This window comes from Cyanistes caeruleus, chromosome 4 (genome assembly GCF_971803275.1).
Source record: "Cyanistes caeruleus chromosome 4, bCyaCae1.hap1.1, whole genome shotgun sequence".
NCBI lineage: Eukaryota > Metazoa > Chordata > Aves > Passeriformes > Paridae > Cyanistes > Cyanistes caeruleus.
Window position 1 is genome coordinate 74,974,541 of NC_141704.1, and position 143,777 is coordinate 75,118,317.

Here is a 143,777-nt window from a genome sequence, read left to right on the forward strand (position 1 = left end):
GGCAAACTATTTTACCATTGTTCTTGTCAACATAGCAAGCCTCTCATTCTATTTTCAGGAGAGACTTCAGCACCAAAGAGACTCATTACCTCTACTGCTAGGAAGGCTTAGTCTCTTCAATGCTTAGTTCATTTTTTGGCTCACAGGGAAAAATTTTATGTAAAAGTCTTAACCGGGTGAAACAGGCTGAGGACTAAGGGCTCCTGTCTGACAGGATGTGGCAGGATGCCTTTATGGCTGCAGCAGGTCTGTGTGGTGCAAGGAACAGCTTTGGGGTAAGATTATGTTTAAATACCTGTCCTTTTGAGGCTTTTGCACACGGCACTGAGCTAGGCTGACCCCTGAGCTGCTGTGCCAAGCTGGAGCACACACTCAGCACCTGACATGACTTTAACCCAACCAAGGGCATGGGACACAGCAGCTAAAAACTAACTCCTCTCACCCTCAACACCTCTGGGAAACCAGATCTGCTGTTGGGAACTGTATTATCTTTTATGGTGCGGATGTAGAGCCAGTTCCCATCTCTGTAGCCCCTCAGGTGAGGCTGCTATAAAGTGTCGGCACTGTGGGGAAATAATCCTGCTTATTGATAAACATGTTAAACTTCTAGTGAGGATAGCTCTTCCAAGGAGAGCCAGGAAAGCCTGCAGGAATCCAGGCTTCTTCTCTGAAGGTAGGCAGATGAGAGCAACTCATAAATTTGGGGTTCAGTGGGGGTTGTTTTGCTTTGGTTTAAGGCAAGCTCACATCCCCAGTTCTGTTCGATACAAGGCCCCCAAACTACACTGACCACATCTGAGCTGTTCTGGATTCTCTGGCCCTATCAGGAAAGTAAAAGAGATTTTGTTCTGCTGAGCAGGAGGTAGCCACCCCAACAATCAAATCAGTCATGTTCAGTGACAAGAGTGCGTACAGACTGAATAAGTTGTGACTCTGTTTTCCTTAGCACTGGATTATCCATGTTTCCTGTGCTTGCCATAGCTCCTTCTGATGCCATATCTCCCTCCCTGTTTAGTATTCCCTGACCAGCATTGCCAGCAATCCTTTCTGTCCTCAGCCTCTTGACCTGACTTTGATATCACCACATGATTGGAAACTCTCTCTGAGTAAGAGGCAAGGGATCAATGTTTCCAGGGAATGAGTTTCTCTTTAAAGCTGTTACAGATCTTTCTGTGGCTTCTCTTGACATCAGTTCTGCTCTCTTTCAAACATATGCATTAATTCAAGAAAGCAGAGGCTGTGGCAGCCTCAGCTACAGAGATCTGACTCATCCCAGCTGCTATCTGTGCATGTAGGTCACGTGGAATGACATCCATTAGGATGCACAGTACAGTATATTCACTCCAAGGACCAGTGACTCCTGCTTTGCATGCAGTGCTTGGGGAGGAAGCAAAGTAAGAGTTCATAACAAGCTTTAAATGAACAGAAACCTAGACATCCCCCTACTTTCCCAAACACCAAGGAGTGTGAGTCATATTTCATTCTGGCAAGTTACTACTTTCCACACCAAGCTCATACAAGGTGTTCCCAGAGCTTGTTATCTCAGAATTTCACTTTATTTTCATGTGTCTGTGCTGAGACCCCAGAGGGACAAGGTTAGACCTTAGAGGGGTCTGAGCACAGCTAAGAAAAGATATGGTATGCCCTCAGCTGTAGGACATTTCTCACTACTCTCTGAACCACTGTTGGGATTTAAACAGATGAAAACAACAAACAGAACAAAACAAAGAGCGCTGCTCTTGGTGGGCTACTCTTCAGTGGCACAATTCACACTGAGGGATCATTGTCCGTGTCTGAGACAAAACCAGGCTGAAATGCAGCATTCTTAGAGAACCTGGAATCATTCATGCACTGGTCCAAGTTCTCAAGGCCCTGAGACAAATTCAGCCCCAGGACTACCAGTGGAGATGGTTTAACCAGTAACAGGCTGGGATTTGTCATGGGGCTTCAGTGGACAGCAGCTTCACTTCAACCCAGTGCAAATTCTCCTGTTCAGACTTTGGCCCAGAGACATTAAACAGTGGGTCCAGAACCACAACTCTGAGGCACCAACAGAGGCAGGAATTTAAGATAGACTTTTCTTGGTGCAACCCCAGAGCTACCTCCAGCCCCCCAGGCTGGTGACCTTTGTGTACTGAGCCGAGAGCCTGATCCCCCTGGCAAAATGGAAAACTCAGGATGACAGGATATCCTGAATTGGAAGGGAACCATTAGGAATATCAAGGCCAGATCAGAGTCTATCCCCATGCAAAAATGATCATGATTTCCCTTTGCATGCCCCTGCAAGCACAGACTCCATGCGGAGTTGCACCCCAAGGAGTAACTCAGCCATAATGACCCCAACACAGGGAAGGCACAACACTCCATACATTTCAATTTGCACCTATTATCTCTCATCCCTTCATAGGATCTATTTCTCTGCTCCCCCTCCCCACAGCAAACTTTCTGGTGGTGAACCCTTTTGTCACTTGTCAAGTGTCAAAGTGTCAGTTGGGGTACTTGCCATCTCTGTCTGGGTTTGTCTCTGGATTCACTGGCAGAAATAAAAGCTTCCTTAGTACCAGGAATGTAACAGGTTAAAAAAAAAAAATTTTTAAAAGTCAGAGATTTATTCCAGGTTTGGCCAAAAAACCCCCACACAATAAAATCAGATTGATGCTGAATGAAAATAACTTTGCTCTGCAAAAGCAATTCCAAAATAATCAACAGCAACTGTGGCTCTGGCAACAACTGACATCAGATTTGGAATAACAGGGGTAGTTCGGGAAAAACTTGAGAAAGTTGCTTAGGTCTTGTCAGAGAAACAAGTCTCCAAGTATTAATGACTGATATCTCAGGCTCTCTGGATGTACTGAAGGAGGTGTACATCTTCACCGTCTTCCACTTTATCAATACCAAAATTATGTGTTTGGATTTTATAAAGGCTTGACCAATCCAGCAGCCACTGGAGAAGATAATGTAAGCAAATCTCATTAAAAACTAACATACCTAAATACATCAAGGTGTCATCTTCTGTCTATGGAGCGAGAAGGGGAAAGTGAATCCCAAAACAACTATCAGGGTTTTATGCTTTCTTTCAAAATGTGGTGCACTTACAACTGCCAAAGGTTCCACCCCTGAACTAGAGGAACTGAGGTGTGAGTCAGCTAAGCAGTTTCCATCACCCTGGGTAACACTTCCTCAACACAGATGTCAGGCAACTTTCCTTCACCCTCCTGCACTGTCAGGAAAACAAAGCTGGAAAGCAAAAATATAGATTATCTTCCTCTAACACTGACAAGCACAGGGAGGAAAACAGTTTAAAAAAAAAACAAAAACCAACCAGCTTGCTGGGAAAAAACACAGCAAACTTTGAAAAACAAAACACTGTGTGAAATATACAAAACACTGTGTGAAATATCTGGCAATGAAGCTAGTGTACAGCCAAGCTGCCATCACTATTGCAATTCTTTAACAGGGCAAAGGCCTATTGTAGGTGTATTTAGAAAGTCACACTCCCAGCCCAAACTTCATAAAGTTATTGGTTTGTTTTTAAAAATACCTTTCACTCAACCTCAGTACAATCCTTCCTCCAGTTTTCCCAACCTCCAATACACTGATCTCAGATGATTTTCTGAAAGCAACATGTTTTATTAATTTAGAGATTAGAGTTCTATTTAAGATTTTCCTAACTTTTGTTCAATCTCTCCTCAATTTCATGAGAAATTCTGCATCGACACCATCCTTTGGCAAGTAACCCCAGGAGACTGCACCCACAATTTGAGGAACTCCCTGCTACACCCCTTCTTCATGTTCTGAATCAGGTTCCTTCATCTGATGCTCCCCTCCAAGTTCTTCCACTAGAAGATGAACAGACAATTCCTGTTGACACTCTCTATTGTCATTCAGTCAAAGAAGACCTGCCCACACCTTACCTATTTCTAGCCTAGTCTAGACATATTCTATGTTTCTGACCTGATTTCCAGGATGCCCACTCCACTGTTAGTAATGTAACTTAGTAGTGTAAAATATAGGAAACTGAACAATACCACGGGAATTAGTGGGGGAAAAAACACATTGATTAGTTCTTCCTTGACATATTTTTTCAATAAAAACTGTACTTTTTCTCCACTAAAGACATCTAGTAAAAAAAATTAAATATAAAAACATACTTGGAATTCTCCAATGAAAAATGAGGGAAAACAGGAAAATATCCAGCCTTTGTTGGTTCAGTTTACTAATGCATTTCAAGTCAGAAATCCCAAAACAATAGAAATCCATACTCCAAACAAATATTTTCCTTAGTTCACAGGCAGAAAGTTTGTCAGGACTGAAATGATCTCTTCTTTCCTTAAACTTGCAGTGTAATACAATTTATAGAGCTGTTGTAATTCTGCAGGAAAAATGTTTGTGAGAGACGATTGATGGGTTGTTATTATTCCAACTTGCTTAATAAAGTGTATGTGACATAGCACATTAGGTAATTGTGTTGGTGCCATTTCACATAAAATAAAAAAGGTTTTTCCCTCGAATTTTGAACTGGGGGCTAAGCAGGGAAACGGACCAGGCTGTCTGAGTTTCAGTATCCACATGGGAATTAAAAAAAAAAAAAAAAAAGAAAAAGAAAAGCACAAATTCCCGGAGGAAACTAGTTAAATATTCTCTCCACCTCCCTCCTCTTATTCATTCGCTCCTTTCAATCGGCGGGGTCCCATGGCGACCATCGTGGGAGAAAAGCATCCTCTCCAGCCGCCGCGCTCGCCATGGCAACCGGCACGTCAGCGCCGGCAGCCGGGCCCTGCCGCGGGCCGGGGGCGGCCCCGCCTCGGGGGCCTCCCGGTGTTCCCCCGGTGTTCCCCCGGTGTCCCCCGGCGTCCCTCGGTGTCCGTTCGGTGTCCCCCGGTGCCGCCGCCCCGCCGCGCCCGGCGCTGTCCGTGGTGCTGATGGCCCCGACGGAGCGGGAGGAGCCCCGGGACCTGCCGGGGGGCGGCCGCAGCATCCGCATCCCACATGACACAGAAAGGAGTTGGGCAGCGGCCACCCCTGCGAAACGTCATTTTTTCCTCCGCTGAAGAAGGATGGAATACCCCGTCCCTCCCCTCAGGAGGCTTTGCAAACAGGCAGGCAGAGGCAGCTGCAGAGCTGGCGGTACGCTGTGGTTCCCAGTATGACCGGGATCTTCCCAGACGTGGCTTCACTTGGGATAAGCAGCAGAGCAAGGAGGGGACCAGCGCCTTTGGGATTTTGCTTTGGAGCAGGTACGTGGGTGCATATGGGCTATGCTGAGCACTGCTGTAGCTAAAGGTGTAATTCTCACTGCAGAGACAAATTACATGATCTTGTCCGGTCATTTATCTTAAGTGTATTTATTTATGTGCATTTAAATCACTTGGGGATTAGCCAGGAGGACTCATTCATCAGGAACAAATGTTCTGTGGGGCTTGAATTTTAAGCTTATTCTGCTAAAAGCAGGGGGGTGTGTAGAATTACTGCAGAATAACTCCCTATATTTTCTGGACAAATCGACATGCTCTCTATTCATTATCTTTCAATTATGTTACTTATTTGTTTGAAACAATCTCCTGACATCATCAGTTCAGTGAAAACAGAAAATTACTTTACAGCAATGGAGCAGACTGCTCTGCTCATCCATTTTTTTCTGTCTCTAAATACATTCAAACAGCTTCTTCCTTCCTCATGTTATTGCTATAGAACAGCTGCTTTTGTATTTTTCAGTCATTAATTTGAAATCATCCTTTCTGAAAGTGCTGTCTCTCCTTTTCTGTGTGGGTGCCTTGGTGCAGCTACTCAGGGAAACCCCACAGACAGAGTAATCTTTGCTTATCCATAGCCAGCACAGGCAAGAGGGCTGCTCTGGTTTAGCTAATTCAGGCACAGACTCTCTAAGAATGCATAGCAATATTTCTCATTTATCCAGCTGGCTTCCAGCATGTCAAACAGTATGTTGGCTTCACAGAGTAATGGGGAAGTAAAGCTGCCTTCTGCTTTCAAAAGGCCATTTGTGTGTATGAGGCAGGATTCATAGCCAATTCTTTCTGGCAAAGGTTCTCAGATGTGGTTCTTGAAGGTTTGTTGTTAAAGTCACTCTAACCACTTAAACAAGTGGCTTGGTTTGCAGAAAAATTGGTTGCCAACCCAGAGGCATCCTTAAAAGCTTATTTGGGTGTCTAAATATGGATTTTTTAAAAACTTGATTTATGAGTAAGCTTGATTTCTGATTTATTTGAAGCATTCTCAGATGAGTCAGTAAGGGGAGGAATCTCTACACCTTAGACACATTCGGGAAACTGTGCTCCTTGTCTCAAAGTAAGAGCTTGCAGACTCTCACTCCCCGGCAGCTCTCCTGTGAGGCATCTGTTTGCGGAGCTGTGCAGTGCAATTCCCACACCTGGGTCACACCATATGACCCCCATCTGCATTTTCCTTTGCAGTCCCACCAGGAACCCTCTCTCAGGTGTTTAACAGATAGCAATTCCAGTCAGATAATGCAGAACAAACCCCTAACATCCTCAGGTGGACTAAGCTCACCCTCCCCACCAGCTCTCCCAGCACCAAAACATGGCGCAGCCCTTGTGTGTTTGGTGTTTCTGCATTCCAGCAGCTTTCATCTTTCCCTAAATTTTCCCTCTGGCACGCAGCAAACACAGGTCTTGCAACTGGCACCCTGTCCACAAAGACATCTCCAGATCAGGGGCTATCAGCAGGCTAATACCTTCCCTCAGGTATTCAGCCTAGGCTTCTCCTAGGCTGCTTTTATTACCCTCCAAGCCTCGCCCAGCAGAGAGACTGCCTTCCCACAATCTTCTCTATATCAGGCATTTCCAACCCAATTTGGGTTGTGCATGGCCTTCATCCCTTCCAGCTTCTCCAGCCAAGTATAGGTATAGGAAGACTGAAATGCTCTCACTAATGGCCATATCCTATGTCAGAGTGTGAATGTCGTTCTACTGCCCGTGCCGGTCTGCTCCTCTTATTCCTACCAGATGAGTCCTCCTGGAAGCATCTCAGGCATCTCTGGTTGTAAGCCATCACTGCTGTCATTGTGTCTGGCACAGGGACCTGTGCCCTGTGAGCACCAGTTCCATGTTGCCAAGAAGGGTCAAGAACCACATGACAGGAACTCACATCCCAGCACAAGCGTTTGCACCAGTACAAGAATCCTGTTGCCACATTATTATCTTGTGTGACAAGAAAGCAGTTTTTACAGGATTTCCTGTCAAGAATTCCTTTCTACATAGCCTTTTCACACAAAACCAACAGTAAAAAAAAAAAATTCCTCAGGTTCTCTGAGGGGGAGAACTTGTGCTCCCTGCTGGTGAGAGGGTGAGCTAAGCTGCCAAAGTCCTTGCTGTAGCTGCTGGTGCATTTTCCCTGTCAGGGAAAGGGTGAGAATTTCCAAGAGATGGGCAGACAAACTAGCCAGGCGTCAGATTCACCACCACTTATCTGTCAACACCCACCATGGCAAAGCAGCCCTGGTAAGCACCATGTTCCTCACAAAAATGTGCCATGCTGTGCTGTGCTGTGCTGTGCTGTGCTGTGGGCAGGGCCTGGTGTTGCCAAAAATTAATGCAAGCCCGTGGGAGAGAGCATCTATATTTTTACCTCGGAATCAGGAAAGTGTACAGCCTAGCCATGCCCAACGACAGAATCAATCCCCTTTAGGTAGGACAAAAAGCCTCCAAAGCTGTATTTCAAGCATCTCTACACTCTTCTTGGGCAATTCCAGTAGGTGGAAGCTATTTTGACAGCAGAGTTGGAATTTAGGTCAGCCCTTCTGCTTGCTCCCACTTTTTCATGCTCCCACAGTCACACTGAGAGCAGATCTGGGTTCTGCCACCATTCTTAGATAATAATTTTTAGATATTTAGGGCTAATCTGGAGTTTTGCATACTAATCCCAGCAGCAGGAGGATAAAATAAAGCCCCGAAACACTTAAACCTGTCCTTTGGGCTGTCCTTTGAGGGTAAGAGTTACACCTCTAAAAAGAGATTTGCAGCCAATGTGTACCTGTTGGTAAACAGTGAGGTTCCCTCTGAGGACATGAGGGTGTCTATCTGGGTACCACTGAGCACAAATCTAGTTCATATTTTACCACTGCCTGTACCTGGACCAGAGCTGATGTTGGGTGTAAGTGGAATCTGCAGTTACAGTAAGGGCTCCTTCTCAGAGCCAAGAGAATATAAACATCTCAAGGTTTAGGTGCATGAATAATTACTGGGTTTTAGCAACTTACCCCAGGTTAATAGACCTATGGTGTCTACCTCTAGGTCAGTCTTAACCCCCAGTAAATATATGAGAAAAATTCATTGCCTCAAGATGCAGGGAAAAGCCATTGCTACCAGAACATTTAAAACCACAATGAGCTTCAGGAGATGGCAACATCTATTGAGGACACTCAGTCAAAATGCAGTGACTTGTGACTTGTGTACGAGTTTGAATCCTGCTTGATTAAAATCATACCTTGTGGAATTGCCCTTAACCCAGTGCTCCAGGTCCCAATAGTTACTTCAAGTGTGAGCTGACAGACCCAGAAGGAATAGATGGACCCTGTTCTTGTTCCAGTTAGCTACTGCATGTCTCACTCCTTACTAAACTCAGAAGGATGAAGCTGAAAAAGGATTCTTCCCCAAGCCAGTACAAGAATAAAAATTTATTCCAATCCCAGCAGCTGTTGCAGTATTATATCCTTGTCCTCAGTTTCAACCTTGTTTAAAAAGTCAGCAAAGAACTTGAAGAGTCAAAGAAGCCAAATGGCTAAGAGTCTGCCTGGGTGCCCTGAATTTCCTCCAGCATACAGAAGATATTATTTAGATGTGCTGAAAATCAGAACATTTCCTCCTCTTATTTAGTTCCATCCATATTTTCTGCTCCCATGATCTCACCCCTCAGTACAGGCTAGGCCCTCAGATCCTGATGTAACATGCAAAAATACAGATCAGCTCAGCTCAATCAGTTCAGCTCAGAACATCAGCTGAGCCGTTTCCACAGCAGCACTGAGAGCTCCATCCATAAGCCAATCTATGTTTACAGCTATGTCATCCTTGGTTCTCTGTGCTGCAGGACAGGGATCTCCACCAGCTGGGTGAAGTTAGAGAGCAGGTAGCAGCATGTGAGATGGGGGCACAGATTTCAAAGGCTTCACTGCACCCAAAACATGTTATTCTCATGATAAAATAGGGGCAAATGTTTCCTATCCCCACACACTGTAATGCAGAGAGTGAGGAGGAGCACACTTCACCTCAAGAGATTTTCAGGCTTTGCTCAGAAGAGCTGCCCAGAGAATAAAAATGCCTTTGTAAGAGGAGCAAGGCAAGGAGCTGAGCATTTTTATGAGCACCAGAGCAGAGAAAAGGACTGGCAGGGAAACTTTTTGCTTACAGAAGCATGTGAATCCACATTCCTCCACTGGAAGCAGGAGGATTAAATGGCCTCAATATGCACAACAGTCATCTCTGCACAGCAAGGGACAGAGAGAGGCTAAAACACTGTGCTCTGCTACAAAGGGATTTCTACATTAACACAATGCACATGCAGGGCAGTTCATTTTAATTTAGGCAGGGTGATGTCACCTTCTAGCATCTCACAGCCAGATGAAAGCTCCCCCACCCTGTCCCCCACTCTGATTTAATTTACTCACACTCCTAACGTTGATTACACTCAGTTAGATGAAGCGTTTCTCTTCCAGTCTGACAGCTTTTCCAGAGATACTCTCCAGAGGGGGAATTTTGAAATAATTTGCTGGGCCAGTGCTCACCTAGTGTTTTGCAGCTATGATGCAGAGAGGTAAAATATGTTGAATAATAAAGCCTCTGCTAGTGCTTAGGTCAAGTAATGTACAATGATCTGCTTATTTAGCTGCATTTCTAATCTTGAAAAACACTAGTTGGGAAACAAAATGCTTTTTCTTTTGATAAAACATTTAGAACATCCTATTTACTGCATTCTTTTGTGAATCTTATTAGGCATTGCTCTTCCAAATTGCAACGAGTGCTGGATTTTTAGACAGGACAGTGAACAGTGACTATGCCATATGGATTTTGTGCAACAGCCAAGTATATGTGACAGTGATTTCATGCAGTTCTTGTCACTCAAATAATTAATCTCTAAGTAACAGATCTGTTTTGGAGAGCTATCAGCTCAAAATGGAGCTCTTTGGTTTCCAAACTGCAAATTAAGGTCAGTAAAATTGATCTGTGGCACCAGGAAATCCCTTTTCAATGATTATGAGTCATCTCACATGCTCTTTCTTTTGCAAAGCTAATGCACAAAAAAGTAAGTTTTTAAACAGAAATATAGAAAGGCCTCATACCAGTTTTAAAAGGATTCCCACTCTAAAATGCTTGACAGACAAAGTGAGATTTTTGGCACTGCTGAATCCATGCAGACTCGTAATTACTGGAAAGCAGCCATTCAGGTCAGTATTATATTGGTTTAAAGGGAGAATTAATACAAGCATTTTTATTAAGTAAAAATGTAATTAGGCTTCACCTACTTCCTATATGTAGGTTTTACTTGTTGTGCTTATACACTTTTGCTTATGGACCTTCAGAGCAGAGGGAGTTGACAGAACTCATCACTGGTTTTTATGGATCTGATATTTGCAAGTTGAATGGTTCACTAACACCTAAATCATACTGCAGCAAACAATGCAGCAAGCATAGACATGGGAATTGGGGATAAATAATGTTGCAATTCACAGTATCTCCAGTTATTTCCATCTCAGACCCATAAGGAGTTGTGCCTATGCTGAGCTTTTTATGGTCATGTTTCCTTTTGGAGCATTACTCATAATGCAGAAGTTCAAGTCTCCACTATAAAAAACAGATTTCATAAAACCAGAATTTCTCATTGAAGAAAAACATATGCTGGACCACAGACACTCAGGTTCTCAGTACTAATTCAGGGCATGATCCTGATCTCAGTGCTGCATAAGGAAAATAGGCTTGAATAGGGATAATTTTTGAAAAAAAATAAATTAGTTTCTGGTCCATTTGAAGAAAAAATTATCTATAACTAGTAATGTAGGAATCTCAGAGTACAGTGGTTAATCAGATGGCATTTTACTTTTTTGAAAAATGAAGCAAGTAATTGCTGCACAACCAGTTAAATCCTGGGCTCAAGTTAGTTAAACTCCTCATAATTGCACCTATATTTTCACCTCTGCCTTGTAAGCAGTGTGCTAAATGACCTCATTTTGGAGTTTTCCAAAGAAGAATCAAAAAATTCAGCACTAGTTGTCCCTCTGTTCGGTGCCTCTCCTGTGCCACTGACAGCAAGGAAACCAGCACTGCATGAGAACCATCTGTGCTGAACATGGGTGGCTCTTCCCACCCTCCTGTTTCTTCCTCTGTCAACAAAGCTCCAACACAAGGCAGCTGGATTCATCTCCTGGAATTCTCCTTCCTTTGGACACCCTCTGATTGCTCTCCATTGCGATCACACGCTGTTCTCTGCCCAGGGTTGCTCCATTCCTGTCTTCACCAAGGCAGGTTTGCAGGTAACCCTAGCTCTCGTGAACAGCGGTTGGGCTCACTCTTAGGCAAGATGCATCAGTAAAAAAGCCAAAAAGTACTATCTGGGCACTACAACCCTGTAACTATTTTGGGGTTTACCCACCTGCAAAACTATATGTGTCAGGTCTGAGCAGACAGAGGCAGCAGATTTGGTTCACAAGTAAAAATAGAATGAGAACAGTGTTAGCAAGTCTGCCTGCCCTAACAGCTTAGAAAGGCCATTTCATTTTTGTACCAGATTTCCACTGCTCTGCAATACTGGTCAAGACATTTTATCTGATTATTCTTCTATAAAGCTTAATTTGTACAGCTGGCTATTTTTAAATGGCACATACTTCTGCATGGGAAGAAGGGAAATTAAGGAAGAAAATTATCCCATAATGTTCCTTTCTATTTAGTTAATAGGCTCCACGTGTATTATTTTATTACAGCTACTTCTAACAGGTAATTTAGCAGGTTGCACTGACAATGCATCCTGCTACTCTGCCAAACACAGCAGCGCAAATGCCCTGCCAACAGCTGGTGACAGTAGAATTTCTTCCTTCATCCAGAGGAGGGTGGGAAAAGACAAACAGGAGCCCTCTGAGAAATCAGGAATCATCTGCCAGGCAAAGCCACTAAGAAAACAATGAGGGAGAAGGCAACCAAGGATGAGGGGGAAGGCAAAGCCAGGCTGGGCAGTACCCACAGCCCTCCCGCAGAGGAGGGGACAAGAGGCAATGTACAACATGCTGACAGCTCCCCTTCACATCACACAAACGGTGTCACACCGAGTACAGGCTCTAAAAACCTAGAGGAAAAAATCTTCTATAATCCCAACATGCAATTAACATCTTTTCTTCTTCCACCTCTGACAATTTTTTGCACTGCATTATTGAAGGGGACATAGGAAACAGCACAAGGGGTGAGACCCCAAATTCATCCAGTGGCTCTATGCTTTCAGGCTTTGTTCTGAGTAGGCAGACAAGGAGAAGCAAATAGGTGGTAGATGCAGAGCCAGACTACAAGATGCAAAAACATTGAAAAAAGCCCATCTGGAAGCAAACCTGGGAATTTGGATCACTTACTTGGAAAGCTGAGGAGGATGGTGGTGGCTTTTTGAGCTTGTTTATTTGGCTTCTAGGATAAACTTTTTGATCTTCTGCTTGTGACTGAATCCTGATTTATCTTGCACATTATCAAGCCCTGGAGTTCAGCATTCTCACAGCAGACCAATAGAAAAGACTTTGTCTTTTGACAAAGTAAAAGTCTAGTGAGTCTAGTGAGTAAAAGGCTTTGCATGTCATGATGCACACGTATAGCCACTAAAATCAGCTAATTTTCCATTTTATCCCTGCGACAGGTTAAGTCCAACCCAACCATCTGGCTAAACTCAACACTGGGAACTATCTAGCAATACAGGCATAGAACACGAGGCCACACCCATCACACTCTGTGGTGTGTCTGCAAGGAGGGTGCAAGAGAACAATTTCACAGGTAACTCCCTCAGACAAACTGTAATTTACAGGCAGTGACATTTGACAGGTGATAGGTTTGGTGTAACCAGTTGGGGACAATGTTATTCCACAGACAAGAACAATGGCCCAAAGTGCTCACGCTGAAGGCCTCTCACTGAAGGGCTCCCAGAAATTCAGCTCACTTCATCCACAAGGGTGTAAGGATCACTCAAGATCAAAACAGTCATTATTCCAGAGGTATGGGGCTGGTGGTGAGAGTGCTCAATCCAAGGAAGTCTCCTTGGGCAGCACTCCAGTCGCAAGGGAAGGGCTTCCCACCACAGACATCCTGCTCCTAGGAAAACCATAGGGGCTATATCCTGGTCTGGTCAGGGCTTGTGGACATACATAGTAATAGTCCAGAAATTTCTCAGGACTGAGGCCTCTTATTACCTGGGGACCCTCTGTGTTGACCAAGGGGTCCTGCCCTTCTTGTTCCCCCCACAAAGGCAGGGTTGGGGTCATGGTGCACATGGCGCAGATGTGGAGTGGGGATGTGAGGAACAAAAGTGAAAAGGGCATAAAAGGTCATGAAAGGCTGGCAGCCACCTCAAACCAGCCAGGGAATGGGGTGGGATCCCCCTGACACAGCCTGTCATACCACCAGCTACAGTGGAACACAGAAGCTGTATTTCAGTGTTACTCATGAAATACAGAAGTCACAGTATATATTTCTACTACAAGAATATTCTTTTGTGGGTTAAGATGGATTTTTCATACACAGGTGTTCAAAAGAACCTTTTCTCCCTTCTCTGTCTTCAGCCTGAGCAAAAGACGTGGCTGAGTTTGCTCACAGCATGGATAACAGCAGTGGTCCTGTTTTTCTCCTTACCTTGCTCCTGCTGCAGAACACGAGCAGCCCCAAAGCCTCCACCCCTCCTGCTGGCTACGAGATGGCAGAACCTCCACCACCAGGAGCCAGCTCCAGCATGAACCACTCTCTGGTAGAATATGGGCTGAGGCCAGGGGAAATCGCAGCTGCCACTGTGGTTTGGGGAGCTCTGTGGCTGATCTCTGTCATGGGAAACTTCCTCGTCTGCTTAGTGATCCACAGGAGCAGGAGGACACAGTCCACCACCAACTACTTTGTGGTGTCCATGGCCTGTGCAGACCTCGTGAGCAGCGTGGGGAGCGCGCCCTTCTTGCTGCTGCAGCTGAGCTCTGGGCAGTGGATGCTGGGCAGCAGGGTGTGCCAGCTGGTCAGATACATCCAGTACCTCACACCTGGAGTCCAGATCTATGTGCTCCTCGCCATCAGCGTGGATCGATTCTACACCATTGTTTACCCCCTGAGCTTCAAAGTGTCCAGGGGGAAAGCCAAAAAAATGATTTTGACCTCTTGGCTCTGTGGTACTGTGTTTGCATCACCAGCCTGTTTTCTCTATGGCTCCAACAGTGACCACCACTGCAACTTTTTTCTTCCCAGTTCTTGGCAAGGATCTGCCTACAGTATCATCCACCTCCTCTTGGTGTTTTTGATCCCGTCCCTCCTCATTAGCCTTTTTTACCAGAAAGTCATTAAGTACATTTGGAGAATAGGCACGGATGGAATGACTGTCAGGAGAACAACAAATATTGTTCCAAGAACAAAAGTAAAAACCATCAAGATGTTCTTAATGTTAAACTCAATGTTTCTGCTGTCTTGGCTGCCTTTCTTCACAGTACAGTTGTGGCACCCGCAGGAAACAGACTACAGAAAGAGCTCCTTGCTTTTCCTGACCATCACCTGGATCTCCTTCAGTTCCTCAGCCTCTAAACCAACCCTCTACTCAATCTATAATGCAAACTTCAGAAGAGGGATGAAAGAAACTTTTTGCATGTCTGCCATGAAATGCTACAGAAGCAATGCATACACCATCACCACCAGTTCCAGGATAGCAAAAAAAAATCATGTTGGTATTGCAGATATTCCAGCTACAGCCAAAAGTGTCACCAAAGACTCCACCTATGATGCTTTTAACAGAGAAGCCAAGGAAAGAAAGCTTGCCTGGCCTATTCCATCCAATCCCCCAAATACATTTGTCTAGTGGGCTTTGTTGTTTTGAAAAGTTACTCGATACCCCCAGAAGAAGGAATTTTCTCTCCTTTTGAACAAATGTATAGCTACATATTTTTAACCCAGCTTTTGGGGGGGGGGGGGGGGGGGGGGGGAAGAGATGTTTTATTTTATTAAATGCCTTGGGTTTGATGTATTTGTTCAATTTCATTTTGGTTACTACACCCTGCTTTAAGAAACTCTTCTCCCAGAATCTCAAGCAATGTTTATCTGCAAAACAAGAATCCTTATGCTCTCTCTCTGTAGGGAAAATGGAAAGAAAGAAAAGCTGCTTTTTTTAATCCCTTTACAGGATGGGGGGGTAAATGCCTAAATCCACTCAAAGTCATCTAGGCTTCCTTCCATTATGTCCCCGCAAATACAGTTGCACTGGGGTTGAGACCCCCCATCCTGTTGAGATCCTACAGATATGATGTCCATATGAGGGCCCTTTTGGCTTCAGCCTGAGCCCACTGGCCTCATCATTGACAAAATCCCTACTGGCCCAGCAGGGTCAGCATTGGACCAGTGCTGGATGCTTCCGCACCTTTGTCCTTGCGCCTCTCCAGAGGTTTAAGGGTCTAAACTGCCCAGGAAAGGTCCCCTCTTTGGTCTCACCTTCCCCAGCCCCTGAAGCTCCTTCTACTCCTAGGCTGGTGCATCCACCCTGAGGTGGGCACAGCCAGGAAGAAGAGCTGCTGAGCAAAAGGGTCATGCCTGTGCCGGGCACCCAAGGCCTCCTCATGTTTGAAATTGGCCATGTCTCCTGGTCTGAGCCCCTTCTGCTGAGTCACTGCTGTGACACCAGCTCCAAACAGGAGCAGGAGTGTCAGCTGTAGTCCCATGCTGGCCTGGCATCATTTTCCACCGTTTGGGCATGTCTGAAGAGGTCCCAACCTAGCAGGTGTCCCAGAGGACACAACCTGAAGGGGCCCTGCGGCTGCAGGTGAAGCCGACTCCAGCTGCTCTTTCTCTGCCAGCACAGTGAGAAAGCAACCCAACGGGTCTTCAGTCCTGCTGGGATGGGGAATGACAGTGGAGACCAGGGGGAGAGGCAGGAGCTTCTTTGCAGGCCCCTGTCGCCCTCAGCATTAATGAGCTAACGGGAAATAGGCGCTGTGCATGTGGGACATGGGTGAGTGTGTACACCTTGGGTCCTGCCTCTTGAAGGACGTGCTCTGGACACAAACTGGGCTTCCTCCCTAGGGGACATAGGTCCACATGTATCACTTGGAGGTAACAATATGGTTAGGTCCCAGAAGCTCTATTTTAGTGCTTGGAAATACAGAGGTGCCTTGAGCATCCAGGCAGGGAAAACAGCATCTAAGAAGCAGATGGATTACTGTGTTATAGTTCAGGGGGTAGTGTAGTCAGGAATGAGAGAACATGTGCTGGACTCTCACCATGTGTAATGACCACTTTGTGCTGCTTGGAAAACCTGAGGTTTCCCAAGCTCAGCTATGAGCCATCTGACAGGGAGCTGGTTGGCAGCTCACAGACCCATCCTGTCCTTTCAACCCCACTCCAACCCCTTTTCTTGTCTCATGCTCACCAATGCACTGATGTTCTCCACCCATGAAGGCTGTGTGTGGTCAGTGCTCAGGCAGGGCAATATCTGTAGAGGAGATGGAAAGCAGGAGAAAGGACTGCAAGGGTCTGGCAGGTAAAGAAGAGGACCTAATGAAAGGAAGAGGAGGAAGAAGGGACTGTAAGCCGAGCGATCCTCATTTAAAATGGACTATCTGAATGAAAATTTATTCAACCAAAATCATCTGTACTTCCTGAAACAGAGAGAATTTTGTTTTCCTTTTTTCTTTCCCCCAGTTATCAATCTCATTAATAAGAATTGGATTGAGTCTATGTGTGGAATATTGATGTATTTTCTCAACTCCCATAGCATTGCCCAAAAGTACAGTAGCACACCCTCAGAAAACAGAGGTAACGATTTATCCTCTAAATAAGGGCAGCACTAGCATCCTGTTGGTGAATTCCCCTCACTCTGCTGGATAAATATGGCCTATGGAAGGTCCAACCTGGGCTGCCACACCCTCGTTTGCAAAAATTTCCTTTTTTTAATTCTTACAAAAAATTCTTTCTTTTAATTCTTACAAAATTGACAGGAGAGTTCTGTAGGGCTCAGAGTGGAGGTCTGTCCCTCCCAGTACCCCATTGTTTACTGGAGCCTTGGTTACTTGACGACAGAGCAGAGAAAGCAGAGAAGAATAAGAACTCCTGACACATCCTCTCAGCCTCCAGCTGTCACTGGCAGGAACGAACACCCTTCACAGGATAGCTGCCAAACACTGGTGCCGTTCGGTAAATCCAGAGCAGGTCCAGAATGACCTAGTCACAAAGTCCGATGAACAGGACAAACAGCCCCATTCTCCTTGCTCAAAGCCCATCTGAGCAGGTTTCAGGATCTTTATGCCTGAGAACCAATGATTTGACCTCTTTTTATTTGAGGATCTCAAGTACATGCTTCCTATTCTTTATCTTCTCAGCTAGCTCTGACAAAAGTCAGTACATGGTGAATAGTCAGTCCTCATCCACTCTCTCTAGGCCAATCTTGGGCTTGTAAACCTCTGTCACAAATTCTCAGTTATTTCTTTACCCAACTTTTTCATTTATTGCACAGAACTGGCTCCAGACCAGCCCCTCCTCAGAGCATGGCCAAGCATCCTTGAATCCAGGCTATCAGAAACACTTCACACTCAAGGCATCCTAAAAGCGTTGGGGGCACTTTGATCCCAGGTGTTAAAGCAGGCAATGGAAGACAGTGTGCAGGTGTCAGCTATCCCTCCTCATACTTCTGTTTCAAAATCTCCAGCTCCCTTCTGTCTGCTGGCAAGAGATATCATCCCTAGTCACAACTCCCTCAGAGGATTATTTTTTTTACTCTGCTTTCAGAGCAAATGTGGCACACTTAGGTTCCTGTCCATGCCTGGAGCCTGAAAGTGCTGCAGCAGTGAAAATTAATAGAACAAGAGCAGCAGGTACTACAGGGTGTAATAAATGGGGCAGAGTGTCTTCCTCTGCCATCAGCAGGGAGCGGGAGCACACATGTGCTGGAGCCCCAAGCTGACATCCTCTGCGGAGAATCTCTGCTGGCAATGTCAGAGTGGGAAATCCCTTTTGCTGAGAAATAATCCTACATGTCTGGTAAAAAACTTCCTTCCTCTTCCTCCTCTATGACACAAAATAGGGTTGGAAGAACCCTCACTGACCACAGAAGTATTTCCAGTATGTATTTCACAAATTCAGAAATCCCCATTAAATAAGGATCTGATATTTCTCGTTGTCCTTCTTTAGGGCAACTTTGGGAGAAAACCTCCAAATAGGGACCCTCCAGAAAACAAATTCAAGTGGTCCCTCCCTCACCTGGTTCAGGAAAAAATATTTCCTTGGAGAAAAGTGGAAAAGAACCTGTTTATTTAACAGACATTGAATAACATTAAACAATAAAACCTCTGCTGTTTGAAGAGATGGCAAATCCAGAAAAGTCCTTTCCATGGGTGTAGCTCAGCTCACTCAGTCTCTTATCAGTCCCTCTGGTGCTGGAAAGTGCCGAGGCCCAGGCCCTGGTGGGCCACAGGCGTGAGCTCCCAGGGTTTGGCTGGGTTTTCAGTCCAGAGCAGGTTTGAACAGATCCAAGAAAAAGGGAAAAAAAACCAGTCTGGGGAACTTTTCTGCCTCAGTGAGCTAAAAACTAACTAAAAGCAAAGGAGAGCTCTGTCCCTCTGTCTGTCCATGCTGCAGACAGCACAGTCCAGGAGCAGGATGGGGGACAGTGAGGGCTCTTTCTGAACACAAACTGTGCGCTGCTGCTTCTTCCCCCCTTCACTCACAGAACCAGTTTTAAGACTGGTGCAGAACTTAATATGTAACATAGCAAAGTGATTGGGGACACAAACATCATAAAGTCACCCCAGGACACTCATCAAAGCCACTAGCAAAAAACTTCCATGAATCAGGTGAGAGGACACTGAAAGTGAGACAAAACCAGGATTTTTTTGTCTGATTCATATTCTGACCTGGTTGTTTCTTGATGAAACACCACCATATGCTTTAGTTTTTCTATGCCTCTGACACAGTAAAATCAGAGCTATGCTAAGCAGGCCAGGTCAATTTTGCAACATTATTTTTAACTTTGGATTTGGGATTGAAACACAACAGATGTTCTTTTGGTTAGTAGTTTTATTAAAGAGAAGGAACTGAATAGAATGTGCCCAGAAGTCACAGAGGGTCATAGTTACCCATCTCCTGGTAGTTCAGAGTCCAGAGGCCCACAGGACACCTGTTTCTTCAAGCCTACCATATTTCCTCACCTTTCAAAAGGTTTTTCACTACAGCAGGTGGCCAGAACAAGTCCAGGATTGCATAACATCTAGGGACACAATATCCCCAGGTTGAAAGAGCTGGTTGTTCTGCACTGACATGGGCTCTAACCAGCCCTGCAACCATGAGTGAAGTCTGGAGGCTGAATCTCTTAAACCACCTTTCCACGTCAGTAAAATCCCAAGCACACTTGTATAAGAGTGAGCATGGCTCTACTTGCCTTCTTTTAACCCAGAATACACTGTAAAAATACAAGAGCAAGGAGAAAGCTTTCTCACTCCTTCCATCATTTTAGGACAGATGATGGACACATGGACAGACATGTTTAGGACAGATGGGTTTGGTAGCTCCAATGCCAGGTACCTCCTGGTTTGCCAAGGTCCAAGAGGTACCAGAGACAGGAGGCAGATCATGGATTATCTAAGCAAGAAATGGAAAATTCTGTAGGATTTGCCTGATCAATATAGACACAAAACAAACAGAATAAACTCCCAGTTCACAAACACATCTCAACCCCATCTGCAAAGCAGAAATTCTGGGAGAAAGCACTCCTGGGTCTCTTGCCCATCCATCACTAAGTTTTAAATTTTTCCTGTGTGATACATGATACAGTACCAACCATTAGACTTTTTTTTCCATTAAGCAGACACACGCTAAGTAGAAATTCCATCACTGCCGTTTATACTTGGTATTAAGTGGTTGCCCTTGGGTATTCCTATTACAAATTGTCTAATGATGTCCCTTCCTTTTTATTTCAGCAGAAAGTTGGATTTTCAGTTAAGTACATTTTAAAAATTTCCAGTTGAGGGGTTTGGGCTAGTGAGAAGCAGAGACTCATATCACTTGTACCTATTTTTCCAACAGCCTCACAGAGGTGACACCAAAGTGGCTATCACCAATAATTGGACATAAGGGTTTCCATACGCCCACTTAAGAATCCCCAGATTTTTTTCAGTCTCCTCAACTCAACCCATTTAAATTCAGATTTAACTGACATTGATTTAGGAGTTGGTTTTCCAGGGTTCTGAACACATACCATCAGTTGCAGCTGAAATTCTGAGTTAGCAGCCCTTCTCAATATCAGATCTTTCCTGTTTAAAAGAACAAAAAGCAGATTTGAAGTTTATTAAAGCCAGACCCATATGCTCAAAGAAAGCATTATTAACTCCCTAAGTGATTCTGTAAGTTAATATGTCTTTATTAGTTGGCTCTTTTCAACTTAGCAAGTGTTGTGGAATAGGCCACTATAAATTACAGAAGCTTTATTTGAACTGGCTTCTAGTAAAACATAACACACCTACTGGAAGATTGTTGTATAAATGTCACCTCCTGATGAGCAGTCTGGACCAAACCAGACTTTTTTCTACACTACTGCTAACATACACAAAGTCTTCAATTTGTTTCATGAAACTGGTCCCTGGATAATATTCAGAAGTGACAAAGATGGCAGTAATTCCTTTGTGTGCAGCATCTCAGCCATTTTACACTAGCCCTTAATTTGGTTCTACATTTGCAGGGGGATAGAAAAAAATATTGCATCACTAAATAATTAAATTTATACTTGTCTCATGCTTGGGCAGACACTAAGTTTTTCTTTGCATGCACCAGGAAAAGGAAGAGATGCTTCTGGGGAAGAGGGACTGATCAAGGACTTTAATTTTTTTGAGGCCATGTAGAATTAGGCAGCAGAGGCCATGGATGGATGGATGGATGGATGGATGGATGGATGGATGGATGGATGGATGGATGGATGGATGGATGGATGGAATTACCCACCTTATTTCCAAAGGTACTACAGCTCTTCAGCCCTGGAGATTTACAATCTCCACTTCTACACATACTCTACAGAGTCCCTCCCAATATTGATCCAAATACAGGAAGGAAAATGATTAAGAAATATCCAGCATTAGCAAGATTTTAGATTAGTCACCAGCTAGCTGTAAATGCAGCAGGAGTAGCCCTGATTGCATTAACTCATTTCTGGGAGCTCATCTGCCCTCTGGCTTTTTGCAGACTCTGAAACAGCTCTTGCCACATTACTGACTTGGTCTTTCACACTCATTCAGGGCATCTTTGTCAGAAACTACATTATTGGGCTTGTATGGGGGTTTTTTCTGTAAGAAAAGGAGTTGTGCTGAGGAGGTGGGCCTCAGCGCAACTGCATCTTCTGCACACTGATTATGTTAACTGTCAGAAGAAATTCCTAATCAGGTAACAAATCATTGGAGACTGATCTTTAAGGGAAATATTTAATGAAAAACAACTCAAGTTCCATTTTTTCTTTAAAGGGTGGGAGTTTGCTGCCAGGGGGCCAGGCTTCTAAATATCACCTTATCCAGGAGAAACAATTGCTGCCAAGCACTGGCCCCCACACTTGGCTCTTTCTTGTAGCCTGATCACTGCAGGAGAAACATTAATAGCTAAGCTTTCCCTGTTCCTGGCTACGTTAAAACTGCGTCCCCAAAGGCTTTCAGTGCTCCTTGGAATACTCTTGACATCAGAAACAAAACCCAAGTGCACCAATGTTTATCCTCCACCCTTAGCACCTCAATGCAGATCTTCCAATCAAGCATGGCAGAAAAATGGCACACACGGAAGAAATTAGCACTTAGAAGCATCCTTGTCAATCCCTGCACTTTTCTCCACCCCTTATAATTAACTTGAAATTGCTACTTGATACAATTCTCACCGATATCCAAAAACAGTTATACGCTAATAAAAGACAGGGGAAAAGAAATTTTAGAGTAATCAAGAAAATACTTTTAATCCATGCTAGCAGGTGATATTTAAAGTTACAGCTGGTGGTAGTATTTATTTCTCACAGACCAATGCTAAGCTGTATTAGTAATAGGCACATTTGGTTTTTTTCAATGGCCTATTTTGTGCAAAGGAGATGACTGAGCAAAAAAACGCAAGGTGAATGCAAGCAATCACAAGAGGCCATTCACAATTCTGCTTATATTTTTTTATGAATACATTCACAGAACTGCAACTGTGCTCATTCCACAAGTAGCTCAGGGAAGAGGGATTAAATCAGACAACCTTTATAACCGTTCCTCAGCTGTCAGTTAGCTTTTTTATCTGCCAGCATGTGTAGACAATATTATTCCATTAACAATGCCACTCATTTAGTGGCATTGGACTGAAATGACGACATTAAGTGGATACTGCAAAAATAGGGGGAAAAAAAATAGGAGTAACAAAGATTATGTAAATCCAAGAAGCTGAAAAAGTTAATTGGCTGTTTCTCAAACACTCACAGCAAGTAACATTGACTTCACTGGTGTACCAGTAACTAAAAAGCTACTTACTATTTTAATTCAGAAAGTGAGGAACCCTAAGAATAAAGTAATGAAAAATGCAGCTTTCAGAAGTGAGAATAGTAACACTGTTCTCATCAAAAGATCCCTGCAGCACCATCACCTTGGGAAGGTTTGCACAAAAACTTGTCACAAGAGTAATTAGCTAATTAGAAAGCTAGAAAATACGTCCTTCCCCTTTCACTATCTGAGATCCCAGATATGATTCCAGATGTAAATGGAAAACTAACACTATTACTGCACTTACTTTGATTAAACCTTTTCTGGGCTATGTTCAGAGATAAATGGCTTTGGGCCAATTTTTTTAAAATAAATCCCTCCCATAACTCCACAGATTGTTTCAGATATGTCAATCTAAACTGAACTTGCCCTTTCATTTGAAACCACTGCTGAAAATGCTAGGCAACCTAGAATTGTACAGAAATACAAGTAATAGAATCATCTAAATCCCAATGTTTTAAGTGAAAGAAGAATTACACTTTGCAGAACTGTTTCAATACATGCCCAGCATCTACTGAACAACATCACTGCTGTCTGCTAATGTTGTCACCTTCCTCCTCACCATACAGCTCATCAGAATGCTTGAGCAAGCAAAACCCCTCTGGGGTAAGCTAGTACCAGCCACTGCTTGTGCTAGGCTGAAAAACAATACAGTCCTGAGCTACAAAGGGTGATGTTTTTATTAAGAACAGTGCTGAAGGGGTATTTACACTGATGTCACAGAGTGTGAAATACAGAAGGGGCAAGTTGGTGGGTGTGGTACATGTGCAGAGGCACAAACAGCAGAGTAATTCATGGTTACTCACTCATACACAGTCCTCTGGAAAAGGAACCTTTGACAGCTTTTGAAAATAGCCGACAGGCCACTTGGGAAAGAAAGAAGATTCACAGAAAAGTCTTTTTCTGTACCAAAGAACAAATGCATTCCAAAAAGGAAATTTCAAAGGTTAGAGGAAAGAAAAAGCCCAGAAATGCAAACCAGAAAACACTAACCTAGCAACATGGCCAGCTCTGTGTTTGATAGGGACAGGAAAGGACTGTTCTTACATTAGCAGACACTCGGAACATGCCATGTAAGGATGGTAAAGTTGGAGGACACTGCTGGAAGGCACTGCCACAGAAACACCCAGCTTTGCTGTTGGCAGCACTGTTAAACTTGATGAAAAGATGTTCTGAAAGTTGTCATGAGAAAGAAGGTATGGGAATAAGTCACCTTTCATGGGCTATTTCTAGTCACGCTGAACAGCCTGTCTCATGAAAACACACTTTATAATCCACTTGTAGTCTTTTATTCACACATTTACTTAATCAGGTGCAGCACAGTTAGGAATGTCACCAATACCCACCCAAACATATAGAGATCATACACAATAATTGCTTGAGGCAGCAGTTAGTGCTAGTAGTGTTGATTAAGCCAGTTGTGAGATACAGGCTGACACATAAAAAAGCAGTTAATCTTGTATTAGTTATGGAAGCAAAACTCCTGCCTCCCAAGTGCTCTTTATGGAGGGAAAAAAACCAAAAGCCAACAAACTGAAAAGCAGTTTAGGTTTTTTAGTTTATTATTTTTTTCATGAAGTGCTGCTGAAAATCATTAGCTGACCAATGACAGCATTTTCTGTTGCAATTTAAAGCTTGTTCAGAGGTCAATCTGATCTTGAATACCTTCAGGGGTATCCACAGCTTCTCTGGGAAATCTGTTATAGGCATCACAGTAAAGAATTTCTTCTTAATATCTAATCTAAACCTTCTCTGTCAGTTTGAAACCATTCTCCCTTGACCTGCCACAGGTCCTTGTCAATAGTCCCTCCCCATCCTTCTTGCAGGTTCCCCTCAGGCACTGGAAGGCCATGATAGCTCTACATGCAACAACCTCTACATTCCATAAATACAGCATCAGTTGAATTTTAGTCCACTGATGTGCTATTCAGTGTGGGACACCTCAGGTTTTACTGTGGATTAAAAGCTTACGTTTTCTTACACAAATTCACAATGGAGTAATGTAAGAAATTAATTTATTGATATAACTTTTGGAGAAATTAATACTCAGTGACACAGAGTAGGAACTCACAAACTGGTATTTTTCCCTGTTTACCTCCAACAGGGATTTCTACATCAGCACATCCTCTGTCACCCATGCTGTAACTCTTGAGCACAATGAGGAGGGCTATGGTTCTTGTTTCAGCTCAAACATTTACTTCTTATATTAACAGTAATTTTATAGGTACCTATAGAGAGTACAATTTCTGGGAAAGTAGCAAATGGAGCTATGATCCCAAACCTCCAGCTCCTCAAGAAAAAGACAGATTCATTATTAATGTAGGTTAATCTTCACCCTAAAATGTAAAAGGGAAAGAAAAGGAAAAACAACCTGTCACAGGCACTCTCAAAGTTGGCCAGATTTCAGCTGTCAAGAAAGAGAAAATCTTTTTGAAATTTGTCTAATGCATTAAAATAAACCCCTGATATAAGTTAAGATAGTATTTGAAAAGCACTTAACAGGATACTAATTCTTTGACAAACACTTATTATTTATGATATGAAAGCAGACTGTGATTATTTTTTCTTTTTTTTTTACACATAATTACAAAATGTTCTCAGTTAAATGATGAGTTAATTAAAGGTATCCCCTCCACTGCAGGATTCTGTGCATGCAGCACATATACAGCATACAAAAATACAAGACCTAACACATGTTTTTCTTATGAAGCTGCCACTATCTGGCCCATCCTTGTGTTACACTCCCCAAAAGGATTGGTCCAACTGTACAGTGCTTAGTCCATCATCATCCACTGAGTTCAGTCTTACTACACTTAACCCTAACAGGAGTTCTGGTGTTGGTGTAAACACCAAGTAGTACATACAGCATTTTTTTATGACTGTGGACAGTTTCCAAGAGATACCCACCTTTACCTCAGCAAATGGGTCTGGCTGAAAATTAGACTTCCATGGCAAGTGAGAAAAGGAGGCATTTCCAGGCTCATTTCCTTTTTTCTGTACTTGTGAGAGAGAACCATCTGTGCTCACTCACTGGAGGAGAAACATGTGCAAGGCTGTACCCAGCCTATACAAAGAGAGGGTAAGATTACACCACCCTACATTATTTAGGGAACTAGACGAGACTCCTGATCAGAGGACTTGGCCGTATCACTCCTAGGAACCATCCCAACAAGGATGAAGAGTATAACATTAGAGCAGCAAACCAGCACGAACCACAAACGCTTGTTTTCAAGGGGAACTGTTAAATTTCAAGTTTCAAAATAAAGGACTCTCAGAAATCCAGCTATGGCCAAAAAATGTATAACACAGCACAACCTGCTATGTGATGTACGCCGTGGAACTTTAATGAATGAGTGATGCTAGGAAACCTACATTTCGTAATGGACTACAGCATCTAGAGCAGATGGAAAAGTTGCTGTTAGAGCTGTAACTGTGTGTCATAGATTTTTGCTTGCAGGACAACCCAGGTTGATGGAGGCAGTAACAGGCCTCCTGTCCATCTGCACAAAGCACAAGAAACCTGTCAGAACATAGATACCACAATTTGTGCCACAGAGCTGGGCACAGGCTTGCCAAACACAGCCTTGTAAAGTCAAGTGCTGACTAAGCCAAGAAACAGGAGCCACCATGACAAGGAACAGAAGAAACTGCAGCTCACCACAATGAGAAATTCCAACTCTCCATTTCCTCCAGGAAAGAAACCTTTCTGCTGAGAGGCTTCTTGTTCGGTATCACAGCATATGAAACAGAGAAAGAGCGAAGAAAACAAGCAGGGTATTTCTGGCGAGATCAGAGCTGCATTTGTCATGTTACTGAGTGCTGGGCAGAGCTGTTATGGTCACACACCATAACTCCTCTGCATGTTTTCTACATCCCTGATTCTGAAAGCCACTTAAGCATCTGCATAACATTTGATATATGTGTCTAATCACAATACATTGTTTACATCTGAAAGTGGACTGTGTAAAACTAACTATAACCCAAAATAATCCATTACACTTTCTGGTACGGTCATGTTAACAAGTCCAACTACAAGGTTGGCTGAGTATAGTTCTGAACGTTTGGCCTACAGTTTTTCTTCCTCCAGAAAATCCAGGAAAAGGAACAGGTAAGGATTCAACAGCAACAAAAATCCCCAAACTTATGGGTTGGCTTTATTGCTATCTCTCAGGACAAACCATAGTGCTGACCTTCAGATACAGAGGGTGCATGATGGGGATGGGGGCGGGCAGGATAGGACACAGACAACACAACATGAACTCTCGTATCCTCCCCATGACTTAACCACTCTTAACAGTCTTCTGTGTCTATGGAACGTTTTTAGCAATTGCTAACTAAGAACCTGGTTGCAGGGTCTAAAGAATCAACCTAAAACTATGTGTTAAGGCTCAATACACAGGTGCTTAGAATGAAATTCTGAAAACAATTGTGCTGTACACTGAAATATGGTACTTGATTATTTTCAGTGCTTTCACCCCATCCTGAATCGAGACAGTGCTAAACAGACTCAATTAGTTCAATATAAAAAGGCAACACTCCATTTAGCAAAGTAGTTAATTATAATATTTATTCTATGAAACAATGTTGAAAATATAAGATTAAAAAATGTTCCATGCATTTCATAAAATACAGAGAAAGGCATTGTCATAATCAAAGCAGAATAAGCAAGCCAAACCTCATCTGAAAATCCTGAGAGCTCCACTCTCCACATTGCATCATACGAATATAAAAAGCATATCCAGGAAAAAGAGCAGTCTGCAGAAAGTGGCAGGTTATCTGTCAATAACTGGGATGAGTACATTCTCCGACGAGTTTTGCCATCACCTTTCTTACTACAAAACCAAACTGATGCAACTTGCTTTCCTTGCTATCAGTTCTTGGCATTGTCTCTGGCTAGGAAACCAGGATAGCACGGCAGAATTCACATTTAGTTGCTGTCCAGAGAGGTACCAGGACCCAAAACATAGGTAGCTATGGAAAGGTATCAGGATCCAGTGGGTGAGAGGGAATGGCTACTGTTCCCCTTCTGAAAGAAAGCAGGCTACAGGGACATGTCTTGACTGTCTTCCCAGGAGCACAGTGGGTAGAAAATGCACCCAGTGGAAGAAGTATGGGCAGAAGAGGGAGATGTATCTAGTACCTCTTTAAGAATCCCAGTCACACAAAAGACATGCTGTATTACAGATGGATGCTGAGAGCAACATCTACATTTAGGTTACAAATGACACTGCTATAAATCTTCCTACTGAAAGCTTTTGATCCAGCTCCCTCTCCTCAACCTACAGTACTAGGTTTGGCTTTAGCAAAGCTGTTACAAGATCCTTCTCTAGCTTTTCTTTTACAGAATCTCACAGACTTCCACAACAGTTAACAAACGCATATCCACCAAACACAAAGCCAGCTTAATTCTGGGCTGATATAAAAGCAGCTCCACTTTTGTGCTGGGAACACCCCAGTCCTGCCACAGCTGTATTTGGGGAGGGCAGTGTAGCAAAAGGAAGATATATACATATACTCCACATACACCAACACTGCTGCCCCAAAAGCCCCACCCCATGAAGACTTAGGAACACCATAATGAAAGAATTTCATGTGGGGAGGAGCAAAGGGAAGAGAACAGACTGGGATCCTTTGCCCTGCACCTGAGGATGCATCCACTCTTCAGAACAGCATTCTTCCTCCTGCCACCTCTCAAGCCACCTCTGCTGCAGCGTGGAAGGTTCTGCATCGGCCTCCTGAGAATGATGCACCAAGTGGGGAAGATAGTTATGGTTGAAAAAGTGGTTTTCATGTTGATTCTTAAAAACATAAAGCTAGAAACTCCTATTTTTAAAATTTTTTCAGTGAAGTGTAAGTATGTAATACTGCACAAAGTATTACAAAATTAGAAGTAAGATATAGAATTGCCCATGGTACACCTTAACTCTCTCCCTTTGCATATACATATCAGGAATATGACTTTATATCATATGGTCTTTTCAATTTCCAATTCCCAGAAGAAACCTATTTCCCTGCACAGGCACAAAGGAGTCAGAACAAAGACTACATAGGAAATCCCATGTCCAGCATTTCTTTCTCGGAGTGCTTGCAGCTAGAATAATGTTTTTTCTGGTAAAGATTTTAAAGTTCAATTATGTTTTATATGCTACATTTAGCTTGCATTAAAAAACAGAAAATGCTGTAAGAAATTAAGAAATTCACAGGTCTCCACAGGCTTTGGTGAAACACAGAGTCTTCTTTAAAAATAACTGTCCAGCTTCCTCTATAGTGGAAGTTCTGTGTTGTCCATGTAAACATTACACAGAGTCTTTGTACCACCCACTAAGTTCTTTGCTTCAATCAACTATTTGTGCCCAAAAGCACATCCTATGTTTCTTCCTACACCACAAAAGATGTAACAAAACAGGAGTTAATCACAGGCTGGATACGTACAGGGATTGCTGCTGTTTGCTTCTGTCTTCACAGCCTTGGCAAGTTTGGTTGAGTTCTGCTGCGCTTTGCCTTGCTCCTCTCCAGTTAGCAGGGCTTTTATTTCCGAGGGGATTTTCCCTTGGTCCATGGCCATGCACCACTGCTTGTACTGAAATATGCAAACACATTAGGCCTTAGCAAACTGCCAGGATCACATTAGCAGACAAAACGGGGCTGTAATCTTTACCTTCCGGTATATTCATTTAAGGTCTGAATGTACTGAGCTGAAGCCTCTTACAAAACTGCAGAGCCCTAATGAGCTGAGCACGTGGCCATGGCCACATACCTGGCCTCAGCAGAGCCTCTTTCAGTCAATAAACTGCTACTCAGAGGCAGCACTAGACAGAATACTGTAATTATTAAACAACATGGAACACTCTGTGCAATTTCTCACTGCTGGCATGAGAGAATACCGTTCCAGTTCATGGCCTATTAAAAACAAATATTTCACATGACTCTGGGACTGATAGACTATTAAGAGGTCCTTTCCCATTGCGCAAGGCACCATGGAAGCACATGTGCCTTATTCCTACTTCCCTCATCTTAAATCCTTCATTGCCAAATCCTGAAGCACATCAAAAACTTGTGGATAGTTGGCTGGCTTTTCACCTGATCCTAAACCTGCTGACTTGTAGTGATTAGCCCTGCCCATTCAAACAAACCTAAAGCCAGGTCAAGGCAGTGTCCTCAGCACTGGTGACATTTCAATGACACCGCCATGTCTGTGTTTCCTGATGAAAAATTCTCTTTGGTTAATGTTGTTTATTTGGCCAAGACCCCCATCTTACACATCCTAAAACCACCTACACAGAGAGCATGCTGCAAGAAACCACCTCCCCAACAGGGAAGCAATGACACCCTGTGGATATATGTTTGCCCTTTGGTACTTCAATACCTCCTCCCACAATCTACCTCAGCCAAAGGTTTTTCAAAACCAAATATTTCAAAGACAACAGACTCAAATGTAGTGTCACTTTCTTCACTTGCTTCCAGTCCAGAACCAGCAGATAACTTGTGACATGAATTCGTATTCTATACAACAAAGCAAGCAAACAGCTGGATGCATCTGATGTTTTGATACCTCCTGGCTAGCCAAATGCCACTGTCAGTCACTGTGGTCCTGAGAACAAGTGTTCATGAGGACAGGGCCCAGATAATACTGAGGGTTAGGTTAAATGATAGTTCCTTACCATTTCAAGCTCTTCTCTGAGAGCACAGATGGCTCGCTCTCTGCTTGAAACCAGTTCTTCCAAGTACTGGTACCTCAGCTTCTTCCTGGCTCTGCACTCTCTTGCACTCTGACGACTTCTTTCAAGTTTTGCCTTCAAGTCTATCTTGGCTGGTTTACGACCTCGTTTGCCTGGTTTCTTTACCTTGCCTCCAACCACCTGGAAAGGAAGGGCACAAAAAAGATCCTGCTCTGCAAAGGAACCATGTGACTGTAACTACTAGGAGTCTCAAGTATAAAATCTTGCATATACATTCTGAAGCAACAGAGGAAATAAGAACACTGAGCTGTGAAGTTTTCAGGACTTTCTCCAGCAGCTCTATTTTTCTCTCCTACTGGGGAGCCCAGAACTGAACACACTACTTCAGGTATCTACAAGGGTATTTGGGTATTGAGGAAGCATAATCAGCTTTTAGTGAAATTGCTTTCATATCACCAACAGCCCCTGCTATAGCAGGTCTGGAAATATTATATTATAGAGATTAATACTTCAGTTTAGAAAAAAATATATTTGTTTCTCTCAATATAATGCGAAACTTAGTTTTGCTGCAGCCAACAGTTTCAGCCTACTCTAAATTCAGAATTATTCACTACACACCTGAGCCTCCTTGGGCTAGATTTCTTTCACAGTAACCTTGAAGAGTTTTACTAAACAGGGAACTCAGTCACACTGAGTCCTATCGCTGTTGCTTCTGGTCCAGTAGTACATCACCACTCTGGCCATGTTCACCTTCAAAACATTACTCCACAGCCTGATGAGTCACCTCACACAACCTGTCAGTGCCAAACTATCCCTGTTCCTAATGCAGATCCCCTTGCAGAAATGTAACTACCTAGTTTCTTGCCCTGTGGAATGCAGGTTTTGCGGTCACTTTCCCCTCTTCTTTGTGGCTCCTTTTTTACAGGTCTGAGAGCTTCTCCTGCTACAAATAAAAATAAAAATATAAAAAAAAAAATAAAAAAACAGAAAAAAAATACCCTCAAACCTGCTTCCTCTGTGTTTCCCCAGTCAAATATTAGTCAAATATTTTACTCTAAACATGGAGGCATGGCACAAGAAAGTCTTAAATATGGTCTGAAGCTCAGTTAACTGGTCATTGAGCAGTATCATCTGGTAAGCATTACATCAGCCACACATCCCAGCTCCCCTCTGAAGTGAGGATTTCTCTTTATTTGCATTCTGACCACACTATTTGACTGGAGGGAGTGTGGAGCAATACACCTAACACACACACCTGCATACAATAATTTCACTGCTGCCTTAGCATTTCACCATCCCGGATACAGACAGACTTTTTCTAATAGGCAGTGTTCAAAATATCATAGTTCATCATTTAAAAAAAGGCACTTTTACTGTGAAAAGCTACAAAATTAGTAATTTTTAACATTCAGAGAAGTCACTTGTTCTGCAAACTTAACAAGCTGCAATAAAAACAATAACATAGTGAATTGATGTGCCAGAATGAAGAGGGGGGAAAAAAAAGGATTATACAATTGAGCCTATTCTTTCTTTGGAAAGTGAGTCAAGAATCACATGCCTACATAATCCTACCCTCTCTGTATTTGTCCCTCCTGATTTACTCAGAAGTAGCTGCCTACCATAAGCAAATGAAAGAACAGAAAGTACTTAATGGACATCTATGATAATGAAAGAAACACAATACATTCAGAAGAGCAAAGGAAAACAAATTAAGCTCTTTCCCACTTGAATTGCTGAATACAGTTTAAATAATTCTTAATTTCACCAAGGTGCTCCCTTTAAGATTTTCTAGTTCAGAATCTAATGGAGTTCAAAGATAAAACTAACCAGATGTGGCCAGATGGGGCAGGAGCTCAAAAGAAGGGAAAGTGACCGTTCTCTTGCAGGCATGATGAGGTCTGTCCTCTCATGGAAACACATTCCTGGCTATGGACGGTGTGATCCATATTCCCAGCTCAGCAGAAGGTAAAACTACGCAGAATCTTCCCAGGTGGAGCTGTAGGTACTCACAATTTGCTATCTATTATTACTTGCACTTGAAAGATTGATGAATATTACATTATACACACTACAGCCAAAGTACTTCAGTTCTCAAAGACATTTAGCACCTAAAGCTTTTCTGTGCTAATGCAAGGTAGTTCAAAGCAAATGTTTGAATTCAAGAGCCAGATAAGGTCTTGTAGAGACATACACTGCAGCTCTCTTAAAAAACCTTGGCCACGCTGGGTTCTGACCGTCTAGAACTAGAGTGAGCTTGCACTCAAGGCTGGGGCCCCAGCACACCTGCAGTGTGAACTTGCTACACTCGTTCTCTTTTCTGTGAGCAAAAAGGTACCCTTAAGTCCTAATCCTGAACAGGAGCATTGACAGCCATGTCCTCTCCCCAAAGCCTCAGGTGGGTGAATGGTTCCCACCACACCATTTCTCACAATCAGCAAGTTAAAGACTGCTTAGCACATGGCAAATGCATCCTGGATCCACCATTATTGCTTTCTCTTTGTTCACTCCAGAGAACTTTCTACAGACAGGTGTGCCAACTGCTCTCCCTCCAAGATCTTTTACCACTGCAGCAGCCCTGCAGACAAGCTCCCTTAGGGCAGGAAAAAGGCTTGTACCTTTTCAACCATTCAAGCATGGTTACTTGCCAATGCTCTAACCACCAAGACTACACATAGAATGAAAAGCTTCCTTCCCTTTTGACTCTAAGCACTAACACCCTAATAATATGCCTTCACACCGCCCCCAAAGACTCATACTGTTTTCATGGCTCCTGGAGTTCACCACACAATTACACATCACCCTGCAAAGGCAGCAACAGTAAACAATTTAATCAAATCCTGCATCCTCATCAGTTTTTTCCTCACCAAAATTTAGAAGTACCTGCTGTAACCTTAAGCAACCCAGCTGGGGAAAAGAAGACCAGAGAAATCCTTTGCCCCAATCCAGCATTTCAGTATCTCCCTGGTTTGCAGTCCTGTTTGCCTGCTCAGTTGCCATGCTGATGTGACAGAAAGAAGACAAAGCAGAAATGATAGCTGATGTTGAACATGGCAACAGACCAAGCCAACATGTTTTGTCGCTTTGTATTCCTCTGGAGTTTATAAAGGGATGTGATCTATTTGCATTCAGCAGTGGAGATTTGGGCTTTTTTCAGGGAGTCATACGCAGTCAAGACTCAGAACAACATGAGTCATATATCTTTTCACAGAAACATTAATAAAGGCATGTATTAGTTTGAGATGTGACCAAGTTTCCATTTCAGTTCTCTCAGACTTCAGAAAATAAAAGAACTCTTTTCTCAAGCACATGGTGTGACTCTTGAGCTGTCCTACACAGGGCCAGAATTGGACTCAATGATCCCGATGGCTCCCTTCCAACTCAGCCTATTCTGTGATTCCACAATTTCCTTTTAATACTCTACTTAGATCATAACCTCATTCTTGCTTCCCATCAGTGTTCAGCCACAAAGTTATTTGACCTGAAATTGGAAATAGCTGCAATTACTTGACCTGATGTAGAAAATTCCTCAGACTTCTGGATTTTTTTAATAGAAGCATGCAGCAGCTCTCTCCAAAATCCTTGCCAGAATGCACAGCAGAGAGGCCCTCCTCAGGAAGGAGATGCACACATATAGCTACTAGACCTCACAGCCCTGAGGAGCTGAGCCCCTCAGATAGAAGACTTGTATAAAGTTGGCCTCATGACATCTGCAAGTTTGAATCAATTTAGCAGATTAAAGCAACACTATCTCAGACACTGGTCAGCACCACTGACCAGCAATGCTGATCACATGGACCAAGTCAGCATCTCCCAAAAGCTCCGAGTTCATTTACCAATAAACAAGCAGCTCCATCAACCAGTACTTGAAATCCATTTTAAGCTGACTCTTCATTCCACTGGCAGCTGAATGTATAGGCATGAAGAACTTAATGGAACATGGAACTAGTGATCACCTACAGAATTTATACAGAACTATAAAAATGATTAGTAAGAAATAAAACCTAAGTGCTGTGTTACAGTAGAAAGGGGAATAATCAATTCCCACTTGCAAATATTTTTACAAAATCAAAAAGCAAATGAAGCCAGTCACAAGTCTCCTAATAAAGATGAAGTTTTCTGATCTTTTAATTCAAAGCATACTACTCACAGTAGCAGTACAAAACCCAGCTAGAGAGCATGCTTGTTATTCCTCCATTTCATGACATATATATGCCAAACACAATTATTTTACTTTCACTGGCAGACAAAATGCATCCGATAATGATCCAAAAATGTAAGATACCATTTAGTGAGCAAACATGATCTAAGTCTTAAGCAGATGTATCAACAGAAATTAATCCTAAAACTCTTACCGTACAAAGTGCTTCATGTCCTAAGAATGTCATATTCAGTACAGATGCAAAAAGAATACTGTCTTTGCTGCAACATCTGTTTTAAAAAAGCATGAGCTAGGACTAAATATCAAGTTTTCATAAAGTGTTATGCAGGCACCCAGATGGGTAAGTGCTAAAGTTCAGAGCATCAGTCATGCACATACCACCTTGCCACTCCGCAGGTGACAACCCTGCTCTTCCCCAAGGAAGGACTTGCAGCCTCACACAAGAATTATGCCCACCACTGTGCCCTACACATTCTCTCAGTTCACACTAACGCTTTTCTAAACCTGTCTCTGTTAGAACTTGGGCTTAGGGATGGTTATTCTCCCAGCCCACTGTAACAATGAAATAAAACTTTTCTAGCTGGTTTAGAGGCTTTAATCTCCTCTTCACTCTCTCCTTGCAAATATGAGCAGATGCACCATCTGAGCAATGCTGAGCAGGAGCTTCTTAAAACATTTAATGATTTTAAATTGCTCATATCAAATTAGAACCAAACCTATTAAGGTTTTATATTTCCAAGCAAGCAGTAATGAAAATGCTTTATGTTTGGACATGATCCTGGGTGGAAGACTTTTTCAGCACATTGAAAATCTTCATACTCTGAAAAAGCCCTGAAGGATGAAAACATAAGTGATAGATTGACATTTAAGAAACAATGAGAAACACCTAAGGAAGTTCAGGCTGCTGGAGGCTGATGGGAGTTTTTCTTCTGGCCAATAATTGGCCATTTCTGAGAACTGACAGTAGTTTTGACCATTGAAAAGTGAGATCAACCTGTGAACACCACCTTAAGACCTAAGCCCGGGAATTTCTGTCTCTTTGTTTGCTGGCAGTGAAAGATAACAGAGTTCTAGCTGGCTCCCATCCCCTCCCCGGGCCATGCGGCCTGGGCGGGGGCTAGGCGGGGGCTAGGCTGGGCCTGCCCTGGCTCCCGGGCAGGAGATGGAGCCTGCGGGATTTCTCCCGGGCCCAGGCCAGGGCTGGGCTCTGCTACAGCTTCCCTGGAAGCTTCCGGAGTGGCTGAAGTTCTTCGCAGGGGGGTCCCCGGCTCTGAGCACAGCTGAGCTGAAACCTGGCACTGTGAACACCTGCGGCTTGAGCAAGATTTTAACCCTTTTACTACCCAAATGAGACTTGCAGATTTAATCTTTTTTCCAGGAAGAAGGCAAGAGTGATCCACAGGTAAAGAGACAACATAAACTATCAAAGACAATGCAGAATGGAATTAAGCTTAAGACAGGGAGAGAAATAAGGAAATGCTTTAACAAGCTGAAATATTCTTTTGTTAAAGCTATGGAGATGGACAATAATGTTCTGAAAAAACTCCTTTAATTCATGATAGAGTATTTTTGGAGGAATGGAGTATTTCAAAGTGTGGATTTAAGCAAATGGTGAAGTAGTTGTGATCTTATGAGATGCTGGAACAGAAAAAAGAGAAGTGATAGTTGTTGAAAATTTGTGGCCCTTAAGAAGCAAAAAGAAAACTTCTGTTTCCAGAGAGGCTCATAGATGAAGAGAGCTTTTGCCTTGGAATAACTCATCCTTAAAATGACACCCCATCTTGACTCATGACCCAGGAACACAGCTCAGAGTGATGTGAAATGGGAAGAAAGGACTGATGACAGAGTTTTCCAGGCAGCTGGCATCAGAAAAATAGAAAACCACGAGAAAATGGTTTTGTTGTGAAAAACTCCATAAATTGACAAAAGAAGACTTCTTTTTCTCTACAAAGACTGATGAAAAGACTATAGCAAAGTTGAGACTGTTTTAACCTGTAGGGAATATTTTATATATTAGTAAAGGCCTGTCTGCACAAACCAGCCTTTGGAATAAGTTGTAATATTAAAGGCTAAAGTCCTTGAAACTTTCTTGCAGAAGAGAGAGTAAAGCAAAACAATATCCTTCTGTACAGGAGAAAAAATGTAAACCTGTGTGTATTAGCCAATAGTAACTTGCTTAGCCCATGGACCCTGTAGAACTCTATAAAAGGTGTGCTAAAGATAGAAATAAACGGCGTTCACTTTTACTTCTGTGAAGGGTCGTAAATAGCTGGCGGTCTCTCAGTATTAACAACCATTTTTTTTTGTCTCTGTGTTGTCATGTGAACAAGGAGAATGGCTGGGTAGTGGAGAAAAGAGTTTCTGGAAGTTTTATTCTGGTTTCTTACTATTGTAGTTTTGTTAATAAATTTTCTTTATTACTTTTAAGTTTTATTCTGTCTTGTTCTTCTTCTAATCCATATCTCACAGGAAGAAATTAGTAAGTTTTTCTAGTGATTTTTTAGTAAATGCTTTAAAACCATGACAACATAGCAGCCCATCTCCTTAATAACTGAGGTAATCTCCACAGTAGCTCTGTCCCTGCTGTAGCATTCTGGGCATTACCCAGAGCTGACTCCAAGACTGCCTGGGAGATCTCTCTCTCCCTGACCCCAGTCAGCCCCACCAGCGAGGGTCACAGGCTACAAGACAGCTCATGGCCAAAGACCCCTCAAGCTCTATATTTGAAACACAAGTGTTCACACCTGGCTTGCTCCCACACTCCCTCCAAGGGACACCTGCATCCCCACAATTATGACTCAGGACCATACAAGACTAAATATTTGATGTCTTACAGACAAGGTGTGTGGAAAGTAGCCCAGCTCCTTGAGTGTAGCCCTCTGCTGAGAACCCTTTGCTCAGCCCTACTCTAAGTAGTTGCCTTGAAAAGGAAAGCTGTGTGAACACTAGAGCAAGACATCAACAGTTGTGGTGTCCCCTATAAAAACCTCTGTAATTAATACAAAAGATTGCAGTTAGCTGTATAAAACTGTATTTTGATGTTTACTAACGAGAGTTATCAGCTTCTTACCCTAGCCCCTATTCTCTGCTTCCCAATGCATATAACAAATATATAATATGTAGTCTTGTAAACTAACCAAGAAATTTCACCTATAAAGGCTGAAACCGCTGTAACAGACCTTCTCCTTTTTCCTCTCTCCAGATACTTCAGAGATGCACAAGTGTTGTTTTAATAGGAATTAATTGCAAATGAACAGCTAAATCACTGAACTCTTTCCCTGCCACACCCAATAGCTCAAACCACAGCAAGAAGTGAGTCCAGTACTTGAACAACCCCTAGATTAAAGGCAGTTCTATAAAAGAAAAGGTCATGTTTTGGTTTGGGGGGTTTTTTGTTTGTTTTTTGGTGTTTTTGTTTGTTTGTTTGGGTTTTTTGTGGGTTTTTGTTTTGGTTTATTTTTGTGTGTCTTGATGCGGTCAGACAGGGAATGCTGATCGGAAGATCTCGCGTTGTACGGGAAGATAGGGCCCCTCTTTCTCCAAAGTTCCATAGCCCATCATGTCACAGTGATTACGTCATCATATCTCGGTCATATAAATCCCTGCACACCGGAAATAAACGCTCTTCACCGTCCACCACATTGGTGTTCGCGTGTGATTAGCCCAACAGGCCTGTAAGTTTAGCCGTCATGTCGCCCACGAACCGGGTCGCTACGCCTCATTCTGAGGCAACAGTGTCTGTGTGTGAATTTAAGAACACCCTTCTGAAATGAAATGTGAATTTTTTCTGTATCTGATGTTAAGATATTCTGCCTCTCCCTTTATTTCTTGTTATTTCCTTCCAATTTTGAGGAATGTGTTAACAAGAACCATTCTTCTAATGCTCTATTAACCAGATAAGGCTAAATTAAAGTGCACTATGAATTAGGGAAAACTGCAGCCTGCAAGCAAAATTCTAAATTCTTTGTGTCACATAGATGAAGGTAAACACTAAACTTGGTTGCAGGCAGTTACAGAACGGTCACTACACTGCAAAAACAATTTAGTTGATTGATTTTTTGCAGGGAAAGTCCTTTCACAGGCCAACCCCCTCAGCAAGGTGGAAAGCATGACTTGGTGGAATTTTTAGGAGATATCAAGGACATGATGGCTCCAGTTTTAACCACAATGGCCATAAATATATGTATAATATAGGTAGAAATAGTGCTTGCCTCATCCTGACACAGCAACATGCAATGGGAAGAGCCCTCCCAAGGGAAATCGCATCTCTTGAACAGAGTCACCAAACAGGCTCTGTGAGTTCATGAGGCCACAAACCTGTGGCCTCATGAACTATAAAAACTGTACTTGGGAGTGAAGATAGCAAGAAGAGTGAATATTCCACTCTGTTGTCTTTTCCTATTCAACTCAACATAAATTGAAAAAAAATACCAAAGATTTGCCTTACTGACTAGGTAAAAAGATTTATTTAGTCAATGTGTGTCTTGGGTTGCAATGCAAGATGTAACCAAAAGTATGTATTCTATTACCATCTGTTAAAACCAGGTGGGGCAGTTTTCTTTATGTCTTCCTTGACCCATCCTCCCTGCAGGGAAATATCTTCTGTTAATGGGCCACTGAGTCTCACTGCATGACTGATAAAATTAAATCATCCCATTGGGAGATGCTCCACCCAGGGGAAGGAGCCAAGAATTCCTACCTGGGTATAATTGGAGACGGAATACCACAGCAGCCTTTCTTCATTGGATTCCCAGAGGAAAGATCAGACTCATCTACATCACTGGACTTTCAGAGGAAACCAACACCCTTCTACAGGATCATTGCCTTAACAGAACCACATCTGTCACTCCAGGATGACTGCAGCCACCATTTAATGAGACTGCTGCCAACACCCTGACCAACAGAGTGTCAGGTTATATTTGGACTATCGGTGGTTTTTGGTTTTGTATTTGTTTTTTTTTCTCTTGTGCTACTGCATTTTTATTTTAATTTTCCTAGTAAAGAAGTGTTATACCCATTCCCATATCTTTGCCTGAGACCTCCTTGATTTCAAGATTATAATAATATGGGGGAGGGGTGGGTGCTACATTTTTCCATTTCAAGGGAGGTTTTTGCCTTCCTTAGCAGACACCTGTCTTTTCAAACCAATTCAATGTGTCAAAAATGTTTCAGGTAAAAAAGAAAAAAAAATCAGACTAACAGGACTCTCCACATGACACAATGGTAAACCAAAAATTATTTTTAAATTAAAATCTGAAAGTTGGTTAGTACAAATAGCTTAAGTCTGACAGAGAAGAACACAAAAGGAAATAAAAATCAGATTATGCACATGAACTGTATATGCCTCCAGAATTAAATCCTCTAGATGTTGTAAACTATTGCCCCAATTACACAAAATTTCATGCAGTTCCAAGTTGTGAAATATCAGTGGTGTAGATTTCCCCCAAACTCCTCCACAGCTTTCAGAAAAGGCCTTAATAAAATAAAACAGTATACCTGTTAAAATAGCGAATCACCATAAACCTTTCATAGTCTCACAATACATTCTGTGGACTGCAAAATAATTTCTGATTGGTTCTAAATTTTTTTTATTCCATAAGAAATTGTGTCAAGTATTTTTCTTCCACTTTGAATTAAGTCAGATCATCACAGGCTGTGTAATTCTGTTCTAATAAAATTCCGGTAGTGTCTCCAGCACGACCCCCAGGCTAACACATAACCAGCACTACAGGGAGCTCACTCCAACCAAACTCAGCTGAGAAGTCTGAGCTGCAAAATGCTGCACTGAGCGGACACAGCAGCTGTCCCTGCAGGCCCTGCTTCAGGGGCACCCCGGTAGAAGCAGGAGAAAGACACGTTCCTTGTACGTCTTCTCATGTTCAGCTCTGCTCGGGTGGCAGCTCTGCACCTTCAGGGATGCCACTGTGCTGCTTTCATGAGATTCTTCCAATGCTGGAAAGATCCAAGCTTCAGCACACAGTACAAGGCTGCAACCTACGCTGCTGCCCTCATACCTTGTCATTTGTGCACAGTTGCTATTATCTAACAAATTCAGGGTGCTATTGGGAGCATGAGCCACTGTACCACACCACTGGTGGTATCCAGCCTTTGGCCCATGCCTGGAGCTTTAAGGAAACGCTAGAAGCAGCACCGAAGCGCTGCAAGCAAGAACTAAGGGGGCAACCCTTTCTTCCTGGTGGCTGCAGCAAGCAGAGCCCTTCAAGAGCAGATTTCAGAAGGCTCCCTTCACCAAGAGCCCCACCAGCTGCCTTGGGCTCCAGCTCCCGGGTGGGCCCCGTAGCCCCTTACCTTGCTGTCATCCATGAGTACCACCAGCCCCGATCCGCCTCGCCGCAGCCCCTGCACGAGGAGTAGGCGGAGCCGCCCCGGCGGACACCGGCGTTTACTGGCGTTTACAGAGCCTCACGGCCGCCGGGGGCCGCCGCCATCACCCGCCGCCATATTTGTTTACACTGAGGGACGCCGTAGCGCTGGCAGAGCGGTGCTCGCTGGGAAGTATAGTCTTGTTCGGCCCCGTCGCCATTGGCAATCATCCCGATGGGGACGAGAAAAACTACAACTCCCAGCAGGCGCATCCGAGGAGCGACGCGGCGATTGGTCCTTGCCTCCCCGGCCTGGCGAACTACATTTCCCAGGAGGCTGCGAGAGTTTCCCCGCCTCGCCGCAACAACTGAATTTGTTGTTTTGTTGGTGTGTGTTTGTGTTTTCTCTATCGCTTGCGCCATTCCACGGCTGCTCTGCTGCAACCCCAATGGCTCCGGAAAGATGGTCAGGGGCTGGTGGGGCCAGGGCTGCCGGCTCCGACCCTTTGTACGGGCTGTCTCGAGCTAGATGACCAAAAAACCCAAACCAATAAAACAACAAATTTAAGTCTTCCGCTGTTTTTTGCCCTGCTTTTCCCTAAGTGTTCCTCAAGACAGAGCCGAGTTTTCCAGGTCACCTGGGCAATACTGAGCTCCCCCAAGTCTGGAGAAGCAGTCCCTATAATCCTTAGAGAATACCCTGTTTTCTCCCTCTTCCATGTGGACACATGGCAGAGATCTAATGTTCAGTGCTTGCTGCAAAGCCAGGCCGTCGTCCTGTGTCTGTGCCTTAAAAGATACAGGTACCCTGAACACCATTCTGTTAAGCATTGCCCACGTTTCAAGCTGGCGGTGAAATCTGAAGCTTGGCGTGTTTCATGTTGCTGCATGTTTCTTTTCATTCATGCAACTCTGTTCGCAGGAGTTTCCCATGACTTAATCTCTTTTACATGCAATTGTTAGGGCTGAAGGCTTTGTCATGGGATTTTCCCCCTGAATCACAGACCTTCTTCCTCTTGGAGGGATATGCTTGCTAGATGGCAGAGACAAAGCACTTTCTGCAGCTTTTTTTCCCTTTATAAACTTATACTCAGTTGTCAAAGACAAGGCAGTTTGCACTGCTTCCTATTTGTTTGTTCAAAAACAATGAATCAGTTCTGGTAACTCCCCCTTGAAATAATAGTAATAAAAAATCAGGGATGATTGGTGTGTTAAACAAGAGGCATCAGCTAATAAAGTGGAAATAATAGCTTGTTATGAGCTTGCCTCCCGTGATTCCACCCTCATCCTTGCCTTCAAATTCTTCCAGAAGGTGGTGGGGCATCTCATACTGCCTTTGGCACTGTCCTAGGGCCATAAAGCTGGCTTTAAAAGCCAGATGGGGGTTTCCCCGGTGAAGGGAAATATTGAGTGGCAAAGAGCCAACATAGCTCACTTAGGCAACTCTCTGTTGCAACACGAGTGGAGGGGGGAGATTAGACAGAGCCCTGGTGCTGATCCAGAAAGACCGGAATCCTTTTAACCAGCAAATTAAAGTTATAGCTGCATCTTTTTTTTCCCCACTAGATTGCCCCACACTAGTCATCCTGCTTTATATCACATAAGAAGTAGAACTCACAGCTTCTGACCAGAACAAAGCACAAATTCCCTGCCCCAGCATTTAAGAGATTCTATCTGTTAGCAGGGAACAACTCAAACTATGCATTTCAGTCATTTCAGTCTGCTTTTCCGCTCTAGCTCTGCTGTCCTCCTGGATGAATTCGGACATGCAGGTTGAGTGGGAGTCTGTCAGAAAGAGCAATTGTGACTGGAACTCGGTATTATTTTAATATATGTATATATATGTACATACAGAGAAAGCATAAGATGATGACATTTTAAACTTATTTTAATAGTTTAAACATTTAAACCATAGTGATGTACACCAAGGAAATCCTACATTGTGTTACATTCAGTGTCACTGATTGTTTTGTGCAATAACTATTGGCAGGTCCCTGATGAAATTAGTAATATTTGTTAAAAGAAAGGTTGTGCTTCTGAGATCCAGAGGGACTTTGGCGGAGATAATAAAAGTGAGTTCGGCAATCAGGCAATAGCTTAAAAGACATTGCTTATGTCAGTGTGACTAAAAAGAGATATAACTCACAGGGTGATTTTGCACCATGTGCTTGCATTTCAACACATCCCAACAGGGTGTTTATTCTTCCTAGATCTGTAAATGTGTTAATTCAGGCAATTCAAAATCTGTTCCTCTGAAATCCTGCCTGAAATAAGAATAAATTTTCCAACCTTTTGGTATCAAGCATTTTGCTGAAATTGCTCTACTGTACATTTGCGGAGTCTTCAGAGATTCAGACTTTGAGATAAGTTCATTTATGGATGTGAAGGCAAAGATAAAGCAAAGATATTCTCTTGTTTGTTTTCCAAATGTACTGAGATGTTAATTGCTTTAACAGAGATGCTAACTCATTTGCCATGGGGCAAAGACTGTGCAAGAACAGCCTGTCTTTCAATCCCTTGGGTTTTGAGGGGTTTTTTTTTTGTGGAACTGATAGAGAAATTGCACTTTTCTGCATTCTCTAATATGATACCTAATAAATATTTCTGGAAATAGAAGAAATTCACTCTCTTTCAATTTGTAGACTGTTCATACTGAGACAGAGAACACCTTTAACTTGTCATTTAAACCCACCAGTTAAAATATTTGTAAATGAAGAGTGACCGAAAAAAGTTTATTTACCTAATATTCTATATCTTATTGTTGTTTATATAACTAAGATAAAAGTATAACTGTTTGTTGTTGGTTTGTATATTTTTTCTTACATTAGAGAAATATATATGCTAAAGACCTAGAAGACCTTGGTAGGCACATGAACAGCACATGCTCACAAGTACAGTGATTGATCACCTCATTGGTATGATTAAAAGAAAATTCCGTTTAAAACAAATATTCTTTGAAAGTTAGTTTTCAAAACCTAATCAGTGTTTGAACAAAGCACAGCACATTGGAAGCCTGATCTGCAACTACTTCCTATACACTGTATAATTAAATGTTGATAAGGAGGTTACTCTCATATTTGCTAAATTCTGCTTTGTGACAAGATGAGCACCTTCTGTAGTTGCAAGTGCATGAAGTCATATATACAAGCGGAGTCCATCCTGTTTAGCTATTGCAAATGTCCTTCTCAAGTAAAATGGACTAGAAATAAGATAATTTTGAATAATCAGCTCTTGTCATGTGCATACACACAGACAGAAAAGTTACTGCTTTATCTAGCCAAACTAAATTTCCCACATAAGCAAAATCTTGAGACAGTGCTCATAATGCTTTTATATTGCTGAAGAGTATCTTTAAATTAAAATATTGCCTTAAAATGTTTATGCTGCAGATGGAAAGGAGCTACTTCATATTTTCTAGTTTGTGGAAGGGAGAAAAAGAAGTCAGATGATCCTACGCTTCACACATATGATTGGTAGTTCCAAATATGATCAGAGGGGAAAGCTAAAAATGGTTCCAAAATTCATTTGAGTAACATGGATTTCATACAAAATTTAAATATAAGAAACTGAGAGCCAAGGATAAAGACAAACAAATCACAGATTAAGAAGATGATGAAGAGTGGGTTAAAGTTCAGTGAGGTGTGCAAGTGAGTAAAATTTAAACTTGTTCTGAAACAACAAACAAACAGAACAGCACAATATGCCACATTCAGGAATGTGAGAGCCATGTTGTTTCTGGCACTTGAACAACAGAATTATTGCTGCTGATATGGTAATTGCAGAGGTACAGAAAAAAAGTGGGTGGATCATGTGAAATTCATTAAATACTTGAGGTGAACTTACAGCAGGATTAGTCTTTTAATTGTGTACATTGATCTCTATGCACAACTGGTTTGCTAAAAAGGCATATTGTTCATTCTCAAGAGGTTTAAAAATCCACTTCAGCTCAGTGTCTCTTTTTTTTGGTTCTTAAAATATTTTGCAGCATGCTACTCCCCTTTGGCCTACGCAAACAAATATGTCTGCATATGCATACCTACTAGAGGCAGTAGCTGGCTTTTCTGGTAAGAGCATTTCTGGTTGCTTTCCACAAGATATAAAATAATTTCAGACACTTTTGTCCAGCCCCAGATTCTGTGGCGTGGGCTGGGCTCACATTCAAAACATTTACTAATCTAAGTCCGACACTGTTGTCTTGTCCAAGGGCATAAACAAGGATTCTGCACAGCTTGAGCAAAAACTGAAGGACTTGTATGGCAAGCTGGATCTGCACTGTAACTGGGTCAGAGGACTTCCATGATGACCTTGACTACTTTCAGAAATGCCATTGTCCCTCATGTGAAGGGTTAGGGCATCCCATACAGCACTTTGCCCTGGTCTGTACTGCTCACCCCACCTTAAGTCAGCATCATACCAGCTAACTTCTGGTCTGCAACTCTGTTTGTGTATTGGATTTCCTGTGTTGCTGTAGCTGCCCATAAGCCTTGTATTTGTGTTTAATGAGGTTTGTATTTAATGAGACTGCTAATGTGAACAGGAGTTATTTACAGAATCAAATCTGCACTGCAAAAAGTGTTGCATTAATTTGTAATAAACGTAAATGAGGGATACACTCCTGGATAAAATACACTCATTCACAGGGCTATTTCAATGCAACAGGGAAAATATGGGGCAAGTTCCTGGGAGGTGGCAGGCTGCCTGCCTCACCCATCCATATTCATGCAGGGGAAATAAAAGTGGGTTGTTTCAGAAATACACTGAAAAAAGAACTGTTATCCCTTAACCTGTTGTCAGCTCCCTTCTTCACGGCTCCCAAAATTGTCCTGAAATGTCCCAGAGCTCCCATTTCACCAATATCTCCTGAAAAAAATCCACCAACTTTTCCCTTCCTTTGGAGAGAAGTGGGGTTGTTCAGCCTGGAGAAGGCTCCAGGTAGATGAAATTGTAAGTACAATAGCAGATAACACTTTTTTTAACGTGATTGGGACTGCCACAGTTTGTCTCACATGGATAGGTTGGTTTTAGAGAATGTTACTTTTAAGCATGTATTTAAAAAAATAGGCTGATCAAATTTTGCATTTTATTTCACCGAGCTTGCAAAAATTTGCCTATCAGGTCAGCCAGGTGCAACCCACTAAAAAAGTGCAAACACTTTTAAATTTCTTTTTCTACTTTCACACAACCCGATGCTTTGTCAGATTCCTTGAGGAGTACTATTGACACCTAAACAATGAATGTAAATACCCCTGTGCTTCTCTCTCAATAACTCAAAGCAAATTGGAATGGCTTCTCAGGTATTTGGAGTAATTTAGGTACAAAACTAAACTAAAGATGAGAGTTCTGTTAAACTCCTCAGTCAGGCATATGCCTCTAACTCTGCTCACTTTGATCTTGGCATCACTGGAAGAAATGGCATTTAAATTTGCAAGTCAGACTGCTGATAGTTCTCAAATTACCAGATCAAAAATCTACAACTAAGATAACAACAACTAAGAAGACTGACTACAAATGCACATAAATACCTGAACCTTAAAGGTAAGGAGCTAATTATAGATGCTGTGAGCAGATCCATTGGTAGCCATTTCATAGAATTGAATGATGTCATGCTGCAGAATAGCTTTGCAATCAGTTCAACAGGTATTTCACAAAAAAAAATGCAGGTAGGGGATTTGCATGTGTTTCTTGCAGATATTTTTTTGGTTTTACCATCTCCAGTTCTTCACGCAAATGAGCTATTTATTAACTAAATGTTACAATGCCAGGTATAAACATTAACCAAGGAAATGATGAATTTATGCAGAGATTGACAGCTGTTTGCTAAATGTTCACTTTGATTGCATACATAGAGGCCTCTCATGACTTGTCTTATAGAAAGAAACATTATCTTCAGAGCACTGTAAAATTCCTTCAGTGCCATCACTCCCTTCCCACCACCTCTGCCTTTGTTAACATCCTTTAAATGTCTAGCTGTGTCAGGGGAAAGACCTTACTGCTGAATCTGTATTTGAGAGTGCTATTTTCCTTGCAAGGGAAAATTTTCCCTTGACAGTGTCAGAAAAGTTATTTGGAGTTGCTCAGATAGCTACAGCATTCTTAAATGGAATACAACTCATCCTTTTCCCCCTTTAATGTGTTCAGCAGACAGGTGGCAACCCAACTGCCGGGAAATTCCTAAGTATTTATATCCTTTAACTCTCAAATGATATGAACAAGTAATAGGAAATGTCATGCACTAGGTATATTAGCAATGTCCCCATTAATCAATCATCCAAAATAAACTAGATTATTATGTCTGTTTGTACTGTACTGTGTAATCAAAGAGCAAACTTGATTCTTATTGGCTCTGCTCCATGTGGAGCTTCATGGGGCAGAATCTCTTACAAGCTCACTCTTCTTCCTGTGGAAGGCACAAGAGGGACTCACAAATGTAGAATAAAACCAAGATGCAATTGCCTGCGCTTTCCAAATTGCCAGTATTTGACACCCACTTTGACATCATTTTTAACTGAATATAGAAGCTGTGAAGCAGCACAGATCCACTCCTGGAAAATGAGATATTAAGTTGCTCTAAACCAGTGATTAGATGCACCATGTTTTAGAGACAACTGGGATTTTGAAAATTAAGTCTAAACAAAACAAATTATTTTTTAATTCATAGTTGCTAGTTTCAAGAAAGAATGGTTGTTTCACAACTTAGGTTGGTGACTGGTGTCCTACACATCAATTCAAAGAATGAAATTGGAATTTATGAGTTACACTGAAGGTCCTGTCCGCCTCAATTCCTGATGATCTTTCATCAGTTTTGGCAGCAGACTACTACTTTTAATGGATGTGTCACAGAGCAACCTGTGAGACAGGAAATCACAGTGAATCCCAGTAAAGTGCCATTGTATACATTCCTGGAATAACTCACTGAATCAAGAAAAAAACTCTTAGCAAAGAACATGTAGTGCCAGACAGGCTGCACTCACTACCAGTGTGGTACAAATTCTCACTGGGTAGACACAATCTTTGCAGGCAAGTACTAAGGCAAATTTATCTGCAACACATGTATTTGGTGGGTACTGTAGGGTAACACACATGAACTGTCCAGCACCTCTCAGGTCCAAATCCCTGGTGTCAGACAATTTACAGGGTTGTTTGCCCTCCTCTCTGAACACAATGTGGATTTTATAGCTGTGTTCCCATCAAAATACATTGAAGTGCCATTAGGAAGCACGTACCTACTGAAAACTCTATTTGAAAGACAAGAGTCTTAAACTGCTTGAGCATACCTGTGTAAACTACTGAAAACAAAACAGATGCCTTATGGATTGGAGAAAAGACAGGTGTTCCTGAATCTGTACTGCTGGCAGTCTGTATGAATAATGAGTAATTTTTTGAATAATTTCAAAAAATTATAAAGCTCCTTGGCATAACAAATCATCCATAAACAATTTAGATGGCTTTGCTGCTTAGTCTTTTTATGTTTTGGCTTATACATTTCACAATCTGGCTGCACAACTGAGAAGAAACAAATACAATACAGCCCTTTTGCACCACTCTAGAAGTGTTGAGAAACATTTAACTAGAGGTAAACATACCCTGTGCAGCTACACCGTCAACTTAAGAACAGCTATGGAGAGTGAGGTATGTCATTCAGAATAAGACTGGGATTTTTTTAAGATATATTTGTTTTTCCAATTGTTACTAGGGATTTTGGTGGTGGTGTTGTTGAAGGATTTCACACCTTCGTTCCTGAAATTACATATATATGGCCTTGACTCATTTTAGTCCAGGGCCTTTTTTCACACCTTTACCAATGTCAAAGGGCCTTCCTATGGATGTAAATGTGATTTGCTACCATAAAAATATCCAGCTGCTAAGCACAACACCAACTTTTATCTGTCCTATAAAATCCACAAGTCTTACTGCAACACAGGCATGCCCCAGAGAGGCAAAGCAGAGACAAGATCTAAGTGTGATTTTAATACCCACTGAGATGAATCAGTTAAAATACATTGTGTATTAATGTATGATTATTGCAGTCTCTGTTTAATATAAAGTTAAGCTTGCTTGTAAACTTTAATTGTGTACATGATACTCTAGTAATTTTTACAGTATAAATTCATCTTCAAAAATCTAAATTTAGAATACTTGGTTTAGCAATAATAGGATTAACCTTACAGTATCTATTTTTGAAAAGAACTGACTTCCTCCTGGAATCCCTTTGTTCATAACAATTTAAACATAGAATTTAATACACTGACATTTCATAATAGTGACAGGACTATCTTGATGCTTGACCAATAAAGTTTCAGCCAGGGACACTGATGCACTGAGATTTCTTGATATAAAATAAGACAAGATATAGGAATTATGACTGCCCCATATACCAAATCAGGTTGAAAGGGACCTCTGGAGGCAAGCTGGTCTAACTCCCTGTTCACAGCAGAGCCAACCTCAACATTCAGTCCAGCTCCAAAGTTAGATCAGGTGACTTGGGACCTTGTCCGTTCCAGCACTGTATCCAAGGAGAGGGAAGCCTCTCTAGGCACCTGTTGCAGTGTTCGACCACTCTCATTCTAAAGAGCTTTTCTCTATTTTCAGACAACAGATGTCAACTGAAAAACTGGCAAAAAGAGTAATTCGGTCTACTTCTGTTGGATTGGTAAGACAGACTGGCTCATGTTGCATTATAACAATGCCAGATCCACAGGAAGGGAAATGTCAGGACCACACAGAAAGAAGTAGAGGGCAGGAAACTGTGAGGTAGAGCATCACCTGATAGATGCTCAGCCAAGGCACCTGCCTGCACCTTCCCAAGCTCTGGACACCCATGTCACTGACAGATGTTGGTTCACTCTTTCTCTACCACTTGCTGGGCAGCCTTGTTCCTATGTTGCCATCTCTTCTCCAGTGGCTGAAGCCTTTGTTCACATGCTGTTAACCCCAAAGCGGGACTGTATTCTTTTTTCAGCTTTCAGTGTTAGTACAACTGCAGCCTGCTGTCCTGCTGGCTTAGATGGTAAGAAGGTATTTTAAATGAATCATCAGTTATAATAGCCATTTTTCTAAAACTGTGGCTGACATAATTTAATTGTAGATCCTACTACAAAATAACAGATGAATAAACATATAATTTCTGCAACTTAGTAATTAGACAGGCCCTTCTAACAGGGGTTTCTTTTTCCTTTTATATTCTGGAACTCAAGTTGCATTCACCGTTTTCCCACAAATGTCTCCACTGACTGGCTCACAAAAGACTGTGTCCTCACATGTTCCTGTCTAAGAAGTTCTTCTGAGCTTGCACAGCTGCTGAGAAAAAATGTCTTGGAAAGTCACGTCCTCTACTTGAAATTCCACCTCTTAAAAAAACTTCTGCCCCATTTGATTTCATAATATCCCATTTAGATTTTAAATGGTCATGAAGAGGCACATTCTTCAGCATAACTTTATCTGGAACTCATCATCACTTGATCAATGGCTTGAAACAATTTTTAGTGATTGAAGAGACAACAAGCCAAATTTATATCAGATGTAAACACAAGCAGCTTCAAATAAGTCATGAGAAGTCTGAGGCAGACCTTCAAAAAAGAAAAAAACCAAAACATATTTGCAGCCCTGTGATTCACCCTCATTGATTTTCTCCCCTTCTTTTTGCAGGCTGAATATAAACTAGGATTTTAAAAGTTTTTAATACTATCATGATTCTTCCCTGGCTACAAGGAGAACAAGTGGTAAACTGCTATGAAGCAGATATGCTCTTGCAAGATTTTCAACCCCTCTGCAGAGTGAAAAGACTTTTACCCATGTCTAACACACAGAAGCCTGCTTGTTCCTGACCATGGAAGGGTAATAGTCAAGAAGGCAATATAAAAATTAAGCAGCAGTCCTTCACCTCATCTCCACCTTGCATCTAAAAAAAAAAAACAAAAAAAAACCCAAAAAACCCCACCAAAAAAAACAAAACCAAAAAAAAGACATGCTCTGAAATTTTCATATGCTTCTTTTCTCTGTAACCTGATATTTTCACCTGTCTTTCTTGACAAACTCTGTTCTCTGTTGTTGAATATTGACCTAATCTTAGACTGACAATTTTCTGACCAGTGCATTCAACAAATCAGATTCTATTCAGAGTTAACAGTCTTTTATCCAAAGAATGTTATTACTGTTAGGCCAAAATATTAATGTTCTGGGTGCTATCCACTTAAAAGTTTATATGAATGAGAGCTTATAAATGAAGGTCACTGTGGTGCTTATGCCCTTCTTTCCCACAGCAACAACAAATAGTAATTAACTTGGTTTTCTTTCCCCTTTCAGTACTCAAGTTTATTTTTAATGTCCATTATGGACAAAAGTCTTTTTTTTTTCCTTTTTCATATTAGGCTCTTTTTATCTATTAAGTACATTTTAATGACCCCATGGAATCGAAATCTCTTTCACAATCCATTTGAATAACAATGGCATATGACGTTAGAAGTTGGCAGAAACAACAAAACAGATTATGAGAAATGCTAAAGGCTCTAAAACTGCCTGAAAATTTCCTTTCCTGTGTATATATGTTGAAAAGAAAATATTTTAGAATAAATAAACATAAATAAACTGGTCTTCATTACGACAAGTTATACATTCTCTTTCTACATTCAGACTTTTAAACTATTTTCTTGATTGTGAGCTTCCTTTAGCACGCTGTCAAGACAGTAACTTTGTACTTAATGGTTTATATTGAGCCAGATGACGTTTCACATATCACAACTTTAAAGCTTGTTATGAATGCTGTACTTTTTTTACCATATCCTTGGTATTCCTAAGAAAATACTTCATTATTAGAAAAACAGGATGACTAAAATTTATTTAAGGCTGGTAATTACTATATCCCACATAATTTGAAGTACTCGAGCAGTTAAAAAGAAGGATATAAATTGTCAAAGACCTCATACATTTTAAGCTGCCCTCATAATAAACGCAAATACATTTTACTTCTGATTCATCATTGGCCACAAAAAAAACATGAACACACAAAGCCATTCTCCAGATAGTATAAATTTGCATAGCAACTGAAGTGTAAGTTGAGCAATGATGATTTACACCATCTGTGCTTACAGCCCATTACCAGTTCATTTCAATAGAAGTGTACCAGCCTACAGACAAGTGACTAACAGTGAGTAAGAGCAAAAAGTAAGTGAGGTGGGTGTTTATTGTGACAACTATCTTAATTTCTGGAATGTGTTTGTGATCTTTTTTAATGTATCAACTTTTTTGTTGTTCTTATTTAAATATTCTCTCTTCCGATATACTGGAAAGCGAGAAATGTTACTAGTTAAATTTTTCAGTTGCTGTAGATTTGTCTGAACTTGCTGTTTCTTGAGAACAGTATTTCATTATTCTGTTTCCTGATGACAACATGTTATTATGCTCCTTTTCTGTAAATAATATTTCTTAAGATCTCCAATTTCAAATGCCTCCTTGAAACTTCATCTTGGTGTTTCATAGAGAAGTGGCTTGACCATCAAAATAGTAACTTTTCTTTCTGTTTAAGATTACTAGAATTTTAGCAAAACTCCCTATGCTTCATAAAGGCCATCCCTAGAATCAGAAATTGTTACTTTTTCCTTTGTCTTTTCACACTGTCTTATGTTATATATCTGCCTATAGCCTTTGTGTTTGTGTGTCCCTTAACTGCAAGCTAAGCCAACAAGTTTTTGTGCAAGTGCTTAATTTTAATAATTGCCTGTGCAGGTAAGTAAAACCAAAGTTAATATTTCTTCTCTGAGATGCAAAAGAGTAGAGGGAAAATGATGAATTAGTGGTTAGATTTGAAATTTAAGAGAACTTGGTTCAGTTCTCTGATCTGTAACCATCTTGCTATACTACCGCAGATGAGTTACTTCATCCCAGTAACTCAGTCTTACATTTAACTAAATCTAACATTTAACATCTAACTCAGTCTTTATTTACATCCACAAAACACGGTTTCATGATGTTACTCTGTCCCACAGAAGACTTACAAAAATAAAGAGTATCTCTTCAAAGACTGTAAAGATAGAAATAATGTACATTTCTATTGAGTAATGGATACAGGGTTTATGAAGTAAGGATTTACAGGGAAGCAAACAGCTGATGCTCTCCTTCCTTTTTTATGTACTTTCTGCTGCTCCAGTTAACATAATTATTATTTTCTCTTTCATTGCTTGAAATCACCCACTGTTGTCCTACAGAGAACAAGAAAATTGTGTCATCTTGTCTTATATTCCAGCCCAAACCCCATATCTGCATCAAACCTAGACCCCTCCACTTGCATACCCCTGCAGCTTATTGGATGGGCTGTGAATCTGGCAGTCCTAGAGAAGCTACAGAGAAGTAGATCTATGAAAACTACCTGCAGTGACATAGTGAGGCTATTCTCATTTAACCATTTTCCAGAGGGATAGAACTTCCAAGGTCCAATGCATACGTGGAAGGAAAGGATTACTGTTTGCCTCTGAGCATTGCTACTCGCCACCCCGCATCTTTGATGCCTGTGTTTCTCATGCTGCTCAAATCCCTTCTCTCTGAACTGAGCTCTGTGATCTCCCACTCATCTATAGCCATAAACTTTTCTCTCTTCTGCTCTTTCCCCACCCTCAGTCTTACGTCTTCTATAGCTATTGGTTTCCAAATCCTCATGTTCCCATTTCTGCTCTCCCACAAACCTGTGCTTCTCTTGACTGCTGTACCCTGCTCTCCATGCCAGCAAAGGAAGTGGTATCTAAAAATGCTATGAATGTTTCAATGTGAGTCTCTCAGCAACACTTCCACTTTTAAATACCCTGAAGAACAGTCTGTAGCAGTTATGTCTGATACACAAGTCTGCTCTGAAAGCAGATTTGGCCCATCTTCCCACTGCCCCTAAAGCTGTCCATGAAAAAGTCATCACCTCACTTCCCATCTGATGACTTGGGTTTCCCCTAATCCATTTCAGCCAAAACAAACCAGTGCAGCTGACTTCTACTATTTAAACTGCTTAAGCTGCTCTGGTTGACTTTGGCCAAAGCAGGTTTGGGAGGAATTGAGTGAGCAGCTTACAGGTAGGGAGGGGAGGTGGTAGCCTTTGGCAGAAGACAACCCTGATGGTAACTGGGAACTGTCTAGGAATGGTAACCTCTTCAACAACTCCAGCCTATGGAGAAAGTGAGCACTCACAAGGGGATTTTAAAGCATGGTAAATTCTGTGGTTATAGTTCAATTCTCACATTTCACAAGAGGTTTCTCTGTCAAAAAACTCCTTTCCACTAGCAGAAACCATGATGACATTACTCAGACTGCCATTTATCTTTCCCCTGTTTAACCACTGCTAACTGATTAACCAAATGAAGTGCCACAAAATCCATTAGCTGGAATAGGAACAAAAAGCTGCACTAGCTCAGTAATAAAGAAAGAGAAACCTTTGTAAACAAGGTACATGACCTCCAGCTCTTGAAAGTACCCAGCTATTGCCCCTCCCTGGCCCCCAGGAACAGGGGCAGTGAGGGGTGACACACTTGCAGCCACTCCTGACAGAAGTGAGGCATGAAGGGGTAGGGCATGGGGGAGTGTCAAAGTTCAAGGGCTGTTGCATAGCCTGTTGGATAGCCACCACAAGATCTTTTGCCCTTGTTTTACTCCATATAGATACGATTTTCTTATCTCATAAGGAGGCACAAGAAAGGAACGCTAACTTTAACTCTTTCAGTACCATTTTCTCAAAGACAGACAGTGAACTTAGGCCAAAAAATCCATCACCAGGAAGTGTAGCAAAATACATTTCATAGAATTGACAGACTTTAAAAACTTGGAGAGGGGAGGTCAGCAGCCAGGGACACCAGCAGAGCCAGCCACTCTCACAGATGGTTCAAGCAGTTGCCAAACTAAGGCCTGACTCTCTCCGGGTTTGCACCTGCAGTTCAGATAATTTCCAGGAGCCTGCTGCACAAGTGGTAAGGAGGAATGAAAGGCTCTCAGAGGGGGGAAAAAAAGAGAGTTAAACTGATGTTAAGACTCTGACATGCAAAAGAGTTTCTGCTCCTACACAAGTGGCCATGGCCAGCTGAGGGATGTCAGCTGACAACACGCTCACACTTTGTCCACTGCAAACAGGAGGCAAAGAAATAGGAATACTCTCAATGAAGTGAGGTCTGATGCTGCTGTGTTTGAGTCTTCCTGACTCCTTGTGTTAGTGTCTTCAGGTTAGCAATGAACCTGTCCAGTTTCACCCTGCAATGTTCTTCCAGATCAGACTTTCGTGATGCCACTGGTTTTGTCACACCTTTTATTATGTTAGGAAAAAGAAATATCCTGACTCTGTATTGAAAAAGCTTTAACTTGCTGTTCTAGTACAAACTTTCCTGCATATATATTTTTTTTTCCGCTAAAAAGAAAAGCATCTTCAAAAGATCACAAGTACTTCTTATTGTTACAGTTTTACAGTCAGGAAACTTTCACAGGCTCAATTTAAACAAAACCCAGACCTGTTGCATAAAGTGTTACTGAGTTGAGATAACAAAAATTGAAATGTCTTTCCTCTTCCTTTTCTCACCATGCACCTCTCTCTGCTGCTCCCCACTTCTCTTTGTGAGGATAACCACGCTGGAACTGTTTGTTCCAGCAATTTTCTGGAATGAAAGAGCTGGGGCACTGGCCATCACCTCCAGTTTTCTGGCACGCTCTCTGATCCCCTTTGTCAAAATGGGTCAGTTCTAGCTCCATTAACCAGCAGTTAATTGTGCAGAATTTTAATGCCGTGGGCACTTTGGGGTTTTGGAAAAGTCGTCTTTGGGGCTGCTGCTTTATTGAGGCAGAAGGGCAAAACTGCTTTTCAGCTACTGGAAAAGGGATACATGAACAATAGTGAATATCCCAATGTTAATTGCTTTACCATAATTTCTTCACTGCTTTTGATCTTTTGTCTCTTTCATGGAGCATGGGCTTCTCTCTCTGCTGCATGCTCTGCACTTCCTCACACAGGACATGACTGTTCAGTACAAGTGCCAACAAGGCTTTCTCACAAGACAGCTCAGAACTCCTTAACACAAGGGCCTTCATCAAGGTGGTTCTTGGTAAATATTAACAGGATAGAGTTCCTCCCCCCACCACTGCATACATTTTATTCTGAGTTACCTGCTTCCTGAAACACCAATAACTGAAACCGTTTTACTGAGTGATACCCACGTGCATTTCCAAAGGCAGTTTGGTTGAAAAGGCAAACACCAAGAACATAAGGACCCATTTTCACTGTGTGGTTTCAGATTTTTAAATTTATTCAGCAAGATTATTTAAAGGGCAAAGGCCCCCAGTACTCCACATGGTCCACAGGGTGCTCTGCCCACCTCAGTGACAGGGGTTGGAACTGGACAACTTTAAATTCCCCTCCCGCAAAAACACTACTGTGGATCCTGTATGATCCTGTAACTGTACCTACATATATCTACTGTACATACATACATATACTGTGTGATCCTGTAACACTACCACAGGAAGACGTGATGCCTTCACACCCAGGTGGTTCTGGACCGCACCGCGCAGCGGGACACTGAAAAAGTAAAGGCCAGGACCCAATTTACGGATTCCCCTTCAGCAGGTGCAGGGCAGAAGGGAGGGGGTGGAGGTGGCCGAGCGGCCAAGGCTTCGGGGTCCACGCGTCGCGAGGCGCCACATGCCCTGCAGGCCCCGGGCCGCGCAGCGAAAGGGTCGCGGGCGGGGCGGGCCCTGCGGAGAGGCCGGCCCAGAGCGGAGCGAGGGCCGGCCGAGGGGCGGGGAAGGGCCGTGGCGATGGCTCCGTGGAATCGCTCCGCGGCCGCGGCTCCTCCCAGGGGCGGCCCGACGGCTGTCGCTGGAGGCCGCGGGCAGCGGGCCTGTGTTTCCCCTGGGGACAGCGAGAGACATCCTAACACCCCCCCCCCCCTCCCCCCCGCCATTGCCTCGCGCCGCCGGGGCTGCACGGCCGCCGCTGCCCGGCAGGGATCCTCTCCTGCTGCTCCTCCTCTTTCTCCTTCACCCTCTCCCCCCACCTTCACCTCCCCCGGCTGAGTTCATTCACTGGGATTGGTTTCAAATGACGCCATCGCTTTATATTTACACCAATGACCTCATCGCAGCAGCTTGAAGTTTACTGACCAGCAAAACTCTTTTCTATCGGTTGTTCCTCTCCTTATGCCTGCTCTTCCCGGGTGTTTATCGTCGTTTCGGTCATTTTGGGCTTCTAAGGCTTAAAGAAACCCAAAAAAACCCAACCAAACAAAAAGACCAAACACGCAAACAAAAAACCCCAACTCACCCGAACTTTCTCCCTGCTCCCGAGCTTTTCGGTGTGTGTCCCCCTCCTCATCATTATCCCCTTTTAATTTTTTCAAGCCATCTTGGGAGGGAGGGGGGAAGGAGAGAGAAAAGAGAGCTCCAAACGTTTCCTTTTTCTGCTCCTCTTCCGTCTCACCTTCACGCTTCCCAGTATTAAAAAATAAACCAAACCCGAATATATTTTTTTCTTTTCTAATTTTTAAAATTGCTGGAGCTTGGTTTTTGCCTTTTGGGAGGGGTTTCTCCTTTTTTGTTTGGGGTTTCTCTCCCCCCCCCCCCCCCCCTTATTAATGAAGGAAAAAGAAGAGCTTTCTCAGCCACTGGAAGGAGACAAAAGTTGTTTCGGGCGGCAGCGGCGAGGCTAGCGGGGAATTACTTTTATGCTTGTGGAGGGGACAGGATGACAGACTGACAGGGGCGACACAGTAAGTGCCGGAGCAGCGCAGGGGACCCCGGCCCGGGGCCACCCCGTGGAAACCAAGCCGGGAGGGGGGCGAGGAGCGCGGGGGGGCCGGGCCGAACTGGGCGGGGAGGAGGAGGAGGAGAAGGGGGGAGGGAGGTGAGGGAGAGGCGGGCGGCGGGCGCCCTCCTCCCGCATGCCCTTCCCCGCCGCCCCCTCACCTCCGGAGGAGAGTGCCCGCAGTGGACAGGTCGCTGCCCCGGCCCGGGCAGGCTCCGGCCGCCTCCGCAGGTGGTAAGAACGGGGGCTGGAGGGAGGGGGAACGGCACAGGCACCGCACGGCACCGGCGGCCGCCCCTCTCTGCCCTCCCTACCTGCTGCCGGCACCCTGCTGCCCGCGGCGGCTTTTACCTCCTGTCCCTTCCTTGCCCTCCTCCCGATATCCACCTGCCTCTCCCCGTGCGTGGAAGGAAGCCGGGCGCCGCCGGAGCGCGGGGCGGGAGGAGGCGCCGCCGGGAGAGGCGATGGGAAAGAGCCCGCGGGCTGCCCCGCGGGGTGCTCGGCGCTGCCCGAGAGCCGCGGCGTGCGCGGCTGCCCTGCTAAACTTCGCCCGGAGCGCTGGCTCCGAGCGGGCTGCGCAAAATGGTCGGGGATGCTTTAAAGCCCTGGAGGGCTCCCGAAGAAATGCTGAAGTTCTGCCGTCGACTTGGGAAACGTTTAAATTGAGGCGGCTGGCAAAATGGAGGGCTGACGCGGCGTCCAGGAGGGAGGCAAATTGCGAATTGTTAACCTGGCATCGCTCTCGCCTGAGCTCCCGGGCCGGAGCTGGTGCCGGGACGCGGCCTGACAGATCCTCGCTCCCGACTTTGTCCCCCCCACCCCCACCCCGGCCCGGGATGCGGGGCTGAGCGCGCATCACCAGGTGTATGGGATGTTCTTACTGCCAAGCCTGACCAATGGCAGGATTTTTTTCAGCGGCCAAAAAACATTTGGTTACATGTCAGATGAGAAGCTGTGATTTTAAAAAATATTATTTTATAAGATTATTTTTATTTTATTTTTTTTAGAGAGGGAAACCCAGGAGAATTTGCTTTCCTTTACCGTCGTTTCAGCTGGTTGAAACATAAAACTGATTTATTTGGTTTTCCTTCAAATGAAGGGTGTAGTGATAGCAAGCTGTATTGTCTGACCTACGACTAATTTTTTTTGTTCAAACATTTGGTGTATACGCAGCACAGTAAATAGATCTGTGTTAATTTTGAAAACTAAAAGCAGATTGAACTGTTTCTCTTTGCAAGGATGTGTGTTTGGGCTCTTAAAAGAGAAAACCCCAACCAAAACCCCAGAATGATTTTGTAATCCTTGCTCTGAGATTTATGCTATTCCTGGCGGTGTGTGGTTTGGTAGATACAGAGTTTACAAAGTCACAACTGACCAAACAGGATTTGGTTTAGACTCTTGTGTTTTGAGGGGAGGTGGAAAAATAGTGAGTCTTAATTTCTTTTTATGGTGTTCATCCCTCTGCCCATTGGAGATTGAAACATTCATCAGAGTTGTTTATGTTGGTTGTCTGGGAGTTTCTGCTTGAATATGGAGTGAAGTATGCAGCAGGGAGGTGTAGATGTATTTTTAGCTTTCATTTTTAATGACAAAAGATACAAAGAATAGCGATAGTCACAAGTAAATCTTGCATTTACTGAGTATGCTTATTAATATTTTGAGGATGGAATCTATGAGAAATATCTGAGTTGTAAGTTCCACTTGTTATGCTTGTTTAATACAGTAGTGCTTTAGTAAATCTTAATAAACAATTTAAAAGTCCCCTTTAAAATTAATAAATACATAAAAGCAGCAGAGAATGTGTCAGTTCCTGTGCTACAGCTGGTAGCTTCAAAATGCTGTTTGGTTTAATATATATGGAAAGGTGCAGAAAAACAAACCAAGCATTTAAAAATGTTACATGTTGTATAAAGATACCTGAGTACATTCTTGCTCCAATAGCTCTGCTTTTGTTAGCTACCCAAGCAGATGTAATGGAACAAAATCACGCCAGAAAAACTTCTGTAGAAGATAGTGAGCTCACTTATCTTTGTTTCTGTAAAAATGTATGCTCTTCTTCTAGCAAAGACAGCTGTCTGGGCAGGGGTGTTTGCTTGTAGCTTGGCCTGGCCATAGGGTTGGTATCGGCAGAAGCTGTGCAGGAATGTGTTAAATGGATTTCGCTGTGAGCTCTATCTCCCAAGTCAGCCCGGCGGGGTGCCAGCCCTCAGCTCGTGGGAGGAGTTGTGGCTGGATCTGCCATATGCCTGTGCACCTTCCTTGGCAAATCCACTCTGCCCTGCGAGTGTTCTATGCTTCTGCTCACAGGGTAAGTGAAATCCTACGGAGTCACTGGAAACTGGATGTGAGATGGGCCAGTCGCTCTTCTGCCTATCAGATAAAAGATTCACGTAGGCCTTCTGAAAGCCCTCAGGGGCTAAATTCGGGCTCTCTTCTCGGTCTTTGTAAGAAATGTTAAATAGCCAAGCTAGATGTTGATTACAGTTACCTGCATTTATCTTCAAGTGAGCTCTGCTCCAGCGCGTTGGGCAGCAAGAAGTGTGTGCAGGGTGACGGCTTTGCTCCGTCACCTGGGTTTTTAAAGTTCAGTGCCATAATCCTCACACTGATTCAGCAATATTCACTGTTGTTGAAATACACTTTTGCTAAGAAATACAGTAAGTACAGCTGAAGCATTTTTTCCCCCCAAGAAAAAGGAGGCAGCAGGATGATAGCTTTCACTTTGTAGTATGTCAGCTGAATTTTCTAGGACATTTTTTTTCTTTTTCCTTTCTGTAGAAGCAGTCAGGAAAGCATCATGGATATTCTTCAAGTGCTGACAGTCCTTAATAGCCAGATGGCATGGAGTAGTTACTGTCAAAGGATGAGGTGCGGAAGGATTGACACATCCCTTCTTTTTTCTTTTCCATTTTTTTTTTCGACTTTTGAAAGAAACACGGGTTTGGTCTGTGACTCCACTGAATCTGCCCCTATGGGTTTGTTGTTATGATAGTGACTAAATGCTTCTTGCAATCTTGTAGTACTTTTTGCATGGTTGTGTAATGCTACATCCTTGATTATTTTAGAATTTTCAAGGAGCTGGTTTTCTTAGTAATAGGAAAGAAAGTGTGTCCCTAATGTGTCAAATGGTACATTCACTTTCCTTACAATTCCTTAGGGATTGCTTCCAGAATGAGCATTCTGACATGGAGTATTTCTGTAGAATATTTTAAATACCATATCAGTATCACTAATATTTCTGTGGTTTATTTGTATCCCCCTCTTAAACAAAGGCTAGCATATCATCCTTTAGGGCTGCCAGTTGCATACATGGCCTCTACTTTCTGCGCATATCAAAAGCCAGGGGTGATGGCTGGTCTGGTGGTATGTGTCAGGATGTCGTTCTGGACTAAAGCTATTGACTGAAGACCAGGGTGCAAGAAGGTAAAGCAAACACTAAGTTCAGGCTGGTTCGTAGCTGTTACTTGGGGGACACTACCCCCAGGAATTTATCACTATTGTGGTATCCTCACCCCATTACTACAGTCAATGGAGATCAAACTGCCTCTGGAGCAAGGGAGGAGACTGGGATGCTCCGTGCTCCTGCAGTATTCCTGCTGTCTGAGGACAGGCGTGGCAACAGGGCAGCTCGTATCACCACTTCTCTGCTCCCTTGTGTCTGATCTTTGCATTGGTGTTGTCATGTCAGCTCCAAATAGCAAATCTTTATTATAGTTACTATGTAAGTTCCTGTAACACCTGAATGAAACAAAAAATATATATTAATGGTCAAGTTTGGCATCTTAACTTTAGATTTGCCTAGTTTTAACCTGAGCAGTTCTTGGTTTGCCCATGGGTACAGCCTGCCGGCAGGTATGGTGGTCTCCAGCGGAGATGGTGTTGGGCACCAGTGAATTACTGCTCAGGGCTCAGAGGAAACCTGCATGTAGGGTGGATGTATGGAGGGCAAGACTGAAGATGGGCCTGAGTGCAAGGCCCTGTGTTTCTTTCTGCTGCGCTGTGTGGTCTGCTGCTGAGCCAAGAGTGTCCTACTCGGAGCTGGCTCTGGGGAGGCTGGCAGCCTTCCATGTTGTGTCCCTATGAAATGCTCCAGTAGCTGAAAAAAAACCCCACCAAAATTAATAATTGGGCAGGCCAGGAAAGACGGGAAAGAGTGTTGTTTCAGTGATGGGAGGTTTCCGGTGGGGCCGCAGGGATTCAGTAGGGACGTTCCCAAGTTCCCATGGTGCTGCTTTTCTGTGCTTTCACTGTCTGAAGCTGGAAGGTATGAAAGGAACTCCTGAAACAAGGTTCTTCCTTGAGGAGAATTTAGTTATCTCTGCTCTTTCCTGGTTACAGTATGATATTTATGTTTCCAGTGATTTATCCAGCTTCTCTCTTAAGTGTGTTTTTGGGACTAATTTTTCCCTGTACCTTCTGAGTTCCACACTGTTCCTCATAAACTAGGGTCAGTTCCTTGCACAGACCTTCGCAGATACATTTGCACTAGTTTGCTTTCAAGCTGAAGATATAAACTTCTGTCATTTGTTAAGCAAATAATGATACAAAAGTAGAGATGTGCAGAAGTTTTCATTAGTTGAGAATAAATGTAATTTTTTTCTAAGATATTTTTTGCACACTAGCCAGAGTGATGGTCTGCTAAAATAATATGAAAAAATTCTTCATAAAATCATAGTAGAACTGTCTTCCATTACATTAGTTTAGCAGAAAATTGTCATGTTTTCTAGTATTGAGATTGAAATAACATTACCCATTTTCATTCTGCTTCACTTGATTTTTGCTTTACTAAAATGATCTATGAATTGAGCATGTTGACTAAATGATAGATCAGTAGCTGTACAGATAGTTTCTTTTCATATATCCCTGCCCGCTTGTCTAATGTTTTTACATTACTGAAGGTAATGTGGGAGGGAAAAGGATGAGTCTGACTGTGTAATGTAGCAACATTGGAATGAGAACTTTACAGAGAACATAAACTGAGGAGGACAACAGAGACTAATTGTATGAAATTCCTTTTATGCACACGTTCTTGAGTTTGAATAACTAGTATGTATTCAGCCTGCTGGATTAGAAGTCTGGCTCTGCATGTGTAGCATAGATGTTGCTCTCGAAATAGGAAAGGAACTCTCCTTCCTTCCACACTGTTCTGGATAAAATTGATTCAGTGCTGCATTTTGGTCTTACTGAACCCCTAGTAAAGCATGTTTGGGCTTTATAATTCTGTTTAGGCTGAATAGCTCATAGTGTTAGAGATACAAATGCCACACTTTAATAGCCTGCGTGTTGTTTTGCTTCTTGATTGCTAGCTGTAAGAATCATTCACCCCAGAATTTGTAGACTCAAATCCTATGCCAGAATTTGGGTTTTTACCTGCAAGATGGTCCTTGCAGGGGCATGCCTTTCTCCATAGTGCATATTTCACTGCGTGTGTGCAGTCTCTCAAGCAGGACAGACACCCATCTTCTAAACACCATCTTACAAATACATGCAAAGAATATGAACTACACAGGACTTTTCTCAGCCATCCTGCTACTGAAATAAGCCTTTATGTCAGAGGTGGGTTGAAATCACCCGAATAACAGGCATGGGATTACTTTCTGCTCATTCTATTAATGCTACCTGGAATATGTATAGCACCTATCACCTGTACAGTTCCCACAGGTGTTTTGTTGCAAGTGCTTAGGTGTTGGGATTTCATACCTACCTACTTGAAAATTCATCTTTGGGACACAGTGTTTTCTCTTGCTTTCCAGCTTTGCTCTCCCTGACTTTCATGGGAGTCTGTTTGAACTCTGGAAAACTGGGAGAGAAGAGAGGTGGAGAGGGAAGAAGCTTTGTGTTACATGTTCTTCTAATGCCACCATACCCAGAAGTGCCTTTCCAAACTAAGAGAATTTAGGTAGAGGCCTTTTACTCAGAACAGTTGGAAAGCAAACAGAATAAGCTTCAGCTTGGTTTCCACAAAGATACTCATAAATGTTTGCCGATTTTTAAGCAAGAAGAGAAACTACTGCAGTGGAGTATAGCAGTAATCTTAGTGCATTGGATTGACACAGTTTTTGTTTCTAATAACTTTCAAAATATGCAATAGACTGACTGAATCCAGATCAGCAGAAGGCAAGTGGTGTCACCACTTTAGGAGGGCTCCCTCCACCTTTCAGAAGACCTTGTGTTTAAGGTAGGTGTGCTCCAAACTGAGGATAGGCTATGAAAGACTCTCTTCCCATAGTCTGCATCTGAGGACCCCAAACCTTCTTCCCTTTTCTCCCAGTCTACTCCCGTATCATTTCAGTTTCCTGAAAGCTTTCCAGCTTTTACGCAGTGGGTATTAAGAGGCCTTAGTGAAGAAGGGTAATCTCCAGCAAGTGGTCTGTAAATTCATAGTCCTGTGTCTCAGGAAGACAGGGGCAGCTGAAGGTAGATGGGCACCAACCTTATGAGAGCTGGTAAACTTCATGTTCTCCTGACTAGTAGGAAACTTAAAATGAAGTCTAATAAAGCTAAGAGAGCTGCTTGTACTTGTATTATCTGCTGCTACCTTGTTTGTTTCTCAAAATCTCACTTTTTATTTTGGTTTTTCTTGCATGTAACTTTTCAGTTGAATAGGTGTGATTTTCCTGGTTGGTGAAGTCTCTTGTCCAGCCACTGAAAATCCCTGACTTCTCATGACTGACACAGTGTGGGCATGCTGTCAGCTTCTCAGTCTTCGGTTCTGCTTGTTAGATAATTCAGAATGTTAGAGATAGAATTCCACTCTTTTAAAACCTTAGATACAGATCCATGGGTGGTTACCATCCAGGTGACAAAGCCTACTTCCTCAGTGCAGCTCATTTTGCTGTTTGCTGGGATTTCCAGGTAGATCTATTTGAAGATGCCTGAAAAATTTGCCTATCCAGCCCAGACATGATTGTATGAGGAGTCCATTTGTTGCCTGTTTCCTGTCTAAATATTACTGAAATTTATCTCCTTAAAAAAAAAGCAACTAAAAAAACAGGGATGAAAAAGAACAGGAGTACAAGTTCAAATCTTTTTTGAACAAGATTTGTCAGGACAGCAAAAGAAAGTGATGAAACACTGATTAATCATTACTGTCATTGGACATTTTCCCAATATACTGTTTCCATTAAGAGACACGCATCTTTCCAGCCCCTCAAACTTACAGGATTTGAATATTTTTCTGCAACTGAAGCTTGCATGACTTGCCAGCTCTCCTGCAGGCATGACCTGTTGTGAAATGAGGAAATATGTAATGCATTTGTCTCTGCTGCCTCATGTATGGTTAAACCTATAGAAAGCTGTGGTGGAAGCACAGGCATGCTGCTCCTTTGACAGCCTTCTGCAAATACAAGCTATTAATGACCATTGCCTTTCATGGGCAAAACCAGTCCTGGCAATTGCTTTGTGCACTTTATTTCATGGTGTAACAAGCAAGCACATTAGCTATTTTTATTCAAACCCCCAGACATAAGCCAGGATGGCAAAGTTGCTATGAAATGTCTGCATAGCTAAGTGAAAATATAGCTGCTGCTTAACACTAAATTTTTTTCTTTTACTTACACAATATTGAGGGTTCAACCAATGATCATCTAATCTTTCTAACTGAGTCATGGTGAGGATTTTGAAGATTTAGCATTAAAATAGGCAGAACGTTCTTTTCAGTCACTGACTTTGTCTACTGTTTAAGTCTGCAGTAAGGAGGTAGTGCAGTAGGGGAGGTGGGTGGGAAGAAGGGACTGCTTCACGGTAAAGGTTCAGGTCTTGGCCTTTCAGAAGACTTTGGGACTAGCTCTTTTGAATGTGCTGCTTAGTGGCAGGCACAGAAAAAAGCTGAGTACAGTGACACTGTCAGCAAATGCCGGCTTAGAGAGATGAGTCGTTTAGGGAATTTTTAAAAGCTGCCAAGCCTTTTGATGGTGGTTTTCCCACTCTTTAAATTATATTTTCCTTTCCCCTGAAGAGGCTGTCTACTTTGACAGAAAAATGGCTTTGATGATTTCATCATAGAATGATGAAAATTAAAAAAAAGGTAAGATTGTGTTGATGATTTAAGTATTTCAGTATTTCAAAGATTAACTTGGGAGGAATGTTGGGCATATAAGTTTTTTTGTATGTACATGATCAGCATCTATGTATATATATATATATATATATATATACACATACATACACACCTCAGTATTGACATGTGATCTCCAGTTCAATTTTGGTTTAAGAAGAAACCAAACCTTTCGGTGTAAGGTAGATGTTAGAGATCCTAAGGAAAAAAGAGTCATTACCTAGTATGTTTTTTCCCTGACCTAGGACCTGCCTGATACTGGAGTAGATATCTAGTAGTAGCATTTTTATGTATCTTTGCTTAACTGAATTACTAAGTGCACTTATAAAAAGCTGCTTATTATATCCACCAAAGTAAGGCATTTCTCTTGAGTGCTTGTATTTGGCTCAGCTTGTGGTACTGCTTTTCTGTACAGTCATACTTTATGCTTACTTAGCTATTTATTCTTGTTTACCTGTTTGTCTTGGTTCTAGAGGACAGGTGTCTGCTACGGAGAGCAGGAGCCTCCCTTGGGACGAAAGAATGTAGATCCCATCCCTCTGAATTATTATAATTTTGAAATCAAGGGGCTCTCAGGCAGAGATCTGGGGATAGGAATAACAGTTCTTTACTAGCATAACCAGGCAAACAAACAAACAATAACTACAGCAATATCAAGAACACAGAACCAGGGACCCTGTGACAGCTTTCTCGGCTGAGATGGGAAGGGATGGAGGAGAGGCTTTGCTTCACAAACCCCTCGGGCAGCCAGTCCCGGTGCCCCTGCAGGGCTCTGAGGAACACTCAGCTGGAACAGCAGGGATGAGCTGAGATCCTGGGCTGGTGGCTGAGGTGGATCAACAGCTCCGCGGCGGTGCCTGGTACTGCCACACGTCCCGGCAGGACAGGGGGTGCGAGGCCACCAACAAGGAGGGGAGAAGGAGAAGAAGCAGCAGCTCCGTCTGGGTGATGGCGAATTCCCTTCTCTCCACCGCAGCAGCTCCGCGACCCAGCAAACGAATGTCTTTCCCCGAAGCCGAAGAAAGCCAGCCAAAAACTGTCCCCACACTCCTTTCCTCCCCCCTTCCCCCTCACCCCCCGGGCCCGGCCACTCTTTGTCCTTTATCAATCACCCACTAAAAATTCCACGGGCAGGCCAGAACGACAAAAACAACAAAAAAAGGACACCTAACCCTCAACACTGTTTTTATAATTTATGTAGCAAAATGAAAATATGTAAGCCTAAATTCCTCCTTGAAATATCTCTCCCTTTCAAATGTCAATTGTTATACATGAAAGCACAGCTGGAGTAGTCTATCCATTGGCAGAAAATAGTATTACTCTTTCTTTGAGATGAAGTGGAAGGGGTGTTAAGTAGATCAGTTGCTTTGGGACAAGATGTAGATAAAGAAATTGAACAACCAATTTGTAACCACATTCTTCAGCTTCTCCAACAGCAGCAAATTTGGCTTCCTTGAATTCTGCACGTTTTGTTCTAATTTATGTTTAAATGGTTAACTTGAAATGTAGTTTTGTTTTCTGGTGTCTGTAAACAGAGCTGTGATCCTTCTGCTTTTACTTAAAATGCAGTTAAATTGCACTACAGCGGAAAAATACTCAGGCTTATCACTTTCTCAAGCTGAAGTTTCAAACAGTTTATCCAGTTTCAAAAGCTGTGTGTTATGAAGGTCAAGTTTTGTCATAATGAAAATACTAGAAAAGGAGGATGTATGTAAGGAACAGAAGTGGAGAGAGAGAAAGGACAGGGCAAAATAGAAAGAAGAGATACTGATGAGATGTTGAGAAGATATACCTATGTGGGTTAAATAAAGGAAAAAGAAAAGAAGAAGGTAGACTCAACAGAGATTAAAAGTATTTTTATGAAGGAAGAAAAGTTCTCTACTAGTCGCACATGAAAATGACATTTCATTTAAATCACAGAAACTGTAGTTCTGATGTCTGTTCTGTCTGACAACAGAATAGGATCATTCCAATTTGGTTGCTCATGCTAGGCTTGTAGGAGTAGATAACAGAAGAGTTATTTTCTGTGTACATGAGGAGAAGTCTTTTTGATAGGCTGTCTAAATATAATGACAAGTTATAGGAAGTACAGGGAAAGGTGTAATTTCTAAAAGGTTCATAGTAGTAAGTACTATTTGTGCATCTAGAAAATATCTTCTGAAGATTGTTAAATAGTTTTTTTGATTTATAATTCATGTAACTGAAGATGCACCTTAAAAACTAGAAATGTTGGGTGAGATTATACAGTGGCTTTTGAGAAAATAACATTGTGTGGGTTTGTGTATTTGGTCTTTTTCACTAGGAATTTTTAAATATTTAAGAATGAGTTGATTTCAAAGCTTTTCATTATAGACCATATCTTGAAAAAAATTTTTAAGGTTCAGAAGCTAAGCTTCAAAAAACATGCTCCTGAGTCCACATGTCTTTCAGTGCAACTGAGAGGATGGAAAGAAGTGTGGAAAATGATCTGTCTGAATACTTCTATTGTGAGTTGCTGTTTTTCTTCGTGCTGTTAGTAATTTATTGTTGGCTTTTTTAAGATCTGGTAGGTACGGAGTTATTCTAGACAGAAGAGAAACTTATATTAAAGAAAAAAGTTGGTGAATTTTGTGTTTACTTCTAGAATATGTTGAGTACTGGAGGCTGATATCCTCTAAATACATTGTAGGTACAAATGTGCCAGCTACCCCAGGCCCTTGCTGTTTGTCTTCTAACATTTTGGGGTTATGTTAAATGCTGCTGTTGGTGGGAGTGCTTTGTAAGTACAAGTAGTCAGTGCCCCAAGGAGCCTTAACCTAAATACACAAAGCAGAAGAACAGCAGCTAAAGACTATTGACAAAGTGTCTTTTTCCAGCTGTGCATGTAGAAAAGGTTACCATGTCTGGCAGCTTGACCCAGTCCCTTTGCCTGTAGCTGCTGCCCTAAGCCTGCAGCTTAAGGTAGTTTGTGTGACTGTTCATACTTCACTTGAGGCCAGATTGGGGAATAAACTCTCAAGTAGCCTGTTTTCTTTGTGTTTGGTTTGAAGCAGACCAGAAAGCCATCATACTGTTTGCTCCATAGACTCCAGGAAGTTGTTTGCTCCATGCCAGACCTTAAATTACCTGCCTTCTTAAAATCTTAGAAGGAAAATACTTCCTTTCTTCTGTGTTCTGCTGAACTGGCTATTACCCTTGTTGTCCAAAAGAAGTGGGTTCAGTCACAGTAAAAGTGGAATTGGAGGACATTAGCATGGATCTGCTGAAAGTAGTGGAGCTCTCTCTCTCTCTCACGTGAGGATGACAGAGTGCATTTCTGTGGCAGGTAACACCAAAGCCTTGCAGGTACTGAGATTCTTTCTTGTTGTCCCAACCACTGTCTTTTCAAACTCACTCTTTTAATGGCTGTCAGGATCCCACAGTGAGCCAGAGCTGGGAGCTAGAAATGCCTGGAGATTGTTTGGTTGTGGTTTACTGCTGGATTTGTTTATTCTACTTGGTTGTACAGTCGGTTTGTGACTGATGTTGCTCTTCGAGTCAACTTGCTGGATTAACATGTGGGCTGGCATGAGGGACTTGGGTGCTCACTGGTGACCCTGACTTCACTTGTTTTAAGCTGCCATGGAATGTACCCCCTCAAGCTTGTCTTCTGCAGAGGCAGCAAGGAGTATATTCATGACATGGATTTATCCACTGGAAACCAAGGCTGAAGCCGTTGATTCAGGTTATTAAGCTGGTTGGTTTTTGTTTGCCACTGTGCATTCAAGTTGGCTTGGCTTGGCTTCCCAGGGCTCTAGGAGCTTTGTGCTCCATTGGAAACTCGTCTGCCACTTGACAAGTTTAGAGCTTGGGTTCTGTCAGGATGCTTTTGCTCTAAAGCAGAGCCAGGACACAGACGTATATGTACATGTGTTTTCTTATATACACCCACATACAAACCATGTGCATGAACATGCACATGTGTATATATACCTATATACTGTCTGCAGAGCAGCTTCTATCTTAAAAAGCTTTCACTCAATGTGACTTTATATTTGGTTATTTTGATGGCTTATATTATAAGAAAAGCAATTAATTAGCTAGCAGAACAAAATAGCCTTGCAGATGATAAGGCTTCTTAGGCTCTTTCTAGGAATAATGAATTGTGAAAATCTGGTCTTCATGTAGTAGGTAGTTTTAGTTGTCATAGTTATCTGAAGAAGGCAGGTAAATTTTGTACATTTGATAGGTTATGGTGTATCTGATCAGAAATCACAAGCGTATTCATTACTTGGTCTTTCAAAGGAAAGTGAAATAAAAACCGTTTCCTACTGGAAACTTGAAAGCATTTCTATTATATCATACTTATTTGGTAAAATGAAAAAATCTCTTCTGCTTTGAGAATGGATAGCTAGTAATGTCTATTCATTTTTTACCCTGTTTTTTTCCTTCTCATATTAACTTAAATGGTGCCAGTATGTTCAGAGTTGTTATTTTTCTCACTTGTTAATAGCTTCTGTCATCTCTGCCCATTGCTCTGGGGGAAGTGTTGATTAAACCTACAACTCCATTTAACATTCCCATTCCTTTTCAAGTGATAGTGTCTGATTTCTTTTTAATCATATTGCTGTATTTTTATATAGTTTTAATCTCAACTGTTTAGGGGTTTTGAGTGTTCCTTACCTTTACTCTAAGTAATAGCATGGTGATACCAGGACCATGTTCTTGGAGTCTTACGTGGAGTAAAAGGGTTCTGCAGGTTCAGCTGGAGCTCTGCAGAGCTCCTGGTGCTGTATGGCACTGCTGTAATGGGATGGCATCCATACTGGGAGAGATGGTGTTGCAGAAGATCTTGTGCAGATGGGAATCAAGAACATCCTACTGGTGAACCTGCCATCCCTACAACACGTTGGGGCTCGTCAAGTTACTGGTGACATTTTGTCAGCTGAAGGCTTTTGTCATTCAGGGAAGACGCTTTTTTTTTTTTTTTTTCCCCCTCTGCCAGACCACTCATTCTGCTGACTTGTGGCAAATTTGCATGTGGGTTTGTGCAAACAAGTCAACTGAAGTAGCTTGTCTGTCATGTCAGCACAGCTCTGCTCTTCAGCCAGGTGCAAATCTAAAGTGGTTAATTCCCAATGGCTTCATCCATTGTTGTTACTGTCAACAGACACATCAATTTGGGGGTTTTTTTCCCCTCTACTACTCCTCTGAGGGTTTTTTCCCACCTCCTCAGGTAGGAATGGGTACATATGGTTGTAAATAATACGTTTATCTTAAAATTTATTTTTTTTAAATTTTGCTATAGACTTCAAAGTGAGCTTTCTAAAAAGTCTACCTAAAATCCCTCCAAGTAATGAAGTTGACCTGCATGCTCAAAGACACATGAGCAAATTTAATAGTGGTTTTGAGAGAGAAGGGTGGTTCTGTGTCCTCCCTCATTTCTGGCCATATGCTCCTTTATGCCTGTCATAAGGTGTGGCTACTTTTAAATAATTTGTTCTGATACTGAAGTTCAGCAATCTTTCTGTCTGTCTTTTTCTTCTTTTCTGTCATGTATAGCACTTTCTACAAACACTTCGTACCTATGCTGGAATAGCTTGCTTTGGTGACCATTACATATTTCTGTTTTATGCTCAACCCTTAAATACTTAATCCCCTCAAAAATGTTGAGAACATGGTAGCTTACTCTTAGTTAATCAGTTTTTTCCCCTGTTCTTCTGCTGTGTCAGTCCTGACTTAATCCATCTTGAACTTACCTTTTGCCAGCACCCTGTGCAGGAGGGGCCCTTGGAAAGAAATGTATTTTTAATTTCTTAGTTATTATTATTCAGTTACTAATACCAAATTTAATTGCACACTTCAATTTTTGTGCATCAGTTCTTGGGATTTTTCTTATATCTGATATTTTTTGTTCTTCTTAAAGTTTGTTTTCTTTGTTTTAACTTTTTTTCTATCTGCTGTCACTTATTCTGGTTTCTGTTTCTTTACCAAGGCTTTGATTCACATTTTTCTGGGATATGCTCATTTGGCCTGTGTAACCTCACGAAAATGTTACCACTGGAACATAATGACTCTTTTCTTTCATGGCTTCCTGTTACCTTTCCTTGTGAAGTGGTATGTATACCTTCCAGACTCAGCTGGGAGCTAAACACACAACTTTTCATTTCCTCTCCCTTCTTGAATTGAGGATCTTTTGAACTGACCAGCAGTGTCTTAACCACCATTTCTGAAGCACAGCAGCATGGCAAGGGTTTTGGTAGGAGCTTTTCCAGGAGTGTGATAAACTGATTGTGTTATGGGCACTGTCATTCAGGAGTGGGCTGATGCAAACAGTGACCTGCCTTTCCAACATATTTTAAGATCCTTCTACTGAGGAGCAGAGGAAAAGCTTATTTTCCTATTGCCAGGTAAAGAACAAACACAGAACAAAAAATGTCCCTTGGCATGACCTGCAGTGGTTCAATGGCTAAATTGAAATGTAGGTTCTCCATCAAATTAAATTCCTCTTGTGCTTGGCATGGTATTCCCCTTATTTCCTTCTCTAAACAGAATTGGCTGGACTCTTCCCCCTTTTCCACAGTAACTGTGTGATTCCTTGTTTAGTTTGTGGGAATTGCAAGAGCTCTGCTGTTTTTCTGAATTAAAGATGCCAGATTCGTAGTGATTTCTTCCTCCTTCCTGTTGTTCCTTCCCTCATGGACTCTCCTGGGAGTTGGTTTGTTCTTATTTTCCCCTAGGAGAAGACTTTCCCTTACAAGTTTTCATGGTAACTTACGGTTCGTTGTGTACAGAGGGTTTCAGTTGACTTCAGTGCCATTTTACCAATGGAACTAAGGAAAGTTGGGCTACTGAGAGTACACTCTCTGCTTCTGTGTCAGCTGTGTTCATTTCATTTGGGGAGCTTGATTCAATTCCTTCTGGATAGGTTTCCATTTTGAGACACCCTCTGTCCGGAGTGACATGGCATCTCTGCAGCCACAAAATTGTTATGAAAAGCTGAACACAGAGACCTTGCTATCAAAATACTTGTTTCTTCATCTTGTTTTGATCACTGTTGTGACATGGAATGATTAAGAAGTTTCACTCCAAAAGTAGAGAAAAGGTATTGGAGCTTGCATCTTTTTTTTTTTTTTCTGCAAAATAGTGCTGTTTTGAGACCAAATTATTCAAAAACAAGTTGTAATGAAAATATCCTAGAATCCTCAGCTTTAGCTTGGTTCTACCTTATATTTGGTAAAACTCTGAAGTGGTAAATAACTTGGTTATGTTCTTTGTTGAGTACTAATCTTGTTTGTCAGCACAAATAGTCTTGGTACTGGTCCCAATGTCCTTGTAGACAGTTCAGCACATAGTGGTTTGGAGGGAGTGTGACACAGGTCTCATGTTGCTTAAGAAGAAAATAAAGATGCATCTGGTCAAAGAATAGATCTGAAAAATTACATTTGCTGCAGTGTGTGGCTGTAAGCAGCATAGTGAAGGCAAACAGAAACACTAATGTGCTACTGGAGAAGAGACCATGAGTCTAGGTGGGCATTTTCATCCTTCTGTGTGGTTTGAAGTATCTTAGGATGAAGTAGAAAAAGGAGAAGAACTCTAACTTAAATGTAGAAGTGTGATAAGAAATCAATCACATAAGATGGTGTAAGAGAAGAAAATTGAAAAAGGGAAGCCTGTTGGCTGTAGCAGGTAGCTGAATTCTTTCAGGAGGGTACTGGAATTTTTTTAAGCATGCACTGACTTGATTTGAAGGTGAAACCATTACCTAGTGCTGCATTTTTCTAGACTGGCTGTCAGTTAATCATGTTTTCTTTCTGCCACTGCTTTTATTGCAATGTGTGGTAGTTAAAATCCAGGAGAAAGTGTAATGACAAGTTGCCTGTCTTTTCATTTACTTCTGTTAAAAACGTTGTTGATGATGCCAACAGTTGACATGCACAAGATGACATTTTCTAAGTAAGTCTTTAACAAATGAACCCACATTTTTTTCTGTAACTTCTGGTGTAAATACCTGTCTTCCTGCTTCTTCTCTTGTGACTGTATTACAGCCAGTACTGGTTTTCTTAATGTGTGATTAGGTTTGCTGTAGAGATTTTAACAGAACTGAATTTTGAGATACCAGTCTAAGATGAGATGAGCTATCAAGGTGATTGGTTTACACCTGATGGATCCTGACCATCCCTAAAACATTTCATGTTAACTTGCTCTCTATCAGGACAAATCCCTTGACCACTGTTGTTGCTGTGTTATCTTGGGAACTTAGTGCACATGGTGTGTATTGAATGGAGATTTATTTTCAGGATGTTGGTTTTCTTAGAAATCTCAAAGCTACAACAAATGGCCAAGTCTTCTGATCGAAATTTCAGATCTCACTGTGTCTTTTCAGACATATTTTACCAATATGTAATACTGGGTGTTCACTGAACTGGTCGTATATGGTGCCACAGATTTATTTCTCTCTTAGTGAGGATGTCATCCTCAAACAGTTTAGCTATATTTATAGTTTTATAGCATATAAAAGATCTCCTCTGGATTAAAAAAACTAAAATCAAATCACAGTTGATCATGATGACAATGTAAATAGGGTAACAAAATTACCAGCCCTTCCAGGAGGCTTAATGTCTTGTTCTCTATGGTTTAGTTGAAACCTGTGAATCATGAAAGGTGGCCCAGCATTGCTCTTCTTCATAATTATTTAACTTTAAGATTTTCTTAGTTATTGTGAGATAATCAGAAGATGCCTATCTCAGCAAACCTGATGGCACTGTTACCTCCAGGCTGCTCTCTCTGTGAAGTTCCAAATGTTTCTGCCATGGTGGATGCATCACCATTCCTGCTTGGGGCATCAGTCGTCTAGAGTTGGATTTTGCAATTTTGTCTGTGTCTGAAACTGCTGGTAGTCTAATTACTGGGTTCAGACAGTGAACTTGCTCCTTAGAAAAGCTTTCTCAGGGATAGACCTGAATGCATTTGAATGTCTGAAAAATGCAGGGGTTGGGTGGAGTACCATGGGAATTGCTTTTAGCCTTGCTGGATGTATATATATCATGTGAAAGGCCTCAGGAGGATTTGACCATGCCTTAAAAATACAAAAAAAAGGCACCCATATTTAAATTCTTAGTCTGCCCTTCTGTGATTATTTATCCCTAAAAAGAAGCATGAATTCTAAGTCAGTAAATATGCCATTTGATGTCAGTTGTTACCTAGTCTGTTCATTGCCCTGTCTGGGAGCCACTGTTTAAATCATAGGTGTTACATGCAGCAGTAGGTGCCATTTGTAGTGGAGCAGCCATTTTACTGTACATCTCTGTTGAGTTGGGACAGGGTGAATGTTTTTTCAGATGTTGTTCTTGGAGCTGGTGAACATTGTTTATTCCTTTTGGAAGAAAGAGCTTAAATGCTTTTAAGTAGCTCATGCAGAGAAAGATCATGCTTTTTCTGTAGTTACAAGCTCAGGTGCTGGTAGCAAAGGTATTTTCATTGGGCAGGCAGAAAGAGAAGCTGATGTTCCTGGGTAGGTCTGTACTACTTAAATTGCTATTTGAAGTAGGGCAGTTTCCCTGGGGAGTCCTTTTCTTGTTTGTGAGTGGCTAAAGGTACAGTAAATGACAGTTTCTTCCCTGCTGCTTTCTTCAGACCAATCTACCTGAAGCAGAATTGCTCTGGCTCTAAAGTTGTCAATAAGCTTCCTAGCAATATTTTTATTAATTGGAATAGTTTGTACAGTTTGACAAGATTAGCAAAGCATGGAGAACACTTGCTACTGTTAGTTTTTTCTTTTAATGACAAAGTTCTTTGGATTTGGCACAGTCTGTCTGCTGCAAACTTCTGAAGTACAGTGAGGGCTTGGCAAGCAGTACCGGAGTACTGGCAGGAGGATGTTTGGGCCAAGGACTTGTTGCCAAGCTCTTACCTTTTTGCATAAGATTTTCTTTAACGGGAATGCAAAGGAGATGGCATTGTGGTTAAATAATTACTCCTTGATTGAGTGAACAGCCCCGAGGAAGGTACTCATGTAATGAGCGTCCCTATTGTGCTGTGTAAGAACAAGGATGCTCTGCTGAGAATCTGAGCAATCATCACGCTGGGGCTGGCTCATACCTGACTCTACAGACCTGTGATGAAAGGCACTATTGACTTGAATTTTATCTCAAACACATCAAAAATCCATGGCAGTCCAGCATATGGGACAATACTGTACTTCAGACTGTGCAGCAGGACTTTGGACCTTCATGCCCAGGCACCATCCATTTGTAAAAGTGGAGTGGGAATTCTGTGTGGCCAAGTTCCCTTTTCCCATCCAAGCAGTGTATACTTTGTTTAAAGCCAAAGGTATATCACATGGGCAACAACTGTACATTTTATAGATTAGTATCTGGTGGTTGGGCTCATCTTCTTGGAGCGCTAGGGTATTTTTCCTCTCCTTTAGTTATTTCAGCATACTTCTCACTCAATTCCATACATAGCCCCTGCTGTCTGCAGCAATCTGTTTGTGCTAGTGGCAAGCTTGTTTTCCATTCCTTACATGCTTTGTGGATCTGAGCAGGAGTAATAACACAAGCTTAGAGATCTCTGCTTTGTCCAGTGTTTGGTACTGTAATGGCAGCAACTGCTGAACAAGTCAGTCTGGATGTGGCACTCTGGGACAGTGCAGCTGGATGTGCTCATCCTAGTCCATCTGTCCTACACTGTGGATTGCCATGGAGGATAGGTTTAGCTTGGGTTCAGAAAGCTCTGTAGCTGTGCTGTGAGGTGAGCTTGCACAAATGAACCCTCATTTTTATCAAGGCTGGCTTGAGCACCACAACGGTGGTTTGGCTCAGAGGTAGCTCATGAGTCTTAGATTTAAGCATCTCCTCTGCATGCTGTCCCTGCACTGAGGCACGCATGGAATATCAGAATAATTTAGCTGCCAAAACCATTTTAAAAAACCCCTAAAACCTGCAGGCGCTTGCTCTTTCACTAAAATTCACGGATATGGCCTTAAGCATACCTTTGATGCCAGGTGGTCTCCCTGCCAAACCTAAAGCTGATTCTCAGTAAGGTCTTACATGGTTATGCTTTCAATAGAGTGCCAGAAAAACCTTGGCAAGACTGTGCTTTAAGCTAATGGTGAGAACAAGTTTAGGAAGAATGTTTTAGTCCTGGACAGGCATTGTAGCCACAGGTAGCCTAGACACCTTTTCTTCTAGATGTAAGTCAGAGGTTTTATTTATTTTGTCTCTTCCAGGGCAGTCTAATCTACATTAAAACATAGATGTCCTAAAGAATTATTTGTATTTGTGCTTGATTTTTCCCCATCTCCCAGGTTGTGGATTACTTGCCTTTGGAAGCACATGCCCCAGGCATTCCTGCTCTGACTAGAGCCCTGTGGTGCGGCTGCAGAGGAAGAAGCCTGAAGAGGGTGGGAGGAGCACTTCACCTTCCCCCCTTTCCGGGTGACCTTCACTTTTGTGCGTGCACTCAGATCTCTTCCTGCACATTTTGACCCGTGCTAGAATCCTATCAGAGAGGGCAGTTGCAGTCAGGGATGAAGTCTTTGCTGGTAAAGATTTCTCGCCTTAGTCTGCACATCTAAAATGCTTTTGGTGTTAATTTGTAGAAATTGTCTCCTTTTATTCTGTGGTTCAAAGCACCAGGGTTAATCTTTTCATGCCACTTGGTGTTCCTGGGGAGAACCTAACTGCACACACTATTCCCGGGGGCAAGCCAGTTCCAGCTAACATTTCTTTGCAATTCAAATAAAGTTTAAAAAATGAGCAAAATGACCCTAGGTAACAAACACATCAACTACATCTATCTCTGTCATGACTTTGTAAATGTAAATGTGCATAATCTCACCTGCTATCTTTGTCAAATGTGCTTAATCTCACCTGCTGTCTTTGTCACTGCTACCTAAGTCAGCCTGGAACTTCAGGAAAAGAAAATTGATTTTACTTTAAAAGACCTAAGTTACTGTCCCCTCATTGTATTGCAAGATGAAACTTCTAGAATTTTGATTGATGCACTATGTTTTAAGTTGTATCTGGAGATGGTCAAAGTTTTTCAGTAACCTGGAAAATAGTTTAAAGGGAAGTAATTTTCCTATGGTATTTTTGTCAGGGCGTTTGTTTGGTTGGATATTTATTTGTTTCATTTTTCAGAAATATAAACTTTTTTAAACAGGCTGCAAGAAGAGTTTGTAAAGAGAAATTTTTTTTCAGTTTCAACTGAGTTATTTGGAGAAGACAGGCAAGGTTTCAGGAGCACAAATTTCACTTAAATCTTGAAAAAAACCACTAGTGAATATAAAGCTAGGTCAAGTGTCAGTTAATAGCAATAAACAACTTTACAATTCATGGAAAAGTTTGTTTATGGGAAAAATCTATCAAAAAACTAGTAACTTCGTGATGACTCCAGGATTTTCTTGTCTTGGTATTAACTCCAAGAATTTGGGTGGGGGCAGTGTTCTTTCTTTGAGGCTATCTTTTAGGTTTCTTTCTGTCTTTTATCACATATTTCCAGTGGTGTGACTTCAGCCAAACACTTTCCATAAGGAATATGATTCACTGCAGAATTTATTACATGCTTCGGGATGTGCTTTGGACTTCTTTTCCTGTTGGGGAAGAGGGACAGGCTGGATGTGGAGATGTTTGGAAGCCTTTGCTGTTGTTTCTGTGTCACGGTTTGATTCTGCTTCATGTCAGTGTATGTGAGGAAGGGGTCATGCATTCTGGAGTTCATGCCCTCCCTCTCCCTATTGCTTCATATTAACCACTCTCATAAAAGATATCACCTCTCCCTGCAAGACTTGCCTTTCCTGTATCCTTAGGCACTTGCAGATGCAGCAGGAACATCAGAGATCAGTTGGATATGCAGTTTTTGTGGACCACATCTGTTTGTTTTCTTTCATAAAGTACCTGGGATTTACTGTGATGCTGAAAATGACTGTGAGGTGATGTACCTTTCCCTGAGACAGAGTGGGATGCTTTTCTAAGCATGTTAAAGGTTCATGCAATAGCATTGTTCCATGAATATGTAATACAGGTTTGAACATACTGACATGATACTTTAAAATACACAAAAGAAAACCAAATAAAAATGTCTGTAAAAGTTGTGAAACGCAGCCTCATGAATGAGAGAGAGCCTGGGCTAGCATTTTATCTCTCATAGCCCCAAGAGAAATGGTTTAGCAGAATAAAAATAGCTACTTTCTTTTCTCTTCCCCTTCTGCTCCAGCTTAGTGTTTATAGGCGAAGTCTCTGCAGGGAAGAGACTGTGTACATCTTCACTGTAGTCAATGTTTAGTATACCTATTTAGTGACATGCACAAACTTGAGTCAAATGGTGAGAATTTGGATTGCTAAGAACAAACTTGCAGATGGCCGTTTTTAAACAGTCACCTGGTTTGTGGGGTTTTTTTACCCACCATTTTATTTCTAGAGGGCTTTCCTCTACTCTCACCTAAGAATTTTTTTGCCCTCATCTTAGAATATTTGCACAAAAAAGTGATTGTGCCTGTCTGGGAGAATGTTCCCTGTCCAACCTGGTCTTGGACACTTCCAGGAATGGGGCAGCCACAGCTTCTCTGGGCAACCTATGCTAGGGCCTCATCACCTTCACAGGGAAAAAAATTCTGTTTCTTCTTAACATCTAATCAACCTATTCTCTTTCAGTTTGAAGCCATTCTCTCTTGTCCTGTCACTGCATGCTCTTGTAAAAAGCCCTTCCCTGACTTTCTTGTAGGCCACCTTTAATTATTGAAATTATTGGGCTGAACTAGTTGAAAACACCTGTTTCCCACACCTTTTAGCGAGTGGTCGTCTTCTGGATGTTGTGAGGAAGGTGAGGCCTAACGGGAACCTGAATACAGACACATATTCTTAAACTTCCAGTTAGTAAAGTTAGAGAAAACAACAAAAAAATAGAAGAGAAAGAAAAAAAACAAAACCCAAACTGTGCAGTATTTGACGGGAAGCCAGTGTAATTGCCTTGAAATTGGAGTGGCATGCCTGAGTCAGTGAAGTATGAGCTAAGAACCTGGCAGAAGCCTTTTGCACAAAGGAAGGTTGAGAGAGCCTCTCAGGAAGCCTGTGTGCTGCTAAATGTGGCATGTTTGAACATGAGACTGACATCATTGTGAGTTCATAGTAGTGAAAGAACAAAGTATCAGCCACAAATTAGACTGACCTAATTTTTAAGTCACTTATAAAAACTTAATAGCACAGTATCTTGCTTGTGCAAGCTGTTTATTTCTATCCTAACCTCTGACTACTTCATTTAAAATACAAGTTAACCCTCTAAACTGTTAAAGGAGTTGTTCAGGAAGGGGGAGGGTGGGGGGGGGGGGTGGTTTGAGGGTTGCTGCAGACTTCCTTCCTTGGCTCTTTTTCTACTCTGACCTCAGTTTTCACATAAAGGAAGTGATTAAGGACCACCCATCATATACCTTCATCCTTTAGGATCAGTTTCTGGAGGTAAAAACCTCAGGACTGCTATTAAATCCCAACTCATTCTTATTTGCTGGTCACATGCAGACTGGAAGTCTGTCTGAAAATTGCCAGAACATGTGCCAATGGTATCAGCAGGAATGTATGTAGAATGAGTAAGTCATTATAAAACTGATCAGTATTATTTATTGATGTATCCATGATTGTTGACAAGGAGCTGGTGCTCCTTCCGTTGCTGAATACTTAAGAAATACAAGCATCTTGCAGTTTGCAGATGATAAACTTCTTTCCAAGTATTTTAGTTGGCTCTGCATGCCCTGAAGTTGATCCTTTCTGTTGATGTATTACTTCAGCTATTGCAGAAATATATTAAGCTCTCCGAGCTTGGGATTACTTCAACAACAGTCAGTGTCTTTCCAGTTGCCTTTTAAAGAACTGTGTAAAGCAAGACACCTCTACAGATTCTGAAGAAATGCAGCATCTTGTTTATAGATTAGTACACAGCTGTGCATGCATTTAAGCACACATCAAATGGGATAATATGGGTGTATTTTAGGGGAGCGTGTTCTGTTTCTCTTTGTTATTAAAACTTCTGTTATAAACCAAGAGAGGTTGCTATAATATATTTATTGTTGACCCTGGTCCTTGAGTAAGATCCCTATGAGATAATAATAACATTATTTACTCCCATAGTTTGGAATTGTGCATTTTTTCCCTTCAAAATTAAAAAAAACCCTGGTCCCTTTTGGTTCTTGCCCACTACATAAAATGGTAGTCGCATTTTAGCAATTGCTCATAAGAGGGATTGCTGTATTTTGTGGTTAGGTCACTTTTCATCCTCTAAATCAGGCAGGAGCACCTGAAGGAAACCTACAAGAGATGATACAAGGGCGTGGAGTGATAGGACAAAGGGGAATGGCTTCAAGTTCACAGGGCAGGGTGTGTTTAGGTATTAGGAAGAAGTTCTTTCCTGTGAGAGCGGGGAGACCCCAGCACAGGTTGCCTAAAGAAGTGTGGCTGCCCCATCCCTAGAAGTGTCCAAGGCCAGGTTAGACAGAGCTTGGAGCAACCTTGGATAGTGGAAAGTGTCCCTGCCCATGGCAGGAGGGTTGAAGTGAAATGTCTTTAAGGTCCCTTCCAACCCAAACCATTCTGTGACTCTGTGATTCTACTTCAGTGGTAATGTTTGTAGTAATGCAATAGGCACAGCTGGGGAACACAAGTCATCCTCTGCCCTCCTTCTCCCAGTGTACAAATATATGTGGCTTCTCTTTTCAGCCATGTGGTTACCATGTTAGAAATGTGGCTTTGGCACCGCTGCATGTCTGGTATAATATGGTTCAAATTTCAAAGAATCATCTGGGAGCCTTTGGGAAAGACACACCAGAGCATGTGGCTGGGATCATAGCTCAGTGAGGTACCATGACTCTTGCTTCTGTTCCCAACTGAGGACCTGTTGGTACCATCTTGTCAATTAAATTAATATTTGAAAGCAATTTTAATAAGTATGCCATCATAATTACCTTTGTGTCTACAAATTAGGTATGCAAACATATTCTGTTCTCATACAGAAAACAGTGTGAGCTGTCAGTAGTCTTACACCATGGTGAGAGATTTGAGTCACAGTCATCTGGATCTAGGGGTTTGTTAATTTGTTTTCTGTGCCTCATCTGCGATTCAACCGTCACTCCATATCACAGTCTGAACCACTCACTACTCTGAACAGCTCAGAATGGGAGGTCTCTTAGGAGGATTACTGCAACTGTTGAATTTCTGAGTACATATAACAAATTGATTTGTTTCTGCCCGTTAATTGAGAGCCATTGCTGTACAGCATACTTCTCAAAGTTTCCTTTTCTGTTCCCACTTCAAGATAGTTGGGCCGTACCAAGTTTGTAGACTTGCTGTTTTCTGCCATCTATTCTGCTTCCTTGCCATGTAAATGTCATTTAAGGAGAAACCCAGTTAAGTTTAACTGGTAGGACTGAGCTTACATATGTATAATGTCAATGTTTTATTTGGCCCAGTCTCCCTTCTGAAGATGCTTCTGCATGCTTTTATTACTATGTAGCATACACTGGTGGCAGTGTTAATTTTGTTTAGAGCATGCAGAGGGCTTTTAAAATGAGTTTGACAACAGACTTAATGAACACTTCTATTTGGTATTTTTTTAAGCTTCTAGATATTTCCATGTACAGCTGACAGGACATGCATGCAGTGCAGTAGAGCACTGTATTTTCAAACGCAAGCAGGAAGAAACAAAGTATTAATGTTGACAGTTTAAAAAAAAAGAAGAAAATTCCTTCCAAACTTTCTCATGCCCTGATGTGAAGGGGTTGAATGTGCATATTGCCTTCCGGGAGAACTGGTGTCATTTCCTCAAATGGGTAAAAGACCAGAACATTTTAACCCGCGTTGTACCACACCATGCAAGCAGTTTACAAGTCTCTGTTATTAAAGGAGATTGACTCATTTTAGTAATTCAGTTTAATTTAAGAGAAGAGTTAATAAAAAGTCTGCTGCAAGAAATTCATACCTGCCTTGCCCAGAAGCTATTCTGATTAATTTCCTTAATAATACCATCATTATCCTCTGTCTTTAATCTATCCTAGTCCTTGTTTGATGATTTCAGATCCACCTTCTGTTTATATCATAAAGTGACCACAAAGCAGATCAGAGTTGCCCTTTTTTTAGTCTAGTTTTTGGCTCCTTATTTGCAGGGCCATATTATTTGGACGTCTTCCCCTCCAAGGCTCACATTAGGCAGAATGCCTTATGTTTAAAAATTTACCACTATCTGAAGATTCTGAGGTCCCATCTTACCCTCTTCCATGGTAAGCCTTTTAAAGAAGTAGCATGGACTATTAAAACAGCTGTGCTTGATGTTTATTTAGCACTACTCTTTAGAGAACTCCTCTTTTTAATCCCTTTCTCAGCAAAAATATGGCTATATAAAATACAGAAGTCACTGTTTGTGTTGGTCTGCTTGTGTTGAGCTGCAGAACAGGCAGTTCAGAACATGCAGCTTGTGTAGGAGATGGAAACTTTGGCATCATAAAGATACTGCTATAAAGCACCCATATCATACAAATAGCAAAGAGATGCTGGAATTGCAACAGTTTGAGGATTAATTGATTAGTTCAACACGTTTTTCATTGTGTTACCTTGTTTTCTTTGTGCCTTTGAAAGCTACTATACAGTTGCTGGTAGAGGGTGGCAGGTGTGGAGAACTGGTCACAATTGCATGATCACCATTCCTGGTGACCTTTGCCATTTGGTGTACAGGGCCAAAGTAGCACTGTTACGTTTTGTGGAGATAGGCAACTGTCCTTCAGTTTTATTTGGTTTGTGAATTCATGTGTTGTATGCTGTGGCTTTGGATTGGATCTCTTCAGATTTGGATTACAAAGATAAGTGAAATAATTTTCTAACTTAATGTAAACTTAATAAATTTTACACCAAATACTTCATACAAGATTAGATTTTTGGGAAAAAGAGGAAGGTAGTGAGGTCCTTAGAGGGATGCTGTCACATTTGACTCTTCCATCTCTCCCTAACTTCTCTCTTGCTCAATTCTTCTCACTCTCTGCCATGGGAGTAACACTCTGTGTGACCTCACTGGTTGGGTTTGTTTAACTGCAGTTTAAGGAAGGCCCTGAGCAAGAAACGAGGAAAAAAAGACTTCAATTTTTAGTTCTGGAAAATAGTAAAAGGCTTTTAAATAAGGCCTGAAGGACTTCTAATTTGCCAGAAGTATGAAGACAAGTTTATATCCTTTGTAATTCACCCTAATTGAAAGGATGTATATTTCTTTTTCTAAAGTCAGCAGAAAAATCTTCACCTCTTAATGATGAAAGTTTTTTTAAAACTTTCTCCTAAGCACAAATAGCTGAAGTTTCCACTTTAAACTTGGGTGGCTCATCCATATTCCACTTAATGGTAATATGGTATTCTCTCTCTCTCTTCCCTCCCTTACCACCAAGATTAAATAGGAGCGGGGGGGGATATAAAATGTTTCTGAAAATTACAGGAAATGTCTGTTCCTTAAACAGCTTTGCCAGGGAATTTCCAAATGTGCTTAATATTTATGGCTGAAGTTGCAGCAGCTCAGTCTTCTATCATGAGTGGATCCTGTTCTTAAAATGTGACACCTCCTTCCAGTAAACTGTGTTGAAATTAAGTGTATACTTTGTTTCTCATCTCCTCTTCAGCAGAATTAATCATGCCCTGTGGTGAAATGAGGGCTCTCAGGGGCTGCTTTAAACACTTGATTTAATGTATTTACTAAAGTGGGGAAAACAGAATATATTGTCCTGAGGTGAGAGCTGGTTTATTTTTAAGAACATCAGAGGAGTGTGGCTGGCAGAAGTAGTCATGACATGGCATGGATGGCACAGAGAGGCAGGTATGGTGATGTGAAGACTACCTGACAGCTTTCACAGGGACTTGAGGGAGCTGCACGTGAAGCACTGAGGAACAAAAGGGGAGACGCTTTTTTTCTCTGGACTTTGTTTCTTTGGGCTGTCACAGGGTGGTCTCAGATCATAGCGCCCTGTCTCTAGGCAGAGCCTAATCACTGCTGAGCATTAGTTTAGTGTTAATTTCTGGGATGAGATTAGAAAAGGGAATAGCAACAAATATGACAAGAAAGATGAGTTTTCTTCTTGTTCTCTGTTGCCTTCTGCCACTGGATTATGGGAAGGAGCAAGGGAGGTCTGTAGAGCTGCTTCCTGAGGCTCAGAAAGGAATGAGACTCTGGAGCAGGCAGAGGGGGGAAAAGGACCCAGCCTAATCTTCAACAGATCTTCTCATTGAGCTCTCTGCCCTGCTACTCTCTCGTACACATGCCTGAATACTAATGATGGGAAGAGAGAGGATCTCCAGCCTGGGTCCTTCCAGGGGAAAACACAGGGTCCCAGTCAAGAGATGAGCCTAGAGAGCAAAGCCTATTCTGGGTCGTAACCTCGGTATCTGTCTGAAGGGTTCTCACCCCATATTCTACCACTGCCATTTGCCTAAAGACAGAGAGGTGACTGATCCCTGTAGTTCTTTTCCTTGTGGGATGCTGTGGGTTTTCAGGCTGTTGACCATAACATGCCTGGCCCTTTGCTGGGGTGGCACTTCTCAGTTGTCATATAATTTACTCCATGCTTCAGAGCCACTCCTGGATCTCACAGCAGAGCACTGTTTGGCAATAATTTATTGTCATGGTTTGTATCACAGTGATTAAGGGGAGCTGTCATTTCTTGGCAGCCATGATTTGAATTTTGGGATTAGCTGCCCAGGGGACAGTTTGGAACTGACACTGATGTGTTTATTTTTGCTTCCTTGTGTAGAAGTTGTAATTTAATTTGCTCCTGTTGGAACAGCAGGTGCTTTGGGTGGAAGTCGTATGGGTATGACTGTATGTAATGATTGGTGACACTAGTGTTACCAGTTTCCAGTGCTGGCTTTTTTAGAGTGTGGGGAGATAGGCTTAATTACACGAATGTCCTGTTTCATTGGTCTCTGTCCGTGCAAGATACAATTGTATTCACACTTACTTGTAGCAATCTTTCACATTAATACTAGTACTAGATTAGTGCTGATGTGACTGTGAATTTGTTTAATTCCATACAAATGCATCACCTGTTAATGCTGAATTATACATTGGTTGTCTAGCAGTGAGCTAGGTCAAAGAGTTTGAAAGGCTCTCCCTGGTTGTTTTTTTTGTTTCTTGGGGATTTTTAAAGCATCTCTAACTTTTATTTTTTAAAATTTCAATTTAAAGATAGCAGAGACATTTATTCTTTTTTCTTTCAGAAAATCAGTGTAGTGTAACTCTCTGTTTTGGACCCATTCCATGTAAATGAATATCAGCCTTCATAAATAACTTCTCACCTAGGTTTTCCTGTGTTTGGGGGAGTTGTACAGCAAATGACTGCACTGAAAGTGTAAAATCCATTTCCTGGTTTGGCTTGGGGGGGTGTTTGTCTGGGTTTTTTTTGGTGCTTTTTAATCTTGTAATAAGGATTTTATTATTATTTTCCTGTGTTTAGGTAATTCCTTCTGCTGGCCTTTGTATGTGGACCACATTCAGTCCTGTTCAGCCCATATAAATTGTAACTTAAATGTAGGTGAGTAACAGCATTTGACATGAAATACTAATGCATTCATAAAAAATTCATACTCCAGTATTTTCAGTTGCTTTGACTTGGCGGTCATAGAGTAAGAATCATCTTTTAAAAATCCATTGACACTTTTCCTGGTTGTCTAGTGTCCCAAGCAATAGGAACCTAAAAATGTAATGTATTATAGTATATGCTTGGATTAAGTAATCTTTCATTCTGGTTGCCACAGACCTATATGCTGTAGACCTGCAGTGAAAAAGTATTTTGAAATGGAAAGAGCTTCTCGCTCGTATGGGTGGAGAAGGGAGTCCCCAGATTAAGTCTGAGTCTCTTTTGAATAGAGTGATGTAATATATCAGCAGCATGTTCTAATGCTTCCCGTGAGGCCATGTTCTGCCAGTCAGGTTTCCCTGTGGTCACACTTAATAAATGTTTATTGTTTCACTGGGAATTTTAAAGAGATTGGCTTCTTGGTAAAAGCAAGTGGCGATAATCTGGCTTATTGCTTAGAGATGGTGATGGTACACAGGTGATATTTGCAAGAACATTGCAGGTATTTGAGAGCTATGCTGGGCAGGTCAGGCAAATGTGGTGGTTTGGTGTGCTTTTTGGTTTTATTTTGAAATAATTTTATTTCAATATGAGTAACTGTATGACAGAAAATATCTGTTATCTAAATGAAAGGCCCATTCCTCTTGCTTAGCCCAGCTGTCTCAGAGTGACAATGAGCAGTAGGTGTAGAATTAGAGTGAGCTTAAAGATCTTAACTGGAAGTCTTTTATGCAGTATAATTGTGGGAGGCTGATTTCTTTTCTGACTCTCTCTGTGTCTGTTTTCAGATTGGTGAGCACAATGAAGTGGGGACACTTTTCTTTAGAACTAGTAATCAAAGTTGAGTAATTAGTCAAGCAGGATGAAGGACACAAAAGTACTGAACAGAAAATCCACCTTCATCTATTTTCTTTTCCAATGCATTACACTTGCATTTCTCATGGTTGTAGAGTGTGTAATCTAAAATGTGACTGGTGTTTCTACAAGGAAAAGAAAATTAATACTATGCATTTTTTACTGCATATATAGATCAAACAGACAGTGTTAAAAGTAGGAGAAGAGGGAGCACCCATAGATAAGCAAAGGAAAACAGGGTAGAATTTTTTTAACTGCTTCTTTTTTATTAACGTGGTACATGAGTGACATTAGAAGAAAAAAATAAAATCTATGTTTCTGTTTAAGTGACTTTCTGTGCTGCTGTCCTGTCTTGCACCAAAGTGGAATGTGCTCAGAGGGTGGTGGAAAGTATCTGTTCTTCAACCTCTCTGCCAGGAAGCATGAAGAAATGATGTGTTTATGAGATAGTGACACTTACTTGAATCATCCAAAAAGCCCAAGACACCCTCATTCCCCTGAGCTGAGGGAATGACATGAGCCCTTGTTAACAGAGCTCTTTGAATTTACAAGCATTTGCTATCTCACTCTAGTGTGTTCTGTGCAATGACAGGTAATACATACGCTTCTCTAAATTCAGATAATGATTTTTTCCCCAGACTTTGAACTTTATTACACAGTTGTTGATCTCTGGAATTTACTGGCTTGCTTACCGAATGTAAAAGAACAGCTATTCCTCACTGTCAATTAAAAATTTTATTTCCCTTGTGCTCCATAGACACTCTGTTTCTGGCTACTGAGTAACATCTTGAACAAGGGTTGGACCTGTCTCAGCTGTTACTTATTCTCTCATAGCACTGGGAAAAGGAACCATTCAGAACACAATTTATTTCCATCTTTTTGAGGGTGGTGAGGGAATGCTGTGCCTGTTGCAGGTGTTGGCAGAGGGGAGAAGGTACTCTCAGGAGTAGGAATTCACCCTGTGATCCCTGGATCTGGAGTTCCTCTCTAGTTCATGTAGACTTGTTTGTCCAGTATCAGGTGTGGCTGTGGTAATAGTGACTGGTGCTGATGGTATTGGCACCAGCTGTTGAACCACTGGCCACTCCCAGTAACACTGGAGCCAAATACCCCTTTTGAAACTGCCAGCAGTAGCTTCTGTCCTGCAGTTTGGGATGCTCTACATTTTATTTTTAATTTAGCTCTTCAATTTTTCTTTTACAATTGTGCCCACCCTAAGAACCATGAAAAAGACTCTAGGGGATGGTAATGTTTTTCTCATATGTACATGCGTTTGCCTGTAAAAAGTAGAAAAAGACATGGTTTTAAAAAAACAACTACTTCAGGTGTTTCAGCTGAGTTCATAAAGGCTGCACATCAGGACCTTGTTCAGGTGCTGGAAAGTGTTTTTGTTGGTGTTTTGCATGATGGGAGCACTGCTGCAGGCTCCTGACAAAGCAGGCATTAGTGACGTAGCCACACATTTATGACTGCAAGGTTCAAGGTTATCTTCTTATATGAGGCAGAAATCTTTCAGAGATTGTAGCAAGGCTTCGAGAAGCTCCTTGCTAGTTCCTTAACTGGGGTAGAATTAAAGTCTCTTGCTCTGAGAGTTTTTAAACTATATTCCTAACACATCTGCCTCTCATCCCAGGAAGTATTTTAAAGATGTGTAGATGTGGAGCTTAGGGACATAGCTTAGTGATGGACTTGGCACTGTTACTTTAACAGTTGGACTTGATGATCTTGGAGGTCTTTTCCAACCTAAATACTTCTGTGATTCTGTATGAGGCAAAACCTGAGAACTCAAACAATCATCCTGTTGTGATGGAAAAGAATTGCTTGGAGTCAAAGTGACAGCAGTAGAAATCAGGAGTGCATACAAAATGTGAGTTACTGTAACTGAAAAACCAAACACAACCACATAACCAAAAATGTGGCACTTGCTTGTTTCACTGCATCTGAGACAGTTGAGATGGGGACAGGAATCCCTGAGGTGAGAGATCCTGTAGTTCTGTGGCAGCATTAAACATACATGTAAACTTCAGTAATCCACTGTTGTTTGTATGCAAGATAATAGGAGGATTCTTGGTTTGGTTCTTTAAACAATAAGAAAAGGCTGTAAAGGTACTAGGGAAGTGTGGAACAGATCTTTTTCATTTCAAAGTGAGTTAAATGTTGAATTTTCTGTTTTAAAAGTGCTAGTATTGCAGTCTCTCTAGAAGAAGGAAGCAGCCATGCAGTGTTCCCAGTGGGTACATGAATCACTATTCTCATGGCTCAGTTACGGATCACTTTTCATAATCTTGCTTTCAGCACGGAGCACCCTGTGGCTAGGATGGCTTCCTGGCTTTAAGGTCAGCAGCATAATGGCCTGTCTGGGACAAAGCATTATATGACATTGTTTTACAAGACACTATAATACCATTGATGTCTAAGTCACAAGTAGAAAGGGAACAGTCAATAATTTGAATTTTATCTGTTTCCAAATGCATTAGAAATTAAACACATATCTCAATACCTCATAGAAGCTGAATGATAAGAGCAGTCATGAGGAAGGGGATGAATGCTCAGAGTAAGCAAGAGGCTTCCAGTTCTTCTTGTTTAGATAGGTCCCAGGGAAGAGTTATAAACTCTGATAGTTCCAGAAACAGACAGAATTAAAAGAAAAACCTGTACTTCATAAAATTGTTGTTTCTCCCCTGTACCATTGAGAAGTTCCTGTCAAAATAAGTCTTCAATTGGAATAACCCGAGGTGACATTACTGTTAAATTTATTGCTTTCAAGCCATGGGCAGAATTCTTTCAAGGTACTTGGTATGTTAAGGTAATAGGGCTATTTAAAAGCATTCTTGACTGAAGCCCACTTGCCATATGTTCTTTACATGTTCTTTACCCTGTAATCAGATATGACTGGTTCAAGTTCTTCACAAGAATCTTCTGAAACAAACTTCTGTTGTATGAAAGTGAAGGCTGAGACAGCAAACAGTAAGCTTTTAGAAGAAGCATACCCAAACTGAAAGTTGCAAATTAAAGATTAAGTATTTCTAACAGCATCTGTTTTAGACTTCTGTACTTTCTCAGCTGCTTTATTTTCCCATTATGACTTGGACTTTAAGTCAGCAATTTATCCATCAAAACAAACTGTCTAGTTCATGAACAAACTGTCTAGCTTACAAAGGAGCTGGAGCCAATTCCCACTAGAGCCAGTGGAAGAGTTTTCATTGAGTTCAGTGGATTTGGTATCTGGCAACCTTTGTTGTGAATAAAAGAGAACCAAAATTTGTGACAGGACATGTTAAGAGAAATTTTTAAAATTCCAGAATAGTGTTTTCCTGAAGGGGGAAAAATTGACATAACTGTCAAGATTCCTTCCCCCTCTTGCAAAATGTCATTTTGATAATCAGTTTTCTTTTGATACCTTCCTGAGACTAGTGTATAATGACTGCTCTTTGAGGGGGAGCACACATGCCAACTGGGTTCTTTAAACATTTAATGAAAACTTAGTATAGTATATTTTCCAATATTTTTACTGTCGTTTAGAGCAATATGCATTTCACTGCTATGTGCTTCCATTTATCTGGGCAAGCTCAACAGCTCTGTCAGAAGAGCACTAAATCAGGACAAATGGAAAATCGCTTTTTGTCAGCCTAACATCTGTTTACGTGGAAGCTGGTGTTTTTCTTCTATTGCCACCTGAAACTCATGAATCAACTTCCACTTTCCTATTTTGGGTTGTTAAGGTGAAGTTTGTACTTTTTGCAGAATTTATTTTGCTTAAGATTGTGTAAATGTAGATTTGTGCAATATATCTAAAGAGTAAAACATCTTCAGATCTGGGATTTCCCACTGCCAAATGCAACTGGCCTGTTGATATAACAGGACATTTAATATAAATATATCGATAGTTTGAAGTCATTACTTCTCTTGCAATTAAGGTAAATAACAAACATACATTTCAAATGGAAACAACAAGTCAACTATAAAATCTAAGTTCAAATGTGAGCTAAATCCCTGAAGGACACAGTCCCATGGTGGCTCTTTTCTGAGGAGTGTTCCTACAAGCACTTGTCCTATCTGAACGTGTTTTGGGAGACTCTGGGGAGTCTCCCAAGGGCAACTGTGAGGCAGTGGTACAAAGTGGTACAAAGAAGGGGTTAAAGGTGTTGAGAATTTATTGCTCTGCTGCTGCTGCTCTTTGTTGATGTTGCTCTCTCAGTTGATGTTGCTCAGATGCTGTCAGAATCTAATTTTAGAGAAGTATAGTTTATTTCAGAGATTACTTAGCATGGATGCTGGGAGTTACACACCTCACATAAACATCAAACACATCCAGGAAGAACAGAAGAGTGCTCACTGCTTTACCTTCCAGTAGTGGGAGACCTCATCCATCTCTAGTGATTAATTCAAATAAAGTACTTGTGTCCTGATGTGGCATCTTGTCCTGGTTTCTATTCAAGCATTTGCTTTAGAGAGGTGGATGTAAATTTGGTCCTTTCTTTTGTGTAGTTTCAGTTCCCCAACTTGCAGTGCTGTTTTGTGAAATATTTTCCAAGTCATTAAATGTTAAAAATGTTTAATGTTTAAAACGTTTAAGTGTTTTAAAAACAAATTTTACTTCTTATTAAGTGGTGCAGTGCTAAAATGCATTTAAATAGTTCTAGTTCTGCTATTGAAAGGAATACCATTATTTAGGGCAGTATCTCTTAATTATATTCTAACAATGTCTTGTGAAGAGGCAGAGCTAGTGGCAACAAAAGTCTGCAATTAAGGCAGGGTATGTTGCCTGAAATACAAGGTAATTGTCCAGGCAAGATTGTTGGAATGGATTCAGAGCCTGTAGTTGCCAATGCTCTCTCTAGGTGTTTGGCACATCCAGCAGAGAGGAGAACTCCTCAGGAATGTGTTCATTACATGCTATGGCCCACTGTACAGCTAAGCCTCAGAGCTGAATGTTTTGTTCTGCAAAGTTTCATGGCCTCATCTGATTTGTGTTTTTTGTGTTTTTCATCTTCCCCTTCGTACAGGCTCTCAGTCTGGTGTAAAGCTGATGGGTGGGAGCAAAGGTAAAGAATGATGTAATGCAGCAGCACCCAGAAAGCATCTTTTGTGTGAATTTTGAAATGGCTACTCCGTAGTCATCTCCTGATGAATCAGACGTGAGGGGCTTCTTTGTGGAGCCAACCATTTGAACATCAACTGGAAGCAGGAGGAGACATTCAGTCCAAGAGCTCTCTCTGAAAATGTATTTAACTTTTCTTTTGCCAGTCACTACCAGCATGACCTCATACACTTCTAGTACAATGGTGTGGCTAAGCCTTTGAGTACACAGCCATTACATCATCGCAGCAAATTAGAGAGGGAGGTGGGGAAAGAGGCCTTGTTGTTGTCATGGCCGGTGAGATGATCAGGACCCAACTCATTGTCACCGAGAAGTTGGTGGCTTTGCTGGAGAGCGGGACACAGAAGTTGCTGCTGATTGATAGCCGCCCCTTTGTGGAATACAACACCTCCCACATCCTGGATGCCATCAACATCAACTGCTCCAAGCTCATGAAGCGCAGGCTGCAGCAGGACAAAATTTTGATCACAGAGCTCATTCAGCATTCAGCAAAACACAAGGTAAAGTCATTTTCCTCTTATTCCTTGTATTTGATTAAAGAGGTGGATGGAAAACAACTTGTAATATTTTTTCCTTATGTATTTCGTTAAACAAAACCCAATAAGATTAAAGGACTGAGTTTAGCTGAGATGTTGCCTGATCAAAGAGAGTATTGGTTACTATTGAGTTTATCATTGGGACTCTTTGTAGAATCAGTGACAGAGGTAAGGGGAGGGATTTAGAAATTACTCAGAAAAAGTGTTCTCAGGGTTCTTGTGTGTCTTGCAAAGCAGTTTCTTAAATGTATACAATTAAGGCAGGAAACATTCTCTCCTAAGATTTGAAGGATTCTTGGGGTTCTGTGGTGTTTGGGCTTGCTTAGCAAGTGGTCATTTGTTTGCAAAGAAACTGCCTCTCTGTCAGTCCTGGCTCCTACTTGCTGTTTAAAGGACTTTTCATGGGGGCAATTTGATGAATTTTGGTGTTCGGTTTTTTTTTTGTTTATTTGGGAGGAGGGGTGTGGTTTTCTCTAAATAGTGTTATCAGTGAAAAGAAAATGGCTATGCTGTTTAAAATTAATGTGGGGGGTGGTATTGTTTGGGGGTTTTTTTTATCCATTGATATTTGTTTCACATGTTTTGGGTACAAAAATAATCTACTGCGTTCTTGCTTTGACATGCTAAAAATGAAGCTTTTTATTTTTATTATCTAAAGGGTATTTTTTATATAAAGTTGTCCAGGTAACCAAAATGTATGTGGCTTAGAGGCAGTTTAGGGTCTCTTTTCTGTTTATGTATAAAACCCTCAGAAGCAGAAAGTGAGGCAGGGCCACCATCTAAAAAGCTCAGTTTTTAAACAAATCCACCAGCCTAGCTGAAGGTAGAGCATTTCACAAGTGATATAAAATTACCAAATGATAGAAATTTGTGGAGTGGGCTTCAACTTGCAGCAAATAATCAATTTACAAACTCTCCAGGGATTTAAATCTGAGAGGTTTATTAAGTATGTAAAAAACTTGTTTAATGAACAGGTGCATAAGAAATCTATATATCTGAACTGTTGTTATAGCAAATATGCGGGAAGCCTGATGGAGGTGATAATGTGGTGCTTTTAATCATCTTCCTCCTTCCTGTTTTACTCTGAGTTCCTTGTGTTTCAGATTGAAATTGACTGCAAGCAGGAAGTGGTGGTGTATGACCAAAGCTCTAAAGATGTGACCTCTCTCTCATCTGACTGCTTTCTTACTGTGCTCCTGGGCAAACTGGAGAAGAATTTCAGCTCTGTGTATCTGCTTTCAGGTAAGATGTAACAAAAGAAACCCCTTTCAGGTGACACGTACCAAAAGACCTCTGAAACACTTGAATAAAGAGAAGAAAGGAAATGCTGTTGGTATAGCAGACCTGTACAATTTTGCAAGTGCTGGTATAAACTTCAGTTATGGCAGAGACTTTTCTGTAGTTCTTTTTACATACAGTGACACTCATAATACATGCAGTGCTTAGAAATTGCATCTTACGGGGGATATATTACACATATTCCGTGTAAATGGAAATGGAACAATGCAGAGGTTTTTAGATGCATATGTCCTCTCCTTTAGGGTCAAAAAATAGTAAAATAAATGGGCTTCCCTGGTTTAAGTATTGCACGTGGTAGGAAGAAAACCTCTTCCTTACTGAATTGGTAATTACTAAAATAAGAACAAAGGAAATTATGTCCCAGAGTTATGGAGATTAGTTTGTGTGACATTTTAAACTTCAGCTCATTAAGTGGTAGCACTTTTCCTTCACCCTCTTTTTTTTTTTCTGTTTTTTATTTTAAATCCCAGGTCAAAGCACCTATAGAAATTCAATTCCTTATAATACAGGATTTACTGGTCTCAGTGTGTGCTTGCGTCATTATTTCTGTCATGGAACAGTAGACAGTGTTCATAAGAAGGAGGAAGGAGGGGTGTGAAGTAGATCCAAGGCTGAAAGAAGAGGGAATGATGAATTTCAATAAGAAATGCATTGCAGTGACAGTGATCTAATGAGGCATACACCTAGTGTCTGAGAAATGCTGAAACACAGGGACTGAGTAATGGCGAGAAAGGAAATAACTCCAGAGACATGCTTCCTCTTAGCAACAGTATCTCACTACAGTTTATAGTGACTTCAGGTGACAGTGAGAGGTTGTGGTACAGAGAGAACTTTTCTCAACTTGTTTTGAAGGTGATTACAGAGAAAGTGAATAATTTCTGTGCTTGGACATGAGTTTGGTGCTCACGTGAGCTTTACTTACAGTAAACCAAGTGGGTTTTGCTTTGGCTAGGGTTGGTGATTTTGTTTTCTTTGCTGTCTAGGTCAGAATTACACCTGTAGGTGATGGACTACAGTATTAGATTAAGTAACTTTTCTTACATATGAGCCACCAAAAATTGTGTGGTGTGTAGGCACAGTAAATGCTTAATGCAAAAGTGCTGAAATAGGTGGTTAATACTCTCTTAAACTGAAAATTGTTATTTGAAAAATAAGCCAGTCTAGAAACAGTTTGTATCTCCTCAGAAATCCTTTTATTTGAATTCCCAGCTCTGCTCAGCTGTCCTGAGGGTTTTTTAAATAACCTGAAGAAGATTACAGTTCCAGGCAGGAATCAGACTATCCTCAACTTCATTTCCATGATAGAAACAGCTCTCTTGCAACTGAGAGTTAGACCTCATGGGAGGGAGTTGATGAGGAGGGGCCAAGCACAGGAAAGTACCATGAACTTCTCTTCCTTACACTGTTCCTAACTTGTGTGAGACATGGCTTTGATCTTCTGTCTCATCTGCTGGACCCTCTGAAAGAAATGCTCAGTCTCCACTCTCAGATTTGCCTGTGGCTCTCCTAGGAATGGACAGGACCAGGAAGGGGGTGTTCCCAGCTCCCCAGTGCATCATCTGGGCAATCACCTGTTGCATGTACCATAATGACACTGGGAGAAATGGTTTTGTTCTCTTTTCATTTCCAGCATGTGGTTGTTGTCTGTTCAAAAAAAAAAAAAAAAATTAAAAAGTTACCTAAACCACAAGCAAGAAGGTAGTGCACATAAGCTGTGGTGAACTTAGCCACACACAGCTGGTAAGAGTGAGTTTGGGAATTTAATGTGCCAAAATCTTCCTTATAAAAATCAGGACTTTTATTTTAGTGTGTCAAATGGCAAAAATCAGGTTTGAGAATTTCCTCTTACATTTGTTTACATATCTAGGATGGGGCTATTTATGAATGCAGAAACAACTGATGGCTTTAAAACCAGTGAAAAAGGAGGATAAGAAAAAAATGGAAATATAAGGGAATTATCTACTGCTGATCTGTTAAGTGCTTTGTTCATGTGCTTATTTTTTTGTATCTGTTAAAAATCTAGCTTCTCAATGCACACACAAGAAACCTTTTAGGATGTGGGGTGAAGGAGAATTGGGTAGATTCAGTCATTCAGAAAGCTCCTTGGAGTTAATTGATATGTGGCTGTAGGATGCTAGATAAAATATGTTGTGTCAGCAAGCTGATGACGAGCTCATAAATGTTTATGGCCCATAATGAAGGCAGGGGTCAGTGTACTGTGTAAAAAGGAAAACCTTTGGACTTAGTTTTCCCTATGCCACTAAATCTGGTTTATTTAAAATAGTGACCTTAAACATTGTGGGGTAGGAAAATATTTTTTGTTGGGATAGAATAAGGGGCAATTAACGAATATCTGAAATTCCTGCCTCTGTTCATGTTGAAACCCCCCATTACTGAGCACTCAGTGAGGTGTTTTTTTATTTAGGTTGTGTATAAAGGTGTGCTCTGCCCTAGAGGTTGTTCTTCATTGAAGTAACTGGTGTAAAGACCTCAAAGGAACCCTTACCAATTAGTTTAAGATCTTGATATAACCTCACAAAAATATTTATAATCTGGTGAGGAATGTTTTCAGGAATTAAATATTCCATTTGATTCTTAATTTTTAACAGTGCACAAAATACTGAAATGTGGACAAAAAGGGCTTAATTCTATTCCCATCATGACATCTACTCCTCTGAGTTAAGTAAGATTTAAACACAGGGATGTCACTTGATTCCTTCTCATATGTTGAGAAATGGATTTACTTGCAGTGGAGTCCTTTTCCTACTTAATAATATTATGATTTTCCTGCTTGCTCTCCAGAAACAGTTAGGAGAGACTAGTGATTTTTGCTTGAATGATCATTATTAAGGCAGTAAACATCAAGAGTCTTGATGAAATTCTATTTCACTATGTGAATGGAAGCATTCATATTCTACTTAAATACTTGTTCTCCCCTGCTTTTAATCTGGTTTAGTTCTGCTTATGCAAGCACAGATGTCTTCGTGACAGTTACCTTTCAAATGTTTCCTGTGAAGAAGGTGAAGCACAGCTTTTTATTTTGTGTTGATTTTTTAAATGTTTTTTAAAATTTTTTTTTGTGTTCAGAACAATTTATCTAAACAGAAGGCTTTCTGAAAAACAGGAAAAAAACCAAAACAAAACCTTTCTCTTTATACAAACTGTCATTAAAAATTGTGATAGCCTAACACTGAAACACTGTATGCCTCCCTCTCAAAACAATGGTTGGTGGGGAGTTGCTTTCTAATCTCTTGCTACCCTTCTGCCTATGAAAAATACCAGTAGTAATGTGATGTAGTGGATTCTCCCTTCACTAGAGCTCTCTGACAAACTCCCACAGAGCACAAAGGAGTAATAAGGAGAAATAAATAAATAAGTTATTGTGGTTTTTTGGGGTCATATGCAGTGGACATTGAAAGGCATCCTAGGCAGAATGAGTTCTGTGAGATGGGACAAAGGTCCTGGAAACAAAGCAGTGAGTGATTACCCAGGGAATGTAACAAAAGGAATGTTTTTGCTGAAACTTCCCAATTCCTTATTTCCCCCTGACCTGTCCCTCACCTGACAAGGTGTGTGTATCAAATGGAACACTTGCATGGAGGATCCAAGGAGAAGGAAGGAAGTCAGGAACTCTTCTTCTGTCTACCTTACCCTGCCATTAATTTTAGAAATATTTGAAACTGGAAGCCCATTTAAAGAAATCTTTAGTGTAAAAATACTGAAGTATCTCTGGGGTACATTCACCATTGTGTTGTCTTACTTGCCTAAAGAAAAGCTAGATAAGAAAAGCCCAGTGCTTTCTCCCTGCTTTATCTTCACAAGAAATATTCCTTGTGGCAGGGGAGTGGGAAATCTGAAGAATATTCTCTTGTTGGTAGAGCTGGTCCTTTCCATGTCCTGAAGGGACCAGGGCTGTGAGACAGGGCTTTATTCCCAGTTTCTGCAGTCCCCTATGTCAAGTAAGGGGGTACCATATGGCTTAGTGTGGACTGAAGACGGCCCAAGGTTTGATAATGTCCTGGCAAACATCATAACACCTTTTAACATTTGGATTTGGAGCTTTATAACTTTCGGTTATAAAGTGTTCTGACTGTTTCCTACATATAAGTCTTTGCAAAGTGCCTCAGCACACCCTAAAATGGTGGTGTCATCAATTAAAATAATCAGGTTATCTGCAAATTGAAGTAAGTAGAGTGAGAATAAGGTGTTAAATATCCTGCCAGCGTTTGGAGGAGGAGACATTGTTGCACAATGATGCCAGCTTTCCTGATACTCTGACCAGTTGATTCCATTAGAAGGAAGCCTCTACAGAGAGAGGTAAAAACCTTGCTGAGGGAGTGAAATATTCCCCAAGTGGTCCCATAACACATGGAATACAGCCAGTGGGGAGGAGTTTACAGTTGGTGAGAAAGAGATGAGAGTGACAGAGAAGCTTAGCTCTGAATCACCCCCTTTAAAAGTCTCCCCCTCCATTAATTTTTAAGAGAGCTCAGGAAAGCTAGTACCCTTGGCTACAGCCAGGCCTCTGTGAATATCCTCCCACCCTCTGTACTTAAAATGCAATTTTCAGTGTTCATTTAGTGCCATAATTGTTTTAAGCACTTGAAGAACGGAAGTAGGGTTTATTACTTTCATATGTGTATCCACTTGTTGTCTTTTGAGAGAGAGCAAAGTTTGACTAGAGTAGAGCTCACATACCATTTCTCAAACCCAAGAATAACTTGTTAAGTTTGCTTTTGTTTTGAATACCTCTGGACGCTTCAGAAATTTAATTGACTGAAATTATGGTGAAGGTTTTTTGGTTTTTTTCCCCTTAAAGGCAGAAAGGGCGAGTGTGGGTGTCCACTCTGCTCTTTGTGCTTGTCGTGCCACTTGGAATATGGCACTTGGGTGGGATGGGAAGCTTGACCCCCTTCTCACACATCTCCCCTTCCTTGTTTACTTAACCTGCCTATTAACCTTGTCTTACCAGGCAGAAACCCTCAAGGGCAAAGAACTTCCCTTGCTACTGTGCTTGTAAAACACCTGGAATAATGGGGGCACTTTCTGAATGCCACTGGAATAAAAACACCCCTGGCTTTCCCAAACTGTGAAAGCTTGGATCCTGTGGAAGGACTCCCTGTGGCTGAGGAGGGGGGGATAGGAATGGGATGGGAGCCCTCACAACAGGGCGCTCCAGCCTAAGCTTATGTAATGGAAAATGGCATGGGTCCCTGCAGAGCGGAGCTGGAATGCAGGAATTGTAATGGCCTGTGGAGGTCTGCAGCTCGTTTTAAACAGAGTGGAAACATTGCAGTTGCATAAAACTTGTGAGTCAGAAAGCTTACAGCTTTCCTTCCTTACCGCAAGGGAAAAAATCTATACTGCAGCTTTTAGATAAACACGTTAATGTTCAACGGGAATGCGACTGGGAAAGAGCATGAAGAGCCTCTGAGGTAAAGCAAACATAAAACTTTGGGGGTTGTATATTTTGTCTTTGCTATAGTGCAAAGTTTGATTTATTTTTTTTAGCCTAGTTTTCGGTAATGTTACCTTACCGGCTTGGCACTAATCAGTGTTTACAGTAACAAATTCTAAATTGCTCTTTAAAAGAGGAAAAAAAAGCCCCAAAAGCTAAATATGAGTTACTCCACTGCATACCTTTGGTGAATACAGGCGATTGGTGAGGCTGACATAGAATCATGGGGCCTAAATATTATGTTTTAGAGGTAGTTGCAAATTTCCCTACTTTTTTATTCTTTATTTCCTCTAAAAGGGAAAATTAAATGGAAAAGGAAAAAATAAAAGGATAGCAATATTCCTTTTAAAAAGGGATAGGAATATAATATTTATTAGTATGTGGTTGTATAAAATTATGAATAATTAGTGCCCTTAATGAAGAAGCAAATTCTGGATTTAATAAAGGTGGAATTGTCTGTTAAATCCACAAGCTTCCAAGTCTCCTGCTTGCAATACTGTCCTAGTACATGCATGTAGTCTTTGGTTTTCTGACTCATCACTTGGGTCTCAGACCTTTTCCACTCCCTGCTTTAAAATAATGGGTTTTGATGCTGAATTAACACTGATGGACTGGCAGACAATTAGGTCTTCTGGGAAAAGCAGGGAAGTAGCTTCTAGTCTGTTTTCAAGAATTCATTGAAGGAAACCAATTTCTCCCTTTGGCTTTTTCAGAACAGTCAGAATCCAAAGCAGGGGGGAAAGGAGCAGTATCTGAGTTGAATGGCACTTCAGAAATATGCCAAAGCTTGCTCTGTTACTGGTGTGCCTTGTTTGTGGTCTTTATCAGCAGACTCCATGTAAAGAAAGAACACATCCACTGTCTCTTACATCTCCATCAGGAGCACCAGACAGGCTCTTTCTGTGTCCTGGGTGAGGCACATGGAGCTGCAGGGATGTTGTGTTAAACACTTTCTAGGCTTTTCTTAGTCTGGAGTTTTAGGGAAGCCAAGCTCTTAGGAGTTGCCATGTTGTCTGTCCCTGCTGTCACTCAAAAAAGATGTTTCAAAAGCTCATTGGTCAGCTTCAAAAAGGCTTGTCAAAAGGAATAATTAAATGAAAAAAATAGAGGAACACCTCTTGTGAGGTGTATGAAAGGAGCACTGGTACAGTGCAGAGCCTCAAATTAGTGTCTCTCCCTGAAGAGCTGAGCTGGGAGTGGATTTGCTGGTGTGACCAAGCAGCTCAGGTAGCTCAGGCTGGAAGTTCACAAGGATCTGCTGTGAGATGGGAACAAGTGGCAGGTGGGATTCCTTGGTTCTGCAGACCCTCAGTTACTTGGATGGAAAACATGTTTATGTTGCCTGAAAGTGGAAAGCCGCTCTTTCTGGTCTTTGGTGTCCATTAGTGGGAGAAGGTGACAGAGACTTTCATCCTGGTTACCACCTCTTCTCCTGCTGAATCTCCTCTCCCATCTGCTTTGGCCACACTGCCAGACTCTGGGGCTCAGAAGCAATTGCTGGGGTTCTCCATTGAACTGTAGCTGGCCAGGCTCACTGCAAACATGAACATCTATTTTTTCACCTTTCTTTCATTCCAAGTTAGGTTTCATGGCTGTATTTACAAAAAAAAAAATAGTATAAAATCCTCATGGCACAAATGCACTGTCAGCTTGTTTCTACATTTTTAACTGTTAGGATTTGTGTATGCATGGAGCTCTCACCTTTGTAGGAGTTGTCTCCGTACTTTGACAGAAAAAACAAGTCACACTTAATGATAAGGTCCCCTATTTTCATCTTTCCCTTTCCTTGCAGAGCTGTGAGGAAACACAGAGTTGCACCACAGCTGTTGCTCTTCAGTTTCACACCCAAACTTAACCCACCTTGTCTCTGAAGCAAGGCCAGATCTCTGTTCCTTTCTGTGCTTTGTCAGTATGCACATGCCCAATTAGCAAGAGCAGCTCTCTGTAGGTGATTAAGGATAAAAATTGTGACGTACGTCTCAGCAGATACTTGAGGATGAAAAGGAACTACAGAATTGGCTGTTTCAACAGTAATGTTATGAGCAACTATAAAGAGATATTATCTCCTGATTGATTTTTTTTCCTACATGTTAGAAATATGTGTAAGTTGAGAGATAGGATGGATGTATGAGGGAGCATCTGTGGTTTGTGGTGTGAATGAAGAATGATGCTCACATTTTGAAAACTGATTTTTTTAAGTAACTGATGCTTCTGTTTAATGTTCTTGCTCTTCCCTGGGCCAAATCAGTAACTAGTATGTTCCCCTGTGAATTTGTCTTTTTTAATTATGGTCACATCTTTGAATGGTTTGACATCCCATTGAAGAAAATAAAAAGACCAGGAGAAAGAAGAGAAACCAGTGTAATATGGAATAAACATAAGAACCATCCAGCTGTCCTGTTATGATGTCATTTAACTGGAAAGGTTTTATTCAACATTAGATAAAAACAATGAAATATGATCTGCACTTCACAACTTTGTACTAAGTGTTCAAATCAAGGCCTTTGGGCTTAGCATCTTTAGCATCTTAGATCTTTAATTTGCAAATCTGCAGGCGGGTTTGCAGAGCTCTGTCCCTAATCGCCCCAGGGCAGCTGGCATCGCTGGAATGCTCCTGCTCTGTTTCCACAGAACACAGAAATGAGCTGCTGTAACTGATTGTGCTTCTCAGGAGTCAATCCTCTGGATTAATTTATGGTTTGTGTTTAGTGGTAGTTAAACTAAGTAATTATAAGGATCTGGATTGATTCCATTCTATCACTGAAAGGAAGCACTTCCCAAATCGACAATACTTCTCTCTCATTTGTTGCCTCCTGATCCCATATTCTTTCCCTGCCTCTTCCAGTTTCTAGCAAAGTTAATTGGGATTTCTGTTTATATAAGGACTTAGGCAGTGAATCTATAGGGAGGAATAATTTTACTGCAGAATTTTGCTGAAACTTTTTTCATCCATTCTGGGTTTGGCCCTGTTTTGTTTCCTGAGTTGCCTGAGAAGGGAACTCATTTTTGACATTTTTGATACCAAGATTCCCTTAGAGATCATACCTTCATGATCCCAGCTGTAGTTAAGGAAGCCTTGATCAAAGGGAAGTCTGTAGTCACCACTTGGGAGAACCATAGCAACAGGGCAATCAAGAAACTCAATGGATCTTGCCAGATTTCTGCTAATGGATGTGGAGGCTTGTAAGCAAGAAACACTTTACTGTAAGGACTGGGAGGCGTTGGGTTGTCTGCCACACACAAGGGCTGCAAAACCAGAGAGCTTTTGGCACCTTGACATGGTTTTGTAGAGACATCCTGTTGAATGTCAAGAGAGCTGTTTCAGCTCAGCTTACCACTAAGAATACAGAAAACCTGTGTGGTTCAGAGCTACTGAGGAGTGAATATTTTGGAGTTATTTGTCAGTCATCTATTTCCAAGGCCCAGTGACATTTATCAAAGAATTTAGTGAAACTCTATTAACCCAGTAGCTCTGTTAATGATCTGTGGATTTTTGCTTTCCTCTCCCCCATAGTTTCAACATGCTCTTGTGATTGATTTATGATTCACATGAGGTTGGAGCAGTGGTGGGAGAAAGGGTGTTATTTAGAAACTAGCTCCAGAAGAAAAGTATATTTTCTCTAATTAAAAAAAACTGCACAGTGCTGCCAATGGCCCTGTTCCAACTGTGGTAGGTAACAAGATTTAAAGAAAAAAAAAATGTCTTCTTGCAAAGGTCATCCCCAAATTATGGAATTTGAAACAAAACCTGTCCCATTTTTCTTTTTTCTGTTCTGCATTCCTACCTGTAGACTAAATTAATTTTCTAAGTGTGTAAGGTTTGTTTTTTGAAAACTGCTTCATTTACATCTGAACTGTACAAGTGGTCCGAGTGCTTAAAATACTTTCCTCATAAGAGGCTCCTCATGTAGTCTGGTCATACAGTTCAGCTTTGGGAACTCTGGGGAGCCACCATCTGTGTTAGAGAACAGAGATATCTGAAGATATCTTTTTCTTTTTCATCTTTTGGCACTGAGGGCTTTTTAAAATAGATTTCCTTATATATTTTAAAAATGCATATATTTTGTAAGTTAGTGCAAGCAAATAGTGATGAGTTCTTTTGAACAGAAATGAGTGTCATAATGCCCTGACAGCTCAGTGATCATACATGTGGATGCTGTTGTTCCAGACCCATGATAGTTTGTGACACTTAAAGGAATTAGTACTTAAACAGGATGTATATGTTATGTGTATTTTCTTGGTTTGGGATTTACTTGTTTGTGGACTTTTTAAAGCAATTTTTCCACATTCACTGACCTATAATGGGTTTTCCATATTGGGAAGTGCCATAAATCAAAGCCAGATTCATTGAAAAGCTACTAACATTTTGAAAAACTGGTCATAGAGGATGTCAGGGAAGACAGCTTAATATTTGAAACAAATCACTGGTTTTGTGCTTTCTCAAATCAGTTCAGTACAGACGGTAACAGCAGGTTACAATACAGTCAGAGGAAAGGAGGGTTCACTTGGTGCACATGTAAAGGCAGGTGGTATAATGTCAGACTTCAGAGATTTGAGAGTTTTGTGAGTGTAATTCATGTAAAGGTAGTGCAGCAACATGTTACTAGGAGAGCATGAGTAGAAAAGAAGAAACATGACTTTGAAAGGATGAATGCCTTAGAGGAAGTATTGAAGCATCTAATCTTGAATCATTTCAATTGGCCTTGATAGAGTCCTGGAATAAAAATAAAAGACTGCTCCTCATACTTATGACTACAGAGCATGGGTTCCATCTCCCCAGAATCTCAGTTGTTTTGCACATTAACTTCCTTCTTAATTTCTTGTCACAAGTTTCACACAGGAATGAGACCAATCTCTAGGTAGTTGGGAAGAAACCTTTTTTTCCAAACTTTTTCCATGTAGTCTTTTGCAAAGATAGTGCAGATGTAAAATCCTTGCTTGTGCAGCTTCTTTGTAAGGACTTCTCTATTTTCAGTCATGCTGGTGAGAGGATCCACAAAGCAGCCAAAAATGCTCCCAGCAAATAAAGGATAAGCAAATTAAACCAAGGCAAATATTTGATTTCTTCTTCACCACCCTCTCAAGTAACTGCTTAAATTCAATCTTAGAGGTATATACTGCCTATAAATGCTTCCAGTAACAGAAAGGAAAACATTAGGCCATGCAGGAAAAAATTTAGCAAGTATGTGAGAGAATTGTTTTGCAATTCTTCCTCTCAAATATGGAACAAGCAGGGTCTGTGCTCCTGATAGGCAGTGCCTTAGTTGTCTAACAAACTAGTCAAGTTCTTTATTTTATTTGTTTGTTTATTTATTTATTCAGGAGACTGAGCAGGAATTGCTGCTCATAGAATGTTTGCTCTAAAATCTGTTTGCTGGCTTTTTTTATTAGATAAAATGGGTTGCTACACTCTGTTGCTTTGGTGTTTCTGCATTTACTAATGATACAGTTTTTAAAATCGAAAGAATGAGCATAGTTCAGGCAATGGTAATGCAAGCCCTGGCAAAACAGTACATTAGCTTATTCCTGAATAATTTTAATTTGTATCTTCAAACTGTAATCATGGTGAACATAGCATTTGGCAGATTTAGCACATCACTGCTTCAATTCCTTGATGATAACAAGGTGTTCCATTCTGAACGGGTTATAATTTCCCTTTCTTCAGTTAAAATTCTGCTCATCTGGAAGGAAAGAGCTGGGGATTTTCGCTGTGCTTTGCAAGTCTTCCCTCTGCTTCACCTCCCCCACTTGAGATGGAGAAGCCTTGGCTTGGTGTGGTTTTGAAAGATGAAACTTCTTCCAGTGTCCTGAATTAAGTATATTAATTGTGGAGCAGCATTCAAAATATTACTGCAGGATTTTAATTAGTACTGTAGGATTTTAATTAGTAATGTAGGATTTAAATTAGTTATGTAGGATTTTAAAAGTAAGCATTACTAAATGTATATTCATGCTTTTACCAAATAGAGTAAATATGACTTTTTCTTAATGAGCTCTCAGTATAAACCTGATATGGGAGAAGGAAGTGTCTAGAAAGCATCTTGCTGGGGTGGAGACTGAAAGGTATGCCTGTTCATGGTGTGGTGGATGCTGTGCCTGTTTTTCTGAAGAATCGTTTCTACATATTAAGAATGGGAAGAAGCATCAAAAATTTCTGAGAAGTGGAGGGATAGAAGTAAATGTTCCACGCAGAGTAGGAATATGTAGCCAGGCCTTGGCTGCTGATGTATGGTTCCACAGAAAGATCTGTATTTCTTCTCATATTCTGGGGAGAGAAAAATGAAGGATTACTGTGTTTCCCATTTTGTCTGGAGAACCACAAAGCTGAACTAAGGAAAAGGCACATGTACAGCTTCTCTGCCAAGGCTTTCCTGCTGCCCCTCAGTGCCTCTCCCATCTCCTATGCTAAATGCTGCTCTCCCACAACTGGCACAGGCACCACCACATTTGTAGATTAAATACTGGTAGATTTTTTTGGTAGTTGTAGATTAAATACCTGCTCTTCCTCTCACAGGTGGATTTGCTGAGTTCTCCAGCTCTTTCCCTGGTCTCTGTGAAGGAAAATCCACACTCATCCCCACTTGCATTTCTCAACCCTGCCTACCTGTTTCCAACACTGGCCCAACTAGAATCCTCCCTCATCTCTACCTTGGGTGTCAGCGAGATGTCCTCAACAAGGTGAGCATTCTGGGTGCCATGTGGGTCACTGGATGAGTATCTGATCTCCAGGGATCTTCCATCATGGTGTATCGTTACAGCTGTGAAACAGCAGAAGTGGATGCAGGTAATGCACAAGCCATGGAAAGCTGTGGGAGAAGCAGTGATCCACACACCACGTAATTAATCTGTGGGTCATGTAATATGAAACTTTGTCCTTCATCCTGTGGCAGATGAAATGGTACATTCCTCAGGAACCTATCAACCAACAGCAAATATCACACTTACCATGGAAGCAGGTCAAGTGCGTTCCTATCACAGCTCTGACTGGCTTGTTTTGGCAGGTCTTGGAGGTTGACACAATTATATTCATAGTTACAGCAGGACAAAGGAAGATTGTGTAGTTTTAGTATTTCCTTCAAGTGCTTGGAAAAAATAACATTTAAACACCATGAATTGTATAATAAGGGATTACTGCAAACAAATCTTTGTGCACCTACTGAAATCAATGGGATTGTTTAAAATGAGCTTTTATGGTGGCACTGCATTAGGAAGCTTTTACTGTTTCTAAGTAATTTAAATTATTAAAACTGAGTAATTTCTGCTCCTAAAGAATAGCAAAAAAAAACATCTTAAAATAGCAAAATTATCAAATATAGTACTTGTAGGATGCTGTACTATCAGATGTCTAAGAGAGCTTGTCTCAAATTGCTATGGATCTCTATTCCTATGTACAACCATAGATGTTTGCCTCCATGAGGAGCCAGCTCACACTGCTTCCAACCTGCACCTTGGGTCCCTTCAAAGGGAATTTTTATTCCTTGTGCCCTTTTCCCTCCTGTGCTCTCTGACAGTTCTATACATTAGTTGAATCCCTAACAGCCTTCATAAGCTGGCATGAAATACATGGATGGGGAGGAGGGAAGGAGTGCTTTGCTCTAGAATATTCCCGTAATTATGTGCGAGGTGTATGTGTATGGTTTTTTATCTACGTACAAACCTTAAGCCAGGAGCTATCATAAGTAGTCCTGTAACTGGATAATATTTATGTACTTTGACCATTTAAATTTTCACTGGTTTCTCCTACTTTTGCTTCATCCCAGTCTGGCCATTAATAGGCTATTTTTTGATTTTTCACAATTATTTTAAAGGGATTTTTGACACACAAGCAATCATATGGGAGGTAATTGTGCTCTGGAAGAAGGCAAAGAAATGGAGGATAGTCAGCAGTCATTGCATGTGCTTTGTCCTTTAAAATCTTCCTTGTCTTTACTGCCGCGTCAACCATTCAATTCAGTGATTCACTTATGATGGATGTCAAAGCAGCTTATTACTCTTCCTACCACAAAAATAATTTATGGTCCCCAGAAAAAAGACAGCAGGAACTAAGTAGTTTTAAAAAAACACCTCTTTCAGTTGATAAGGTATTGGATGTTTTTATGCTGTTTGTGTCAGTGTCTGCAATCTTGGTGTCACCTCAGTGTGTGTCAAAGGAAACCCTGTAGCTGAAGATACTTTGGAATTAGTGCAAGAACCCCAGGAGCTGGTCAGATTTGTACTTCTTCACATGTTCTTTGGACTGAAAACCAAGGATTACTGTGTTTGCCATGCTGTGTGGAGAACCACACAAATGATAGCACACCACCTATTCAGGTGTTCAGGAAGTTCTTAATACCCGGTGTCATCCCTGACAACCAGTGTTTTGAAAGTTCTTCCACTGGTGACCTCTTAGATTTCTTACCCATTTTTAGGACAAATATAAATCTTTTTATTTCAGATCTACTAATTTTTTTAACTTTTTCCACTTTCTTGGGCATGTGGCTTGTGGCTGCACTAAACTAGAACTAAGTGCAAATGGGTTATCTGCCTCTTACCTACCAGATTCCATGTTTGCCTTTGGAAAATGCAAAATGGCTCCCATCTTTAATACCCGAAAATACTAAAGAAGCTGTGGGAACAAATTACAATTTGTACAGTCTTAGAAGGCACTTGATGTTTTCCACAATACCAGCAACTCCCAGCTTCCTGAGTTTAATCAGTTTCTGGGTTAAATTAAAAGTTAGTGGTAGCCACACACTGGCATGTCAGAAACACAAATAATGGATCTCTGCTGCTCTTCCTGCAACATGCTTGGCTTCTGGGAAGCCTGGATCCTGCACAGGGGCATTGGGGAGAGCAAGCAGGATGACTGACTACACTGATTGCCCAGAAACGCATGGCAAGAAATCTGGGAAGAACATTCAAAAGCAGAGGGCGAGAAACAAAAAATGAGGGACAAGTAGCAAATTGCTGTCTCTGTTAGGACAGTCCAAGAGCTGGTAAGTGGCTATGTTTGCATGTTCTACTTTAAAGGCCTTGCTGAGGCTGCTTGGGACAGGAAGTCAGCTTTCTGCTAAGATTAAAATAGCTCTTTTCTATTCAAATCCAGATTTTAAAAAAACAAACAAATAGCTGAAAAATTCTAGTGGGATTCCCCAAACTTAAGATATTGTTGTATACTGACCTTATTTTTGCCTTCAAGTTCTGTGAGTTCTCGTGGTTTCTTCCATTCACTAGACATACCAATTTCTCTGAAATTAAATAATCTCAAAAATATCTGCAAGAAACTACTAATCAGCACTACTGTTTGACCTGATGAATTAAAGATGTGAATTTTCATCAAGTTTATCACGATGAGCTTGTCTTGTCAGAATCTTTATAAGCTTATCTCTGAGTGCCTGAGTAGGGAAAAGTTTCTGTTGTTGCAGGACAATCTGTATTCATGACCTTTTCAGAATACTAATGCTATTTACCCTCAATACCTCTGCTGATAATGCTTCATTTAGGAAAGATGTGCAGCCACAAATGCTTGGTTTCTGTCCTTCAGCAAAACTAGTTATTCATTCAGGAAAGTTAAGAGAATTCTAATATTTTTTGAAGATTTCTTTCTAAATGCTTACTTCTGAAAACATTCATATTTTTTGCAGTGTTGAAATGCTAAAAACCCCTTAAGAGTTCTAAGAGAAAAGTTTGTTTTGGGTCTCAGTGTGCTACATTATGGTTATTTTCCTGTGATAGATTGGTGGCATTGCAAGACAGTATTTACTTTTACAGAAGATCTTCCTTGTTCTTTGTGAAAGAGAGGAAAATTGCGCTCTAACCTACATAGGAATGACAGTGTTTTTTCTGAAAGTTAGTGTGACAGAAAGCAATTGTAGTGTGGTTATGGGTCTGAAGGAGCATCCTACTTCCACCTCATAGCTTGTACCAGCATTTAAAATGTAAAACTTTCTGCTTTCCCACTTGAATAACTATTCTCTTCTTCCAGACCTGGATTTTATTTCCCAGAACAACATAACATTTTAAGGTGCTATTAATTTTCAGATTAAACAAGTCATAAAATGTAAATAAGCTTGCAAAAGAGCATTTACCTTCTTTCACAGAGTTGTTAGTATTAGGTTTTCTGGATCTTCCATTGTAATTCACTTTTTGCTCTTGGGTGCCTCACAATGAAGGCACTGTTACGGTTATTACACTGGAGCATGTCACAGTGGGAATGATTCATTCTTCAGAACAGAAGGAAGCATAACTTCTTTCTTTAGCTTCAGTCTGAAAGACAAGCACTAATATTTTGGGGTGGTTTTCCTGGCTTGTAGATTTTGGACTTGGCATCTGCAGCCTTCTTGTTCTATTTGAATAATCAATTCCACATCAAAAACCTGGCATAACTGTGCAGTGGTGATGGTTGGACTCTACGGCCCATCAATGGCTTTTTATGTTTTTAATGGCAATTTTATATTTTAAAAGAAATAATAGGGGTTTTTATCCTTCCCAATTCATCACCCCCCCTTAGCTATGTTCTTAACAAACCTGACCATGGAAGTTCATTTGTTAGCGAGGCTTTCACTACCCCCCTCTTCATACCTGGAGATTCAGGATCCTGTGTGTGCTTTCATGCTGGTTATTCCAGTTGTTCCTCACTCACCTTCAAGCAGTGACAACAAGGGAGTAAGCTGGTTTGGGGTCAGTATTTCAGCTCAATGACCTAAAGCCAGTAATTGTTTCCCGGGATTTGCTGCTGAAGAGCTTTGGGATCCTGGAAGGGAAAAGCTGTGTGGTCCAGGACAGTGGGGTGGGAATGTTAAGGATCAGGGGCCCCCCCCCAGCATACGTAAGATACCAGGAGTCCAGTTAGTGCAGTTAGTGCCCTGTGCCAGGAATCCCATTCCCACTACCTCTCCCCTCTGGATAATTCCCAATATTCCCATATTTCCTTACAGCACTCCTGTTTTTAGGCATGTCAGTGTGTGAGAGTGAAATCCAGGCAAGGAAGGTGCAGCAGCAGCAGCTGTGGAAGGCATGGAGGGCTGGAGGCAGCTTGGTGCTTCAGCTGGGGGATGTGAAGCAAGGGAGAGAGGCAAACAGGGACATACTGCAATTTGTTGATGAGAAGCTAAGCTATACTGGGAGTGTGACCCAAGAAATTAGCAGGGCAAGAAGCACTAAGGCTGAGAACTTACCTTGACATATACAGCCCTTTTCCTTTTTTCTTTTTTTTTATTTTTATTTTGACCATTGCAAATAACTTTTTTGATTATTTGCTTTGCAAGGAATTGTCCATCTCCTGTTCCCCTAGATGAATGTGTTCATGTCAGAATGCATGTCCATTGGTTTAATGTGCCCACACCTCCAGCCTCTGAATGTGCTGATGTATATCCGAGGGAGCTCGGATGAGAGGTTGGAGGAGCAGTTTATTTTACTCCAGGCAACAAAAATCAGCTCCCTAGCAGAAATTAATGTAAAATCCCTGTTTAGAACCACTATTGGCTGGACTTTGTGCACTCTCCTCTGCAAATGACTGAAGGAGATTCCTTTCTCCCCTTTAGCTCTTGGTTCTCACTCAGCATTTAATTTATGCATGGATATCCCTGTGTGTGTGTTCATCCCTTCTACACACGCTGTGCCATTCATGTGGGGTACTTGTGTTCAACATCACATGTTAGTTAGACTGCTCTGACTGAACAAGATAGAGTTCTGGCTTTTCTGCTAAATGAGCATATCCCTGTTGCTCCTCACTAAAAGATCTCTATGCTAGCAGAAAGAATTTGGGAAAGAATCAACCATTTGGATTTGTGACTGTATTTTTCTACTGGTAGATCTTCAGTTAAAATCAGCAGTGCAGAATTCCTTCATGCTGCTGCTCCTGTGGATTGACAAACTTTATTATATATCTGCTATGAAAGCAAAAGGATTAAAACCAGATTTTGGGGTTTGTTTTTGGTGTTTTTTTTAATGTTTATTTTGAGATAAGCGTTTCCATAGAAATCTGGCCAAAAGCTCCTCAATGTTTATGTTCAGTGTAAGTAGTGTCCAAGCCTAGTATTGCATGTCACTTACTGCCAGATCCTCTCTGAACCATGGCAGTTTGATAAGCATTACTCTAACATGCTAAATTGCTTTCTGTTTCAAGATGCTTCCTTAGAGGAAACTGGATGGTTTGTATTGGAGCCATCTCTACTTTTCCAGTACTTCTTCCACATGTTTTTGGACTAAGGTGCCCACTGCATCACGAACTACTTTGCCCAACTATAAATACCACACATATGTCAAGATGTAGAAAAGAGGCACCTCTCTTTTATTTCAGTCATGAAAACTTCATTACTTGAAAGCCCAGCTGACTCTTAAAATATACACTGTCTTTGCTTGTTCCTGTGACATTTCTCTGAGAGGCAAGAGGCATAGAGACTGAAAACTGAAATTGTATATCACAGAGCAGAACTCCTGTAAAATGCCATTCAGTGCTGTGTGGAAGTGGTTTAATGCAAGATCTTCATCTCTTTTCTTGAGGTTTTGAGAGAGTTTTGTACATTCCCTTAGAAACAAGAAACTCCTGGACTTGAGAGGTGACTGCAGGAGGCATCCATTTAATCTCCTATTTCTCACCAATATCTGTGATGGGGCAATTTCAGTCCTAGATATGTGATCTGGAAAACATATATTCAGGTTAGCAAACTGCATGTGGGAAGTGTTTGTTGTCAGCTTGCATGCTGAGAATTTAAACCAAAGTAGCAAAAAGTTCATTCTCTTGGAAGTGATGCTTCAGAGTAGCAGAAGGTATTCTACCATTACTTCTTTGTTAACTTTGTTTTTATGGGATTTGCAGTTCATATGTTATTTGGACACACTGGATGTCTCATTAGAAGTTGTTAAAATAATTCAAAGCTGAGGAGTCCTCTTTTTCCTAGAAGAATGTCCCTTACACAGCTAGAGCAATTCCAACACAAATTTCAGTTTGGTCTTTAGCTTTGTAATGTGCCAAAGCTACCATTTGACTTGTCTAGGCTTAATCTTCCTCTCTTTCCTAGGAGCTGATGCAGCAGAACGACATTGGCTACGTGCTGAATGCCAGCAATACTTGTCCAAAGCCTGATTTTATTCCAGAATCCCATTTCCTCAGAGTGCCTGTGAATGACAGCTTTTGTGAGAAAATTTTGCCTTGGTTGGATAAATCAGTCGATTTTATAGGTGAGTAGAAAAATTTTAATTCTCTCTCTCAAACAGTGTTTAGGTCGCTCTGTGTGTCTGCCATGCTGTTTTGGCCGGAGAAGCCCCAGGTGCTTTCTGGGTGGTGTGAAAATACCCTCAGAATCTAGGGACATGATCAGCATCACTTCATGAGCACAGGAGCGAAAAGAGGGGAGATTCTGCCACTGCATGTTCCAGCATTACAGAGCAAAGGCACTTCAGAGCTGCTTTCAGGCAGCCTGCTAGATGCCTGATATATGTCTGCAGAGAGTGGATTAGAAATTTGGACATACACCTTCTGTCTTTACCTTTAAGAAGTGAACTAGCCAGATTTGAACTAGTTCCATCGTGAATGCTTGCTTTTTACTTGTATATAAAATTAGAAGCAATCACCTTTCCCAGACATCTAAATAGGGCTGTTTACGTGTACATTAAAATGAGCTATGCTGTGACTACAGGATGTTTCCTGTGTGTAGTCATGCTTTTTCTATACTCAATGCTACTACACAGTGCTAGAGAAAATGAGTTTTGTTTCAAGCTTCCATGAGATTTGCAATTAGCAGTTCATTTGGAAGCTTCGAATAATTTTCAGTAACACTACTTTCTCTGTAAATTTTTCATCCCAGTATGATGCTTCTGAGTTTGACAGTTGCCAATTTCTTTTGCCATATAGAAAAAGCAAAAGCATCCAATGGCTGTGTGTTGGTGCACTGTTTAGCTGGGATATCTCGCTCTGCCACAATTGCCATTGCATACATCATGAAAAGAATGGATATGTCCTTGGATGAAGCTTACAGGTAGGGACATCTTCCCTTCCTACTAACTCTTGTGCCTGTTGCCATGTTTTTAGGGTGGATGATAAAAGGTTCTGTGAGCAAGGGTAGAAACAGACATTTTATTTGGTAGTTCACTGGCCACATTTGTTTTAAGCATAGGTTTCCTCCAGAAACAAATTAATGGTATTGAATAAATACCACACAGCTAATATTAATTGCCCACTGCAGAATGGTCTTTGATCCAAGCAGGCAAATACATGGAATGTGAACTGCCTATTCCATGTATGTGTTTTGTCCTGCTTCTGGCCAGGATGGGGTTAATTTTTGCAGTAGCCAGGAGAGGCATGGCCAGGACCTGGAGGTTGTTCTGTGCTACCTCCTGCCAGTGCTGGGAGCAGGGGAAGGGTCCCTCGGGGGCAGGTGCTGTGGGGTTTCCACATGGTGAGAATCATTTGCCACTTTCTCATACCCTCTTGTCATTACTGTGGTGCTGTTACTGTTCATTTTCTTATCTCATCACTGTTTCCAGTAAATTGTTCTTATCTCAACCCATGATCTTGGCCTTTAGTGCCTCCAGTTCTCTCCATCCTGCTGCAGAGGAGCAGTGCATGGTTTTGGAGAGTTTTGGTGTGAACACCATTCCTGAACCACAGCTGTGTGTACAAACACACAGAGCTACAGCACTTGTGTAACAGCATCTTGTGAGCCACAGGGACAGCAGAATGGTCAGGGTTGAAGAGGTAACTGAGGGTATTTAGAGCCACACTTAGGACAAATGCTGGGCTGGATCTGTCTCCTGCATTTTGGTGTTTGGTAGTGCTCACAGCGAACTGCCTGCAAGTGAAATACCCAGGAATGGAGAAAGCTTCTGTGTTGCTCTTGTAGTCAACCAAAAACTGTGGAGAAAGTATTTTGAAGAATAACTTCATTTGGCAATATTTGTGGAGATCTCCTTCCCTTTCCTCCTTTACACATCCCATTTTTTCTCTACTTGGATTGTGAACATTTTCCTACTCTCCAGGTGTCATGGTTGCTGTTTAGCATGACTTCTGTATTTAATTTAACCGACTGCTTTGTTGTGTTGTACAGAAAATGATGGTTTTCTTTTTGATGGGCTCCCTGGCACAGCTGGTGCATCACTGTAAGGAGTTATGCAGAACCTATCTGAGTAACTGCCCTGGAGCAGGGGGAAGAGGAGCCCCTTTAGAATAACCTGTGTGTTTGTTACCACCACCTCTAAAACAAGGATGAGGACAGAGAGATGAACACTGGATATTGCTACGTTGAGCATGATTTCCACAGAAGCTTTTCTTTCAAGCTGTTGAATGTCATTATGTGTGCAATGAAAAAACTGCATGTAAGAGGTGCCTGAGCTACAGTTCTCTCCTGTTGTGTCTGGACACTTCCCACATTTCCTCACTAGAGCCTGCTGGTAGCTTGGTGTTGTGTAGGAATTTCAACATGGAACAGATTTGGTTAAGGAGTTAAAAGCTCTGTTTTTCAGGTGCAGATAACAAGTGTGAATTACAGTGGATGTGGATAGATACTGTGCAAGGTGTGAGCTCAGTCAAAAAATCTGCTTGGTCTCAGGCTGTAGTGGCTGAGGGCAGAGCTGTAGTGAACAAAAGACTTCTAAAATGCACACACTTCAAGGAACTTCTTCTGGGAGGTTCTAAATTCCTTCATGAAATCTCTGCATTATATTCTTGTTTGTATCTTAACCAAAAGCATGAACAGAATGTGAAGGATTAATCCCACTAAGTCTTTTTCTCTTAGTAGTGAGCAACTGCTGTGAAATTTAGGTTATATTTCATCATGTTTCCTTTGACATAGCTCAGGGAGAATCATCTGCAGAATCTTTCACACATTGGTTTGGGATCTCTTGCTGGCCAAGCTTAAAAGAAAAATACTTTTCTTTGAATTAGTGGAAGTGTGGCGGGTTTCTTACTTCTTTCCCTAAATGTCAGTTAATGTCAAACTACAAGAGGAAGTTATTAGATAAAATATTTGTCTGACATTATTACAAAAATAAAAAGGTGATACTATTTCGAAGTCGAAGAAATAAACTTTTAAAAACTTTTGTATAATGGACTATTTAACAAATAAACATAAGAATTAAACATTATACATGTTTTCCAGTTGGAAAAAATAGTGTGTATTTTGAGATGAAAAAGCTTGCAAAGCTTTAAAACTTGTCAGGGGATGCAGCATGCTTTCCCTACTCTTTTAATTTTTAAAAATTCTAATGTTAAGTTTGGGTCTGCCCAGTATTGTGGAGAGAGAGGAGAAAGTGGAAAGAACAGAGTGTTGGGGAGGCTACCAGAACACAGGCAAGAAGGACCTTGCTTTAAGTAGCTAACCCAAGTACAACTTTGGAAAAAAATGAACAAAGACTATGAATTCCTGGGAGCAAACTGTTAAAAACCCATCACATCAAATTCACATCAAATGCTAAGAGGACAAACTACAGAATTTCTCCTGAGGAGACTCACTAGATTTCTCCATTTGCCAGTGTTACACTTCTTGGTGGAAGTTTCCACTATCAGCTTGTGCAATCTGATATTCCAGGCCATAGTGTCAGCTTAACTACTCCTAGTATTGTTTGTTCTCTGGAAAATGAAAAAAAAAACCCCAAAAAGTAGCAATAAAAATGCAAGTTTTGACATTTTTCATGTGCTAGCATGTATACACATACACAACTACACCTTTCCATTTTTCTCACACTGCTTTTAATGACTGCACACTCATCCTCTGTACACTTCCCCAGACATGTTTTATTTTTAATAGTATTTAATTTTCCCAGTGACACATCATATGTGTGTTTGTACTCAATTTAGCTCTTCAAAGTTCTTCTTAGTTAATTCTCTTGTCAACTGATTAATCATAGTTCCAGGAAAGTTTCTTAAAAAAACCTCCAAAAAACCAAAACCAAAACTGGAGGAGGAGGGATTTTGGCAACTCTGTTTTGCAGCCTGTTAAAAAGCAAAGTACTTACTTACCTGTACTGGAAATCAGACAGGTAAGAAATATGTATTTATATTTAACTTTGAAATAAATAATAGAAATCATGTGATACAAGTCTTTTGTACATTTAGAATCCTGGTTCAGCAAAACATTTTCACTACCATTACACTTGCAGTGCATGAGAGTATTGGCACACCTGTGCCAGCCAGGCTGCTTCCTACAGCACCCAAAATAGATGAGCTCTTCCAGGGATTTGGCAATCTTGTTCCCCTGTACTGCTAAACACCTGTAGGGCTTGAGGGAGGGTATTTGTTTTAATGCTGCATTTGCACCTTTCTAGTTTTGGTCATCCCATCAGTGGTCAGTAACAGCGTGGGGTAGAAATTGCTGGCACTTGCTGGACAAGGTCAGAATGTCCTGTAGCTTTCTTTCTTGCCTGACAATGACAAACAGCATAGTGACATGAGAGAGGTGACAGGAACAAGTGATGTCACTGGAATGGTAGGGAAGGTGTCCACTCTCTGTAGCACTTGAGAAGTGGTCTCTTGGCTGAAGCTCAAGTGCTGTTCATGCAAAACTCCAGGAGTTCTTCACTCTGGTCAGAAACCAAGGTAGCAAAGTTCTGAGTGATGAAGTAAATAGGGAAAATTGCTGGAATCGCTTGTGGACATCGTGAAGAGTTGAAATATTTCCTTTCCCTCACACTTTTTAGCCACCTTTAAAGTGTAGACAATTGAGAGCATGCAGCAAGCATTATTTTGCTTTAAACTGCCCTTTTTAAACTCCATCCTCAAGTTACTTATGCTTGATTGAACTTTAAGAATAGGCTGTCGACATTCACAACACTCAGGGTTATCTTACACTTGAGCAGCAGGCTCCTGAAATAATTCTTGGTTTGTTTGTCCCATCTTTCCAGATTTGTTAAAGAAAAGAGGCCAACCATTTCTCCCAACTTCAACTTCCTGGGCCAGCTGTTGGATTTCGAGAAGAAGATCAAGAACCAGAGCGGTCAGCCTGGCCACATCAGCAAGCTGAAACTCCTGCACTTGGAGAAGAGCAGCGAGCAGGTGCTGGAGGCGGGGCAGAGCAGCTTCTCTCCCAGCCAGCTCTGCCTCTCCGCCGCCTCGGAGCTGCTGGAGCCCAAGCCCGCGGACGGCGGCGCCGGCCCCCGCGGGCACCCGGCCCCTCTGGAGGACGGCCCGCTGGTGCAGGGCATCAACGGGCTGCACGTCTCCCTGGACAAGGTGGAAGACAGCAACCGGCTGAAGCGCTCCTTTTCCTTGGATATCAAATCCGTATCCTACTCAGCGAGCAGCAGCTGCGTGACCGCATCGGTGCAGGGCTTCGCCGCCTCCGAGGACACGCTGGAGTACTACAAACACGCGGCTGCCCTGGAGGGTAGCAGCAAGCTGTGTCAGTTCTCTCCCGTGAAGGAAGTGTCGGAGCAGAGCCCGGAGAGCAGCCCCGACAAGGAGGAGGCGGCCCGTGGCCCGGGCCCGGGCCCGTGGCCGCTGGACAGCGCGGCCTCACGGCCACACGCAGGCCGGGGCGGCGGCGGTGCGGCCGTGCCTCGGCCCCTCCTGTACCCCCTGCACCGCAGCGGCAGCGTGGAGGACACCTACAGAACAAACTTCGTCTTCGGGCTCTCCACCAGCCAGCAGCACCTGGCCAAGTCCGCCGCGGGGATGGGCCTCAAGGGCTGGCACTCGGACATCCTGGCCCCGCAGCCTTCGTCCCTCACCAACAGCTGGTATTTCGCCGCCGAGTCCTCGCATTTCTACTCGGCCTCGGCGGTGTTCGGGGGCGGCTCCGCCTTCCCCGCCTACAGCTGCAGCCAGCTGCCCTCGGGCTGCGAGCAGCCCAGCGCCGTGCGCCGCCGGCCCCGCCAGGCCGACCGCGGCGACTCCCGGCGCAGCTGGCACGAGGAGAGCTCCTTCGAGAAGCAGTTCAAGCGCAGGAGCTGCCAGATGGAGTTCGGGGAGAGCATCCTATCGGACAACAGGTCCAGAGAGGAACTGGGCAAAGTAGGCAGTCAGTCGAGTTTTTCAGGCAGCATGGAAATCATTGAAGTGTCCTGAGGGGCGGAGGCGCGTGTGACTGGCAGGGATGCTTCCCCTTTCAGGCCGCTCCCCCAGCGTGTGAGAGGTCCCTGTAAATCTGAAACTTCGGGTAAAAAGGTGGAGGGAGGGAAGAAAAAGAGGCTTTGCTGTGATCTCGGGAAAGGTTGGTGCTGCAGGGAAGTGACCACGACGTCTGCCGAGGTGACCAGGTGTGCTGCTGGGCTTTTCCCCTCGCCGGGAGAAAGGCAGAACACGGACCTTTCCCTGTCAGAGGAAGCAATTCTGTGTCCTTTCTGTGCCTTTTAACAAGGAAGCTCTCTTGGTGTCAAACCCTTTCTCTGGTTCCACTGAACCCATGCTCCTGCTTGTCAGAACTAGTTTTGTTCTCCCCTCCCCATCCCCCACGTCTTCACCAGTGCACCTTAGCCCTGACACTGAGCCAACCTCTGGAGGGAGACCTTTTTCCTGTAAGAAAAGGAGACTGGGAACGATTCCAAAGGCCACAGGGACTGGTTACAGCAAGGCTGGTCTGAACACACCGTTCAGACAAATGTAAATACTGTTGTAACTATTGTTCTAATGGGTAGGCTTTAGGTGATTCACTAGAGAGCTGCTTCAGAAAAAAATTAAAACCCAGTACCTCAAAAATACACAAAATAAACTAGGGCTTTTTATGGCTGCCACGTGCTGGTAGTTCATAAGCAATGTGAACAAGTAATGACTGGCCACATTTGATTTTTTTTTAAAGCTGTCTACGCACAAGTGTTTCAGTTGGCTCAGCAGCAATTCTTGAAAGATGAATGAGCCATATTTAGGACTGTTTCCCCTAGTCTTTTGATACAGTATTTTTATTTTTGATATTAAGCTGGCTTCTGAGAGGTGTAGCTACTTTGGCTTCTAAGCTATAAAGAAGTGGTTGATAGGTAGAGCTACATGCAAGAGAAGTGGCTGGTACAAGTGGCCACAACACACTTTACTTGCCCATTAACAATTCAATTGCTGAAAAACAATTCAAATGTTTGGGGTTTTTTAAGGAAAAAATGAGCTGGAGTGGACTTTAGTCCTTAACTGAGCAGTTCCAGGGTGGAACTGTAGACACTGAAGGCTGTACCATGCTCTCACACTCAGCACCCCAGGGCAGACACCTCCAGCTCAAGGAGGTGTCACAGCCCTGGTTTCACAGAGATGCAGCACGGCTCTTCTCATGTTTTTGACAGTAACCCAGCTGCTTTCCCTCCCACCTTGGCTGCTGCTCACCTTGGGCTACATGGGCATGTTCCCATGAGAGGTTTATGGTCAGAGAGGGGTGGCACCCCTCAGAACATGTGTTGAGGGGAAACTATTGTTTTGTCCCATTTCAGTGCAGGCAGATGAAAACTGTAGTAACAAATAATGAACCCTGGCCAACAGCTTTAAAAAAAAATTTGTCAGCAGCAAACTGAAGCCCTAATTCAAGTCAGCATCTTGGGTTATGTTTGGGGTTTTTTTACTGTAAGTTTAGCTAGTTTGTGACTCAAATCTCAGGTTTTACTATATTGAAAAGTGGAGAAGATTTTTGTCATTGTTTCATTTGTGGCTAGGATGTGACTTTCATTTCCTATAATGGACTGTTGAATATAGCACTGAAAGCTACAACATTGATTAACTTGATCCTAAAAAGTGCAAAAGGCACAGAGAGGAGGCACCAAGTCACTGAGCCCAGAGGCTCTTTGTGCTGCGTCTGCAAGAGGCTGGACGAAGGGCCTGGGCACAGGAGAGGTTGACATCACCCTGGACACTGTGTCAGGTGCTGGCTGTTCATTGAACGTGCTGCCACTTGTCTCTGTTTACATCTCCAGTGGAAGTGATTACATCACAACTATTTTCAGCTGAGTATTTGCCTATGTAAACAGTTGAACCAGGGTTCCTCTCAGCCACAGTTCAGGAAAAGCCTGTGGCTTTGACTTAAACCAGTTAATGGGAGTTAACACATCAATCCCTGGAGGCAGATTTCTTCCTCTTTTATGCTCCTTCAGACATGTGTGTTCTCTCCCATTCTTTGTATGTTTGGGGTTGATTGCCTTCTGAGGAACTGAAATCTGGTCTTGTGGCTCCTTGTGATTCCCTGTGTGTTCTGGATGAATCCAAGGTGTAGGCTTAGTACTTATAGGGGTCAGGTTCCCATAGGAGGAAGCCTTAACCCCATGTCCTGTACAGGGTGGTGCCCTGGCTCATACCTCAGCTGGAGTCCTGTCCCTGAACAATACTGGAAATGGTTTGCAGAAGTCTGGAAGGCACAGTGGAGGATGTGAGAGGGAAAAATGTGTACATGTTCAATATGAATATAATGTATGGCATTTGGTGTGTGGCATACTTGGCATGTTGGATGTGTGGTAAGCTGGTGAAATGGTTCAGAGAGATGTGAGTTTCTCATCTTGTTGTGTCATGAACATTACCTGTATGTTACGATGAAATAAAAACAGAAATGGTACCTGTTTATACAGAAGGCTGAGGAAGGAGTTGTGGAGTGTTCTACCTGCAGCAGGACCTGCTCCCCTAAGCAGCCAGGAGAGCAGGGGCCTTGTCCTTTATGGAACACCCCCGTTCCCTGCAGGTATGTTCATGCATGACCGGGCTGGAGCAGCTTTAGACCACTTCTCACAAGCAGTGTTGATCTTACAGCACCATTTATAGTAATCATTTAGGCCTCTTACCTGTCCCTGATGATCCCCCTTCTGCTCCACTGATGTGCAGCTGTGGGATTTGTCTGCATTAAAACCTTCCACTGTGTAATCCAGCTGTGAGTAATCTGTTCCTCAGGCAGCTAGGGTGGTCTTACTGAAGCAAGTACTTCAAATTGTTGAAGTTACCCAGAATGAACACCCATGCTTCTTTCTTGCCTTCCTCCCATACTACTTATTTGAAGAATAATTTAATTACTTTTTTAAGTACTTGTTTTGACTGATGCTGTCAGTCTTGAAGCATTCAGAACAAATTCTGCCCACTGAGATTGGAGCACACCCCCCATTGCTGCTTCAGTGAATGGCCCACACAAATATAGCATGGATTGGAATTAAAGAGGGCTGTCACAGTTGTATCCTTAGAGAGGAAAGCTGTGAGTTTATGTAACAGCATCTTCAAACTCAGGTGCAGTAACAGAAGCCTTCTCTTTTGAGAATTTCAAAGCACAGTCCCAGAAAGGGAAATGTAAAATCTTCAGTCTCTCTAAAAGAAACTGAACCGTCAGTCAGAGCACCAGTATCAACCTGTGTGAGTTTCTGTGCTTATTTCTACAAACAAGATGTAGCAGCTCTTAGAGAGGAAAACAACCATGCAAATTCAATGGCATCATCAGCTGCTTTGTCTACACAACAGGTTGGTTGACATGACAGTCTTCTGAGATTTAGCTGCTCACCCCATTCCAAAGTCTACTTCTGATTGCAGTAGCTCTGTTTGTTCCTTCAAGTTCTGCTTTTTTGAAGTATTCACTTGAGCTTTCACCACTCCTCCTGACTGCTTTGCAGGACTTGCTCTCCTCCTGTTCCCTCCCTCCCTGGCCCTGCCACCAGATAGCTCTGGGAGGAGACAGTCTAACTCCACCTCCAGTCAAAACCCAAGGGGCAACTGAAACCTGCCTCATGTATGTGATCAACACTTTCCATTTCACTGCCTGGCATTTCTAGGCAGAGGTCCCTGAGGTCACTGGGCTCCTGATGTAACCACCATCACAGTGACATTCCTATAATGAAATGAACTGAAAATAGAGCAAACTTCCCGCCAGCAGGGATCAAGTAGCCCTGCTTTTGAGGGGGCTGGGGAGGATAAGACAGTAGAAATGTGGTAATTAGGTGAACTACTGTCTTTGCTAACTGTATTCATCAGCTAGGTGCTCAATACACTGCAACTCACAGCACAAGTTGCAGACTGACTTCTACCAGAAAGTGAGGGCATGAAAAGCCTAGACAAGGGGGACAGCACTAGGGTCCTAATAAGACTGTTACTTTTTAAAGCCAAAATCACTGTAATTCAACTGAACTTACCTAGCCAGACATCTTAATTAGCCAGCCATACACCCAGCTAGTCTGTATTTGTTATTAATCTGCAATAAAAGTTCTAGCACTTTTAGACAGTGTAACATACACAATACCACAACTGCATTATACACACAAACCCACAACTGAGCATTCAGATAGAACAGTCTTCCTAATACATAAGCTTTGCCTGGCAACAGCACTCTCCTTTTGAATCCTGCCTGCAAAGAACTTCTTGGCCCTCAGGTACAAATGGTTGCTCTGAGGCAAACTGAAGTGTTTCTGCAGTAAAGCCTTCAGCTAATTCTGCACTTCCAAGAATATTAGAAAGAGTCACCATAAATAGAAAAGGAAAGTGAGCTATTTCTTGTCTTCTGCAACACCCACCCCTCTGGGAAGGGGCTGCTTTCCTGGCATGTAAAATGCTACCAAACACTTTTGGAGCATTGTCCTTCTGCAATGGATTGCTCACTTTGAGGAGTGGATTTCAGCTGCTGTTTCCAGGGGCTCCCACCATGCTCCACTGCTGTAACAAAGCCAAAGTGTGACACTACAGGCAACAATGAGGCTGGGGGATCAGGCCATTAAACAAAAAACAGCAACAAAACTAAAAGAAACCCTGTAAATTTGCCTCTCTTTATTCAGTATCAACTGTGCAGGTGAAGGTTCCATCACCATTTCGCTTTCCCAGTGCCAAGTCCCAAGCACTGCGGCTCACATCTTGTACTCAAACTGGACATTAGTGCCAACCAGAACTGGGACAGCCTTGGGGGAAAAAAAAACAACCAGCATTTATTTTCATTCTGGGGACATGTTTCCTCTCAGTCCCATGACAGAGGCAGCCCCAGAGCAGCTGAAATCAGCCACGTCCATGGCACAGAGTGGGTACAAATAAAGCTGAGGTGCACTTGCACTGCCCAGACACTGCGGTTGGGAAGTGGGAATGAAGAATGAGCAATTAGGCAATTGGAGAAACAACACACATGGAAAAGAGCCGCACCAAAGGTTTTAATGCTAGAGCTGTGGAACATGGAGCATGTAGGAAGCTGAACAGGGTAACCACCCATAAACCATGGAGTGGTCACCCACAACGCTGACAATCAAAATACCCTCTGGCAGCTTGGGAACGGAGGGCTGTTCTATCAGTACCTTGGGAAACTACTGGCACACAGTCTGAGAGAGGAGCTGGCTCATGCAACCAATGGGCCTGTGAAAACGTGTATTTCTATTCTCTCTGTGTAAAAGCTTGGAGGAGGGGAAAACACACTTTAAATATTTAAGTATATTTAAATATATTTAATTTAAAATACATATACTAAAAAAATCCAAAAAACATGAAAACTCTTCTCTCCCCTTCAGCAGATCTTCACAGGAATTGCCCAGCAGGTAGCCTGGCACTTAAGCACCCTGTCAATGCATTCAGTGACAAAAACAACGGAAATAACAAAGCAAACCTGCTCTGCATGGGCAGCACAGTGACCAGTGTGAGACACAAGCAGCACCAGTGGCAGCACAACGGGAGAGCTGCAACAGCAGAGTCCAGGGAAGTGCCAGAGCAGCTCAGGCCAGAGAGGAACCACAGCCCCAGTGACTCGTCCTGCTCCCCAGCTTTTCACAGGATCACATACCAAGAAGCTTAGGCTCTACCCCAGACCACACACCACCCAGAAAACAGAGAAGGGCAGCAGTGTCTGGTTTCAGGATAGCATGCTAAATTATTCCCTGTTCAAAGCACTAAATTTGTGCTAGAAGCAACAGCTGGTACATTTTCAAAAGATACCTGAGGCCTCATTTGGCCTGGAAGAAGACATTCATAAGCAGAAAGGTGATTCCAGTCACATCTCCAAGCTCCTGCTAAACAGCATGGGAGGGAAGCATCAGTCTTACCCTGAGCATCACTTGCATCTGAGCTGAAGCTGAAAGCAGCATGTGGAGCAAAGCCACAAGGACCAGTCGAGCAACAAACAGCAGCTCGAGAAGATGTGGCAGGACACGTCTCACCCTCAGCAAGAGGGCCAAAGATTTACAGTTCCTGAAGGCAGTGACAATGTTTTAAATAAAATTGTAAACTGTCATTCAAGGGCAGTTAGAGGGTGCATGCTTCTTACAGTACCCATGCAAGAGACTATCACCTGTGGAATGAAGGTGATACTGTGAGCATTGTGATATATGTGAGCATTGAAAATGGTTGGCCTTCACATTTCAGCTCTTATTTCTTTCTAGTTTAGATATGCCTTCCACAACCTGCCCTTGCTGTTCAAGAAGCTCTGTCTGTGAGGCCCAGCAGCACAGCCACAAGCTTAAAGACCAGTGTTCCTAAGAACAAACTTTCTCCCATTCTCAGCCCAAGAGCTTGGTGTTTTCTGGCAAATGAGGAAGGAACTGATTTGCAGAACTTGCTCCTGGCAGCCTTCAGCTGGGAGTACTACTCCTTTCTCCTCATTAGCACTGCAGGGAGCAGTGCTTTAATCTGATACTTAATGGCCTGAGGCCAAATGTCTACAAGCCTCAGAAAAGTATCTTACAGGAGAGAGCATCTGCCTTGAGATCCAGTATCAGGACCTTCCCAGTGGCACAGGCTTCCAGCACACTAGGGTGTGGGACACTCATGAGATCACATCTGGCAGACAGCTGAATGTTGCATATTTAAAACATCCAGACAGCAGCATCTGGACAAGGAGGACAAAAATGGCTGCTGCCACTATTTAAAGCAGCTCAATATTCTTGTGTGTCTGATGGTGGGAAGCAGAGATACATTATTCCATGTATCCATGGGACAATGAGGACCCACAAAGGCATGGCCATGACAAACAGCTTTTCCTGGGTTAAGTCTCATGTAAGCTTTTAACAATCCAAGTGTAAAACATGGCAGGAACCTTTAACAAGGATGGAATTTTGATGTTTTATGCTGGGCAACACACAGCATATGCCTGTGTACATGCAACTGTGTAAAACCTCTGGGGTGAGAGCGGCAGGCAAGGAGACCTGCTGCCTTTGCTAAAAAATCCTCATGCTGAGTTCCCTTCCCTCCCTGAAGCAGTCAGTCCCGCTTCCCAGGACATTCCAGGGGGCTTCATTTCTACAGGACTCTTCTTCTGTATAGTGTTCAGCAAGCCCTGGAATCCAACCACCACCGTGGTTCTGACAACACATCTAAGTTGGCTGCAGTCTGCATGACAAAAATTCATGCTGGCCTTTGGGAATGCAACAAGAGAACAGACTGTTGCTTCTTGCCACCAAGCAATAATTATTACAATCAAAAACCTACTGCACTGTTACTGAAGGGCCCCATGGTTTCAGTCATTCAGCAGCATGCCACCACCAGCTCCCGGCACAAGGGTAGATAAACCAACAGAAAGAGCCAAAGGACTTCCTGTGTCTCTCCCCTCCAGCCTCACACACTTGAAGAAGCAGATGCACCCCACTGGTAAAAAAGGACAGCACCAAGGTAACTTGAGTGTCCCAATAAAAAAAGACACCTTGCGCCCAACTTTGGGATGCAAAGTGAGCAGGCTGGTATCGGTGCCTGTCAGAGTGCCACCAGCTGGGGCATGGGGACATTGCCAGGGCAAGGGGGAGAGGAACACTAAGGTTTGCTTTACACCAACAGACATACATATCTAGAACAGTTCTCCTTTACAGCCTCATAAATTAGTGAGCCCACAGAAACAGGAGCCTCAAGAACATGCTAAAAACCCTGCCATGCAAACCATGTTAATTATGATAATGGCCAGATTTTAATAAGCCAGTTCCTGGCTCCCACACTTTAACCTATAAAACACACATATTTCCAAGGCCAGGGGATCTCAGAAATACCTTCCAGCCATCTTAATTGTCTAAACCCCAGTGGCACAAAAAACATGTTAGAGGGTTTGTCATACCCCATATCCCATTGAACTTTTTTTAGTAAAAAAAAATAAATCATATGAAAGGAAATTCCTCCTCTGTAAACCACAACTAGTCACAGCAGTGAAACAAATGTGTCTGCACAGGCGGTGTAGTGGCAAAGGAGACAGGAGGGCAAGAGGAGGGAGATGAGAGAATGGTAAATCATCTCCTTTGGGGAGCTCCTGGATTCCTGACTGTGCAGTTCTGGCAGTTAATGCTGCTCTCCCTCTGCTGCTCTGGCAGAGAGTCCAGCAGCAGTGCTGCCCACTCCAAACACCTGCCAATGCAGCCTGCTGGAAATGCATCCATGCCAAACATGGAGCGTGGAAGGTGAGGAGGGGGGAACTGCCAGAGTGCTACGACCTCAGCTCCCGGTCAGGTTTCATGGAGAAGGGCTCCAGCCGCTCCCCCTCTGGCAGGAGGCTGTTCAGCCGCTCCATCAGTGGCACCGTCTGGTCGATGCCCATCTGGATCCGGCGCAGGATGGCAGACATCTCGTTGACCTTCTGGATCTGCTCCGCATACTTGGCGTACTTCTTCTGGCGCTCCTGCATGAGGCTGTAAAGAGTTTCCACAGAGAGGTCCATCTGTGTAAAAACAAGCAGAGCAAGGCTCATTAGGCCAATTGTTGCCGCAGTCCTTTCAGCACACCGTCCTTCCGAAAAGCAACCACCTTGGATGCTCCACTAACAGGAAGTAACAGGCAGCTACAAAGGTGCTCCTCGGAAGGTACATAACCAGTTTGTCATGGAATGGGACGACTCATAGTTGTATACCAGGGAGAACATATGATGACCTCAATTCTCCACCCAAATACCTAAATACCTGATCAGAAAATTCTTCATTTGCAGGAAAGCCAACAGGTACTGCCAGGGATTTCCCAATAAACCCACACACACATCCTCCAAGTTATCCAAACCCAGGGAACTCACGGCCTCTGCCTACACATGAACAATATTTTCACTGGAGAACATTCATTTGCAAGTGTTAAGCTCTACCACAGTTGCCAGTGCTGATTTTTCTCAGTTTAGCCAGGTTACTCTGCAACTAAGCCTGTTAACATGAACAGCTGTTACTACCATCATCAGGAAAACTCCAGCCTTTGGAGAACCACAATGGATTGCTAGTGTCCCCAGTTTCCCTGAAATCCAAAAATAAGAGTGTTATAAGTGACCCCATGAGAGACATTAAGTAAATTAGCTATGCAATTAAACACAGTCAGGATCCAAACATGGCTCAAGCATGATGACAATGACAGGAACTGCAGTGCTGTTCCTGCCACTGAGTGATGAAGGCAGCCTTTATAATTCACAGCCCATTTTTCTGTTCAGACAGACCTGCAATCTCCAGGCAGGACTCAGCCACTACCTGCCAGTACCTGACACACAAGCCCAGTCAAGACGGTGTAAGCTGTTTTACATATCCTAAGATATCTACCACATGTTCCAAGACCTCAAGGGCTCACTCGAAGCTTGGTTGCTTTGGCTCACTGTAACTGTACTTAACAACCCCAGTGACTCCAGTGCACTGGCTCTTCCAACAGGGATGTTTTTGTGGAAAGCAGTCCCCTGGCTTGAGACTCAGCACAAGGCCACAGTGGCTGGGAGTGAAGGGCAGCAGTGGACACACACTGAGCAGTTTTAGCCCACTGCCACCTCTTACATTGTTTTCCTAAAGCTTTCCATTTCTAATTGCTCCCAGAGGAAGGAGGTCACTGCTCATGATGAAGCAGCCTCAGGGAATCGATGCTGAAAACTCCTGGTCTGCCAAGAAGCACAGGTTCAAACAATATCCCTCTCCTGAATGGTGTGACAGTCAACCTGTCTGGTGGAGGACAGTGACCATACCTGTCACCAGGGAAAAGAGTGAGTGAGAACCAGGGAGAATTTATTAGTGCAGTGCTAAGAAAACACAAGGTGCTGACCTGACCTGACTTATACAGCATGGAACAGGCAGGTGTAATCCTGACCCCATGTCCAGTGCTATGGGTCTGCAGGGGAGAGTCTGCAGCAAGGGAGGACTGGATGGAAATGGTGCAACACTGGAAGGCCCCACTGAGGAGGGAGGGCCAAGCAGAGAGAACTCTGCCATCCCAGGGGTGGCAGCAGGGTTGGACACTGGGCATAAACTGCTGTAGTTGTATGCGCTGACAAACCCTTTCAAATCCTGGGGAGGAGGTCAAGTCAAAAATAGTCAGGCAATATTTCATTGACAAACCTAAGTTGCAAACAGCATTGAAAACAAACACACAAGTTTCTGCTGAACTGTCATGGGGATTAGGGGGCATTTTTTCCCCCCATCACTTCCATCAGAATTGCATATGGTACCAGTAGACATTTTATTTTGCCTGCACTTTCTACTGCTCTCAGGCTGAATTCTTGCTATTTGCTTTCCTCTGAATTCCCTTCTCCATGCCTTCATGCATGGGACAAAATAAAAACCAGACGAGCAGGAAACTCTAAATAGAGTGGAAACAATTTAAGCCTACAGAGGGGTTTCTATTAAAACTCCAGCTTAATAATTTAGTAGCTTGGGGCTAGCTCTGTAGAGAGAAGTGTGTAAAAAGCAGACCACCACCAACCAGTAAGTTCAATCCACTGCCTAAAAACATCCTACCTAATGAGAGACAGTGGCCTGGAGGGGCAGCCAGTGGGAAACCTGCCAAAAGCCAGCACGGCTCATTAAACAGAGCAGCATGGGGACCCAGGCAAAAACCTCTGGTTTTGAAGTTCTCCTCCACTGGCAGGTTCTTCACATGGCCTCACAGCACTGTACAAGAAGCAAAGCTGGCACCCACCAAGCTTTCAAGCAAAAGGGGCCAAGGCCCCTCTTTCTCTCCATTCCAGTAATTTCCATCTGCTGACTTCTAGGCTCCTTGTGTAAGAATGAGTAACATCCACTTACTAGTGGGGAATGAGTGGAGAAGCTGATGCTGACCTGCAATAGGAAGAAGAAATGCAGAGTGGCCTCCAAGGACTTTGCTACCTTTGGACATTATTCATAGCAGCCATAAAAAAAGCTGCTTCACAAGAAAGAGAAAGGGTAGAAGTGAGCATTTCGTATGATTTCCTTACACCTACCATCCAAGCTTGCCTGCTAAGGGAGGCCACAGCAGCTGCATAGCCCAAGACACAACAGGGAGAACTGAAGTGGAGCAACTGAGGAAAGGTCAATTTTTACTCAGTCTGAACCTGGTCTTTTTAACTATCAAAAAAAAAAAAAAAAAAAAAAAAAAAAGGCAACTACATGTTAATTCCAGTAGATAAATGCCAATGTCTCTCTCAACTTTCCTTGAAGCAGGCCTAAGTACACATTTACATCCTTCCTGCCTCTTCCCCTTCCAAGTGAGCTCCTCCAGAGCCAGACCTTGTGCTTTTACCTCTCCTGGCATGCAGTCCCATTCCTCTGGCACTCAGATGGGGCCTTAAGATTCTGAGAGTCAGCCCAATTTACCTACCACAGAGACTAATACTGGCCTGCAAGAATCCATAATGATCAGGGAACACACATAAGAATCCATCTTATTCCTATCTATTTAATTTTATACATCATACAGTATAAACAAAAGCATTTGGAAAAGAGGACCTGAGGTAGAATCTTGTCCCTTGCCTACAGCCAAGGCAGTCCAAGACACCCTCAAGGGTCAGTGAGTGAATTTGCCTTCTCTGAAGAGTTTCCATCAACTCCCGCATCCCGCAGCCCTGCCACATTCTCATCTGGAAAACATTCAAGTCTCAGACTTCTTGCCCATCCCAGACTGTGAAGCTCTCTGGGAAGTCCATCAAGACACCCCAGAGCCAGTAGTTCTTCACTGTCCTACAACCATCTGAAAGTGTTTATTTGAGTCATTGTTTCTGCTCTGGTTGCTTCAAGCTTTCTATGCCAGGCCACCAGAGCTGAAGACAACTCCCTATTGCCTTGAACCGATCAGATATGACAGATGTGAAGCAGCATAGTCACCAGTCCCTGACAGCCTCACCATCACTAATCTGTCCTTCTGTCGTGGTTTTAAACCAGTAACTAAGAAAATTACTTATATTCTTGCTGTGAGATATGGATTAGAACAAGAGCAAAACAGGCATACAACTTAAAAGGGAAAAAAAAAAAGGAAGTTTATTGACAAACTACAACAAGAACACCAGAATAAACCTCCAGAAAAACCCTTCCATCCCCTATCTACCCACCACTTCCCCGTTCACATGACAACAGAGACAAAAACTCTGGAACTTTGATGGTTAAAACAGTCCCAATTCTTGCTAGTATTTTCACCAGTCTTTATAGAGAAACAGAAGTTTCTTCCTCTTAATTTATGGAGTTTCTCACAAGAAAACTATTTTTGTTATAGTTTTCTATTGCCCTAATGTTAGCTGCTCAGAGCTGCTATTATTAGATTTCACTCCTCCCATTTTCACATCACTCTGAAGTGTGTATGGGCCATGAGTCTAGAGATAGCATTTTTAAGGATAAGTTATTCAAAGGCAAAAAAAGTCTTCTTCATCTGTTTCTGTGAGCTTCACCAGAAAACAGTTTTCTCATTGCCTCTCAAGGCTTCAAATCTCCCAGCACTTCACTATACTATAATTACTCTTTACTCAAATTTACACTTTGAACACTATTCCTCTCTAGATCCTATATCATGAATTAAAGGAGTTCTTTTCAGGACTTCATTGTCCAACTCCATAGTTTTAACAGGGAGATATTTCAGCTTAATTAAAGCATCTTCTTAATTCTCTACCTTTCCTGAAGCTTCTTTTCTTTCCTGTCACTGGTAGTTTATAAAGTCTCTTTTCATGTTGATCTCTCTCCCTCTCTCTCTCTGGATAAAAAGATTAATCCACAAGTCTCATCTGGGTAATGAAAGAGTTAAAATCTTGCCCAGGCTTTTGTAGATGGTTTGGTGATCTCTGCCGAACAGGAGCTGGAGCCGTCTGCGATGGAAAGTTCCTCATGGCTGCTCTGGAGAGTGTAGTCGCTGCTCCAACCCGCTGCAAGTCCAGGGCCTCTCTCTCTCTTCACTGGGCAGTTTCTAGTGAATGTAGTTACAGCAAAACCTGCAGCCGAGCCAGAGATCGGCTCGGCCCTGCCCGGGGAAAACCTTCCCCAGGCCCCCCCCATCTCCTGGCCGGGAGACGGGGCAGGCCCGGCCCCATCCCCGCCCGGCCGCATGGCCTGGGCAGGGACGGGAAGCCTGGAGCTCTGCCACCCTCCACAGCCAGAAAACAAAGAGAACCCAGAGAGCTCTGCTTTTACACTTTAAGGTAGGGTTTACAAGTTGATCCCACTTTTCAATGGCCCAAACTGCTGTCAATTCCCAGCAATGACCGATAATTGGTCAGGAGAAAAGACTCCTAGCACTTCCCAGCAACGCCAACTCTCTTAAAGGTAAAGTAACTCCATGACACCTTCAAACATCACCACTCAGTAAGCTACAAACATCCCCAGCTTAGTGGTACAGAAAAGTTTCTGGAGAATTAGAAGACTGGACTTGAAGCATGTTAAGAAGCAACATAACAAAGCAAAAGGCAGGAGCCAGCGTGTGATGTCAGAGTCCTAATTTTCATCAAAGCAAGAGGTTCTGCCCCATCTGGAGTTGAGAAAAAAAGATGTATTCTTAATGAAGGGGTGTGAGCTTCTAATGCATATGTTATTTCTTTCCAAAAATCATTCCTCCTGTCAAAGCAAACCTGAGACTGGACATGCCCAGAGTAAAAGACAGGATCTTTCTCCCCTTCCTACATCAAAAAGGGTACAGGAGTTTCTTCAGTTTTTCTTTCAGAAGCATAGGATCATATAAATGGACAAGCCTAAAACTCACCATCCAGCATGACATACTTTTTTTGTACAGCCAGTGACATTCAGAATTTGTGTGTTTTGTCTCAAAGCTCATGCCTCCTCTGTGGATTATCATCAGCAGGACACTAATTTATGCATCAGCTTCACATTTAAACATGAAATGATATCTACTGGGCTTTTCTTTTGTCAAATGAAAAAAGATTAATAATTACTTCCAATGACACTGCAAGATGGATATTTCCTCATTTAAAAGGGCCCCAGCACAGCCCCTCCTACTACACCATTCACATTGTCAGCCCTGAGTCCCCTCTGCATTACACAGGCCCATTTGTAACACCACACTGATGAAACACAAAAACAACTGAGAATACTGTCAGACATCTTGCACACCATAAATTCTTGCATTCATTTAAAAATTCTTCTTGGCCCACACTGCCAAGCAGAATAAAGACATTAATTTAGCCCACAAAAAGACTGAGGTCAGCACTGGCCAATGCCCAACTCTTTTCAAGAGACCACACTGAAAACCAACCAGTGCTCATACACACACATATATATAGATATACTTCTTACTTGGCATTGTTTTATAGTACCCCTGTCATGGGCACATGAGTGTCCTAAGCTCTCAGAAACAAAGGTCACATCTTGTTAGCTCAATGATTGAGAGACTAAAAACTACAGCTAGACACATTTTCCCTAGTTGCAGAACATGTGAATGCAATCAGAAGTTCATTAAACTTGGAATCAAAGTTCTAGAGAGGCACTGCTGACATTCGTAACAAAACATATGCATTTCATAAGAAGATGTTTGGACATTCCCAGCTTCTCCAGTCCCTCCTAAAATGCCAGTAAGGCAAGAAGATGTTTTTGTTTCCCCCCACATTTAGTAACAGCCTTCAAGAGCTCAGCCAGACATGCATTTGTCCTGTGTCCTTCTGTCCCAACAATTTCCTCTCTGCTCCCATCCCCTATGGCTGCCCCTCCAAAATACAGAGCTCTTAAGGTGTAACCCTTATTTCAGAAAGTTTTTTTGCTAGAACAGCACTCTGAGCACAAACAGCCTTTCCTTCACATTGTCAGGTGCTTGACTGGGGTTAAATGAACATCTTTCCGCAGCTGCACACAAACCACATCAGAAAGTGGCAGGCAGGAACATGACTGCATGGAGTATTAGTCATGATGTGCTGGTGTGAAAATACTTTTCCATCAACACACTTAAAACTGAAGACAGCTCCTCTTTCTGTACTGCCTGAAAACAAATGTGCTCAATGAATGGCTTTTTTTTTCTCTTCCCCCCTCTCTTTGATAATGTCACGCAAAGTCAGCACTATAGATTGCGCTGACTTCCTGATGCTGGGAACATCTTCTGTTTCTCCCACTCAGCACACACTGGTAAGTGATAAACTGACTGGGCAGCTTCTGTGCCAGGGTACAGAGAGAGATACTCAGCCATAGATCTCACCCCTTTCTCTTCAGCTTCAGCCATGATTACAGCTCTCATGGAGCTGTACTCTTCCTCTGCCCCACTGCCAGGCAAACAACTGTAGTTTGTGTTTAGGTTTTCCTTATCACATCTGAGATCAAATTAATTGCCAAAATATTCCTCTTGCTCCCTCTGTGATCTGTCATTGCTGTAAACAATTGCTAAGGGCTATTCTATCTAAGCATTGCACAGATCACAGTCAAGTTAGAGAATGAAGAGTAACTATTTTAACTGGCTCTGGAACTGAAATATAGCAATATTAATAGATACATCAAGGCCCTTACTCCTAAAGACCTACATTAAACCCATGCTTAGTCCCTTAGTTCTACAGTAGATATATGATAACACGTATCAACATAAATAGCTGCACCTGTAGGAACAAAATTTAATTATTCTGGGAGGCTTTGGGTCATACAAAAGCATTCAGAATTCCAAAGAATAAGGAAGTTTATTGTTGAAATAAACTTTTCCACCTTTATGTCAGTCTTTGCCTGACTATTGTATTATTGGACAGGATGTGTTTGTCACTCCCACACAGTGTGGCCTCCTCAGCCCATATCTCCCTCGCAGCTCCAACTGTAGCCCTCCCTGCCTGAGAGCCACTAGCATCCCTCTGCCAACTGGCAGGCCCCCAAAATTAAGTTATGGCTCCTATCACTGACTGGTGCTAAAAAAAGAGTCCCAAAGCTATGACTGAAATAATACCTACCTCTTGCACAGACCTAATGCACCCACAGGCTTCCAAATGTTCAAAAAAGATAGGGCCTCACTTCACAGAGGTGGTAGAAGATGGGCAGCAAAATCTGACAGCCAGCTCTCTAGTTTGGACACATCTCCTGTCACAGTCCCATTCTACTGGTCTGTCTTATATTTCCCTCAACACCACAGACACCAATCATCTTTGTCTTTCAAAACAGCTAACTATTTTCACAAAAGCAAGTGAAACTCAGGGCACTGCAAAGCAGTGCAAAGCAGCAGTCACACCGTCCTCCTTCAAAGGAGCTGACTAATCACAAGCTTAGTTCTGCACCTAAGTCCTCAAAACAAACTGAGTCTTCCCGCCCTCTCTTTTCTTCAGTGGTTTGATCTTCTGGCCCATGAGCTGGCCTGACAGTCACAAACCAGCAGGATGACATGGTGAAAAGCACTGTCTCTCCCTCCTCCTGCATGTGATCCAGGGTTCAAACTCAGTGTTTGCTGTGGCTTTATCAGACCTAAATGCACAAAATTCCTTAAAAAGCAGAAAGGAAAAAAACCCAGAAAGATCCATTTTAACCAGTAAGCTTTCTAAACTGTCACCAAGAAAAGGTCATAGTAGTTTCTAGCTCATTGTCTTTGATTAATAAGAATGCCTTTTTAGAGCTTTCATTTGCTGCTTTTGTAGAACAATCTACATCCATCTAAGAAGTCACCTCTAAAATTTATCATGGCTAAAAATGTTAAGTTACAGCCTGAGCATTAGAAATGCTTCCATACCTACTCTGAATAACCAAGTTTAAGAAAAATAAATACAAATACCCCACCCAAACAAGACTATTACACCTGTGCGTGCAATAGTCTCGTAAAACCTCTCTTTTCTGGAATACCATACCACAGTAATTAATAACACATTCCTGATCTGTCTTCAATTAGCCATTCCTGGAAAAGAAAAAATATGTATCTGTTACAGATCTATTGCCTAAATGATAACTTGCACAACTCTTATTTCAATCTATTTAATAATTCTGCTAGAAAACACAACCTTCAATCTCCTCTTTTCCTGATTTTACACTGCAGACACATTACTTGCCCACAACACTGCGATACCCAGCCAGAGCTCAAATGTTACAGGATAACAGCAATTAGAAATGTTATTTACCCTCAGGGGGTTATTTTATAATAAATTTCAGTACTTTCAACATGTCAGAATGACTAGCTTTAAGCAAACTGATTTTTCCATCACAAGTAATCTTTGATTTGAAAAGAAATGACCACTATCATTAATGGGATGTTTCTCAGAAAACACCACCATTCTCATTTCAGAGTGAAAACAGCCAGCATCATTACATTTGCAAGCCATCTGCTATTTATTCTCAGCTTCACAGATGGGACCTGATAGCTGTAGGTCTTCTTTTCCACATGTCCTACAGAAGTCTTTCAGAAAGGAATGATATTGCTGTGTTTAGTCAGGGTTAGACATACTAGAAGAAAATTATATTTAAGTAGAAAATGCTATTAAATGTGGTCTCACAGAATGCAAAGGAACCGAGTTTTAACTATTTCCTACTGGGTGTGAAGTGTGAAAAGGATTATCTAAGACTCTCTCTTTTTCTCTGGGGAACTGCAGAAAAAGCTGGGTTCACACACCCTGGCACACACTGCCAGTCCAACACATCTGGGTGCATCAGACCTCCCTCCATGTGCTCTGCACATGCCTTGGGTACATGCAAGAAGGCTGAAGTGTTAGATTAGCATGGACATGAGCCCAGCAGTTAGGATTTGGGCATTTCTGGACACCTGAGAGCCCTGCTGAAAGTTTTGCTCTTTTCCTGCCAGCCACATTTCTCATATTAAAGTCCAAATCAATTTCCTTTCATCAAAGAAACTCAATGGCATGTCAGTTCTAACAAAAGTCAGTGATAATCTGAAAAACACCTGAAACATCTATCTGTAACTCTACCTTCCTTGTTTGAAAAACACACGAAATGAGCCAAGTACACCCCATTGATGTCCAGGGGAGGATCTATTCCTTCATTCCCAGAAGAGAGACTTTCAAGGCTGACTTCATGATACTTCCACAGTGCTAGAGCTCAGACATTCCAACAATTTTCTGGAGGTCACAACATCTGGACAGTAAATGTTTGGCTTCAGGAAAGCCTCAAAGATATCTTGAGCACTGTAGATTGTTTACAGACCAAGCTCTTCTGAGGCTATAGACTATTGTTCAAAATAAAGTAACAAGAGTACAAACCATGAGAGATCAGTGATTCACACAAAAGTTCAGTGTGGCAGTAGTGCCAGCCCTGATCCAGTATGAGCATTCATTTCTATTGTATTCATTTGTAGCCTCAAGATTCACATAAAGCTGAGTATTTCTTTCTTCGTTTTTATGTCTACTAAATAATCTCTAGAATAAATTGATCAAATGCAAGAAGGCATTTGAAAATTTATAGTACAATCTTGTAGAAAAACTTATAATTGAAAAGGAAAAAGTTCAGTATCTGTGTAGCCTTAGGTCAGGCATAAGGAAGAATTAAATTCTAGACTCAATTAAACAAAAGGAAAAGTTATGACCCAAGAAGCCTTTTTGACCTTAAATACTCTTATAAATTCTTTACCATATATTGCTGTTAGGTTGATTTCTTTTACAACTGCTACCTGAGCCACTTCTTTGGAACTCATGGCTGGATCTCATCTGATTCGGGATTTTGTCTTTAGACAATTTGCAGCAAGTCCCAACAGCCACTCTTCAAATGCATCACTTGCTGCTCCAGTTAAAAAAAAAAAATTTAAAAAAATTAAAGTCTTATTTTTTGTCCAGTTCACTACAGTTTTGGCACAGTTCATATACATGATTACAGGGAATTCTACTATACTACAGTTCAGCATTTTATCCAGGCTTCTAGAGGCTGATACCACATCCAGTCAGGAGTAATGCCCACATGAATTAATTAATAGTAAATCATATATTTCATACCTCAGAGTAGTGCTGCAATAATGGCTAATAAATGTTCATGGAGAGGCATTCATGCCCCAGTGGCACAGAAACACTTAGGAAACATTTAGGAAACCCTACCCTTCATAAAAAGCAATGCAGGCAGATTACTTGCACTAAGGCTTTGTAATGCTTTCAACATGAAGTCATCTCTGCAGATCACATCTGATTATTACCACAGTGCTAATTATGGAGCTGCTAACAAGGTTCACCCTGCTCCATCAAGTCTTAAAGTCATCAGTGCAACTCCAAATATTTGCAAGTAAGGCTGGCTAACCTTGTCTGAAACAAAGATTAAACTGCTAAAAAGCTTTTAGCCAATATTCCTGGCACCTCCACACCCCATCCCAATTCTCTGTCACTTAAAGGCAGAGTTGACACCTTGAAAATTTCAATTCAACACTGAAACAGGAGGCAATAGTTAAGAATGAAAGCTTGTAAATTGACTTTTCCTTTATCAACACAATCCTTCAGGGAGGGAGAAGGCCATTTAAAATCTACATTAATGCCAAACTGATTTAGAAAGAGAAATCATATAATTTTCTGTCTTCATTTGACTAAACCAAACAAGCAAAGCTTTTCCAGTTTCCTCCCCAAGATTCTCCGCTCCCCACACATCCTTACAGCCCTCTTCTTGTGTTATGAACTCTCCTTTCTTGAGCATTATGAGAGCTGCACACAGTGTGTTAGATGAGATCCCTCAGCTTTGTGCAAGACAATCAGCATACTCTGAGTTTCTACTGGAAGTACAAGCTGTGAGACACCACAGGTTGATATTTGCTTTTTTCCTATCTCAAATCCCTTTCATGCCCAAATCCACCATCAAGTCTGCTAGCTCTATAATGAAATCTAGCACTTCTTATTCCTATTTGAAGTTCTACATTCGACCAGCTGCATTGGGGTTGGGGTTGTTGGCGTTTTTTGCCACCTGGGAGAACAAGGCTACAGTAAGAAATCTGGCTTCCTAGTTTAAGCAGCCTGTGAGAAGGAACTGAATTATATTCCTTCTAGTACCTAATGATCATAAGCTCCATGCGCTAATCCTGCTAATAAAAGGCTTTGCATGCTAAGACTTGGGATCTTCAGTGACAGCTTCTTAAGCACCTAAGCTCTGTAATAATACAAACCTTTTTGACTGCTAGATGCTTGTTCAACCTTCATTTTCTTCCTTGGAAATTCAGTTCTGGAAAGGATTCCAGTTTAGGTCTTTCCTCAAAAGGCCATAAAGCACAAGAAAAGGGAACATGCTGGAACTGACTACACACATATATTCTAGAAGCAAGGGACTGTGACACCAGACAAAGCACTGCATGTCAGCAAAACAGATTTCAGACTGTCACCAGCGCAAACAATCTTTCCTCTTCCTTTATAACTGCTACATCCCCTGATAAAGTTTACAGGTATAAACCTATAAACCTGTATCACCTGATAAAGCTCTACAACAGAGCACTGGCCATCTGCCTCAGGCATACACTGCTAGACATTAATTCTCTATATTTAAAAAACAATTGTGAAGCCTTTTCAAGAGCATTTTAACAGTTTGGTGCTGACTGATTAAGACACCACCCTACCACTTAAGTGTTCAAGCTACTTGCATAGCAGACTGGAGAAAAATGAGCATCAACATGGTCATAAAGGACATGAAGATTAACATTTTTCCAGCTTAATAATCCTGTGCATTTCTTTCTGCATGATGCTGCCGGTTGAGATTCCAGTCTTTATAAACAACACTTCATTGCTGATGAGAGGAGAAATACAGAGCTGGATAGATTGCCACAGTCCTCATCCGACAACTTCCAAGATGCCAAAGACTAAAGTATTGATTTCTTACAGAACACAGTGTTCCCTAGTTTTTTTGTAAACAGCAGCGTGGCATTAAATCCCTTGAAAATACAAGCAGCATTTCAACAGAGGTTCTTCCCCTTTTCAGAAATATTATAGAAAAAGGAATTTTCAGGCCCATTTCCCTGGACTTGGGGCACTGGTAATTTAAGTCTGTGAACCAAAAGGCTCTATTTTGCTTGCAAGATAACACAGCCTCGTCTAGAACATTTTTATATGTTGTGTCAAAATTAAATACATCTGCATTTTCATTTTTGCTGGGCTTCTTTTAACAGGCTTACTTTTGATTCCCTGAGCCTTCCCCTTTAATGGGCTGAAAGGTAACTTCATGGGCTGGTCCATATGGGCCTTCAAGCAAAGGCCTGAAGCCAAAGATGCATTTTGAACTTAGTAAGGCCACTCATCTTTTGCTGGCCTAATTCAGTTTAGTCAGAAGATCCATCACTCTCAGGGCACGTCTGCTGAAAACAGATTTCACAAACAATCTTGGAAACTCAGGTCTGAAACCACCTACAAGGAAACCATGGCAATAAAGACCTCACTCAGCTGAGTCCTAAAACAAACCAAACCAAAGGCCAGGCATAAAACACCTCCCTCAAACTTCTTCATTTGAGTCCATTCCCTGAAGGGACACTGCTCAGCTGTGACTGGAGTATGGGATGAATCCCAGGCACTCCAGATCTTTCTGCCCATGGGAGGGGGAAGGAGTTAGGAAAAGTGCCTGTGGTGTTTCACGTAGTAGAAGCTCTGTGTGCTTACAGCATATGTGTACCTTGAATCTGTCTCACTGCACCTGTGGCTAACATAGTCCCCAGGCAGGCTAAGTCCTGCCAAAGTTTCAGGCCCAGATCTCATTCATTCCTGGTGACGGAATACTTTCCTGCACTTAGGATAGCTTTTCCCTTTATCACCATCTTAAGAGACCTTGCCCTTCAATCTCCAGCAGGGAACATCAGACTGCTACAAGCTGTCCCTACCACAGCTAGCCCTCCCACCCCTACAGAGTGGGGGTTAAAGCCATGGGCCATGCCTACAGCAAACCCATCCTTCCCTCAGGGTGAACAAAACCATGCCCATGACTTCTGCACACCACATTCCCCAGCAGGTTTTGCCACAGAATGATGGGGTGTCTCTGGTAAGAACCTGCTTTATGTCACAGAAGCAACATAACTGCAAATAAAGCTCAAAAGGCCACATAAATAGCATTCACAAAAAGATAAACTGAAATCCCTAAATCCCCAGATTGTTGGGCACACACAGTGACACATAATGGCTGAATCACAATTTATGAGTCTTAAATGCATGAGGTAAGGTACAACATGCTTGTATATAAAAGTGATTTTCTTGTCAAATGCGTAAGACTTGCTGCTTATAGGAAATAATGACTGAACTTCTGCTCATAATTTTAAAAAGCTGAATTGGGACACATGATGTTGTGTTTGTGTGGCTGCAAAAGTTATTTATTTGTCAAATATTTAAGGACTGTATTTCTGGACAACTTAATACTAGAGAAACTTCAAGTAAAGGAACATTTACTTTTTTGCAGCAAGCTGGTAAAGCAAAAAACAAATAAACAAACAAAAAAAAAAAAAACCAAAACAACTCAAATCCATATACATGTTATTCTGGAGTATTTGTTCAAAAGAATGAACTATTCCCATAGAAGAATTTATAGGTATGAAACAAGCTATACACTGCAATTTTCTGCATGGCAAACCAATTACTGACATTAATACCTGCCTGGACAAAATTTATCTAACTATTATGAATATAAAAGTAATATTTATTATATTTGAAAACAGGGGGGGTTTCCCCCAACTCTACCCCATAGATGCATACCAGCTTAGACTGAGACATTTAAAATTTCATTTTATATTGTAAAAACTGCTCTGATTTCAAAATTATTCGTAGTCTGAGATTCCTATGGCAATAAAAGCTAGAATTAAACACTGCATTAGCATTTGTTTTCAAGGCAAAGCATCAGAGCCCTCCCAGTAACCCATTTCCAAATACATTTTAAGCACAGTGCATCCAGGAACTACATCTGCCTTTAAGGGTACATTGGATACTTCAAAAGCACAACCCCATTGATAATGCTGGAAGTCTACTAAGAAATGCTGAAGATCTTTTCACTCAAAGCTCCTTTGAAAAGTGCTTAGAGGGCTTTCAGTTTCCCTTCTGCTTTCATAGAAAGAAGACAGGCCTCAATTTTCGCATGTTACTAGTAGGTTTTGGATGCTTACCTTCAGATATTTTGTAAGATGTGATTTTTGAGAAGCTTAGTACCTTGTGCACACAATAAACCTTTTTTAAGGCACTGAAACTAGACTATTTTGAAGGCACAGAAAATAATGGGCCATTTCTGAAAATTCAGCTCTGTTCCCCAGCTTTTACCTATTCTACTTGTTCTCTATTCCCTGGTATTCACCATCCCCTATCACATGACTCTTGAAATTCTCTCCCTGGCACCTAAAACAGATACCCTGCACTGGTAAAGACAATATAAAGTAGTCCTCTCCCCACTTATTTGCTGCTTTCCCCCAGTCATACCTTTAGAGCTGGTCAACATTTGTCTTCCAACTTCTAAGGGGTTTTTGTTAGAAACCCTTTGTTTTGCAGATCACAAAACTGGGGCAGGCAGTCCTGCTGAAGAGAGCACATGTGGCTCCATCAAACCCACAGCAGCTGGAGTTCCTCAAAACTTCAACAAGTTACAATGCAAATCTATAGTATTTTCCCTAAAAAGGTGCAAGCACATCCTCTTTTTTTTTTTTTTTCTTGACAGTGAAGATAAAACCTCTTGTCTTAAGTAAATCACTGCCCCTCAAAACCAAAACTCACTCTGGCATGAACAACTGCTGAAAAAAGGCACCTGAACCAACCACCTTCCATCACACCTTCAACTCTTTCCCCTTCAAGGAATCTCTTGGATAAATATATTTCTGCTCAAGAGAGAACACAGACACCTGGAAGCTGCACAGGTTCTACATTTAGGAGCAGATATGGATCCAGCTAACACTGCAAAGAAATTCTGGCTACACTGGGAAATGAGATGGAGAGCAAAGCTAGACTGCTCCCTGAAAACACAGAATGCACAGATGAGTCTGCTCAGACCTGCAGTCGCTACTGTCATGCAAGTAGAGTTTTTTTTCTTTAGATCACTCACTTTCCCATTCAGAACCATTTTAAGTCAGACTATGTGCTGATTTGCAAACCACCACAGTCAATTCTGAGTTATTGAGGATCTATTAATTTACAGCAGTACTTCTGAGTTTTGGCAGAATCCAGGAAACTTCTTTCCTGGTGACACAGACAAAAGATATTTGCTCTGGGACATTTTGTCAAGGAAAGACTAAAAAAAATCCTGGCTGCAGGCAGTGTGAGTGTAGCATATTATACAGCAGGACTATTAGTACAGAGTCTGAAAAGTGAACATACTTCAGACAAATCATAGGAAATCAAAGACTGAAGCCTACCAACATTTTGTAGAAAGTTAAAAACATCTGTCACTTGACAACTCTATTATCAGAAGAAAAACACTTCAGTGCTTACAGTGTTAAAGCAAGGGAAAGGGAAATACTGGCTACCAAAATGGGGATAAAAGAATTTACTGTCCCAGCTTGTGCACACATTCTGCTTTTCACAATACACTTGATTTTCTCTTTCATTTTTATGCTTTACTAAGGGTCAAAGCTTTGTGTATATGGCAAAATTAAATCACTGCTGACAAATCGGTGAAGCCAAAGGCGATCTCCTTTGTCTGCACTTGTAAGGAGAGACATCCCCTGCTCTGGTTCAGCTGCACCCTGTCTTGTCAACAACTGTCAGCAGTGGTTCAATTTAGTGCATCAAGGAGAGCCCAAACAATTTGGAAAAAGTGATTTAAGCCAAGTGGGTCCCACCCAGATCCTCCAGAACACACATTCAGAACAGCCAAAGCAAGAAAAACATTTAAAAATTATTAGGAAAATGAACAGTAAAAACCCACCAGATTTGGCAGAGGGACTGAAAGCATCTTAAGTTACTTTAAAGTTGTGACAAAAAAATACCAAAAAACCCAAAACAAACCACAGCTGATTTGTCAGTTCCCTGACTTCTGCAACTCCCCATTTCTCCATCTCTTTGTCCAAGGAGTCTTTTATAAAGAAGCTAGTGAGAAAATAAGTATCATCATTTAATTTATTTTAGATGAAAGATAATCACAAGTCTTATGAACCAGAAGAAAACCACCGTAGCTAATTTGAAAGGGACTCTGCCACTTGCCCTATAGAAGTCAAACCCAATTAATGAAGATTGTACTGGTGATGTCTACCAAAACTTTAAATCGCATCACTATTCCCTCTCACACTTTAACAGCCGAAAGAATTACTATCTGCTTGGATTAATGCAGTACACTGTCATTAGGCTGGCAATTAAATCCCATTTCTGAGACTGTGAGATCTGAGTCACCAACATCTGCAAATATCTTTACATCTTGTGTAATAGCTGGCCTCAGATCTTGATACACCAAAGTAAAAAGGCCTTTTTAATGCTTCCCACATTGTTTTGGACTTACAACTTCATGATGACAGCAGCTTCTCAAAACAGCCCATGAATCAAATTTATTACCCAGTTTGTCATGTGAGATTTTCTTAACT

At 41.9% G+C, this 143,777-nt stretch overlaps 4 protein-coding genes and 3 long non-coding RNA genes across 12 annotated transcripts in view; 2 read left to right on the plus strand and 5 right to left on the minus strand.

The window, feature by feature from the left end:
- Window positions 1-4,742: 4,742 nt before the first annotated feature.
- On the plus strand, window positions 4,743-15,204 carry LOC111930098 (putative G protein-coupled receptor 19). Of its 3 annotated transcripts, XM_023927948.2 has the most exons (4): window positions 4,748-5,237; window positions 12,859-12,992; window positions 13,086-13,210; window positions 13,775-15,204. In XM_023927948.2, the coding sequence occupies exon 4, from the start codon at window positions 13,810-13,812 to the stop codon at window positions 15,037-15,039; it is 1,230 nt and encodes a 409-aa protein (XP_023783716.2). In that variant the 5' UTR covers window positions 4,748-5,237; window positions 12,859-12,992; window positions 13,086-13,210; window positions 13,775-13,809; the 3' UTR covers window positions 15,040-15,204. The 3 variants fall into 3 exon arrangements, with proteins under 3 accessions (XP_023783706.2, XP_023783716.2, XP_023783723.2); XM_023927938.2 differs by lacking the exon at window positions 13,086-13,210 and having other exon boundaries at window positions 4,743-5,237; XM_023927955.2 differs by lacking the exons at window positions 12,859-12,992; window positions 13,086-13,210 and having other exon boundaries at window positions 4,780-5,237.
- A 10,817-nt stretch (window positions 15,205-26,021) lies between these two features.
- LOC147653778 (uncharacterized) lies at window positions 26,022-26,419 on the minus strand. The gene is made up of 2 exons (XR_015285906.1): window positions 26,361-26,419; window positions 26,022-26,202 (listed from the first exon to the last, which is right to left on the minus strand). It is a non-coding gene; the product is annotated as an uncharacterized LOC147653778 (long non-coding RNA).
- Window positions 26,420-27,242: 823 nt separating this feature from the next.
- CREBL2 (cAMP responsive element binding protein like 2) lies at window positions 27,243-63,069 on the minus strand. 2 transcript variants are annotated; one of them, XR_015285900.1, is made up of 5 exons: window positions 57,968-63,069; window positions 31,235-31,324; window positions 30,364-30,561; window positions 29,135-29,282; window positions 27,243-28,437 (listed from the first exon to the last, which is right to left on the minus strand). XR_015285900.1 is itself a non-coding variant. In XM_023927968.2 (4 exons), coding segments are annotated over exons 1-4 (363 nt in total). In that variant the 5' UTR covers window positions 40,865-41,185; the 3' UTR covers window positions 27,243-28,435. The 2 variants fall into 2 exon arrangements, 1 of the variants encoding a protein (XP_023783736.1); XM_023927968.2 differs by lacking the exons at window positions 31,235-31,324; window positions 57,968-63,069 and adding an exon at window positions 40,850-41,185.
- Window positions 32,209-35,438, minus strand: LOC147653779 (uncharacterized). The gene is made up of 3 exons (XR_015285904.1): window positions 34,919-35,438; window positions 34,734-34,809; window positions 32,209-32,377 (listed from the first exon to the last, which is right to left on the minus strand). It is a non-coding gene; the product is annotated as an uncharacterized LOC147653779 (long non-coding RNA).
- On the plus strand, window positions 57,661-120,915 carry DUSP16 (dual specificity phosphatase 16). Of its 3 annotated transcripts, none has more exons than XM_086885892.1 (8): window positions 57,661-57,850; window positions 86,098-86,175; window positions 92,082-92,676; window positions 93,816-93,954; window positions 105,984-106,147; window positions 112,471-112,630; window positions 113,304-113,427; window positions 117,287-120,915. In XM_086885892.1, the coding sequence occupies exons 3-8, from the start codon at window positions 92,446-92,448 to the stop codon at window positions 118,446-118,448; spliced, it is 1,980 nt and encodes a 659-aa protein (XP_086742018.1). In that variant the 5' UTR covers window positions 57,661-57,850; window positions 86,098-86,175; window positions 92,082-92,445; the 3' UTR covers window positions 118,449-120,915. The 3 variants fall into 3 exon arrangements, with proteins under 3 accessions (XP_086742018.1, XP_086742020.1, XP_086742019.1); XM_086885893.1 differs by lacking the exon at window positions 57,661-57,850 and adding an exon at window positions 82,780-82,893; XM_086885894.1 differs by lacking the exon at window positions 86,098-86,175 and having other exon boundaries at window positions 57,718-57,850.
- On the minus strand, window positions 104,758-106,225 carry LOC147653780 (uncharacterized). Its single transcript, XR_015285905.1, has 2 exons — window positions 106,118-106,225; window positions 104,758-105,734 (listed from the first exon to the last, which is right to left on the minus strand). It is a non-coding gene; the product is annotated as an uncharacterized LOC147653780 (long non-coding RNA).
- A 2,142-nt stretch (window positions 120,916-123,057) lies between the features above and the next one.
- Window positions 123,058-143,777, minus strand: part of BORCS5 (BLOC-1 related complex subunit 5) — a 65,010-nt gene continuing 44,290 nt past the window's right edge. The window contains exon 4 of the mRNA XM_086885896.1: window positions 123,058-126,915. Coding sequence (XP_086742022.1) covers window positions 126,685-126,915 — 231 coding nt within the window. The 3' untranslated portion in view covers window positions 123,058-126,684. The remainder of the gene's footprint in view (window positions 126,916-143,777) is intronic.

Coding starts and splice junctions, on each gene's coding strand:
- LOC111930098 (XM_023927938.2), top strand. CDS start 13,810: ATGGATAACAGCAGTGGTCCTGTTTTTCTCCTTACCTTGCTCCTGCTG.
- CREBL2 (XM_023927968.2), bottom strand. Junction 29,283..30,363: donor TCAGAGAAGAGCTTGAAATG/GTAAGGAACTAT, acceptor TGCATATTTCAG/TACAAGCAGTGGTGCATGGC.
- DUSP16 (XM_086885892.1), top strand. CDS start 92,446: ATGGCCGGTGAGATGATCAGGACCCAACTCATTGTCACCGAGAAGTTG. Junction 92,677..93,815: donor AGCATTCAGCAAAACACAAG/GTAAAGTCATTT, acceptor CTTGTGTTTCAG/ATTGAAATTGACTGCAAGCA. Junction 106,148..112,470: donor AGCGAGATGTCCTCAACAAG/GTGAGCATTCTG, acceptor TCTCTTTCCTAG/GAGCTGATGCAGCAGAACGA.